Source organism: Heptranchias perlo, chromosome 37 (genome assembly GCF_035084215.1).
Source record: "Heptranchias perlo isolate sHepPer1 chromosome 37, sHepPer1.hap1, whole genome shotgun sequence".
NCBI lineage: Eukaryota > Metazoa > Chordata > Chondrichthyes > Hexanchiformes > Hexanchidae > Heptranchias > Heptranchias perlo.
This window is the reverse complement of record NC_090361.1, coordinates 8,823,787-8,945,682: the sequence shown is the minus strand read 5'-3', so window position 1 is coordinate 8,945,682 and position 121,896 is coordinate 8,823,787. Positions and strand designations below refer to the sequence as shown.

The 121,896-nt window shown below is 44.1% G+C and overlaps 1 protein-coding gene across 1 annotated transcript; it reads left to right on the top strand.

Annotated features, from left to right (window-relative positions):
- The first annotated feature begins 558 nt into the window (after nt 1-558).
- Nucleotides 559-90,040, top strand: LOC137304291 (G-protein coupled receptor 54-like). The gene is made up of 5 exons (XM_067972840.1): nt 559-691; nt 76,940-77,064; nt 78,859-78,994; nt 80,792-81,030; nt 89,261-90,040. Exons 2-5 carry the CDS (start codon nt 77,035-77,037, stop codon nt 89,618-89,620), a joined length of 765 nt encoding a protein of 254 aa, XP_067828941.1. The 5' UTR covers nt 559-691; nt 76,940-77,034; the 3' UTR covers nt 89,621-90,040.
- Nucleotides 90,041-121,896: the final 31,856 nt, after the last annotated feature.

Sequence of the window (121,896 nt, the reverse complement as noted above, 5' to 3'; positions counted from 1 at the left end):
TTAAAAGACAAACAAAAAACAAAACAAAAGAACTGCAAATGCTGGAAATGTGAAACAAAAGCACCCTAATGCAGGTGACATCAATTAAGAGAAACTCTTCTAATGAATGTATCCACCAAACTGAGCACACTGATGGTAAGTGCTAGGTATATAGCTAATTGAATGCTAGTACAGTTTGAAAAAAAAAATCACTTCTCTCAATAAATGTCATACTTCTGTGTGTTTTGTTGACGGTGATTTCATTAATTGATTATGGCTATTGTGGAGACAACTTGAAGAAGGAAATTGACGTTGACCTATTTTCTGATACAAACACAAGTTGATTTTACAGAGAGTGGCTGTGAATAGACTTTCATTTCCACACAGATAAGCGCGAATGATCTATCCACTCAATTGCATTTTGGAGGAGTTTGAAGGCCACATTAAGAAAGGATGAACTATTAGGAACAAAGAGATTTCATTTCATCAGAATTGACAAACAGTCTCCACTTGAAATGTTAACCAGTCTTTTTCTTGTTACAGATGCTGCTGTGTATTTTTAGCGTTTTCTTAAAAGGCCATATTCCTTGGGATTTTCGCCCCCGTTGATTCTTTGGAATTGTTCCTATCATACTTGGAGGGAAGAGCCAGTGAGGAAGAAATGAGAATCCCCAATTAATATCGGTATGAGCGATAGACTCAACTATAAAAGGTTGGCAATTTGTGCTGTTAACCTTAACTTGCTGTATTTTGATAGGACGTAGTGACGTTTTTTGCACCATTTAATTCCTGCAGGACAGGATTTGGCAAATATGATGTGTTACTCAACTGTCAGATTTTAAATTGTCCAATCTTTAGTAAGTGCTGTACTTTTTACAGAGAGTGGTTTGAAACTGTAGATTTCTTATGTAACAGTAATGCATACGGCCTTTGTGCAAAAGATCACGTAACAGGAGCAGCGTGCTAACCTCATGATCTCTTAGTATCAACTGTCAGGAGGGGAGCAATTTGGAACATCTTGAGGATGTGAAAAAGAAAAAGACTTGTATTTATATAGTGCCTTTCACGACCGCAGGACGTCCCAAAGTGCTTTATAGCCATTGAAGTATAGTCACTGTTATAATGTAGGCAGCAAGTTCCCTCAAGCAACAATGAGATAATGACCAGATAATCTGTTTTCTCAGTGATGTTGGTTGAGGGATAAATATTGGCCAGGACTCCAGGGAGAACTTCCCTGCTCTTTGAAATCTTTTACACCCAACTGAGAGGGCAGACGGGGCTTCGGTTTAAGGTCTCATCCGAAAGACAGCACCTCCGACAGTGCAGCACTCCCTCATTACTGCATTGAAGTATCAGCCTAGATTATGTGCTCAAGTGCCCGGAGTGGGATTTGAACCCATAACCTTCTAATTCAGAGGTGAGAGTGCTACCAACTGAGCCATGACTGAAAAGTACTTTATGCATTTTTAATATTTGATGAAAGCACATTGTCTCAATGGGCAGCATTTGCTCCATTGCTTATGAATTAGAGGTGAAGAGGAGAGATGGTTCCAGCTAACTCCATTTAATCGGGAGGCCTCTGGGATGATGGGATGAGAACAAGAGTTGAAGGGTCACTGGTCAAAAATCTGACTAATCGTACAGAGAGGGTCACTAATGGGTTTAATAGACTGGAAATTATTTTTTAAAAAGCTGGAAAGAGAATAGTGCTTAATCATAGAGTCATAGGATGGTTACAACACAGAAGGAGGCCATTCGGCCCATTGAGCCTGTGCCAGCTATTTGTAAGAGCAATCCAGTTAGTCCCACTCTCCCCGTAGCCCTGAAAATTTGGTCATTTGGGATTGAAGCCCCTTGATGGCCTGTCGATTATGTTATCCCACTTTAGCAGCAGCAGTGGCATGAAAACTCCAGGCAGGGGGAATATTAGTATATAAATCAACCAAGGGACAAATGGTTCCCTTCTGTTTTTCATCTTGTGGAAAAGTGTGCTTTTAGTCTGACTAAATGATAAATAGAATAATCTGCTATAACCAATTTCTAAGAAAATATTCAAGACCACAAATGATTCCTGTTTAGATTAAATGTTGAGACTGCAGATCTAATATATTTAATCATGTATGTACTGTCCCCCACAAAGGCAAATGCACTGTGCTTTTACATACATACATGCATAACTTGCATAGCAAGCAAGGTGATGGAAAGAGCCACTCTGCTAATGTGTCCGTGGAATGGAGTTTGAAAGCTGGGATGTCTGAAAACCAGATTGCTGGGTAGAAACAACTTTTCTTTAATGGATTCTAGTACAAACCAAGCAAAACAGTCTTGAGTTCCATTTCATACCTGACCTATTTTTAAATGTGAATAATTCTTGATTTCTTTTCAATTCACCAACAATGACCTTAAAGCTATTTCACTATTATCACCACAGAGGCAAGCTAGGTCTCTACAACATCCATATATTTCATTTTTGACTTGTTTTACTCGACTTTTTTTTCTTTCTAATACCCTTCCACAGTGTGACTGAGATGATAGGGTAAATTCACTGATCCTGCAGTTCCAACAGGAACTCGACTTGAAGGGGGCTTAGGTTGGAAATAGGTCTCCAACACTGTTGTGCTGATTCTCTGACTTGTGCCCCCCCCCCCCCCCGCACTCCCCCTCCGCCCCCTGAACTCATATCTTGCATGGCAGGCAAGGTGATGGAAAGAGCCTCTTTGCTGATGGAATTTGAAAGCTGGATTGTCTGAAAACCAGGCTGCTGGTATTTGCTTAGCACTTCTCTATCATTAGGCAAATCGTGTTTAACAAACTTGATTACGTTTTTTGATGAGGTAACAGAGAGAGTTGATGTTGTGTATGTGGACTTTCAAAAGGCGTTTGATAAAGTGCCTCATAATAGGCATGTCTGCAAAATTGAAGCCTGTGGAATAAAGGGGGCAGTGACAGGAAACAGAGAGTAGTGGTGAACGGTTGTTTTTCGGACTGGAGGGAGGTGTACTGTGGTGTTCTCCAGCGGTCGGTACCATGACCACAGCTTTTTTTTATATATATTAATGACTTGGACTTGGGCGTACAGAGCACAATTTCAAAATTTCCAGATGACACAAAACTTGGAAATGTAGTAAACAGTGAGGAGGATAGTGATAGACTTCAAGAGGACATAGACAGGCTGGTGGAGCGGGTGGATACGTGGCAGATGAAATTCAACGCAGAGAAGTGCGAAGTGATACGTTTTGGCAGGAAGAATGAGGAGAGGCAATAAAAACTAAAGGGTACAATTCGAAAGGGAGTGCAGGAACAGAGAGACCTGAGGGTATATGTGCACAAATCTTTGAAGGTGGCAGGACAGGTTGAGAAAGTGGTTAAAAAAGCATACGGGATAATGGGCTTTATAAATCGTTTCAGCTTCTTCTCGCCCCACGGAACTTCTTTCCTCCTGTCTCAACTCTTTTTTCTCCCCTTGTCTAGTCCCTTCCGTCCTACATCGGCGACTCTTCTGACGCCCTCCGCCACTTTAAAGTTTCCAATCCCCCCGGCTCTAACTGTTTCCTTTTCACTAAGGACGTCAAGTCCCTCTACACCTCCATCCCCACCAAGATGGCCTGTGAGCCCTTTGCTTCTTCCTTGAACGGAGGCCCAACCAGTCTCCATCCACCACCACCCTCCTCTGCCTGGCTGAACTTGTTCTTACGTTGAACAACTTCTCTTTTGACTCCACTCACTTCCTCCAAATAAAAGGTGTCATATAGGAACCCGTATGGGTCCCAGCTATACCTGCCTTTTTGTGGGATATGTGGAACATTTCTTGTTCCAGTCCTTCTCAGGTCCCCTCCCTCAACTCGTTTTCCGGTACATTGATGACTGTATTGGTGCCGTTTCCTGCTGTCGCCTGGAACTGGAAAATTTCATCAACTTTGCTTCCAATTTTCACCCTTCCCTTGCCTTCACATGGTCCATCTCCGACTCTTCCCTTCCCTTCCTTGACTTCTCTATCTCCATTTCTGGGGATAGGCTGTCAACCAATATCTATTATAAGCCCACTGACTCCCACAGATACCTTGATTACACTTCCTCCCATCCCGCTTCCTGTAAGGACTCTATTCCCTTCTCCCAGTTTCTCCGTCTCTGTCACATCTATCCTGACGATGCCACCTTCCACACCAAATATGTCATCCTTTTTCCTCAACTGAGGATTCCCCTCCACTGTAGTTGACAGAGCCCTCAACCGTGTCCGTCCTATTTCCCACACTTCTGCCCTCACCCCTTCCCTTCCCTCCCAGAACCATGATAGGTTCCTCCTTGCCCTCACCTTCCACTCCACCAGCCTCCACATTCAATATATCATCCTCCACCATTTTAGCCACCTCCAGCGCGATCCCACCACCAAACACATCTTCTCCTCCCCTCCCCTTTCAGAATTCCAAAGGGACCACTCCCTCTGCGACACCTTAGTCCACTCTTCCATCATCCCCAACATCCGCTCTCCTCCCCACGGCACCTTCCCGTGCGAGCACAGGAGATGCAACACCTGCCCCTTCACCTCCTCCCTTCCCACTCTCCAGGGCCCCAAACATTCCTTCCAGGAACATCTTGTACATCTTTCAATTTAGTATACTGTATTTGTTGCTCACAATGCGGTCTCCTCTACATTGGGGAGACCAAACGCAGACTGGGTGATCACTTTGCTGAACACCTCCGCTCTGTCCGCAAGCGTGACCCTGACCTGCCGGTCACTTGCCATTTTAATTCCCCTTCCCACTCCCACTCTGACCTCTCTGTCCTTGCCCTCTTACACTGTTCCAATGAAGCTCAACATAAGCTCGAGGAACAGCACCTCATCTTTCGTTTAGGCACTTTACAACCTTCTGGACTCAACATTGTTTTCAATAACTTCAGATCATAACCACTGCTCCCATTTTTTCAGTCAGCAAGTGCTGGTAATGGTTCTGCTGTTGCCATTTACAGCTACTCTTGACCCATCTTTTGTTTCTTAACTTGTCCCATTACCACCTTCCTTGCCTTGCACCATCATCCATTTTGCCATTTGATCGCTCGTGCCCTCTACCCTATCACAGACCTTCCCTTTTGTTCTTTTCTCCCCTCCCCTCCCTCCCCCCCCCCCTTTCCCTGACTCTGTACTTGCTTAAAAACGTTAACTCTTTAACATCTTCCAGTTCTGTGGAAAGGTCCTCGACCTGAAACGTTAACTCTGTTTCTTTCTCCACAGATGCTGCCTCACTTGCTGAACTTTTCCAGCATTTTCTGTTTTTATTTTATAAATGGAGGCATGGAGTACAAAAGCTATGTTGAACTTTTATAAAGCACCAGTTCGGCCACAGCTGGAGCATTGTGTCCAATTCTGGGCACCGCACTTTAGGAAGGATGTGAAGGCTTTAGAGAGGGTGCAGAAAAAATTTATTAGAATGGTTCCAGGGATGCGGGACTTCAGTTACGTGGATAGACTGGAGAAGCTGGAGTTGTTCTCCTTGGAGCAGAGAAGGTTGAAAGGAGATTTGATAGAAGTGTTCAAAATTATGAACGGCTTAGATAAAATAAATAAAGAGAAACTGTTCCCATTGGAAGAAGGGTTGAGAACCAGAGGACACAGATTTAAGGTGATTGGCAAAAGAACCAAAGGTGACATGAGGAAAAACCTTTTTACGCAGCGAGTAGTTATGATCTGGAATGCGCTGCCTGAAAGAATTGTGGAAGCAAATTCAATCGTGGCTTTCAAAAAGGAATTGGATAAATACTTGAAGGGACAACATTTTCAGGACTACGGGGAGAGTGGGACTAACTGGATTGCTCTTACAAATAGCTGGCACAGGCTCAATGGGCCGAATGGCCTCCTTCTGTGTTGTAACCATCCTATGACTCTATGATTAAGCACTATTCTCTTTCCAGCTTTTATAAAAATCATTTCCAGTCTATTAAACCCATTAGTGACTCCTCTCTGTATGATTAGTCAGATTTTTGACCAGTGACCCTTCAATTCTTGTTCTCATCCCATCTTTATTTTTTGGTCAGCTCTATAAGGGTTACTTGCATGTGTTTTCAGCCCCGATGAAGGGTCATTAGAGGTCATTCCATGCTGCAGCCCTGTCTCCGTAACACATCGTCAGCTCCATGAAACTTGCCAGTGTTGAGGAAGCATCTGCCATCTTCAAGGCAACTACTTTCAGTGCTAGCACCACTGTATTCCTTGGTGGTCGACTCGCTAGGACCACTGCAGTTAAGTAACTGTTGCTAAAGGAGTAGCCACAGTTCCAGTTCCTGTGTCAGTTGTGGCTCAGTAGCAGCACTCTTGCCTCTGAGTCAGAAAGTCATCGGTTCAAGTCCCACTTCAGAGACTTGAGTGTACATAATCTAGGCTGAAACTTTAGTGGGGGAGTGCTGCGTATTATTTTATTGATGAGTAAGTCATATAAACCTGCCTCACCGTGGTAAGTATTCTGAGAATAGCCATTTTTTTAATTTGTGCTTCAATGGATAAATGCTTTAGGAAAGTACCAGTTCATTTCCTGGTTAGTTGATCTGAAGTGGTAGTGTGTAATAGGACTAAATGCCCAAGGGCTAGGAAGTAGGAAGAAAGCCTGCCAGGGTTCCTGCTCCTGATTATTATCCAGTGATTCTTGCTAGAAAATAGGTGGGTGAGGATGGGACCAACCTTGGTTGTGATGCCCCCACGGTCAAACAGCCTTATTCTCTAAGATCACAATGGCCACTTGGACGAGCAACTGGTGTAGCCATGGAACTGTAGGGTTTATCTATTTTTACTGGGCTCGATAGGTAAGAATAACTGAGACTGAATCACTTTAGAATGGTTTTAAACAATCTAAATATGTCCCCTCCCAACTCTTCATTGCCCATCCCTAGGTGCCTTCAAAAAGTGACAGTGTGCTTTAGGAGTCAACTACTTAGTGTGGGACTTGAGTGAAGTGTAGGTTCCCTTCCCTGAAGGACATTAATGAACTAGGGCACTATTTTTCATGCCAGCCCACAAATTAATTCAATTTCACACAACTTGCTCTGGTGGGATTTGAACTCACAATCTCTGGATTGCTGGTCCAGCTAACTTACTCCACATACCATGAACGGCAACTCGGATGAGGTACTGAGGGTGACTGGCACCCGTGGAAGCATACCTCAGCATGCGTCAGGGTCTTCAGGCGGGGGATAAAAATCAAAAGATCAAAAAAGTCACTCCTGAACCTAACTGCATTTCAGTCTCTCTGTAGTCTGGGCAAACTACTCACTTGTAGAGATACCTCCACTTCCATTACAGTGAGTGCTCAATCGATCTTGAAATGATTTGTACCAGAAGCTCATCATCACAGCCATGTGCATTTATTTGTTACCCACGTCCGCTTTGTTGTACTGAGACTTCTATTTAATTTTATAAGAAGCTTCTGCACTGAAAGGTATTCTCAGTAGCTCTGTTTAGAATTCTCAATGAGCTTCTTTCGCGATGTAATCAGCTATTCCAATTACTGCAGACACTGAGTTCAATTTAAATCTGATCTGAATTTGTTCTCCATTCTTTTCATTCTGTTTTAATCTCGCAAACCAGCAGCAGTTTATACGTCATTTGCTCTCCACTTTCCTCCCATATGGGGATGGGGCGTAAAAGTGGAGTTGAGGTATCAGATCAGCCATGACCTTATTGAATGGCGGAGCAGGCTCGAGGGGCCGTATGTCCTACTCCTGCTCCTATTTCTTATGTTCTTATTGTTCATCATCTCCTAATGGTCCTGACTCCTGCGAGAATATGTTTTCATGGATACTGGATGGCTTCTGTTTTCTCAATCCAATGGCAATTCTCCAGTGTCGGGGACAGTGAGTGTTGGTAGACTGTTTGATGTTGGACGGTATCACACCTGAACCCAATCTTGGCCACACGCAACATCCACACCTGTACATCTTCGAGCAGGAGTTTCTGTGTAGAGATTGAGTTGATTTCCTTCCTCCCCACCCCCCCTCCCTCCATTTAGCCCAAGAACTTGAGGCCAATAATAACATGCCAACCACTGGCCACCCAAAGTCAGCTAACAGACCAGAAATCGAACCTGAGAAGCTGTGCATCATTAAAGCAATGGGTCAAATTTTTAACAGCATGTTTGGATAGCTCATTAGCAACTCTGGAAGGACTACTAATTTAATTTTTTAATTCAATGTTCATGGCTTTTAGAGAGAATGTGCTTGTTAGGTGACAGCTTTGGCTTGGTTGGTAGCACTTCCGCCTCTGTAGAGAAGGTAGTGGGGCTCATTTTGACTTTGTGTGACAGTGTAAAACAGGTGATAGCAAATCAGCAGCCTGTTTTACATCTCTCCCGAATTTTATTTCTATTGAAGTCCTTGGAAATAAAACCCAGGAGAGATGTAAAATGGGCTGCCGATTCACTATCACCCGTTTCACACTATCGCACAACCTCAAAATGGCCCCCTGTTTATTCAAGTCCCTCGTCAGAGACTTGAGCACATAATCTAGACTGACACTCCCAGTGCAGTACTGAGGGAGTGCTGCACTGTCGGAGGTGCCGTCCTTCGGACGAAACGTTAAACTGAGGCCCCGTCTGCCCTCTCAGGTGGACGTAAAAGATCCCATGGCACTGTTCAAAGAAGAGCAGGGGAGTTGTCCCCGGCGTCCTGACCAATATTTATTCCTTAACCAACATCACTAAAACATGATTATCTGTAATTTATCATATTGGTGTCTGTAGGACCTTGCTGTGCACAAATTAGCTGCCAAGTTTTCCTGCATTACAACAGTGACTGCACTTCAAAAGTATTTCACTGCTGTGAAGCACTTTGGGACATCCTGAGGTTAAGAAAGGTGCTAAATAAATGCAATTTCTTTCTATTTTTTTAAGAAACCTAAGTTAAGGACTGAGACACAGGAATTCCTCAGAGTTGAGAAAAAAATGGAAGAGATGATGAGGTAAATAAAGAAATAGTGGTATGGTGACAGTATTCCTCCCCTTTAAAGTTGCTGCTGGAGGCCCTTCACATTTGGCTGCCTCTCCCGATTTCCAGCCTCCAGATCGGTGAGCTGCCTATTAGGGATTTGGTCTCATGCAGATTCCTTTGGGGCAGGCAGCCGTATATGCCCTACCCAATTAAACCACAACACCAAAATCGCCCCCAATGATTCTCAAATCAATCATCTTGTCCAAAGTAACCTTTAAAATGCTTTTTTTAGACTTCACGAGGGCACTTAACCATCACTGTGATATGTGAAAATAATATAATTGATCTATCTGTCTAGACTGCAAGTCATTATAATGCACATATGGATTATGTTCCAATTTTAGTATCTGCTCTGTTTGCTTGTGTACCTGCGCATCATATGCTTGCACACGTTCTTTAAAATCTACGTATCTTTTTGTGCTTTTGTTTTCTTTTAATTTTAACATAGTGGGAGCAGAAGGAACAGAGATGGTACCAGGGTGGGGGAGGAATTTCTGAGAACTGCTGGGCAGGAAGGTAAACTAGAAAAAGTGGATTGAGGAGGAAAGTCTAGCAGGATTTGCAGCCCAGAGTTTCCAATCAGGGTTATTTTACCTGTGTTAATATAATACCGATCAAAAAACCTAGGCTTGGTCCTGGGATTAGAAGTGCCCCTGAGGATTGGTGTCTTGGCTGCTGCTTCTACAATGCACCGTTGAGGTCATGTACAATGACAGGAGTCTGGGTTTCCGGATGAATTCAACAGCAGCAGCAACCTGGATTTGTATGGAGGAACATCTCAGGGAGCTTTACATGGAGAAAAGGAGGAGGCTGAGCAGGAGGTGGGAAATATTAACGGGTTGGCTCACTGTCAAAGAGAGATTTCGAAGGTAGAGAAGGAAAGAAGCGTCAACACAAAGTGGTTTTAGAAGAGAGTTCCAAAAAGCAATGTGTAATCAGGCTCTGATGGTGGTGTCAGGGAGAGGAATGAGCTGTAATCAAATCCATTTCCATTTTTCAAGACTTTCTTAGGGACTAATAGTGAAGTCTTATTGTGTGATACTTATACAACAAATGAGTATATAGAGGTACATATGATACTTAACGGGAAAGTGAAAGTAAACCTAGAAGTGTACTTCCACATACACTGGGGCAGCACAGGTTCAGGGCTGTTCAGGACACAGGGGGTGGTCAATAATCGGAATGTGCTGGGAAGAGTGATTGAGGCCAGGATACTAGGCCCATTTAATAGACAGCTGGAAGATGATCGAAAGAGACCAAATGGGCTGAATGACTGCCTTCATCCAAACTTATCTAATGATCATGAACACAACAAAGGTATCATCAAGCTTAATCTCCCAGCTAAGGATAGATAGTAATTGGACTCACTGCCTGTACTGCCTATCCACCCTTAAAACTCGTCAACAAATGCATGTTGCTGAATGTATATGTCGCTTAGGCCAATTTGATTTCTTCAGAGATTCTTCCTCTCTCCCAAGCAATTAGGCAAGCACACTATCAGCTCCTGTGCTGTCCCAGGAAGAATTCAGTTAGAAATTCAATAGATTCAAAACAAATGCTATGCTTTGGAGGAACTTTGTTATCTCATGAGTTGTTTAGATATTAATGGTGTTGGAAAAAGAATTCAAATGGAATTGATGTTAGGAATCAGAGCACAGACTGGAACAGAAGCAAATTATATGAATTAATCAAATAGAAAGACCATTAATCTCATTCCAGTTTTCGCTCGTGAGTAGGCAAGCAGTAAAAGGAAGGCCAGAGACCCTAAATAAAGCGTTAGTATTCATATGGACAATGTATCTCTGATGTTGGTGACAATCTGTGAATATAAAGAGGCATTCATGCTGCTAGAGGGAGAGTGTGCCAACGAAATACATGGTTTTCATCCATGCCTTTGACTGCATAAACGCAAAGAAACTTGGGGTGAAATATTCCGAAACCCTGCATCACAGGCAGGGCCCAGCACACTGGGCAGCTTAGCGGGAAATTGCGAGTACAGTGCTCGACGTTTTCTGATGAGCCGCCCTTTGTGTCAAGGCCCCGCTGATGTCACAGGGTCTCGGGAAATTCGTCCTTGGTATCAGAGGTGCAGGCATCGCTCAGGCAAGACATCAGAGGGCTGTGGGGGGTGGGTGGAATTGGAGGAAAAAATCATTTTGAGGTTGGAGAGGAATTTTACTGAATTGTCTCTTGGTATATTTGCCTCTTCCAGGAGATTTGGCTCATCAGGAAGAGTCTGTGGTAGTGGTTTTCTGCTTTGTGAGGACCCCTGTAAATATTGGCACACTTCCAGAGACTCCATGTTCTAACTTCTGAAATCCAGTATCTTCCAATAGAGAGCATTGTGACCATTGCAGAAAACATTTGTATTCATATGCAGCAACAGAAATAATGGCCCCGATTATTTATGGGGAGTTCGAGAGGGAGCGGGAGGGGTGGGGTGGGGGCCAGGAAACCCGAAAAAGTGGGTAATGCGGAGGTCCTGCCGAATTTAACGGCAGGACCTCAGTTGAGAGGCTGGCTGGCTGTTGGGCGGGAAGGCCTGCGCTGAAAGGCCGCAGCCAGGGAGCGGAGCAGAGAGGAGAGAGGGAGGGAGGGAGAGATCGCAGTTTGGTTGGGGGGGGTGCAGTTTGGAGAGATCGCGGTGGGGGTTGTGGTTGTAGACATCACGGGTCGGGGGGGGGCTTCGGGTCACCGGGGAGGAGGTCGGCGGATCGCGGGGAGGGAGGCCGATCGTGGCAGATTAGCTTGGGGGCACAGGGGAAGCACTCCTGCTCCCCTCTTGGCCCACAGGCAATGCTCAAAAGGCACTCACCTACCGTTCTCGCCCCCCCTTAAGCTGCCGAGCCTTGGGAAAGCCCGCCCACAGCCGTTAAATGTAAAAGTCTGTTAAAATTTGAGGCACGCAGCCTCGTGAACATATTTAAATAACTGACCTGCCCCCCACAACCTGCCTCCAATAAAAGTGGGCACGTTCGAGGTGGGTTGGGGTCGGGTTTCAGGTTTTAGAAAACTTAATCCGCCAGTCATGGGGCTTAAAACTCCCCCCAATGTGTTAGTGAGTCAATTGTTACAAAAAATTGCAAGAGTACAGAATTCTTGAGATGCTGTGCTCACAGGGCAAGTCTCGCTCAATGTGGACGGATAGAAATCTGGTCACCTCGTGGAGCTTCTGGATTCTCCTAGAGGACTCCTTAATGCAGACCCCGGTTTGAAAACATAGGAACATAAGAGGATCGGAACAGGTGTAGACCATATGACCCCTCGAGCCTGTTCCAACGTTCAGTTAGATCATGGCTGACCTGTACCTCAACCTCATTTACCCAACTTTGCTCCATATCCCTTGATACCCTTAACTAACAAAAATCTATCGATCTCAGTCATGAAAATTTCAATTGTCCCAGCATCCACAGCCTTACAGGGAAGAGAATTCTAGATTTCCAGAACACTTTGTGTGAAGAAATGCTTCCTAATTTCACTCCTAAATGGTCTAGCTCTAAATTTTAAGATTATGCCCTCTTGTTCTGGTTTCCCCCGCCAGAAAAAATAGGGTAGATACAGAGAAACTATCAAATCATTTTAAAGGCCTCGATTAGATCACCCCTCAACCTTCTAAGCTCAGGGGAATACATGCCAAGTTTATGCAACCGGTCTTCATAATTTAACCCTTAAAGCCCTGGTATCATTCTGGTGAATCTGCACTGTACCCCCTCTAAAAACCTGTCATCAATGACTACAAATTGAAGGGATCTAGTTGGACAGGCTGAATGGCTCTTTGTTTATTTTGTACTTCCTCTTGATCTTATAATCCTGAAAGCCAGTGGCCTACCAGTTTACTCCATACCGGTGTTGGGCTCTTAACTATCGAGAGACTTCTGGAAATAGGAGCAGGAGATGCTGGAAATGTGCAGCAGATCAATCAGCTCAGTTCTGATGAAGGCAATACACTAGAAACAGAGGATGATTAACAGCGTCGTGATTATACTCAGAATTCCAAAACAATTATTCCACCTGGAAAGATTCAATCATGCAGCAGTGCTAACCAGTGCGAACCCCACAATCTCCCTCCAATACTGTCAATCCCCAACCACCCCCCTCCCGAGTTCTGCCAAACCACAGGATATTCCACCTCTGGAGCAAATTTTTTTTTTTACAGATGCTGACTGACCTGTTGCATATTTCCAGCATTTCTGCTTTTTAAAAAATTTCTACTTCCAATTTTTTGAGGTGTGTGTGAGAAAGATTGAAAGTGAAAGATTGTGCAGTTATGGAGTTAACCAATATAATAAATGTCAAATTAATAACAATGTGCAAGAAATAAAAGCATAGCATTGTGAAATGTCATTCCTGTTGCTATCAGTGGATAACCTGCTGATTCTACCTCTGGTTTAATTGACCACATCGGGAATCTCGCTCCCAAACATGCATAATATATTCCATAATTAATAATGAATAAATAAGAATAGAGCTCTGTACATGCTGATATTAAAATGGAGTAAGCAACAGAAAGCTAATTAAAGCCTGAGTTATACAATTATTTGAGGTTGCCAATTTCAAAACAAGCTGTGTGTGAGAAAGAGAAAGTGAAAGATTGTGCAGTTATGGGATTAACCAATATAATAAATGTCAAATTAATAACAATGTGCATGAAATAAATCAAGAGTCACTGTACTTCAAGAAGTAATTCATTACGCAGAGGGCTCTGAGATGTTTCAATGTGAAGGTGCTATAGAAATGCAGGTATTATTCAGAAAATATTCATCAGGGACTGGAATAAAACCAAGCCATGGTCAGCTTGTAAAGCAGCCAGACAAATCACCAATGCATAGACTTTGTGGACTCGATACCTCAGTGAGCGATTGCACCATGTGGTATGAAACCCAACCCAACAGATCAGGAAAGTCTCCAGTCCAACAACAACTTGCATTAATAAAGCACTTTGAACACAAGAAATGCCCCAAGGTGCTTCGTAAATAGGTTTAAAGGAAAAGAACGGAGCTGGAAGGCGGAGATTAGAAGGGGTGACTCAGAACTTGGTTAAAGAGATGGGTTTTAAAGAGAGACAGAGATTTCGAGTGGGGCTGAGATCGCTGCATACTCTGCCATTAATGGTGTGGTGAAGGGAGGGGAGGATGCACAGAAAGCCAGTCAAAAGAATGGAGCGTTCGAGAGGGCTGGAGGAATCCCTGATTTGTGCTGAGTAGTTGATCTCAGCCCGGGGTGAAGAGGAGCCGGGGTGGGGAGGGGTTGCACTATTCCAAGAGCTTTAATCAGCCTTTGTTACATAGGGTTAGATAGAGGGGGAAATAAAGGCTGTTTTGGCTGCAATGCCCCCTTTTTCCATGGATAAATTGCCTGCTGAATCCCACTGCCTAGGTTTACTCATTGTAAACAATTTTACAACACCAAGTTATAGTCCAACGATTTTATTTTTAATCCCACAAGCTTTCGGGGGCTTTCCCCTTCCTCAGGCGGTGTACTCAGGAAGAATGGCCACTGGAATGCGATAGCAGAGGGCTGCTGATTCCAGTAGGGCTAGTCCTCAATATAAGTCAGTGCCTTTAAGAGAGGAGGGGTGAGTGTTGAGGGGTGGGGAAGGAAAGAAGACAATCCTATGCAGAAAGAACAATGAATTCTGATTGTGTGGCTGGATTTCAGACCAGGACAGTGCATTTAACAGATGAGCCACTTAGGGAGCTCCTTTATTAGGCTGACAGTTACAGTAAAATCTAATTTGTTGGCTGCACTGAGGCTACTTACAAACAACACTAAAAGTTGGTGTAAACACTGTAGTACATCATGATTGATATTTGAAGATTATCTACTTTTTTCCCTTCTATTTACATGTTAAATTTTCATCAATCTGTTGCTATATATTGACTTTTTTGGGATTCTCTCCATATTTATAATATGTATTTCTCTCCATAAGCATCACCTCGACTCTGTTGGTAGCACTCTTGCCTATGAGTAAGAAGGTTGTGCGTTCAAGTCTCATCCAGAACTTGAGCACGTACATAGTATTACATAGTAGTACATAGCATTTACAGCACAGAAACAGGCCAACTGGCCCAATAGATCTATACCAGTGTGGTATTCCTCCCCCTTTTCAGGCAATTTATAACCTCTTGTATGAATTAATATTGTCAACTTCTTTTATTTTGCCTCTTCATACTGCAGATGATGGGTTATTTTGAAAGATATAAATCACAGCGCTAATTACTCTGAGGAGTACCCTGTTATGTTGGGAGAAGGTTTTGGGGCAGAGGTGCTCCTTGAACAATCTTCACAGATGGGGCTTTTAAGATGGCCATCAAGTCAACTATGGGGAGGAAGCACCCTATTTACCTGGGCTAGATTTGTAAACGCTGCTGCGTGTGATGCACTGATTGGTGCTCGATGCTCACATGTGTCACCTTGCTCGGTCTGAGAATATTGCGTTACAATGAATACAGTACACTTCTGTTTTAAAAAAGGTCAGAAGTTTTGTAACCTTAGCTAACGAACATCACACTTTTGGCTGTTCCTGTTCATTCCAGGAATTGATTGTGCCTCTGCTTGAGACTCTACCAACCATACCTGCCTGTGGCAAACCTTTCTTCAACTAAATACATAACCTGTTGGTCTGCAGATGAGAGAGAGTAAGGCAGCAAATCAAATACACTAGAAAAGATTCTGTGGAAATCACAAACCTCAAACCAGCCACAAAACCCTTACCAGGCTTAATAAACAACACATAACAAAGATTACATAACATTGGCTTCAGTAGATGTATAGATAAGTTCATTGTTTTAGGTGTAAGTGACTGAATCTAAAATTTGATTGAATTCTAGGTTCACCAATATAAATGTAAATGTAAATTTGTTATGATAGGAACCGATTAGCGAAGATTCAGAAATAAAATCCACCCTCAAAGGCGAAACTGTGCTAAACTATATTTGAAATTAATTTTGAAATCTTTTGATTATCAGTGGAGAAATTAATGTTTCTTTACTAAAAACATCAAACAAAAGATAAAATTAGAACTAGAAAAACAAACCATTTTAAAGTGGCATGAAATTGATAGTGGAGTTGACTGAGGTGAGAAGTCTGTGCTTCATGGGGAAAGGAATAAATCAAAAGAAAAGCACCTGTCTCCTGCAAAATGGTGCACTCCAACAAGCCTTTCTTATTAGCTTTTGTTTAGTTTTTAATTTATGTGATTTTGATTTCTCCCTCACCCTACCCCAATGCTTGTAGGTTTCTGTGCAATGTCCTACAATCCACTCTTAATTCAAAATCACTTAATCCAACTTACTGATCAGTCCAATCATATACTCATCCATCATCCACTTTCCAAAATGAGTCACTGAATAGCGACGAGGAGCAGGATCCACAGCTGATTTCCTCCCCCTCCCTAGCCCAGGGGTGCTGATGCCAATTGAAACACCCAACTATTGCACCGACTGAGATTAGCTATCTCAACAAAGATCATGGATTGGATATGGAACCTTCTACCCTGAATGGACAAGTATTAAAGTGTATCGTGCCTTCACCCATAATGCCACTGGGGGAACAACTTTTGGTTTCTTCTATAGGCAGTTGGTCTAAGTAAGGAGTTCAGAGCATCTCCAGCACCCTCACAAGGTCAAGGTTCCAGCCCCACTGCAGGACTTGAGCACGTAATCTAGGCTGGTACTTTGCTCCACTAGTGAGAGAGTGCTGCATTGTTGGGGGTGGCATCTTTTGGATGAGATGATAAACCATCTGCCTGTACAGCTGGATGTCAAAGATCCCATGGGACTATTGGAAGACGAGCAATGGAGTTCTCCTGGTGACCTGGCCAACATTTATCCCTCAACTAACGGCACTCAAACAGATTAACTGGTCATTTATCGCATTGCTGTTTGTGGGACCTTGCTGTGCCAAAATTGGCTGCCATGTTTACCTACAAAACAATAGTGACTGCACTTCAAAAGTAATTAATTGGCTGTGAGGCACTTTGGGACATGCTTAGGTCATGAAAGATGCTGTATAAATACAAATTTATTAGTTTCTTGTTTGCCATTCTGGAAGAGTAGATGGTAAAGTTTGAATTCAAGGATCATATCTGAAGATGTTAATTAGAAAATTAATGTAATGTGGGGAATGCATTAACACTATTTGACCTCCACAAGGGGGGGAATAAACCTTGAGGTCAAACAAGATTAAATAAAAAATTAGCTCAATTTATTACAACAAAAGAAAAATCCAGCTGCACAGTGATTAATTTCCGCTTGAGAGAAGGATTGATTGTAATTAAAGCCAACAAAATGTTAAAACTTGAACTAATTACATTAAATTAAGGTTGAAGAAGGTTAAAATTGACTATCATCATTATTTGGCAGGCAAGGAGGATGAAAGAAGCTTTTGTCTATTAATAATGGGAGTAAGTATGTACTGAACTCCCAGCAGTGCTCTGAATGCACATACTTCCCACTGTATGATATACCCAGAAAGGACTTTCTACAGAATAGGCAGGAATAGATTGTCAGAACTGCATCTGTGAGTCAATGCCTTACATCCCTACTTCTTGATTATCCTGCTCGTATCAATTAGAGGTAAAGTCATAGAATCATAGAATGGTTACAGCACGGAAGAAGGCCATTCGGCCCATCGAGTCCGTTCCGGCTCTCTGCAAGAGCAATCCAGCTAGTACCACTCCCCCCGTCCTATCCCCGTGGCCCTGCAAATTTTTTCCCTTCAAGTACTTATCCAATTCCCTTTTGAAAGCCACGATTGAGTCTGCCTCCACCACTCCCTCAGGCAGTGCATTCCAGATCATAACCACTCGTTGTGTAAAAAAGTTTTTCCTCATGTTGCCTTTCGTTGTGTCAATGACTGTTACAGTGAAAGGCTAACCTGTGGTGGCTGCTCCATCACTTCGCTCCAATCCTGGACAGGATATATGAAAAAAACTCTGCATCTGATTAGTGATCTTTCTCTCACCGATGCAAGGTTGCAATCTTTCTTGCATTTGTTTTAGTGATACTGTTACGGTCATTGCTCCTCTGAACTTTGTCTTCTTGTGCCCACGGTGGATTTGAGGTAAAGTCTATGTCTCTGAGTCATTCTGCATGGTCTATCTCCTTGGATAGGGCCTAGTATTGGGCGGGGTAGCGCGATCCACTATTACCCCATGCCCAATGGCCCCTGTGCAGGCAGGACGAGACTTTTGTGAGGCCTGAGGACTTAGCTTCAAGCAGTGTTCCGAATCAGGAAAGGAGGTGGGGTGGGTGGGGAAGGCCCTCCAGACATATACCCAAAAGTCAGTGGGAGGCAGTGGGGGACAAAGTCAATGCCAGGCACACAGCATCATGAACATGGATGCAGTGCAGGAAGAGGTTCAATGCTTTGACATGAGTGGTCAAGGTGAGTGAGGTTAACCGTCAAGTGGCGTCTCCTACCAACTACACCACTAGCCGCATCCACTGCTCCACGCACTACGCCCCCCATCATCCACATACCAACAAACTGTTTCCATCAGTACTCAACTCTTCCAATCAGATGCTTCCTTTCACCCTTACACATTACCACTGTTGCAAGCTGCTCACCCACAACTCACAGGCCACATGCTGGCAGCTATTCAACTATTACAGGCGCATCACCCAGACATACATCCCGCTTTCTTGCAGGAGAAGGTGGCGCACATCAGGAGGCAGCAAATGGCATTGGCATTTAGCCCCTCGAGTCTGTTCAGCCATTCAATGAGATCATAGTGGACCTGTGACCTATCTCCATATACCCGCCTTAGCCCCATATCCCTTAATACCCTTAGGTTCACAGAAATCTATCAATTTCAGATTTAGAAATCACAATTGAGCTAGCAACAACTGCCATTTGCAGAAAAGCATTCCAAACTTCTCCCACCCTTTGCGTGTAGAAGCACTTCCTAACTTCACTCCTGCACGTCCTGGCGCTAAATATTAGGCTATGTCCCTACGACCTAGTATTCAAGTCTAGGAGACCCCCAAAAGCAGTTACAAATGTCTCGGCAGCCAGAAGCAATAATCTAGCCACTATCCTGTAAATCCTGCATGGTCCCTTTAAATAGCGCTGGTGAGGGTCCTCCAGGCACTTTAGGACACGTTCAGATGGTCAGGGTTAAGACTGTGCATTAAGTCCCAAAATGGTGTCTATCACTTTAAATCAGCGTTGCACACTGATTGTATCCATTTTTTCCCTACTTTACATGCTTCTGGCGTTCAGTATTTGCGCATGCGCTAACTCCTATACCAAGATGGCAACTCCTATAACAACATGCGCTACATGGCCCAATTTAGCGCCCCTGTCCTTTATATTGTAAAATCTAATGCTTGCTTTATCAAACAGAAGTTAACTCATCTGTGATGCTGGACCTTAGGGGGTGCCAATCCTTTCACAGTTTGATGCAAAATAAAGCATCAAACATCGATCTGGTCTCATCTTTGATGCAACCATGTGACTATTTCAAGCCTTGGGCTTTGATTGGTTGGAAAGCCAACCTATAAATCCAAATTTTCAGTCAATGAAAACCCAATTTTTCTAAACTTGCCGTCTCCTCCAAAATGGATATTAAAGAAAGACGTATATAGGATCTTATCATGTCTTTCAGAAATGTCCCAACGTGCTTCACATACAATGAAGCACTTTGAAGTGCAGTGACTGTTGTTATCCACATGAATGCCGCAGCCATTTTGCACACAGCAAGATCCCATCAAACAGCTATGAAACAAATGACCAGTTAATCTGTTATGGCTTGGTGAAAGTTGAGGGATAAATATTGGCCAGGATGCTGGGAGAACTCCCCTGCTATTCGAATAGTGGCGCGGGATCTTTAACATCCACCTGAATTGCCAGAATAGGCACTATAGAAGGGTCGGAGAAAATGGGTCATTAGAATGTTTAAGATGAATTTTATAGGGACAGTAAAACTTAGGAAAGATAGAAGAGGGCAAAAAAAAATTAATGTTTTAAAAAATAAAAATAGGGTAGAGAATGAGAAAGGTAGAGGGGGAGGAAGCCATGCAACAACAATAAAAACTTGCATTTATATAGCGTTTTTAGCCACCCCTCTCCTCCCTAACTTGTATGCTGAGGCAAAACCTGACTTGTGCCCTGAGATCAGAACAAAGGTAGAAACATTAATCGAGGGGGAAGAAAGCACTTCTTGCAACTACATATCAACGTGAATTACATCGAGTCTACAGTCCAGAAACAGGCCATTCGGCCAACTGGTCTGTGCTGGTATTTATGCTCCACACGAGCCTCCTCCCACCCCCTCTTCATCTAAACTTATCAGCATATCCTTCTATTCCTTTCTCCCTCATATGCTTCTCTAGCCTCTCCTTAAACGCATCTATGCTATTCGTCTCAACCACTCCATGTGGTAGCAAGTTCCACATTCTTACTACTCTTTGGGTAAAGAAGTTTCTCTTGAATTCCCAATTGGATTTATTGGTGACTATCTTATTTTTATGTCCCCTAGTTTTGCTCTCCCCCACAAGTGGAAACATCTTATATAGAATTACGTAGAATTTACAGCACAGAAACAGGCCATTTCTCTCACAGGCTCATGCCGTGTTTATGCTCCACACGAGCCTCCTCCCTCCCTACTTCATCTAAACTTATCAGCATATCCTTCTTTTCCTTTCTCCCTCATGTGTTTATCTAGCTTCCCCTTAAATGCATCTGTGCTATTCACCTCAACCACTCCTTGTGGTAACGAGTTCCACATTCTAACCACTCTCTGGGTAAAGAAGTTTATCCTGAATTCCTTATTGGATTTATTAGTGACTATCTGCTCAACATCTACCTTATCAAACCCCGTCATAATTTTAAAGACCTCTATTAGGTCACCCCTCAGCCTCCTTTTCTAGAGAAAATGATGGTCACCAAATCTCACCCACACTTAATTTTTCAAACAGATAATTTCAGCAGTAGTTTGACAGTCTGTGAATATGATCTATTCATGTAATTCCAGCTCATGAAGGTAATGAAACGCACTCTGCTGTAAGAAGTCAAAAAAGTGGAAATAATGTAACATTTCAAATATAAAACTAACAACGCAAATCCATCATTTGAAATTAATAACGGTAAGGTTTTTGATTCTTGCAGCTAATCAATCCCTAATTAAAGCCATAAAAGTTTAAAATCTCCAATATTTTGGAGAATGCTCGCTGACGAGCCCATGAATACAGATTTGTTTCAATTGAGGAAACTCAATGAAGGGTCAAGGCCGGTGGGCAGGACACCACCAAAGTTGGAAAAAAATACTCTGCATAGTACATTGTAGTTTCAGTCATGTTGGAACTGTGGAAATATCATTAGGCACTGGTCAGTCCTGCACAAAGGAGTCTGTTATTGCACCAGCTTAGGAAAAAGAGAAATGTTAAGATAGGAGACATTTAACATGGTAGAGTATTTCAGAATGGTAATTAACTGAAGAGGTATATCTACCCCACTGTCTTCATGAAAATATGTTGGTTTTCACCTACAAACAGCTACCATAATTTAAGAACCAGCCAGAAGCAACAACCTAATCCCATTCTAGTACTTATTTCCCAGTTGCAAGCAACTACCAGTAATGAAATATTCAGCGTGAATCTGAAAAAATGGATTCCATCATTTGTGGGGCACAGCTCGGGAATAAACTCGCTGCTTGTTTTCCACGCTACAGCTAGCACCAGGGGAAGGCAAGGTAGCAAACATTACAATTCACAGCCACAGCTTGAAGGAAGCTCTGGTTCAAAATGAAGAGTGACAAACAGCTGAGATCAATTTGGAATAAAGAACAGGTAAACTGAATGCAGCGCTTGGCACCTCAATGTTCATCATGTAATAATGGCTGAACTGATTAAAAAAATCATCTACTTTGAGGCATGCTTCTCACTGATGGATTGTAAGTTTAAAACCACTTGCTTGGCTGTGCACCTTTATAATATGTTTCATGTGCAAAAATGAATAATTTAACCTACCTCTGTGACCAAGCTTTTGTTCACCTGTCCTAATAGTTCCTTATGTGGCTCGGTGTCAAATTTTGTTTGATAATCGCTCCTGTGAAGTGCTTTGGGACGTTTTGCTACTTTAAAGGTGCTATATAAATGCAAGTTGTTGTTGCTGTAGTTTTAGTTAGTGGCTGTCCCTTTAACCGATAACCGTATAAAGGGACGGCTATGTAAAGGTCAAAAGGCCTGTTTGAAGAGTCAGTTCAAAAAGAACCAATCAGTTTGAAATTCCTCAGAGAGAAACGTCAATTTAAATTTCAAGAAACAGCGTAGATTAATTCAGCTTCCAATGGTAAGAAATTGAAAGAAAATGATGGGCGCATATTAGTTAACTTAGTTCTTAGAGTTGTAGACTATTATTTTGTCCACCTGAACAGTTAGTACAAGGATGCCTGATGTAAATATCTTACTATATTAAATGGCTGTTACTTATGTGCTTGCTCATATTTTGTAAAATAAATTTGCCTGATATTTTTCGCTTAAAATGAGATCTGACATGATGCTCTACTGCTGTCAAAGACCACAGTGAGATATTTTGTGGAGGCCATAAGATAAGTCCAATAGCTAAAAGCAATTACTAGACAATATCGCCTTTTGGTTATCCCGGGCATGGCACCAAAAGGCAAGGTTAGATGCTTTGGAAGGTATGGGCAGTGGCAGAGCTAGGTTGGCCAGCTGGGGTGGTGGGTCGAACTCAAGATTTAGCTGACTTTTGGCAGGAAGGGGACCGAGCTGGGAACAGGGGAATCCCAACTTACCTGGTCCGAAGTCTGAGCCGGGAACTTTGGGACCGAAGACAGGTGACAGCGGTTCCTGGGAGCGAAATGGAGCCAATGGATTTTCCAACTTTCCGCTGGCTCTACTACTGGATACAGGACTCTGGTGAGACCACACCTGGAGTACTGTGTACAGTTTTGGTCTCCTTACCTAAGGAAGGATATAAGGAAGGGGTGGACTAGATTGATTCCCGGGATGAAAGGGCTGTCCTATGAGTAGAGATTGAGTAGAATGGGCTTATATTCTGTGCAGTTTAGAAGAATGAGAGGTGATCTCATTGAAACATGTAAAATTCTTAGAAGGCTTGACTGGGTAGATGCTGAGAGGCTGTTTCCCTTGGAGAGTCTAGAACTAGGGGTGATAATCTCAAGGTAAGGGGTCAGCCATTTAGGACTGAGATGAGGAAAAATTTCTTCACTCAGAGGATTGTGAATCTTTGGAATTCTTTACCCCAGAGGACTGTGGATGCTCAGTTGTTGAGTATATTAAAGACTGAGATTGACAGATTTTTGGACACTAAGGGAATCGAGGATGTGGAGATAGGGTGGGAAAGTGGAGCTGATGTAGAAGATCAGCCATGATCTTACTGAATAGCAGAGCAGGCTCGAGGGGCCATATAGCCTACTTCTGCTCCTATTTCTTATGTTCTTATGGGGTGTTGGGACTCACCCTTGAGAGCACTCTAAGATACAAGCCAATATAATGTAGGGTAATAAGGTTAAAAAAAAAATTGTTACCGACGCCCACTGCATGACCGTCAAGCCACCAAAGTTTTTCTCTGCCTCTTGGGTTACATATTTAATTTTGTTTTGTCCTTACTAATTGGATGTTTTTTGTTTGATTATTCAACAATCACAGGAGAGGTCCTCGGTGTGTTAGCTGAAGCAAAATTGTAAACATAATGGGCTGAAAAAGTAACGACGTGTGAACGGCGCACGCCATTATTAATGTGCAAATCAGCCAGCAAGCTCAGGGGATTAAGAGATACGCCATGAGTTGCAAATCTCCAGAATTTGCTGGTCGATTTACACCGCACCGACGTTTGCTTCGCACAAACAGCATCTCACCCTTAGCCTCCCCGTTATTTTTAAGAACTTGCTGGATTTGCACATTAATTGCCCATTAAACTCGCCGCAGAAAGTTAGGGCTCATAATTAATAGCATAAGTATCGTGGTTAGTGGGTGTTTTCATAGTCTGTCAACGCTGTTACTGATCAGACAGTGTAGGGGAGATTGATTCCATTCAAAGAGATCTGGACAAATTAAGAAGATGTGCTTAAGGAATGACAGGTGACAGTTATTGTCATAAATTATATGCAGTTGGTACTTTAGAAAACAGGTTTGTGCACCTTTGAGTGTTGGTTTGAGAGAGAAGCATGGCAGAGAAAACCAAAGTACTGTACTAGCAGTTGAATACTAGTGTCAGCTTAGCTCAGTGGTCACACCCTCACCTCTGAATCAAAAGGTGGTGGCTTCAAGCTTTGCTCCAGCACATGATCTATGCTAGCACTTTATTGTATTTCCGAGGGAGTGCTACATTGTCAGAAGTGCCATCTTTCAGATGAGACATTAAGTGGCTGTTAAATTCAAATGAACCAAAAGTATAGGTCTCTCTGCTGTTTCTCATATGCAATTGAAATTGTTCTTGTGCAAAGATCAGAGTCAAATTATGGAACATCGTGCAACAGATGTTGAATCAATAGCAGTTATTGAAATGTAATTAGATGGACAACGTGTAAGACATTGATGAGACAGTTAATAGCAATGGGCTTCTCCATTATTCTTCCACTGTATATACACATCTTGGCACGCTGCCCGTCAATTTGCAATTATGTTTCAGATAGCTCATCAGCTCATTCTTCCAGAAAGGCTGGAACTGCTTCATTTGTCATGTTCCAAATAATTTGAACCAATTCTTGCCCTCAATTCCTGCTGACGTCAGCATCTTATTGATGATACTAGTTTTTAAGTTCTATGAGGTCTTCATTGACAATTTGAAAACTCATCACCATTCAAACATCTGATTATCACGGTACTTTATTGGAGGAGGTGGTGACCCAGTTGGAAATGGTCATTCTGGAACTATTTCGGTACTGCATGGTATTAGCCTGTATGTCCTCCAGACAAATTGTCAAACATAGAATTACATAGAATTTACAGCACACAAACAGGCCATTCAGCCCAACTAGTCTATGCCGGTGTTTGTGTTCCACATGAGCCTCCTCCCTCCCTACTTCATTTAATCCTGTCTCCATATCTTTCTATTCCTTTCTCCCTCATTTACTTATCTAGCTTCCCCTTAAATGCATCTATGCTATTCGCCCCAATTGCTCTTTGTGGTAGCGAGTTCCACATTCCAAATACTCTCTGGGTAAAGAAGTTTCTCCTGAATTCCTTATTAGATTTGTTAGTGATTATCTTATATTTATGTCCCCTAGTTTAGACTCCCCCACATGTGGAAACATCTTCTCTACGTCTACCGCATCAAACCCCTTCATAATTTTAAAGACCTCTATTAGATCACCTGTTAGCCTTCACTTTTCTAGAGAAAAACGAGCTGTCGGAGGAAGCTGGTTAACCAGGCAATCATTGCAAAGCCTATGTGAACCACTTGTACTGCATTACAGCAAAAATCTTGCTTTGTTGAGAGCTATCAATGGCTCAACAGGGGTGGAACACATATATCATGTTTTTTTTACCACAGGTTGGACATATCTCACAGCAGCCTATTTCTGGTGTTTTGTTTCTTCCTGTCTGTTTTTCTGGTGCTTTATAATACACATCTGCCTCCAGAGCATTATCAAGGGAATTGGCTTCAATGAGATAATAAGGCTAACAACATGATTAAGATCAATTAACAATTGGGATTATAGTTTCAGAAATCATGATTTAAGGCAAGACAGTATTTTAGAGCCCCAGTGTGCTGTGTCATCGATCAGTAGATTACAATTCTCTAACACACTAGGTCCTCACTGTAGGGAGATTCCAAACTGATGTTAGGTACCTCTCAAAGGGGAAGGAAAATGCAGAAAGGAAATGATCCCTGGGCAAGGTATATACTGAGATGATCATCAAACAGTCCACGGGATACAGATATTCCTGCCCCTCTAGGGCAGAGCTTTGGGGTGGATGGGATTGGTGGCGGGGGCGGTCATATCTGTGGCTGCACAGACCAGGGTTGAACAGTAGAGATGTGAAGATGGATTAATTAAATATTCATTGGGTTTTGCTTAATTATCTTTGGGGATCATGGAGTATTTGTACCAAATTTTCCTTTAGGGGATTAAATGGGTGGGATAGAATCTACAATAGGGTAGATTGAACATGCCATGAGGAGGGAGTGGGCTTCATGGGTCAAATGTTTTTTTTGTTCTATACTTCACTGTGTTACAGAAGAGGATGCAATACCTCGATCAGCAATGTGACATAACTGCATGGCAAACGTGTCTGCCACTGGAAATTAGATTTTCTTGCGGTTTTTTTTTTAGAAACCAGAATAAAAATCTGAAAAGCACAGTGTGAAACTTCGGTGGGTATATAGAACCTGTTGAAGCTCAAACCTGCAGCCTGCGCCTTGGAACATTTTTCCACGCTAAAGGCACTACTAATGCAATTTGCTGTTGTTGTGTAACTGCATTTGGACAGAATTTTCATTGTGAAGCAATCTCTTGTTGCATGAACGCATCGTGTTTGTCAATACGGCGAAGTAACACCCAAAGTAATGGTAATGTTTGAGTGTTCTGGGATTGTTACATCCTGTCTAGCTGTTAAATTGGTAATCTGTATGCTTTGCATAAATATATAACTAGATAGAATAGGTTGAACCAGTAATTGTATAGGAAGTACAGAAGGTATTGGGTAAAAGATCCAACCTTCACAAATTCCAGTCTCTATGAAGTGTCTGTATAACACACACACACACACACACACACACACACACAATAAATATATATATATATTAAAATTGATACATGCACAAAACCAGGAGGCTTTACCCCTTTAAGATTCCAGTGATTTGAACCAAAGTAATAATATGCCATTTACTAGTAATTTAATGGTCATTTGTTAAATTAAATCTGTTCTTGTCATTCTAAGTGGATGTAATACAGGCCCTATTACAGGCTGTAGCTGAGTTATTGAGACACGGTTGATAAAGGCAGACAAAAGGAGTTCAGGTTGTGTCTTAACAGAGGTGTCTCACGGCACAGAATAGCAGAATTCTGCAATTTTCTCTCTTCAGATGACATTGCTTCATAATGAGAGCTGAAGAGGCAAAGCTGCCTCACCTGTCTCGTTTATCGTGGCGTCTTGTCATGGGCAGAGCATGCTGACATCTCACCCACATCGATGACATTCAAAGAAGGATTTGATTAACAGAAACTGTAGATAACATTTTATTTTCGTTTACCTTGTCAAGTAAATGATAGCAGCACTGGGGCAATGGAACGATGTTTCCATTTTTTGCACCCAACGTAATTATAAAGCATTCTGATGTTAGGTGTAGCAAGACGTACATGCAGTTCCCTGCTACCCGCCTCAGCACTTATTATAGGTAAAAAGCTCACAGAGACCAAGAGTAATAACTGTAATATATTGGAGTTTTCATTCTGAGTTTTGTGGATGTTTGACTGCTATTTTGGAAGGCTCCTTTAGAATGCCAGTGTTGTAGGTATAAATGTATAAATGTTGCCATGGCAGTAGAACAAATTCTGTGTCAGAGTGCACATCCTAGACAACTTGGGGGAAAAATTGGATATGGGCCGTTTTTGGGCGTAGGTAGTGTGATGTGCTATTACCCCGCGCCCAACGACCCTTGCGCAGTGCAGGACACAAGATTCAGCTGGCCCGAGGACTCACCGGCAATCAGCGTTCCACTCCGGGCCTTGCACGTGGAATCAATGCAATTCGCACTTTCCACCACCAGGGGGAAGCTCAATCTCTTAAAGGGAGGATGTTTCTTAGAAATCTCTTAAAGGTAGCTGGTACCTGTTATTTGTCTACTGTCTGCACGGAGTCTGAACGGAGATCAGACATTGCACACGTAAAACACAGATGCAGGCTCCACCCCTATGTTTACACACTGATGAGTTATGTTAAAACATTGAATAAAGGTTGTGCACTACTAAATCCCACAGCCTCCAATCTGCACGCAAGATCTTACCAATCTGCCGATCTGAGTTGGTACCAGGCCTGCGAGAGTGCATGCACCACAGTTCTCTGCTGATGCTGAGAGACCTTGATGCAAGAGGTGGACAGAAGGAGGGACATCCTATATCTGCGGTGGTGGGGGGTGGGGGGGCAAGAGGCCCTCCAGACATATATCCAAAAATCAGTGGGAGGCAGCATGGGACGAAGTCATTGCCGGGCGCACAGCATCATGAACATGGATGCAGTGCAGGAAGAAGTTCAGTGCTTTGACATGAGTGGTCAAGGTGAGTGAGGTCAACTCTCAAGTGGTGTCTCCTACCAACTGCACCATGGACTACACCCCCCAACCCCCACATACCAACAAACTCTTTCCATCAACTCTTCTAACCAGAGGCTTCCTCTAACCTTTACACATTACCACTGTTGCAAGCTGCCCACCCACAACTCACAGGCCACACTCACTGGCAGTTATTCAACCATGACAGGCTCATCACCCAGACACACGTCCCGCTTTCTTGCAGGAGAAGGTGGCGCATATCAGGAGACAGCAAGTGGCAGTGGCATTTAGCCGGTCGAGCCTGTTCCACCATTCAATGAGATCATGGTGGACCTGTGACCTAACTACATATACCCCCATATCCCTTAATACCCTAGGTTTACAGAAATCTATCAATCTCAGATTTAACATTCGCAAGTGAGCTAGCATCAACTACCATCTGCAGAAAAGCATTCCAAACGTCTCCCACCCTTTGCGTGTAGAAGCATTTCCTAACTTCACTCCTGCACGTCCTGGCTCTAAATGTTAGGCTATGTCCCTTAGTCCTAGTATTCAAGACTAGGAGACCTCCAAAAGCAGTTACAAATGTCTCAGCAGCCAGAACATAAGAACATAAGAAATAGGAGCAGGAGTAGGCCAATCGGCCCCTCGAGCCTGCTCCGCCATTCAATAAGATCATGGCTGATCTGATCCCAACCACAAATCTAAAGAACACAAGAAGTAGGAGCAGGACCCGGCCACTCAGCCCCTGGGCCCTCTCCGCCACCCACTTGGCATTGACCGATCCGAACTCAGCTTCATGTCCAATTTCCTGCCCACTCCCCATAACCCCTAATTCCCTTCACTGCTAGAAAACGGTCTATCGCTGTTTTAAATTTATTCAATGATGTAGCTTCCACAGCTTCCTGGGGCAGCAAATTCCACAGACCTACCACCCTCTGAGTGAAGAAGTTTCTCCTCATCTCAGTTTTGAAAGAGCAGCCCCTTATTCTAAGATTATGCCCCCTAGTTCTGGTTTCACCCATCCTTGGGAACATCCTTACCGCATCCACCCGATCAAGCCCCTTCACAATCTTATATGTTTCAATAAGATCGCCTCTCATTCTTCTGAACTCCAATGAGTAGAGTCCCAATCTACTCAACCTCTCCTCATATGTCCACCCCCTCATCCCCGGGATTAACCGAGTGAACCTTCTTTGTACTGCCTCGAGAGCAAGTATGTCTTTTCTTAAGTATGGAGACCAAAACTGTATGCAGTATTCCAGGTGCGGTCTCACCAATACCTTATATAACTGCAGCAATACCTCCCTGTTTTTATATTCTATCCCCCTAGCAATAAAAGCCAACATTCCGTTGGCTTTCTTGATCACCTGCTGCACCTGCATACCAACTTTTTGATTTTCTTGCACTAGGACCCCCAGATCCCTTTGTACTGCAGTACTTTCCAGTCTCTCGCCATTAAGAAAATAACTTGCTCTCTGATTTTTCCTGCCAAAGTGCATAACCTCACATTTTCCAATATTATATTGCATCTGCCAAATCTCCGCCCACTCACCCAGCCTGTCTATATCCCCTTGCAGGTTTTTTATGTCCTCCTCACTCTCTACTTTCCCTCCCATCTTTGTATCATCTGCAAATTTTAATATGTTGCACTCGGTCCCCTTCTCCAAATCGTTAATATAGATTGTAAAGAGTTGGGGACCCAGCACCCAGAAGCAATAATCCAGCCACTAACCTGTAAATCCTGCATGGTCCCTTTAAATAGCGCTGGTGGGGGGTCCTCCAGGCACTCTAAGATACGTTCAGATGGTCGGGGTTAAGACTGTGCGTTGAGATGAGCGTTAAGTTCCAAAATGGTGTCTATCTCTTCAAATCAACGTTGCACACTGATTGAAGCCATTTTCTCCCTACTTTACACGATTCCAGCATTCGTTATCTGCGCCTGCTCTAACTCCTATACCAAGATGGCGTCTGACGCACGTCACGCTGGAAACATGCATGCGCATCCAAGATGTCAGAGAGGCCGTGTAGCGCCGAAACAATGGGTACTACATAGCCCAATTTAGCGCCCCCTGTGTCTTCGACTGTTATAAAATCTCGCATCTGATTAGAGCTGATTTCGAAAGGAGACTTGCATTTATATAACGCCTTACACGACCTCAGGATGTCCCCAAGTGCTTTACAACCTATTTTTGAAGTGTAGTCACTGTTGTAATGTAGGAAACACAACAATCAATTTGCACACAGCAAGGTCCCACAAACAGCAATGTGATAATGACCAGATAATCTGTTTTTAGTGATGTTGGTTGAGGGATAAATATTGCCAGTTCACCGGGGAGAATGCCCCTGCTCCTCTTCGAATAGTGTCATGGGATCTTTTACGTCCACCTGAGAGGGCAGAGCTACGTGTCTCGAGAACTTATTGCCCAAACAAGGAGTGAGATACGTACATAGAAAATTTATGTATGATTCGTCAATCTTCCATGGGGCTTCACACAGGGAGCCCAGAACGAGAGTCTTCAGGTGAAGCAGGTTTTTAATGGCTAGAAGATAATCGGACCATGGCGCACAGACGTAATTCAGTCCCAATTTTAAAATCATATGTTCTGTCCTTATTTTTATATTTCTATTATAAATTCCTATGTCTACATTTATAATGGAAATTGCCTATGTAAACTTGTCACACTGTAATTACACCCACCTGCCAGTGATAGCGCTTCAGAGCCTCTATTATAAATGTAGACATAAACAATTTATAATGGGAAAGTCAACAGGAAGGGCATAGACGTAAGATTTTTAATATATTATAGATAAATGTCATGGCTAGCCATGCCATGTTTGTTTTATATTAAAGAGGCCTTGCACAGAGCCAGCACGTTAGATTTTCCATCCGTTGAAATCCGTCTGAGGGATTAGAAGAATGTTGAAAAAGTTTTTTAATGAGAAAATTCTTCTTTGATATATAAAAAAAACCCAACTCAGTTACAGGTATTAAACTAGGTTGTGTTTATTGCCATTTATTTATGATTAGACACCATCTCCCTGTCCTGCTTTCATCTCACTTCACAGAATGAGTAGCAATAAGAACACTTCAGATTTATCAAGATTATTGCCAATGTAATGAAAATGACAACAGTATACAGTTTGGCAGTGATGTGCAGCTTGTTTTGTTGAATTATTCATGCTACAGCAAGGACTAATGTAACAGCTTTTCAAACATTCTTAGCACAAGCACTCGGCATTTAACTTTTTGCCCTGTCTCTGAAATATCAAGGCCGTCAATTTTTTTTCTCCCTCTTGCCTTTTCCACTTGCGGCTGCACAAAAGTTCTTGAATTGATTTCCTGTCACATTTCCAGCTTTGTAAGAAGTACTTTGTTTTGCTCGTAAATCACCTGCAACGTGCCGACTGCCTCAGCACAATCTGATGGGATGCATGTTTTATCCCTTTTAATTTCACAATCAAAGAATCCAGACTGCTTGTATTCAAGAGCATTAATGCGCTCTGTCAACAACAACTTCCATTTATATCGTGCCTTTAACGTAGGGAATGCTCCAAGACTATTCAGAGAGGGCATAAGGAAAGTGCTCCATCTGTAATAATGTGGGTTATTTTAGTTATCTACGGAATTCATTCAATTTACAGAAAAATGTGACATACACTCATGGCTTCATCATTTGTCAAGTTTTCATATCTTTCTCATTGAGAAATAAATACAGTTTTCTACAATATTTCTTTTCTATTCATATCTAATCTTTCTCTAAAAAATTTTTTTGCAGGATTTTTGTTTAATTTGTGTCCTCGGTGCTGTGTGGAATTTCTCCCAGAGCGATCACTGGTTGATTATATTTATTGAAACCTTTTCGGTTTTATTAACCTACCCGAGATCAAATGTATAATTATGTAATTTGGATGAGTTTGGCATTCAAAATTGCTCTTCTCATTGACCTTATAACTAGTGACACCACGTGGTTAACATGGATTAATCAAGTCTGAGCTTCACTTTCTATGACAAACACAGAAAGCAACTATCACAGTTCCACACTAAAAACTGAAAATCTAATTAAATTGAAATGACTCTATCCATTTAAAATCTGAAGTAAATTGAAGTAAGTTAAATTGAAATTTAAAATTTTGACTAAGTTGAAAGCTGTAGACATTTGAAATGCTGACCGCAGGACAACCCTGGAACTCAATTTAGATTATGGTGGCCTAGTGGTTCTGGTACTGAGCTAGCAACCCAGAGGTCATGGGTTCTAAATCCCACCCTGTCATGGCAAGTTGAATTCAATAAATCTAGTAATTTGCAGCCTACATGCGATTTCAGTTCCACACTACATGATTGACTCTTAATGGCTTCAGGCAACTGGGATGGGAAGTAAATACTGGCTTGCCAGAGTTGCTAATACCCCAAGAACAAATGAAAAAAACACTGTCAGAGTGTTAGCTACTCAGGCCTACTGAAATCAATTTTTTAAGAAAATGTCATCTGTAAACATTACTATGGGAGATTAATTTGTAGAGATTTTTCCAAAACACCTGCTTTTAACTAGAGAAATGACTAAAGTGCAGATCAACGTGCTTTCTAAAAGCTACAACAAAATCAATTAGATAGCTAAAAGTGGACAATCTGAGCTTCATCACCATTAGCTGGTGCATTGGACCTCTCTCAAACTCTCATCAGGAATTCAGTCCAATTGAGATGAATGAGGAACAATCTGTACATCCAGTAATTTAAACTTCAGGAAGTTTGTTGCGCCCTTTCCCAACGGCCTACTGGATAAGTGTACTGCCTGATGTGGCAGTAGGCCATACGGACCAGAGTAGCCCAAGGTTTGATTCCCTATCAGACTTTCTGAGACTAATCTGGGAGTCAGAGCTCGCTAATGATCCGAAATGGTGATTCTGTCTAATTGGCTCCAAATGATTTTCTTGCCTTTATGCTGCAGTGTTTAGAGCTAGCCTGAATGACATCTGAATGGATCGTTTCATGAAGGAGAGAAACCAGTGATCAGTAATAACTCTGACCTGAAACAAAAGCTCGGTTCCAGGACTGGGAACGATTACTTGTCAACTGGTCAAGGAAATTAGTCTCCAGCTTCGGTAATTGGGAGATTTTAAGTAGGATTGTTGGGGTAGAAATTGGTATATGTTATGCCCGTTTCTTGGGTGTAAAACGGGAGCAATGGTGACGAATTTAGCAGTGGGACAGCCCGTGCCCAATCTGCATTCGGACCACTGCTAAATTCGTCGCACCCATTTTTCATGCATCCGTGGCGGCCACCTGAAACGGGCATTAGGCCCCTTATATCTGTAAACGATGGGCCCAACATCTGTTTTAGGTCCCCTTTCCGAAATTGGTTGGTGATGAGAAGGAGCTGGGCCTGTTCCGCTCAGGACGCTTCAGCCGCCAATGGAAGGTATTTATTTTTTTTCATTCAGAAATCATTGCTTTGGTGCCAGGAGAAGCAAGAGTGCTTCCTCCGGCCCCACAGCACCGGCGATCACGCCCCCCGCCTGTTCCCGCTCCACCATCCCTCCTCCTCCGGGGCCTTACCTTCCGGCCGCTGCTGGCGACAGCCCGACATTCATCTTTAGAAAAGGGCCAAGCTGTCTGTGGAGGCGTAACAGGCACAGGCAGCTCACCCAAATAATGATAATAAGGTCTCTGGTCCAATTTCGGGCCCACCTCGTGCCTCTTGGTTGGAGCATGTGCTGTTGGCACACTGCTGGTTACGGACCCAAAGATGGACCAGAATCAGTTCTCATAGGAACATAGGAACAGGAGTAGGCCATTCAGCCCCTCGTGCCTGCTCCACCATTTGATAAGATCATGGCTGATCTGTGATCTAACTCCATATACCCGCCTTTGGCCCATATCCCTTAATACGTTTGATTGCCAAAAAGCTTTCTATCTCAGATTTAAATTTAGCAATTGAGCTGGTATCAATTGCCGTTTGCGGAAGAGAGTTCCAAACTTCTACCACCCTTTTATTGTAGAACCACCCCGATGTGTTTATCCCTGTATCCCCACTGCCCTACTTCTATTCCTTACAACTTTACTGTCATCTGGGCAAGTTAAGGTACAAATATGTACATTTTACATGCCGGATGAGGTCCGAGTGCATGTAGAAAGAACTTGCCTTTTTAGAGCACCTCTTCATGTCTCTCAGAAATGTCCAAAAGCATGACATGTACAATTAATTACTTAGAAGTATAGTTAGGTGCTAGCCATTTTATACATAGCAAGGTGCCACAAACGGGTGAATGTGCAGTTAATCTATTTTCAAGTGGTAGTGGTTGAGGGATAGATGTTGTTCCTAGACTTTGGGAGAACTCTCCGCTTTTCTTTGAATAGCACCATGGAATCTTTAACGTCCACTCGAAGCATTAAAAGAGGGAGATGGACAATCCGTCTCGCACCCCACCTGAAGGATGGCACATCAGCATTTTGCTACCCTGATTTTACCCCCATTTTACATAGCCCAGATTATGTGCACAAGTCCTAGAGTGGGGTTTGAACCCACAACCACCTCAAACAAAGGTGCTGGCAACTGAGCCAACTTGACAGAAAGGCTTTTTTAATGATAACAGCTACGACTGTATTTATCCGTCTCAAATGATCTAGATGACCAATGTGTTGCTTTCCCAAAAGTATCAATACAATTCATTTTAAGCACAACTCCATCAGTGCGATGTTTTTGTGAAAATAATTGTCGTCATGGTTATTCTATTCCCAACCAGGCTCCTTAAACTTATTTCACTGCAGGAAAACTTTAACAGCTGTCACGGCGAGAGGTGACCCTCATCCTGTCAAACCCACAATCTAATGGTGAGATGACACAATTCACAACCCATTCGATACGATTATGTTTTCTCGGCATGTTTTTGTCTGTTTCTTCTATGGTACTGCATTAGATGCAAAAAGGACGAGCCAAATGTTGAGTAGCAATGGAGATATATATAAAAAATATATATAAATTGATAGACAACCAGAATTCATTTTCAACACAGCTACTGCCCCTATATTCACAGGCACTGTTATTAATTTTCCTCTGCTTCTGTGGCTAGCCTGTACGTTTGGATTTAAAAAAAATTCGATTGGGTCATTCTGCTATGAAGCATCTCTATCTTGAAGCAGCTGTGGTATTATCACAAATCAAATTTTAAAATCACAACATGCACTGGTGAGGGAAGCAGTGTTCCTACCACCGCAGTTGCACTGGGGAAAAACAGAGCTTTGTTACTTAGAGGGCATCAGATATAGCTGTGGAAAGACTGGTTGCCTTGTAGCTTCTTCACAAGAAACTGGCCAAGCACGTCAACTGTAATGGAATATTTTGCTATCAGCTTTGTCTTTGTGCCAATATAAAACTCCTGCACTTTGCTTCCAACTCTAATAAGAGTTTGAGAAAGTAATTAACTTTTTAATGGAGAACTTACTCCATATTCTCTCCCCCACCCTCAACCTACGATCTCCATATCATTATATTCAGGTATTGGTTTGAGATACGTACTTATTCAGAGCAGTGTGGGGCCAGCAGACTGGTGTTTTATGTATAGAATAGTACTTGCATTCTTGTAGCACCTGATTACATCTCTCAGAAACATATCACAACCAATCCTTTATTTTTTGAAGTGTAGTCACCGTAATATAGGCAAATGCAGCAGCCAATTTGCACACAGCAACATCCCACAAACAGCAATAAGATGAATGTTCAGTTAATCTGCCTTTGCTTGAGGTTGGATTGTTATCCAGGACACCAGGAGAACTCCCTGCCCCCTCTTCCAATATCTATTTCCCATCAAAAGACAACACCTCCAACAGTGCAGCACACTCTAAACCTAGATTATGTACTCAACTCCAGGAGTGGGACTTGAACCCACAACCTTCTGACTCAGAGGTGAGAATGCTACCAACTGAGTTAAGCTGACCCAAGCATCGAGTTATACAGTTGGCTCTGCATTGTTCACTGGCATGGAAAAGAAAGCTCAATGCAAGGATGGTTGATAACATGAACAGTGGACATTACAGAACAGGGTTAAAACCCTAAACATGGCCAAGCATCAGAGGGCCAATCCTCAGATCAGAAAACAAGGTGAAAGTAATATTGTGTCATCCTCCTGAACAGAAGTCGGCTTCTGATAACATAGGAACAGGAGGATGCCATTTAGCTCCTCGAGCATGTTCCGCCATTCAATGAGATCATGGCTGATCTGTGACCTAACTCCATATACCTGCCTTAGCCCCATATCCTTTAATACATTCGGTTAACAAAAATCTATCAATCTCAGATTTTAAATCTAACAATTGGGCTAACATCAACTGCTGTTTGTGGAAGAGAGTTCCAAACTTCTACCACCCTTTGCGTGTATAAGTGTTTCCTAACTTCACTCCTGAAAGTCCTGGCTCTAATTTTTACCCCAGTCCTGGACTCCCCAATCAGCGGAAATAGTTTCTCTCTATCTACCCTATCAGTTCCCCTTAATTTCTTGAAAACTTCGATCAAATCACACCTTAATCTTCTAAATTCTAGGGAATACAGTTTGTGTAATCTCTCCTCGTAATTTAGTAATTTTGGAGTCCAGGTATCATTCTAGTAAATCTGTGCTGCACTCCCTCCAAGGCCAATATACCCTTCCTAAGGTGCAGTTCCCAGAATTGAACACAGTACTCCATGTGTGGTCTAACCTGTTCTAATAAGACTCCAGTTCATTTGTTATTAAAGGATATATTTTAAATAAAAGTTTCGACAGACCACTCCTATCTATGAATCATTTCCATGCTAAATAATCCGTAAAATTTGTAAATGACTATTTATCCCTTAACCAACATCACTTAAAAAAAACAGATTATCTGATCATTATCACATTGCTGTTTGTGGGATCTTGCTGTGCGCAAATTGGCTGCCGTGTTTCCTACATTATAACAGTGACTACACTTCAAAAGTACTTCATTGGCTGTAAAGCGCTTTGGGACATCGTGAGGTCGTAAAAGGTGCTATAAAAATGCACCTTTCTACTTTAGCACATAAATAAAAATAAAACCACAAATGCTGGGAATTTGAAATAAAAATAAATGCTGTAAATGTGTCACTCAGCATCTGAAAGAGAAAGATTAATATTTCAGCTGGGAGTCTTGATCAGAACTCACCTACAACATTAACCTGCCTTCCCTTTCAGATATTGAGCTGCTTGTTGTGCATTGCCACCTTTTTTTGTTTCTTTTTTAACATTTTTCTTCCTGTTCCCCTTCCCCAAAAAACATTGTGCAAGTGCCGAAGAGGTTGGGCATTTCAAATCAATTGATCAATAATCAATTTAAAACTTGGAACTGTTAATTTGGTCTGGATAAAGCAAAATGAAATGTCAAACTGTCTAGTACCAGGGCTCGTTCAATCCCATTTCAAGTGCATTGTGGATAACATTTCAAGATAAACAAGTTATTGAATCAGGAGATCACCACTCCACCATCCTTTGGTATTGTATTATATTCTCTTCAGATAAGTACAGCTCCTCATATAAGTCTCTAAACAACTTTTGCTTATAGCACAGTGAACTGCCTCAATAAGGTTCTCAGCGTCAAATCATCTTTATCATTTCAACTACATTGGTAGGGCAACCAAAGCCAGAGCTCCCTAGATGACAAGGGAGATAGAGAGTAAGATGAAGCAGAAAAAGAGGGCGTATGACATACGCCAGGTTGATAATCCAAGTGAGAACTAAGCTGAATTTAGAAAGCACAGAGGAGAAGTGAAAAAGGAAATATGAGGGGCAAAGAGAGAGTATGAGAATAGACTGGCGGCCAACATAAAAGGGAATTCAGAAGTCTTCTATATGCATATAAATAGTAAACAGGTAGTAAGAAGAGGGATGGAGCTGATTAGGGATCAAAAAGGAGATCCATGCATGGAGGCAGAGGGTATAGCCGAGGTACCAAATGAGTACTTTGCATCTGTCTTTACCAAGGAAGACGATGTAGCCAAAGTCACAGTAATAGATGAGGTAATTGAGATACTGGATGGGCTAAAAATTGATAAAGAGGAGGTACTAGAAAGCTTAGCTGTACTTAAAGTAAATAAGTCACCCGGTTTGGATAGGATGCATCCTAGTTTGCTGAGGGAAGTAAAGGTGGAAATTGTAGAGGTGCTGGCTATAATCTTCCAATCCTCCTTAGATATGGGGGTGGTGCCAGAGGACTGGAGAATTGCAAATGTTCAAATACACCTTTGTTCAAAAAAGGGTGTAAGGATAAACCCAGCAACTACAGGCCAGTCAGTTTAACCTTGGTGGTGGAGAAGCTTTTAGAATCTATAATTCGGGACAATATTAATAGTTACTTTGACAAGTGTGGATTAATAAAGGAAAGCCAGCATGGATTTGTTAAAGGCAAATCATGTTTAACTCATTTGATTAAGTTTTTTGATGAGGTAACAGAGAGGGCAATGGGGTTGATGTCGTGTATATGGACTTTCAAAAGGCATTTGATAAAGTGCCACACGATAGGCTTGTCAGTAAAATGGAAGCCCATGGATTAAAAAGTGCAGTGGCAGCACAGATACAAAATTGACTAAGTGACAGGAAACAGAGAGTAGTGGTGAACAGTTATTTTTCAGACTGTTCCCCAGGGGTTAGTACTAGGACCACTGCTTTTTTTGATACACATTAAAGACTTGGACTTGAGTGTACAGGACACAATTTCAAAATTTGCAGATGACACAAAACTTGGAAGTGTAGTGAACAGTGAGGAGGATAGTAATAGACTTCAAGAAGACATAGACAGGCTTGTGGAGTGGGCAGGCACATGGCGGATGAAATTTAACGCGGAGAAGTGCAAAGTGATACATTTTGGCAGGAAGGATGAGGAAAAGCAAAGTAAACTAAATGGTACAATTCTAAAGGGGGTGCACGAACAGAGAGACCTGGGGGTATATGTGCACAGGTTATTGAAGGTGGCAGGACAGTTTGAGAAAGCGGTTAAAAAAAGTATATGGGATAATGGGCTTTATAAATAGAGGCATAGAGTTTAAAAGCAAGGAAGTTATATTGAACCTTTATAAAATGCTGGTTTGGCCACAGCTGGAGTATTGTGTCCAATTCTGGGCACCGCACTTTAGAAAGGATGTGAAGGCCTTAGAGAGGGTGCAGAAAAGATTTACCAGAATGGTTCCAGGGATGAGGGACTTCAGAAACGTGGATAGACTGGAGAAGCTGGGGTTGTTCTCCTTAGAGCAGAGAAGGTTAAGTGGAGATTTGATAGAAATGTTCAAAATCATGAAGGGTTTAGATAAAGTAAATAAAGAGAAACTGTTTGCATTGGCGGAAGGGTCGAGAACCAGAGGACACAGATTTAAGGTGATTGGCAAAAGAACCAAAGGCGACATGAAGAAAAACTTTTATATGCAGCGAGTAGTTATGATCTGGAATGCGCTGCCTGAAAGGGTGGTGAAAGCAGATTCAGTCGTGGCTTTCAAAAAGGAATTAGGTAAATACTTGAAGGGAAAAAATTTCCAGGGCTATGGGGAAAGAGTGGGGGATTGAGACTAAATGGATTGCCCTTACAAAGAGCTGGCAGGGGTTCGATGGGCCGAATGACTTCCTTTTGTGCTGTAACCATTCTGTGATTCTATGATCAAACGTTTAATTTGTATATATCTATCTTGATATAAAGGTGTGTATATATATATATATATATATATGCATGACACAAGAAGTAAGGTTATGTGGACTGCACTGTGTGTGCCATGTGCAAAATGTTCAATGTAATAGATATATAAAATATAATTAGAATTTGGCATGCACCACCTGTCCACATAAGCTTACTTCCAGTGTCACGGTAGTTGAGTCCCACTTTTTATGTCAATATTTTACAATGGAAAACCAAAACCCTATATCAACAATTTATAATGGAGAAACCCAATGTCAACAACAGATTGTCATGCTGACCTTTGACCACTAGGTAGCACTGTATCATAAGTTGCTCAGGTCTGTCAACCATTTTGTTTTTTTACCTGACTTTTGGGAGTTTGCTTAATATTTTAGGATGTTTTAAACCTGATTTTCAGGTTTTACACCCGATCATCAGGGCACCCGGACCCCCCACCCCCCGCCCACTCCTCTCCACCACCTGCCTTGTTTCCTTTCCTCACTAGTTAGTGGTATGACTTCAAGCGTACATCCCTCAGCCATTTTAAAGAGCTTTTTTTTTCATTTTTATTTAAAAACTTACCATTAATTATTTGTTAAAATAGTGAACAAAGGAATTTTATAGAATGCATTAATGCAAAAGCACCAGGGCCCATCCACCAAGTGCTTTAATCCAAATGCAGTGTTTTAAGGGGCACGAGCCCCACTTCTTATATAGCACAGGACTCGAGGCAGCCAAATAATATAAATGGTGTATTTGTTAACTGATATTGCATGATAGGATACAGTAGCCTAGTGGTTATGCTACTGGGCTAGCAAACCAGATGTTGGGGGTTCATAATCTCACTATGTGAAGGTGTATTAATAAATCTTGTAGTCTGTGGGCTGGCACCAGGAAAAAAAGATCGGGAAAACTGCTGGATTGTTATAAAACCCAACTGATTCACTAATGCCCTTCAAGGAAAGGGTCTGCGAACTTTTCCTGGTCTGGCTTACCCGTGACTCCAGTTCCACATTATGTAGTTGACTCTTAATGCGCTCAGGGCAACGAGCAATAAATGCTCGAAGTATCTATTGACATCACTGTGTCAGTCAATGAGTTGGAGGAGGGCGGGACTTTCAACAGTCTTCGCTGGATGTGCGGCAGAAAACCCCCTTTCTGTGTGTAAGCGGGATTTTTGCCGCACCACCATGAAGTTACGGTGCTGGAGCGGGACCAGCTCCGAGGAAGCTCCTGGTCATATTGAATTTAATTTAAATGGTTGGCAAATCATCCATAGTGAATTTGACACTCATCCCCTGCCGTGAGTGGAAAGTTGGGGAATTTCCCCTTAAATATTTCTGTGCTCTTTGCACTGAGTGGCAATTATTTGGAGCCCAGAGTCAGTGTCTTTAAATGGTTGCTGACCTCCGCTGGAAAGGGTGTGTTTGTGGGTGAGGAGAGGATCTAATGCCTCTAACCCTCTTGGTTGACTACCCTGCTGATGCTCAGGCTGAGGAGTTCTGTTTCTGCGCTCGTAGGTAGCAATTGCAGAAGCAGAACATCCTGGCCTGACTGCCTAAACTGATGTATGAAGAATGGCCAGAAACCTGCGATTACCCAGGCATGACAGCACCTTCAGGAAAGGCCTGTTTAACTCTACCCCAACAAGACAGCACCTTCAGGAAAAAAGGGCAGGAAATTAGAAGGAAAATTGTTGTCCCTGTTAGTATATAAGACTCTGTAGTTCTTTGAAAGCGTGGACTTTGATCCAGAGTATCTTATGAAGGAGTGAACAGAGATAACGGACAAGTGGTGACACATCAGAAGAGAAGAGCTGGCATTAAATGAGCACCTTAATTAGCTCTGAAAATATGACATCTAATCCTGAGAATCCATTTTCACCTTCAAAAACTGAGTAAATGAAGGGGGAATCACTAACTCTACCACCAGGATAAAAAGTCTTGTGAATCACAATATCTTTTAACCGAATAAAGTACTTTTCTAGTAGATGACCTCAAGACACTGAGAGACAATTTAATGACATTGTAGGATAGTGTCAGCTGCAAAAAGGCCAGTTGCAAACATGAACCAACATTTTTAACTTAACAATCTGAGTGTTCAGAGCTCCCCGGGTGGCTCCACCAAGACTAGAAAGATTGTAGGTGTGTTGATTTAGCTGATCTCAGATTGGGGGACGAGATCAACCTTAGTTGCCCCAGGCTAGGGAGGGCATTTTAAGTTTCTCTGTATTGCTGCACATGGCCAACATAAGAATGTGGGCAAGCAGTTATTATCTCTTTATTGGCCATAGAACACTCCTATTAGGCATTTATATTCAAGTCATCATTTCATAAATACCTGTTAGAGCCTGCCACTTCATTTCCTATTGCCTTAGCTTAATACGGGTGTTTTATTGCACTGCATAGTGCTTCTGTGCTAGAGGTTTCTTGTGTTGTTTAGCCAAATGTCATTCAATAATATAGCCTTTGAACAAAGCAATACCAAACTGAACTGATGAGTGTACAGTATGAAGCTTGCTTTAAGATTTGTATCATAGTAGCTGGAGTGTTACAAATTGGTCTCAGATCAATGCAAACATTGATGTCAGATACATTAGCAAATTGGCAACTTAATATCTTTGAAAAAACATTATCAGTTTAAATATTCACTTTGAAACAAACATCTAGAGAACAATTCCTTTGTGTTCTCTAAAGTATTTGATTATCTGTGTCCAAATATATCTGTATAACCTTTATGCTCCTTATTTAGTTAGTTATTGTCTCACCTCCTGCATTGAAGATATTGATTCATGCTGGGATTTGGTTCTTTGGACAGCAACAGTGATCTAGCACCTCGTCTAGGTGATTATTCTTCATGTGTAGGCTAGACTCATGACTGCTGCCAAGCTATTCAACTGTTCGTCACTCCTGAGTTTGATCCTACCCGCACCTGAAGTCCACATAGGCACACTTCCAGAAGAATTCCTAAATAGTGACCAGACCAAGGACCCTCTGAGTTGTTTCCCCTCCCTAAACTGGAGACACTGAAGCTAGTAATAGCATCTTAGCTGATATGAGCTAATTCAGCATGATCTAGGGATTTTCTGGTTTATGTAACTCAGTCCCACGTTATACAGTCCCTCTGTACCGGAGCTTAGGAGAAAGAGAGAGAGAGAGAAAGAAAAGAAAGAAAGGAAAATTGATTTTTATAGCGCCTTTCACGTCCTTGGGACATCCCAAAGCACTTCACAGCCCATGAAGTACTTTTGAAGTGTGGTCACTGTTGTAATGTAGGAAACACGGCAGCCAATGTAACGGGTTTCTGCTCAACTTCCGCCAAAGTTACGGTAGCAGAATCAACGGAAATTCACCCCCTAAATTACTGGCTGCCTATTTGTAAGATTTAGAAACATTAGACTTTTCAGGACAGAGATTTAAAGAGAGAATTAACTCTTCTTCCCTCCTCCTCCCCCCCAACACACACACAACCACCAACAACACCCTAGTGGCTTAGAAGATAATGGCACCTTCTCGTGTGTACTGAGCCTTACAGACCAGAAGGTTCCAGGTCTAGAAGTTGGCCCGCGTCCCTGGGCTAGAGAGGGGGAAAATCAGCCAGGGCTCCAGTGACCCCGGCTGGAAAGCGCGTGTGTTTGTCTGGGTTCAGCGGTGATGCTCTCCCTAGCCTGTTGATGCACACGTTTGGGTGAGATACCAGATGGTTGCCTGTGCCTTCGGAACTAAATCTCAACAGTAGTCAGAGTCCTCAGGAGAGAAATGGGGAAAGACAGAATTAGCGCTGGAGGTTATTACAAGACAGCAGACTATGAATATTTCGATGCTTTTTGCCAACAGCCGTTGTCCTTTCAACAAGCTGAATGCTTGTTTATTCAGCATTGTTGACTGATACTCCTCACATTCCCAATTCTGTCCTTATTCCAATTGCAGTATGCTAATTCTGCAAACACTTTGTTTAATTTATTTCCGTCACGTTCACGTGTAATAAACTATTTGAGCTGAATTTTAATAAGGCACGTGATAGGCATGCTTAATGCACAATCTGAAATTCAGTGTTACAAAGGCCTCTAATTGCACAGAATCAGGTTTTATTCTTGGTGGAACATTTTAATGAGTTTAATGGACCACTATGCCCTTTCACCTTGAGGACCAGGGTTCAAATCCAGCCCAGATTTTATGATTCTCAAGGGAATTGATTTGGGAAACTCTAAACTCCATTTAATGTAGGCGCAAACCAAAACTAGCCTGTGAGCGCTGGACACTGACACTAAAGTGAGAAGTACAACTGAAAGCAAAACGCTGCAAACGTTGAAAATCTGAAACAAAACCAGAAAAAGATGGAAATACACAGCATGTCAGTCAGTATCTGTGGAGAGGACGGTCAACATTTCGGGCTCATCCCCTGCTTCTCCTTTTGAAAGAGGGAACGTTGACTGTCCTGTCCTCTCCCCAGATGCTTACTGACCTGCTGTGTTGTTCCAGCTTTTTCAGGTTTTGTTTCTGGGTTAAAAGTGTTCCATTCCCCAGCCCTGACATCCTTCACCTCAACAAGCAAACAAAAACTTAAACATATAAATTGTAATTTTAAAAATATATGATGTTTTGCATAAACCCGCAATATTTTTGCTCGAATAGAGTATGCTGATAGGATCATGTAGGGGCACTGACTGGGAGGAACTAACATATCGTACAATGTGAGGAAGCTGTGTTAACATTAGCAGATGCTGTCATTAACTAGGTGCGTCAGTGAGGTTATCGTTATAGATCTGTATAAATTGAGTTGAATATTTCAATAACTTTAGAAAAATCACCAGAAATAGGAAAGGATGCTAAATTTAGTGTTTTCTAAATTATGTTTGAAGTAGTCCTAACATGTCTTAAAGTGGAACGAAAGGGGTAAAGATATCGCTTAGGCATCCTAGTCGCACACCATTTATGTAGAACATTCCCTCAGGAGATTAACCCGATAGAATTAGAATCCATGATTGTGGGAAGTCTGTGAAAGGAATGGGCTTGATGAAACAAGTGCCTTTTTCTTGTAGTGGTATCACTCTCGCCTCTGAGTCAGAAGGTCGTGGGTTCAAGTCCCACTCCAGAGACTTGAGCATAAAATCCAGGCTGACACTCCAGTTCAGTGCTGAGCGAGTGCTGCACTGTCGGAGGTGCCATCTTTTGGATGAGACGTTAAATCGATGCCCCATCTGTCCTCTCAGGTGGATGTAAAAGATCCCGTGGCACTATTTTGAGGAAGAGCAGGGTGAACTGGCCAATATTTATCCCTCAACCAACATCACTAAAAAAAGATTATCTGGTCATTATCACATTGCTGTTTGTGGGACCTTGCTGTGTGCAAATTGGCTGCCGCATTTCCTACATTACAACAGTGACTACACTTCAAAAATACTTAGTGGTATAAACTGGGCGACATGGACATGTTGGGCCGAAGGGCCTGTTTCCATGTTGTAACTTCTATGACTCTATGACTTAATAGGGTGTAAAGTGCTTTGGGATGTCCTGAGATCGTGAAAGGCACTATATAAATGCAAGTTCTTTCTTTTTTTCTTTCTTTCTTGTACTCTTAGTCTTATCAAGGTTAGGTGATTAATTGCTAGTCTAAAAGGGAGGGGAGGAAATTTGATGCTCCTTGTATTACTGATAAAGGTCTTTAAGACAATTTTAGGGTTTGATAGGGTAGACGTAGAGAAAATGTTTCCACTTGTGGGGGAGTCCAAAACTAGAGGTCATAAATATAAAATAGGCACTAATAAATCCAATAGGGAATTCAGGAGAAACTTCTTTACCCAAAGAATGGTTAGAATGTGGAACACGCTACCACAAGGAGTAGTTGAGGCGAATAGCATAGATGCATTTAAGGGAAAGCTAGATAAGCACATGAGAGAGAAAGGAATAGAAGGATATGCTGATAGGGTTAGATGAAGTTGGGAGGGAGGAGGCTCATGTAGCGCATAAACGCTGGCACAGACCAGTTGGGCTGAATGGCCTGTTTCTGTGCTGTAGTTTCGATGTAACTCGATGTAACTCTTCTGCTGCACCTAGTGAAGTGTGGCAGTGCTTAATGGCATGGGAACAAATCATTTGCCCACACCCACTTGGCCAGGAGGCAGGGCAGGGGGAAACACAAATGGAAAGCAGGGAGGACAAATATAAATCAGAAATAGCAACCTCCTGACCTCTGGTAATTGGATTATTGTAAGGAAAGACTGCACACAAGACTGAAGATCTCTGGAGCCCTAATTCAGGTATTTTTCTGTTGATTTTTAGTCACCTCGTGGTTTACAGGCATCATAGTGAAAGCTAATTGGTCTTGTTGCTATAATGCCTTGTAAATGCGAAACACAGACTCTAAGAAGGGAATAAAAAAGTCCAAACAGAATGTATCAATTGAAGCTGGGAAATTCCTTGGAGCTGCTCCCGCTCCGCTGCTGTCGCACTTCTGGTGAAGTTACGCCAGTGAGCGGGTGCACCTCTGAGGAATTTCCCAGCCACTGAGGTAGCGATTGCCAGTTAGCCATTCAGTACAGTTCCCCCAAGGGCCTAGTGGATAGAGGCACCACATGAGGCAGCACTGAATCCTCCAGACCAGTAGGCCACCAGACTTGATCCCTCACCTCTGCTGGGTTAGCTGAACTCAGTCAGACTGGTAGTTGGGCTGCTAACAGTACAACAGGCCTTAGCGCTTCTGAGTTGATGGGGTGGGGGTGGGGGTGGGGGAGGGGGAGGGGGAGTGGGGGCACAAAATCAGCCTGGGTTCCCACTCCTGATTGCGAATCAGTGACTCTCTGCTGGAAAGTGTGTATTTGGGCCTCAGGAGATTTCAGGATCAGGTTCACCCATGACAACCCCCATGGTTGAATAGCTAGCCTACAGTCACTGTCTAGGCTCACTTATGAAGCATGACCATTTGGACAAGCTATTATAGAATCCTCACAGTCTCAGGTTTGAGCATGAATTGTACCTTCAGGAGATGAGAGAATAACATTGTTAAAAATAGTAATGATGCAACCAACTCTCTATCTTGGGGGATATGAGCCTGTAGGTTTGCAATTGGAATTCAATACAGTGCTAAATTGTTGCCCTTGTGTAATTGTACTTCATGAGGTAAACAGCAAAGCTTTATCATGATTTATTCAAGGGTGAATTTCCTGATGGATGTGCTTGTAATTGGTTAATACTTTTAATAGACCAGTTTATGCATCTAATAAAAATGAAGAGCAATTCTTTATTAGCACTATTGCCCTGGATTGCCATTTTTCATGGATTGGTGAAGTTTGTAAGTGATGCTGGGACACATTACTTTATCATGTCTCTCAGTAACACCTCAAAGTGCTTCACAATCAAGAAATTACGTTGAACTGCTGTGGCTGTTGCGGTATGCAAATTGGCTACATAACAAGATCCCACAAACAGCAATGAGCAGAATGACCAAATAACTCAGTTTTTGCTGATGTAGGTTGAGGGGGGAATGTTGGCCAAGACACCGGAGCAGATCTCTGCTTTTCTTCAAATAATGCCATCGGAATAGGCAAACGGGACCTTGGTTTAATATCTCGTTGGAAGGAAGGGTGAGGCATTAGATGAAATACAAACATTTTTTTTTATTGGCTGCCACAGAAAACCATAGCGAGTTGGTCCCTTCCTTTCTGGGCCACCAGAGCTTCCTGTGAGTGTGAGGAGGGTGGGGGTCTTGAGTCTCCTAGGCCTACAGATATCTAGCTCTACCCTACGACATTAGGGCAACTGGGGAGGGAAAATATAACAGATGGAAATCAATATAAAAAAGACAGAATTCTTGCAGGAAGATTTTGCAATCCATTGTTTACTCTTGTCTGGTATTTTTTTTAACATGATACTTGTCTGTTATTTCTTCGATCAGTACTTATGGGTATTGTAGCTGATTATGGCACTGGACTAGCAGACTAGTGATTGTGAGATCAAATCTCACCTGAGAAGCTGTGAGCCTAAATTTTAAAGAATCTGGTCATTTGCATGAAACCAGTGACAATGAAAGCTGACCGATTGCAGTAAAAACCCAGCTGGTTCGCTGACCTCCTTTCGGGAAGACAGCCTGCCACCCCTACCCTTTCTGGCCTACACGTAACTCCAGTCCCACAATAGGCAGTTGTCTCTTAATACAAGCAAGCCACCCAGTCCTACAACCACTTGCTAAGAAGCCAGAAACCTTTTCACCTTGTCGTTAGAAGGCCTTCTCAGAGCCAACTAGGGGATAGGCAAGAAATGCAGTCTCGCAAGTGTTGCCCAGGTTCTGCAAACAAATGCAATGAATAAAAAATCCCCCATTTAACTGAAAATAAAAACATAAAGAGCTAGAAATACTCAGCAGGTCAGGCAGCAAGGGCCTGTGAGGACTGTGCCCACGGGCCCAGTGAAAGTATGTTTCAAGTCAGGATGGTGTGTGACTTGGAGGGGAACATGCAGGTAGTGTTGTCCATGCGCCTGCTGCCCTTGTCCTTCTAGGTGGTAGAGGTCGCGGGTTTGGGAGGTGCTGTCGAAGAAGCCTTGGTGAGTTGCTGCAGTGCATCCTGTAGATGGTACACACTGCAGCCACGGTGCGTCGGTGGTGAAGGGAGTGAATGTTTAGGGTGGTGGATGGGGTGCCAATCAAGTGGGCTCCTTTGTCCTGGATGGTTTTGAGCGTCTTGAATTTTGTTGGAGCTGCACTCATCCAAGCAAGTGGAGAGTATTCCATCACACTCCTGACTTGTGCCTTGTAGATGGTGGAAAGGGTTTCGGGAATCAGGAGGTGAGTCACTTGCCGCAGAATACCCAGCCTCTGACCTGCTCTTGTAGCCACAGTATTTATGTGACTGGTCCAGTTAAGTTTCTGGTCAATGGTGACCCCCAGGATGTTGATGGTGGAGGATTCGGTGATGGTAATGTCGATGAATGTCAAGGGGAGGTGGTTAGACTCTCTCTTGTTGGAGATGGTCATTGCCTGGCACTTGTCTGACGCGAATGTTACTTGCCGTTAATCAGCCCAAGCCTGGATATTGTCCAGGTCTTGCTGCATGCAGGCACGGACTGCTTCATTATCTGAGGAATTGCGAATGGAACTGAACACCATGCAATCATCAGCGAACATCCCCATTTCTGACCTTATGATGGAGGGAAGGTCATTGATGAAGCAGCTGAAGATGGTTGGGCCTAGGACACTGCCCTGAGGAACTCCTGCAATGATGTCCTTGCTTTCAACATGATGAGAATGCAGGGAGGAGGAAGAATGTGTAGAATGGAGCATTTTGAGGTTAGGAGCAACAAAAGCAACATGTTCAGAGGATTAACAACCATAGTAGTATGGATAAAATAGAGAAGGAAGGCTGAGATGAAAACAGAAAGGTTGGAAACTAGTAGTGAGAGATGAATGGCTTAGCACATTACCTTTTATTTGCATTCTGCCCAGGAGTGCAGGGGAGATGCTAGGATGCTTCAAATGGCCAGAAAGACAAACGAGCGTCTTAGATGTCGCTGAAACCGTTCCAGAAATAAATAGATTCTGTGGTGTACCAGGAAATGCTAAGAAGATTTGAAGGAAAATAGAGCGGTGCTGCAGCTCGTGAGAGGGTAGAAAATCGGCCGGCTTGTACACTGAGCCAGCTGGCAGGTTGGGTTAGGAGGGCAGAGGAGGCAATCCTGAGGGGTGGGCGGCAATGTTCCCTCTAATTTTTTCCACCATGCGTGGAATGAATTTGGGTTTGTGCACCAATATAAAGGCTGTGTGCGCCACCATAAAAAAAACCACAACTTTAAATAGAACATCTTTTTAGAAAACATTATTCAGGGTATATAACAAACAGAACAAATGTACAAAATAATGGATAATTGTAACAATTTAATATTATAATGGCTGATAAATTTATATAATTTATGAAATGGGTTTCTTAAGTTGCACTAGGATTGAGCAGACCAGTCTTGTTATATTTTATTAAAACTTATCTGATGGGAACGATTCCAATCAGCTTTTTGTTGAATCAGCTTAATGACTCTGATTCAAACAGAAATAAATCAGAATTTTTAAATTGAGTCAAAAATACAAAACAGCTGTCAAATCAGTCAGTGTGTATTTGAGGATAAGGAACAGTTTAATTAAAGCTCCCCCCACCTCCCACCTCCGTGGGAGAGGGGCCATGGGACTGGTCAGTGTGGGAGAGGGGCCAGGGGACTGGTCAGTGTGGGAGAGGGGCCAGGGGACTGGTCAGTGTGGGAGAGGGGCCAGGGGACTGGTCAGTGTGGGAGAGGGGCCAGGGGACTGGTCAGTGTGGGAGAGGGACCTGGGACTGGTTTGGTGCATGGATGGAACGTTTAAGTGCGCGGCCCACACCAGACTGCTGGGCGGCCGCACACGCTATTAGCTTAGAGGGATCAGTGGTGGATGGGGATGGGGAGGGGGCTGGGCAACCTTTGAATGGGCCAGCCGTGGGACAGTGTTTATTTTTGTAGGCCCAGGAAGAGCTGTCCTGCTTCTCCCGGGTCCATAAAAACCAAAACTCAAACTTTCCTGGGTTGTTTTTTGAGCAGCCTCCAGCAGTCCCTTTAAGGGCTGTTAGTTGGGCCACTCGATGTCTCCCATTTGTACCTGAACTTCGCAATCAGGGTTCTACAACCGGTGTAGGACCCCTGGTTTGCATATTTAAGCAACCCTGCGCCTGTTTCAGGCTGGCGGGCTACTCTCCCATTTCCAGGCCTGTCTGAATATTGCATCAGGTGGGCCATGGACACCCCATGTGACCTCCTCCCCCCTGATTTCCAACTGCTGGCCGCTCATTTTCAGGTGCAACATTGGTGGCCATGCGTTGGATTTCTCCTCCCTGGTTCCTATTAATGTGCATATATCTCAATCTAAATGCTTTATCCACTAATGGATCAACAGCATTAAGGATGGTGCTTTTCAAACTTTAGGCCACTAAGTTCAATCAGCAAGTAAAAAAGATGAGGTGCCTGGGCTTCATGGGCTGGATTGGAATGCCCACAAGTTGCGTACTTTGAAATTAGAACATGTGCTGCCAATGGAATAACAGAGATAGTGATTTTATGAATGCTCCTGTTCATTGCTATACAAACCCAGTTCCACACACCCAAATACCTGCACTAAACTCTGGAGCAGTTATCTCTGCTTTGCATCCTTATTGCTAAGGCCTCTGAAGTGGTTGCAAAGAAGGTTTAATGAATTCTTGCTGAATACTGCAGTGGGTCCCTAATAATTAAACAGCTCTTTTTTCATTAAATATATAAGGAAGTTAGCACAAACTTGACAGGTTCCAAAATCTATCCCTTTTGTGAAATATTAATGGGGAAGACAGCATACATAATTTGAATATGAGATCGCGCTGCGTCATTGAAGGTGGCATTTAGCACAATCAATAAACCTTTAGTCTCTGCCATTTTTAAATATTCAAAGGAATTTAATTAATTTAGAAGGTTGATGTGTCGAGGGAGTTTACAATTTTTATCTTCTAATAGCTAAATTTCTCACAGCTAAATGTGCCATTAAAGAAGGAGCCTTGTCAGTACATTTTCGAAAAGGAAAATCATTAAATAGAGACTTCAATTGACATAAGTATCCTGCTTATTTCCCTCTTGTCTATTTGGTTGGTTTCTTGAATGTTATTGCCTTCGTGACATCGTTCAACAGGGAAAAGAAAATCTTTATTCAGTGTTTACTTGCAGTCTCTCTACTAATATACACAATGACCCTAACTCCACTCTTGATTCAAGCCCCACTGCAGCAATTGAGCACATAATCTAGGCTGACACCCCAGTGCAGTACTGAGGGAGTGCTGCATTGTTGGAGGTGCCATCCTTTTGGATGAGACATTAACCTCAAACCTCTGCCTGTTTGAATGCCTCAGGTGGTCCTTGAAAATCCCATGGATATATTGAAGTAGAACATGGAGTTCTCTGTGTCCTGGCAAACATTGTTCTCTCAACCAACACCACCGAAAACTGATTAACTAGTCATTCATCTCATGGCTGTTTATGGGATTTTTCAGTGTGTAAAATGACGTTATGTTTGCCTAAATAACAACAGTTACCAGAATTATTCATTGTGGAGCACAGTGAGATTTTTCTGAACGATATGATAAGGCACTAAATAAATGCACGGCAATTTTGCTTTTACGGTGATTCTCACCTGCAATTTACATTGTGTTTTTATTTCTTCTTTGCATTTTCCCCCTTCCATTGTCTCCTCGCCTCTCCTGATTCATAGCAAGTGCAGTTCCAAAGATACCAGCCTTGCTCCCGTTGCCTTGTCTAGCTGGCCATTCTTCATTTACAAGCCTAGAGAGTGAGCGTTGGCAGATTTTTTGACTGTTGGGGAACATCGCAGCCAAGCCCAATCCTATCCTCACTCAATGTCCATTTGTGAGCACTTTCGGGTGGGACTCACTGGATGGCAGTCAGGAGCAGGACACATTTCTCCTTACCTCCCTACCCCAGGATTACTGAGGCCAACTTGGTGACAACTGTATGTGTTATGTCAGAAAGAGCAGGATCAGTGGACTAAATGGTCTATTCTGGTTCCACAGCTTATTGGACTGGATTCTCCTCTGAACTCCTGCCGATTTGGGTTGGATTGGGACATTAAATGGAGTGAATTAGGAACATAGGAACAGGAGAAGGCCATTCAGCCCCTCGAGCCTGTTTCTCCATTCAGTGAGATCATGGCTGATCTGTATCCTAACTCCATTTACCCATACAGTTCGTAGAGGCTACTGCCCAAAATCCATTGCTAAAAAAAAATTGCTCCTGAATCATTCATTTTTGGAGTCCCCTTCCTTTACATTAAGGCACACTTTGGTTTGTGAATCATTAACTTAGACAAGTTGAAATTTGGAGCAACTTTAGATGCACCGGTTTAAAAATGGCCCAAAGCAGAAGGAACTTAAAAGAGCTCCCAGGATGACCAGTCATTTAAGTGAACTGTGTTGAAGGAGCCTTTATATCCCAACAGACACAAGTCTACAGCACAATGCTGAATTCCACTTACCACAACTTTGGCAATGTTACAACACGGATAGAATATAGAATATGAAAATGTCACATGGAAGATGGGCAACACTGCGTTTGATCTATGAATGAGGTTGGCCTGGCAATGCTCAATACTGTCACTGGCTATCAAATGACAAGATATTTATTACCACACAGACATATGGGAATTGTGGTAAATACATCTTACAGAGTTCATTACAAAATGTCTTGAGACTGTTCCCATGAGTGCTCCATTTAGTGCAGACTATCTCTGTCACACAGCCTCTTTCTCCTACCAAGAGAATAGTCGCTCCATTCATTTTGCTCAGTCTTGCTGGACCTGAGCAAGCCACTCAATACAACAAACTGAAACTGATATATAATATTTCTGATGATTAATTCATCCTGTTTTGAATCTTATTCCTAATGGACAAGAGGTTCATAGTGTGCTCCATACATAGTCTTTGCCCTCCCTTCCATCCCCCTCTTCAAACTCAATTGAGAGACTCCAAGCTGTCACGTTCAAGCAAGAAAATAAAACTGGCCTTGTTTACAGCTTTCTCCATGGCTACTGTCGGTGGTACTTTGTGAGCAGCAGGCAACAGGTAGTTGGGGTATAAAGTGCAGTGAGACAGCCATTTCATTTCTTTCCCTTGCCCAAATACCAGAGGGGCAACCTCCATTAGGTAGCTTGGATGAGATGCTAAACCCTCGGGTGGATATAAAAGATCCTATGGCACTATTTTGAAAAGGAGCAGGGAAGTTCTCCCCGGTGACCTGGGCAACATTTACCCCTCAATCAAGATCACTAAAACATTATCTGGTCATTATCACATTGCTATTTGTGGGACCTTGCTGTGCGCAAATTAGCTGCCGCGTTTCCTACATTACAACAGCGACCAAACTTCGAAAGTACTTCATTGGTTGTAAAGCGCTTTGGGATGTCCTGAGGTCATGAAAGGCGTTGTATTAATGCAAGTCTTTCTTTTTTCATCACATAGTGTAGCAGAAAATTCAGTGATTTCGAGTACCAAACAGCCTTGCTGCAAGGTTCCACTCTAAAATTCCAGTCCCCCTCCCTGCCCTCGCGGGACAGGTTCCCAGAAAATGTCATAGACGACGCTGGTGTCGACTCCCTTTATGAAAAAGGCCCATCCTGGAATATTTGTGACTGGTCAATGCCAGGGCAGGTTTCCAAATCAATTCCTAATTCCAAAAAAAGCTGCAGTAACTCATTGATAGGCTAACTCACAACACTAGCCTACATTACTAAAACTATCATGGGCTCATGCAGGTCTCCAGTGTAAGTTTCCTTTGAAGCTCCAGTCAGTTTGATTCTCCACCTGAAATTTGCCCATGAGCAAAAGCCTGATTCTAGCTCCTCTGGATTGCAAATTGTGATTGATGTACTCCTAACCTCACTGTTGGCCTTTCCAATCACTCTCTGCCAGTCGGGAATAGCTAACACAGAACTGTGAGCTCAACAAAGCAGCTTGGGGAGTTTTTAAAAGGCTCAGACCTAGATTTGGATCCAGCTGATTATAACGTTGCCAATCCATACTCTTCTGATTTTCTGCTTTTATTTTTTTTCCCCCTATTTTGGGGTTAAAAAAAATCAAGCGCGATCAGTTGTGAATCTGTAATGATACTAAACCCCTGATATTAAATATCTTGGAGTGGGTTCAATTTTAATTCTTCTTCCCAATTCCAAAAGGGAGGGGAAGACTCCTCTATATTGAATAAAACATTTTCTTTTTAGGTGAATACCTATATAACTAAAACAAAATGTTGGAAATCTGAAATAGAAACAAAAAAAGTGCTGGAAAACACTCAGCAGGTCAGGCAGCATCTGTGGAGAGAGAAACAGGGTTAATGTTTCAGGTCAATCACTTTGCATCAGAACTGGATGAAGTGCTTTGACGTGTTTCAATGATGTGATAAAGCACTATATAAATGCAAGTCTTATACAAATACACTGCAGGGTAGGAATTCCTCAGAATGCCATACAGAGCGACCTCCTAAATACATTTGTAACAATCTCCTATCTTAAGAATTTATATGATGTCTTTTTATAGCACGTTTCCAATTTTGCTGGAAAGATCGGACAGAAGAACTGTTGCTTGTAATTTTACAATGAAAGAGAGATATAGGAAGCACATCAATTATGAAGCTTTGGGTCAGCCTCTGTCCATATTCAGTTGTACACAGCATCCTTGGATGTTGGGGGTTACATTTATTCACTTGTTTGCTAATGTTGGCATGAATTAAAAACCTATTTCATACTTCCAATGACGTCAATGAGCAAAGAGAACGATGCCTACCAATTGAGGAAAATTTAATGAAAGTGCCAATCCTTTATGCATTTGCTTCATGCCCAGCTAGTTTGGACAGATTAACAAGTCCACATGGTTTCTAAGAAAATATATTCCCAAGACACCAACCATCTTAAATGCCAATTTAAAATGGCCTTTGCTTGTTTGAGTTTTCTCTTCTTGTTTTTGTAAGGTTATGGGAATAGGTGTTGAGTCAGAAGCTGGTAGCAATTTAAAGAAATGAAGAGGACCTTATAGTCGAAGTGTAGGCTATTTGAAAGCTTTTTAAAAGCAAATCTTTTATCTTCCCTGGGACTGACTGCTGCAGTGAGTCAGAATTTAAGCTCTTTGTGAACAAAGTGCTTGGGGGTGGGCTCTGTTGGTGAAAATGTTATTGCTGTTAATTACCAGGAATATTTTTTTAATAATAACTGGCCTACCTGTTTACCCTGGTCCTGTATCAGAATTATTTACACTTCCACAAGAGGGAAACAACTTAGAAATTTCATGGGGACTTTTCAATTTTACTTTTTAAACAATCTGTTGGCTTGAAGTCCCACTGTGCAATATTAACAATTAACACATTAGTATATGTAAATAAAATTCCTTTGTGTGTTGTGTAAAGGAAGCATCAATTGATTTATTGTACATAGGTTAATGCTTTGTTAAAGTAGCAGACAGATGAACTTTATAATAAGATAAAAGAAAGAAAGACTTGCATTTATATAGCACATTCACGACCTCAGGATGTCCCAAAGCAGTTTTGAAGTGTAGTCAGTGTTGCAATGTAGGAAACGCAACAGCCAATTTGCACACAACAAGCTCCCAGAAACATTAATGAGATACGTGACCAGATAATCTGTTTTAATGATGTTGGTTGAGGGATAAATATTGGCCAGGACACCAGGAAGAACTTCCCTGCCCTTTGTCGAAATACTGCTATGGGATCTTTTACATCCACCTGAGAGGGCAGACGGGGCCTCGGTTTAATGTCTCATCCAAAAGATGGCACCTCCGACAGTGCTGCACTCCTTCAGTACTGCACTGGAGTGTCAGCCTAGATTTAAGGGTGTGTTACATACCTATTACTAACTCGTTAATTTCCTGCGACGTTATCAGTCAAGACCAAGTGTGTGTGCAGGTGAAGGCGGGGTTAGAGGGCAATAGAGGATAATTGAACCAGCACACGCGGATGTAATCCAGTCCCCATTTTAAAGCCTTACATTCTATCCTTATCTTTATTTAAGATTTTGTATTATCATCCATAGTTAAATAGCAAAACTTACAGCAATCTAGGAAGCAGAGAAATGGAGTTGGTTGGATCACAGGAGTTTCTCAGCAGTACAGGCCGAAGAGACAAAATGGAGGTGCTACAGTGCCACCGATGGTGGGAGGGTGTAATTACAGCATGATAAGTTTACATAGGCAGTTTCCATTATAAATGTGGACATTTAAAAAATATTATAGATAGATATAGCACATAGCAACTCAGTCCCCATAATTCTTCATCAGCCTTCTGTTGCGCACGTTTTTAGTCCACTGTCTCCTTTTTTAAGTCCTCAGGACTATGTACCCTTCTTGAGTGTTCTGCTCCCAGGTCTTTGTCTGCAGCCAGGCAAGTTATGATATGAGAGACTGTTATCTGTGGTTTGCAGCTTGCAAATCAACTAGAAGCTTGGTGTCAGCTGCTGACACCAAGCAAACCTCCTGACTGCACTGACCGAGACAAGGCAATGGACCAGGGCAGTCGGGTGACAAACCTACTTTTCTACAGTCTAATCTTCTTAATTCAAAGTTGCTTAATTCAAATTATCTGATGTTTTTTAGCACTAGGAACAGGAGTAGGCCATTCAGCCCCTCAATTAGACCATGGCTGATCTGTATCCTAACTCCATCTACCCGCCTTGGGTCCGTATCCCTTAATATCTTTGCCTAGCAAAAATCTATCAATCTCAGTTTTGAAATTTTCAATTGACCCCCAGCCTCAACAGCTTTTTGGGGGAGAGAGTTCTAGATTTCCACTCCCCTTTGTGTGAAGAAGTGCTTCCTGACATCACCCCAGGATGGCCTAGCTCTAATTTTAAGATTATGCCCCCTTGTTCTGAACTCCTACTTAGCTGTGTTATTTACATTGCGTAATTAAAATTATTGGATAACTCGAAAAATAGTGCGGAAAATTGACTTTGAATTATCATAACATTTAGAATCATCAATACCAACAAATAAATAATCTTCACAAACTAAAATTATTTTATGACTAAATAATAGCAAAAGTTAATCATCATAAGAACTAAAATGATTTTACACCCTGGCATTTACATTCCCTGCAATATAAGGAGTCGTGAGCTGCCATAGATTTTGCAGGACCCTCCTGCATTGTTAGGGAGGTTAATAAGTTATAGAAAATACTTCATCCACTGTTACCTTCTCATCCTGGCACTCTTGTTGCGTTTGAGAACTCATCAAATCAGCAGTCATAGGCATGAGCTCACATCCTATCTTGTCAATGAAGCATTGTGTTGGTACCTCAATGTATTGTGCCCCCAGGTCATGAATATTATGGATTTTACCTGTCTTGATATATGGGTGTATTGTATTAGCATGACATTTTTTATTATATTCTCACTGATGCATACATAATAGTTTTATAATTAGGGCAAGTGATTTATTTTTTGTTCAGATCTGCTTTGAACCTAGTGTTTTCATTGACGTCAGGACTGCAGCCTGGATTATGTGCTTCAGTCTCTGGGGTGGGTTCAAGCCTCACTCTGGAGACTTGAGCCCATCATCCAGGCTGACACTTCAGTGCAGTACTGTTCGAGGTCCTGTCCGCCCTCTCAGGTGGACATTAAAAGTCAAAGAAGAGCAGGGAGTTCTCCTGGTGTCCTGGTCAACATTCCTCCCTCAACCAACACTACCACGTGCAGAATATCTGGTCATTTATCTCATTGCTGCTTGTGCGACCTTGCTGGATGCAAATTGGCAGCCATGTTTCCCTTCACTCTCCGAAAAACTCTCCGAAAGCTTGTGAATTTAAAATAAAATTGCTGGACTATAACTTGGTGTTGTAAAATTGTTTACAATTGTCAACCCCAGTCCATCACCGGCATCTCCACATCATCCCTTCATTTCAACAGTGACTGCACTTCAAAAGTTCTTCATTGGCTGTGAAGCACTTTGGGACGTCCTGAGGACACAAAAGTCGCTATATAAATGCAAATTCTTTCTTTATTTGGGCAAAATTGGGGCACATATTTATTATCCCATATTTCCTGCAATTGGGACTGAATTTCCTGTAATTACGTATCTCTGATATGTTTATGACATTGAAGTCACAGCCCTGCTGAAGAGCTTTATTGCGCACAGCTACTTTGGTCCCAGCACAGGTAGAGATCAGAAGGATTCTCAGAACTCTGAATTTCCTGAAGAGAAGGAACTCTCTGTTCAAGCTGAGTGAGCTCTAAAATTGCAATAATTGAAATGTTCACTGTTTGCGAACAAAGACACCCACATGTGTTATCAGGGCTGCCTGTCAATTCCAGAGGGTAATATTCTCTGCTAAATAATATGTGGACCAATGATGAAATTGCTGCAAGTCATTATCTGTGATTGACAGCCAAGCAGTGTTTTTCTTTGCAACACTGAAACTTTAACTCATTCTATCTTCCATACTCAATTAATTTCATAGAATCTTACAGCACAGAAGGAGGCCATTTGGCCCATCGTGCCTGTGCCGGCTCTTTGAAAGAGCTATCAAACTAGTCCCACTCCCCTTGCTCTTTCCCCTTAGCCCTGCTTTTAGAAAGCCCTCCCCAGCGCCCCTGATTTATCCCCCTGAAATCATTGCGACTCCAGTCTCCTGAAACAACAACTTGCATTTATATAGCCTCCTAATGTAGTAAAACGACCCAAGGCGCTTCACAGGAGCGTTATCAGATAAAATTTGATCCTGAACCGCATAAGGAGATATTAGGACCAAATGCTTGGTCAAAGAGGTAGGTTTTAAGGAGCATCTTAAAGGGGAAGAGAGAGGTAGAGAGGTGAAGAGGTTTAGGGAGGGAATTCCAGAATTTAGGATTTAGGCAGCTAAAAGCACGGCCAACAGTGGTGGAGTGAAGGAAATCGGGGATAGGGAGGGATGAGGCATGGGACCTTCCGGGTTAGTAAAGCTCAGCTATGCACTCGCTGAACCAATGGAGAAGCCCAATATTTATTTTGTATTGTCCCCTATATTTGTTAGGATCCATCGTTAAAATGCTGGGATGAATACTGGTTGGGATGAGCTCACCTCCATCTCTAGAGGCAGCAACATTCAGAGTTGTAGTGAATGAGTAGTAAAGACACTCTGTGAATCTTAGGATAAATTTTGGGAGGTTGCCCTTCCATGTCGGAGCCTCACTTGACGGGAGAGAGAATCTGCTTCATCACCGGAAAATTGGTGAGCGGCATGAAAGGGGCATTGCTGCCCACCATGCCCAATTCTCTGACCTATGCTCTCATTGAACAAGGATCTGCCTTGCAAAACTTACCCTCATTGGGACTCTGGTTAGAGTGCAGTGCTCTGTTTTCATCACCAAGTTTATGAGAAGATATTGAAGCAGTGATGGTTATTCAGAGACGGATGCAAAGACGTACTCTATGTTTTAGATCGCTGAGCTGTGAGAAAAGGCGAAAAAATTCATGGCATGGAGAAGTGTTCTGGTTGTCTTAATTTAGTGATGAGACCAAGTTATGTGGCCCGATGACAAATATCAGGAAGATAAAAAGCACACAAAAAGGTCTGGCTCAATTAAGCAGATCGACTGAGAAAGGGCAGATGGACTTAATGTAGATGAATTTAAGGAACAGAATGAAGGATATGATGAAGAATTGCCCTTTTGTAAAGGTGGAGAAGGAAATGGAGCTAGCTGTGAATATTGATCATTCACTTAAAGTGTCCAGTCAATGGTAAAGTTTTGATAATAAAGTTAATCAAATATGTGGCCACAAGCTAGAAATTGGATCGCGGCCGAATTGAGCTTTGATTGTGGTGCAGTGCAAGTTGCACGCGCCTAACGAGGCCGGCGGCAGGACCACAGCAAATTGGCCCGCACCTCACCGGTCCCGGGGGTGGGGGGACTGCAAGATCGGCCAGCTCGGACATTGGCCGAGATCCTTAGGAGAGTCCGGAGTGGAGGGGGCGGAGGCGATCAGGAGGGGGACGAGCAGCGTCCCGTGGATTTAATGTGGAGCCGGGTGGAGCACTCCTGTAAGTAAAACCAGTTGAAACTTGCCTTTCCAGTGGCAGCCTCCCTCTAAAGCCCGCTGGTTTGGCTGCCAAGTGCCTGAAAAAACTGACTGCAGCATGCAAGGCAGATGGTGCAGTCTGTTACAATCGGGGTCTCAAACAGGCGTTAGGACCCCCCCGGGGGCCCTTCCGGCACGGAATGGCGTATGCCATCCACCATATTGGACCATAGATAATGGGTGCCACTCGACCCAATTTCTAGGGCTCATATCTCAAGGGCGTTTGACGATGTGAAAAGTTATTCTAACTGGAGAATCATTTGGAATAATGGGTACAATTTCATGCATTGGAGAAGGGTCTGAGATAGATTTAAAGTTGGTCTTGTCCCCATTGTGGTAGCTTTTTCTTCCTTGCTTTTAAGGTTTTTTGTTTCTTACCTTGGATGAAGCTGCTCTTTCTGGTCACTATTCCTTTAGGGGAGGAGGGGGTTCAGCCCTGTTTTGCTCTTTTGTTTCTTCTCCCTGTAGGGCTCAGGGTTACACCCTCAAACGTGAACCCATTCTCAGAGATATAGGATCGGGTTTTGTGCTTCTGCACTCGCCAGCTTGAAACTTCCCCACTCATTGGTGGGCGGAAAATCGCCAGAAAGCTTTCACAGAAAAACCCGGTCAGAAAAATCAAAAACTTCAAATCTTGGAAATCCAACCTGAAAGTATTTCTGACAGAGAGGAGGGAGGGAGTGGGTCATTTTGACTTTGGGCAATAGTGTAAAACGGACAAAATCAGACTGGTCACCTGTTACACATCTCCTTCGATCAATCGGGAGAGGTGTATAATGGGCGGCCAATCCGATACCGCCCGATTTTACACTATCGCTCGAAGTTAAAATGACCCCCTCAGATCTCCACCTGAGACTATTTTCTTTCCCCAGGCGCTGACCTCTGCCTGCTGTACATTTCCAACATTTTCTGTTTCTTTTCCCCAGGATGCATTTAAAGCACTTTCTGCTTGTGTCTCACCAGGTTGCCTGTGCTCCTGTCCTGTCCTTTGGTTCTGCTTCAGAATATTTAACCCCTTGCAGAAATCACTGCTTGCAATCTGAGGCGAAACACCTGCTCTTTCTTTTTCAAGATGTGGAGATGCCGGTGATGGACTGGGGTTGACAATTGTAAACAATTTTACAACACCAAGTTATAGTCCAGCAATTTTATTTTAAATTCACAAGCTTTCGGAGGCTTCCTCCTTCGTCAGGTGAACGATGTGAAAATCACATCGTTCACCTGACGAAGGAGGAAGCCTCTGAAAGCTTGTGAATTTAAAATAAAATTGCTGGACTATAACTTGGTGTTGTAAAATTGTTTACAATTTTCTTTTTCAATACAGCGACATGCTGACAGTAGGGACTGGGTTAAAAGATGCCTTTTACTCTGATTCAGCCTGGTAGGTATAATTGATGCGCCTTCGCCCCTTGCTGATTAACAGCTACAGTCTCCATTCACTGAAGTCAGACGTAGTGGAATCGAGCCCCTGAAGCTGGTTGGTAGTTGGGCAGCTTTTCTCCCCCCACAAAGACTGCCTCTTGCCTCTGTCATTTGCAACCAATCGAGTTGAACGAGCACAGCATCATCCAACAGTACCAGGTCCTCGGGAGCATTGGAACCGAGGGAGGTCAACAGAAATGAAAGACAGTCAAACAACATCCGTATCTGTGAGCTGTGAATTCAAGACCTCACAACCGCTTTTCACGGGGATGTATTTAAATCTGACTATTTTCACTTAAAGACTGGATAAGTTCCCACCTTAAGTAGAACTTATTTATGATTTTGAGACGATTATTATATTGTGATTGCAAGTGCGATTATTTTTTATTGCTGTTGCTAAGTATCACACGCGATGTATCGCCACACCAGTGCAGTTAATGCAGGTATCGATTCTAATGTTGGACTGACCGTCTCTACCACCCCGGGCTACTATCCGTTTAACAGGAAGACCGCGGGTATCGAGAGTGGTATCGGTATTGAACGGAATGCTAGTCGGGGTATCGAATTGAGTATCCGTAATAGCAATGCGGCGTGGTTCGAGGGGGTCACCGGAGCTGCCGATTCCAGTATCTCGGCTAAGGTGAGGGCGAGTATCGGAGGAGGTATCGGAGCAGGTATCGGCGGCGATATGCTGGTGTTCAATTTCACGGGCGAGGAGAGCCCTCCCTTCCTGACCGACGCCTGGCTGGTCCCCGTGTTCTTCGCTTTGATAATGCTGGTGGGACTAGTCGGAAACTCGCTGGTGATTTACGTGATCAGCAAACACCGGCAGATGAGAACAGCCACCAACTTCTACATCGGTGAGATATCGGTTTGAACTGACCTTTCCCCCTACCCCCCCCCCCCCCTTCTCTTTAGGCAACTTTTGAGCGGTTAAAACTAAAGAAAGTTTGGAACTTCTTTGAGAAGTTGCCATAGAGGGAGTGCAGAGAAAGTTCACCAGACTGATTCCTGGGATGGCAGGACTGTGGAATGAGGAGAGATTGGGTCGACTCGGCCTGTGTTCACTCCAGTTTAGAAGAATGAGAGGGGATCTCATTGAAACCTGTAAAATTCTGACAGGGCTAGACAGACTGGATGCAGGGAGGATGTTTCCCCTGGCTGGGGTGTCCAGAATGAGGGGTCACAGTCTCAGGACACAGGGTAGGACATTTAGGACTGAGATGAGGAGAAATTTCTTCACTCAGAGGGTGGTGAACCTGTGGAATTCTCTACCACAGGAGGCTGTGGAGGCCAAGTCACTGAATATATTTAAGAAGGAGATAGATAGATTTCTAGACACAAAAGGCATCAAGGGGTACGGGGAGAGCGCGGGAATATGGTATTGAGATAGAGGATCAGCCATGATCATATTGAATGGCGGAGCAGGCTCGAAGGGCTGAATGGCCTACTCCTGCTCCTATTTTCTATGTTTCTATGAAAAGATGGTAAGATAGTAAATATATAGAACATAGGTAGATTTGGAACATTAGACTCTAACTCTGGGATGAAGGGCGCAGGTTCAAACTGGAGGTGCAACCTGGTGTAAAGGACTGGACTGGGGAAGTTATTGGGCAGGTCATGGTGGGGAAGGGGACTGAGATGTAATCAATGCCTTGGAGCCTTGGTCAGACTCCACCTGGAGTGCTGTGTACAATTTTGGGCACTGCTCCTCAGGAAGGATATATTGGCCTTGGACAGGGTGCAGCGCAGATTCACCACAATGATACCAGGACTTAAAGGGTTAAATTATGAGGCCAGGTTGCCTAAACTTGGCTTGCATTGCCTTGAGTTTAGAAGGTTGAGGGGGTGATCCAGTTGAGGTGTTTACAATGATAAAAGGATTCATTGGTTTGATACAGAGAAGCTATTTCCTCTAGTGGGGGAATCTAGAACAACTGGACACAATCTTAAAATCAGAGCTATGCTAATGAGTGAAATCAGGAAGCACTTTTTCACACAAAGGATAGTGGAAATCTGGAATTCCCCCCCCCCCCCCCAAAAAAAGTCTTTGGATGCTGGGGTCAACTGAAAATTTCAAGACTGAGATCGATAGATTTTTATTGGCTAAGTGTATCAAGGGATACGGAGCAAAGGCAGGAAAATGGAATTGATGTACAGATCAACCATGATCTAACTGAATGACGGAACAGGCTCGAGGGAGGGGAGAGGGTAGGGAGAAAGGGGGAGGGGGCAACTCTGGGGTATTTCTTGATGGATGAGTTGAGATGGGCCTTCCTCATCTGCATTTTTTACAAGGATGATGCCAGAACTGAGAGGCTATAATTATCAGGAAAGACTGAACAGGCTGGGGCTCTTTTCTCTAGAAAAGAGAAGGCTGAGGGGTGACCTGATAGAGGTCTTTAAAATTCTGAAAGGGTTTGATGGGGTAGATGTAGAGAAGATGTTTCCACTTGCGGGGCAGCCCAAAACTAGGGGCCATAAATATGATAGTCACTAATGAATCCAATAAGGAATTCAAGAGAAACTTTTTTTTACCCAGAGAATGGTTAGAATGCGGAACTTATTACCACATTAAGTAGTTGAGGTGAATAGCAAAGATGCCTTTAAGGGAAGCTAGATAAGTACATGAGGGAGAAAGGAATAGAAGGATATGCAGATAGGGTCAGATGAAGTAGGGTGGGAGGAGGCCCGTGTGGAGCATAGACATCGGCACAGACCAGTTGGGCCGAATGGCCTGTTTCTATGCTGTAAATTCTATGTAGTTTTATGTATTTATCTCACACACACTTTCCACTCCCTAGCCCAGACATTAAAAACTTACAGCAGCTCGAAGAACTAATCTCCACACACCAGTCTACACATACTAAGTGGAAAATTGGACTTCTGTTTAAAAATTGAGCTATTGGTGTCATAAACCAGATAGGTGGTGACCCTAGTTATTGATACCCATGTTCAAGCTATAATACTTCATGCTGTCTTTGTGGAGGAGTGTTTAGCAGAGCTTTTTTCATTTGCTGGCCAATCACAAGATATTTTTCATGTCAAAATGTGTCATTGCATCCCTTGTACTTGACACACGTGATGCATGATCCTTCTGTCCCCTTCAAATTAAACACTTTTGGGACCTTGCTGTGCGTAAATTGTCTGCCGCGTTTCCTACATTAAAACAGTGTAATGTTTTAAAAAAATCTACTTCATTAGCTGTAAAGCGCTTTGGGATGTCCTGGATGTCATGAAAGGCGCTATTCGCTCCAGATAAATGCCAGGCAATGACCATCTCCAACAAGAGAGAGTCTAACCACCTCCCCTTGACATTCAACGGCATTACCATCGCCGAATCCCCCACCATCAACATCCTGGGGGTCACCATTGACCAGAAACTTAACTGGACCAGCCATATAAATACGGTGGCTACAAGAGCAGGTCAGAGGCTGGGTATTCTGCGGCGAGTGACTCACCTCCTGACTCCCCAAAACCTTTCCACCATCTACAAAGCACAAGTCAGGAGTGTGATGGAATACTCTCCACTTGCTTGGATGAGTGCAGCTCCAACAACACTCAAGAAGCTCGACACCATCCAAGATAAAGCAGCCCGCTTGATTGGCACCCCATCCACCACCCTAAACATTCACTCCCTTCACCACCGGCGCACAGTGGCTGCAGTGTGTACCATCCACAGGATGCACTGCAGCAACTCGCCAAGGCTTCTTCGACAGCACCTCCCAAACCCACGACCTCTACCACCTAGAAGGACAAGAGCTGTAGGCACATGGGAACAACACCAACTGCACGTTCCCCTTCAAGTCACAAACCATCCCGACTTGGAAATATATCGCCGTTCCTTCATCGTCGCTGGGTCAAAATGCTGGAACTCCCTTCCTAACAGCACTGTGGGAGAACCATCACCACTCGGACTGCAGCGGTTCAAGAAGGCGGCTCACCACCACCTTCTCAAGGGCAATTAGGGATGGGCAGCCTCGCCAGCGATGCCCACATCCCATGAACGAATAAAAAAAATATAAAACCGAACAGGATCAAGGGGCTGAATGGCCTACTCCTGTTCCTATGTTCCTATGTTTTCCTGAAGATAATGTCCCTTTAACCAGTTGAGAGAAGAATAACTGATGACTGGAGGGGAGGGGCACACTGTTGACAGTGAAAGCACAGTTCTCTCATTATGGAAGGCATTCCCAAGCTATAAAGGAAGCAACTTCCAGAGCACAAGTGGTGTTGAAGACCCATTTTTGCATGTGCCTTGCAAACTGCTGTCGAGTTAGGTGCCCACTGTGCTGTCCCACTGAATGTTGGAGCCAATTTCAAGCGTCTGCATATTTTCCTGGTGATGCTCGTTCACATCATGATTCAAGCAGGCAGACGCACAGAACCAGCTCCCCGACTGTTCGAAGCCCCAGCCTGCGTCATATGGGTTTGCCACAGCGATCGCACGTATGCAATCAGACGTGTACTTATGGGGCTCCAGATTTAAAACGGGCCCAATTAGGAATGGCAGGAGAGTGCAATGTAAATTGGAGAGGCCAGTACTCTCCTGGGACCCGATCATGTGCCTCTCGTTGGAGCTGACTAATATTTTAGTTCCGTGAGATTGGAGGTTTGAACTTAGGGAGGTTCGCATCTGAATGTTCAACGTACTGGATTTGCGTTCTTGTGTGTACTTTTTTTTAATGGAGGCATTAACCTGTTTATTTTAAATGGGTTCATATATGTATAAAAATTGTGCACATTATAGTACAAATGCAGAGTGAGGTTGGGAGAAATTCCTTTATGCAGAGAGTTGTTTGTGCATAGATTGCTTTGTCACAGAGAGTAGTTGAGGGATCGTTCAAGGAAAAATTGGGTAGATATTTGAAGCAGAGGAAGATACAGGGCTGAGTGGAGAGAGCAGGATTTCTCTAATGAAGTTAAAAACAGAAAATGCTGGAAATACTCAGCAAGTCAGGCAGCATCTGTGGAGAAAGAAACAGAGTTAATGTTTCAGGTCGAGGACTCTGTTTCTTTCTCCACAGATGTTGCCTGACTTGCTGAGTATTTCCAGCATTTTCTGTTTTTATTTCAGATTTCCAGCATCCGCAGTATTTTGCTTTTTACTCTAATGAAGAATTGGCACAGACATGATGGCCTCCTACTGCACTATTAATGCTTCTAAATGCATTAAGCGTTCAGTCTGTCTGAAGTCCGACCCTTGAATGTTGCTGGTTTGGAAGAGTTTAAAAACTCTGGCTACCAACTCTGCCTGTCCTGAAAAACTAAGATCACTGTCCAAAATATATATAAAAAATGAATATATTAATTTATGTGAAAGTTAACAGTGTGCTGATCATTTTATGGCTAGGATTTAATTTGCCTTGGTAGTGCACTAGTTAGCATGCGCTACCAGAATGAACTAAACCCCCCGGTGAACGTTTTTAGATTTTTCAATTGCAGTACCTTTCTTTTGGATTAAATCCGCCTTGCCGTGCCAAACAACCGAACTTTTTTGACATCTCATAGTAAAGCAGAATTTTATACAACACTCAGTTCTTTCTAAGCTTCTAGTACACAGCTTTGTGAAGGGCCACTCTTCCAAAATGGAACGATAAATGCAGGTCACAGTGAAAAGCGAGAGAACACTGTGTTCTTTTTTGCTAGGATTTCAGTGGAGTGCGATGGTGGGGATGTGGGATCTTTGTTCAGCTGCACAGGAGGTGATCTTTTCAACTTGGATTTCAATGAAGTATGATGGTGGGAATGACATTTTTGTCCAATGCCACTTGAACTATGAGAAACAATTAACCTTGCAATTACAGATTTTGCTCACCCAAATTTGGGTTTTGTAAGGAAAATGCGTATTTAAGTACTGGTGGTGTCAGTGGTGAGAGCAACGTGAAGGGGTGAATTAAGTACCATACAAGAATCGTATCGCAGCGATGCATTGGTTTAAAAACACATTTTCCAATAGATAAGGCAAGGGAATTGCTGTGTGATGTGTTATTGCTCAGATTCACTCTCTGCTTGCAAATTTTTATGCATAATTGTACGTGGGCAGCAATTCATGCTATCTGCGATAAATGTAAATATTTGGGGATGCTGCCTTGCACCAAATCATTTACCCTACATATTGGCACTAATGTCCTTAACAGCTTGTAATTATATAGTGCTGCTTACATGCAAGAAGACATCTCTGACTCACTTAAAGAGGAAATAATCCAATGGATTACCAGGGCTGTGTCTTTGCTATGAAAGCTTCCTCTCTTTTCTCAAGAATGTACTTAAAAGTATGTTAAACTAATGCACTAAGCATGTCTAACTTCCTGTAGAATTTGTCAGCTGCCAGCCGCAGGTGATATCTGTCTTGGTGTACGTCCCGGGGAGCAGTCCGTAGAGCACAGCATCCTGTGTTACCGAAATGTTTGGGATGAACCGGGACAGATACCAATGCATGTCTCTCTCCACCCTCTGTGCAAAGGGGCAACCCATCAGGAGTTGAAAGATGGTCTTCTCTCCGCCACAGCCTCGAGGGCAGCTCGGGGTGGCGTTGAGGTTCCGATGGAAGGACCGCACTGGGAGGGACTTTCTCACCACCATCCAGGCTACACCCTGGTGCTTTTTGGCCAGTTCCGGCGGCGAGATGTTCTGCTTGCAAGTAAACTGAGCACAATGGAGTTGACTACAAATAAAGAGGAATCTGCCCATTGAGCTAATAGTGCCTCTTTAATGGGATTATCTTGCAAGGTCTCATTCATATAATGGTTTTGAAAAGCACCTATTAAGACAGCAATGTGCCAAATTCACGAGCAGTTAATGGACCACTTTTCATTCATCAGGATAACTACGCTGCATTACTGTGGTGATCAGGGACTGAATCATTCTCAAGTACAGGACATATTTGAGCTTTAGGTGATAGATATGTCACCAATATCAAGGTGTAAGTTAACATTGAAAAATAAACATTCTATTATACCTTACAATGAAGACAATTATCTTCAGGCTGTTAGTCTTTTTCTAAATCTATATTTTTGTTTAAAAAAAAACTTGCATTCATCTGGCTCCCACATCGCAAACCACTTCACATAATAAATTACTTTGACATTCAGTGGCCGTTGCTTTGTTTGCAAATACAGCAGCCATTTTGCACACAGCAAGATCCCATAAACAGCAAGGCAATGTTAACCCGTTGTTGGCATTGGTAGTCATTAAGGTGAGAGTTAGGACATCTTTTCAGTTCGTTAACCCAGTATCAGCATCAAGCATACTGAGGTCAGGCATGACCCAGTGGTTTACAGATTACGGATCCTCATTCTATATAGCAGGGACTGCTCTTTCCTCTTGTAGACATCCGAGGTGCAACCACCCATTGTTGAATACCCTTCCGACGATTACACGTCTGGCAGTCCTGGGGGGCAGGAACATAGGAACAGGAGGCGTCCATTCAGCCCTTCAAGCCTGTTCCTGCAGCCATTAGAAATGTACCCCACCACGAATCAGTTCCTTCAAGAGAGTTGGGGAGATAACTATGGCTTTGGGGCCAAGTTTGAAGTTTAAATCAGGGCCCCATTAAATCATGGTCGCATTAAATCATGGTCCCGTTAAATCATGGTCCCGTTAGATCATGGTCCCGTTAGATCATGGACCCATTAGATCATGGACCCATTAGATCATGGACCCATTAAATCATGGTCGCATTAAATCATGGTCCCGTTAGATCATGGTCCCGTTAGATCATGGACCCATTAGATCATGGACCCATTAGATCATGGACCCATTAAATCATGATCCCATAAATCATGGTCTCATTAACTTGCACCTGTCTCAAGTTACGGATACTATCAGATCTCGATGTTGTAATTTAGGATTTATTCAGCAGAAACATAACAGCACCCAGGATGGATGTGCATGTGAATATATATATATATATATATACAGATGCCAGGTGAGATTAGGCTCAGCTGTGATGGCACCTGTTGTTGAATTTCCTGCCATCACTCCATGGCTAAGCTCACACATGAAGAATGGCCATTGGGGCGAGAACCAGAGGGCCACAGGCAGCTGTGGAACCCTACCCCAGCATGAGCCAGTGCATTCAGAAGAGAAGGGAAGGAAATTGGAGGGAGAGAAAAAAAGCGTCACCAACATTTGGACACTGGTGAGTGGAGTTGATCCTGTGTAGATAAGATGTGGAGATGCCGGTGATGGACTGGGGTTGACAAATGCAAGGAATTTTACAACACCAGGTTATAGTCCAGGTTATAAAACAGTTGGACTATAACCTGGTGTTGTAAGATTCCTTGCATCTGTGTAGATAAGTATGCAGAGAGCTTTGATTTCTCAGACCATAGAGCAGTGCGGTGCTGGCAATGTAACTGAGCATTGCCAACTTGCGCCACTCAAAGGCAAGTACAGTAACAAAGTCAAACAGTACCACAGTATAACTGGCACATAAAAGTACATTGCAGCAGTGATCAATTACCAGTTAACCTTTCGCTCAGCTTAGAGACATCACAAAATTGACACAATATGCAATGCAGTATGGAACAAAGATAATTTATTTGACGTAATCAAAATATTGCAGCTACAACAATACAGCTACAGATATTATTATAAGCCCTGCTTTAAGAATTGTATTAGAATAACATGGCAGAATCTAATTCCTGATGTCAAAACAGCATGCAGGCTAAATATACTACCACTAATAATGACTCCACAAGTTAGATAACATTATAACAAAGGCATACAACCTCTCTCAATCTAACGATGAGGTAAAATACGAAGAAATGATTCAGCTATGCCAATTCAGGAAGACCAGTTGAAATTGTATTGATACAGCTATAGACCGGCCATTCTATGCATTTTGCATTGGCGCAAAGCATTTACATTTGATTCAATGTAAAATGCGTCGTATGATTCCGGTGTGAATCTTAGTAAGTGGTGTGAGACCACATCTAGGGGTTAGTCTGACACCACTAAAGCTCCTCTCCGGGGGCAACCAAAGCAAAGTGAAGTTTAAAATTTTTTAGTTGACCCAACTTTTTAAACCTCACTAGTAAATTGTATATGCGTTGCCCATGGTCAAGTAATGAATATAAGTTTTATGTATATATATATGGCGACGGAATTGGGAGACTTCAGAAACTCATTCCACGGTGCCACCTAATGGCCAGAGCTTGCAGCTGCACCGTGACAGTTGACATAGGAGATGGGAGATGTTGACATAACAGTTTACAATGGTAAATGTTGACAGAAAAGCATGACCAAAAACTGTGACAAAAGGAAGTAAGGTTTATGGGCAATAAAAGCAAAATACTGCGGTTGCTGGAAATCTGAAATAAAAACAGAAAATGCTGGCAAACACTCAGCAGGTCAGGCAGCATCTATGGAGGGAGAAACAGAGTTAACATTTCAGGTCGATGTTGAGCTAGAAAGCAAATTCTTTTCCTTTTGGGTTTTCTCATGACGACTGATTGCCCTATTGGATAAATCCAGGTGAACTGCCAAAGGCCCATCATGCAGAAGAACACCAATTTGAGAGGCGGTAACAAGAAATAGTGATTAAGTGGCAGCAAGCTTGGGTTTTAAGTGCCTATTGGATGTAGGAGGAAGAGAAAGGTGAGGAAGTTAGAGGGTTCCTCAGCTCCGAGGTATGGGGAAAGATTGAATTAGAGTAGGAATGGGGCAGTTGTCTTGAAGGGAAAGTGCGTAGGATGACATGTTTGCAACTTATGAGGAACTAGAAACAAAAGTTCAGAGGAGCAATGACTATATAGTGTGTGTATATATAACAGAAAGAGGCAATAAAAAATGTTCAAAATGAACAAAAATGGCAATGAGGGAGGGGAATAAATTAGTCTCCAAACCAAAAGCTGGTACATTACTGAGGGAAATTTTAAATTCTGGACAAAAAGGTAGAAATTGGGACCAGTCTTAGGCCTTGAAATTACAGTAGCCTTTGAATGCTTCTCTGAAAATCCTCTCTGTGCTTTTTAGCAAAGGTGTTAACTTGTTTCATTTTAAAACACTGTTTAAACAGTAGTGAGAGGACGATGTTAAGTATCTGCATGCTAAAATTCCACAATTTCAAGGCCCCAGTGTTTGACAGATACATCTCAGAAGAGCCAGTACGAATTCGCAACAAGAATTCCTTCAGATACTAATCCTGTGTAGCGGTAGAAACTGTGCAAATTAATTTCACTTAGACCCCCAGTAACCATCAGAGATAAAAGACTTGCATTCCATCAGTGTGAGATGGATTTGAATGCAGGTCCCAGAGGTGAAGGTAATGTTTTAATGCACTACATCTGGTTCCTAAACACTGCAGATATTATAACACAAACTGACGGCAAAAACTCAATTTTTTTTTTCTTTTGAATAATAATTGAAAATCAAAGTGTCTGGAATATTGTACATTAGACTTAACTGCAGTGTTTCTGACAGTACAAAGGAATAATTTAATGCAGCCAGTGTCTTCAGAACATAATAAGCTAAATATTATATGACATTTTTGAGACTTCCTCTATGGCATGCCTGTTTCTAGTTGTCATGATTTAGTTGTGCTTTTTGTGGCATTGGCAATTGCCTGCTCTCATTACATTTAATAGAAGTTGTGTGCAGGACAGGAATTTGAGCCCCGTAAAGGTGAGTAAGTGTAGCTCCAGTGGCTGCTCTTCCTGGCAGCACCGAATCCCTGCGACTGCACAGTGTTCCTTGGAGAATTTGCACGATGGAACTCCCACCACCCACTCCCCTCCCCAACAATTACCTGAAACTTGCTGGCTGCCTCTTCAATGGCTTTCCAGTCTCGAGATACAGCCTAGCAATGCCTAATGCCCAGTTTCCACAGGCGGTGGATGGGAAATGACCTGGGAGGTGTCATTACATTACTGTGGCACTCCTTATCTCCCTCAATGTTCCCTCCTTCCTTCAAACCTAGAGGCTTTTAAAACATAAGTTTGATTGAGCTCGTCTTCTCTCCTACTGTTTGAAGCCCCGGTGGGTCATGCCCTTTCAGCCTTAACCCTTCATCTAGGTTTCTCAAGAAAACTGATCTACAAGAACAGTCCTGGGTGAGGAGCCCTTCGAAATTCCCTCATCATTCACAAGAAAGCAGCTGATCTTCCCTTAAATCCTGCCCACAATGGCATGGCAGCGAATGAGGAATTCTCTGAGTGGGGGGGTGGGGGGTGGGGGGTGAACCACAGGAATTGCACCTACGTCCAATCGTTCCCCGAATTTCCTCCGACCCCATCCCACTGTCGTAAGCATGGCCGGGCGGAATACCTGACTACTTCATCGTATCTCAAACTCTGTCTCACTTCAAGGGACCAGGTGTATGTAAGTATTACGGGCGGGTGACCGTGCCATTTATGATACAGATGATGGGAGGCAAACTGGCTGGGGTGCCTTGCTGTGCTCCGCTGCTTAAAAAGATAAAATGGAAAATGTAGCCCGATTTTAACAAGGCCGATTTCATTGTTGCATTGGAATTGCATCAGGAAATTTTAGATCTCCCCGTGCCCCCGCTGAAGCCCTTAGCATCGTTGGATGCCAGGAACACAAAGACATCTCTTGCACGCAGGAATTAAGTCATATGATACACACTCCCAAATGTGGGCAAGTGCTTTATGTGCCTGGCCCCAAGGGAAATTCTGCTAGGCACAGAGATAAACTGTCATAACCAGGTCCTCCCCAGAGTCCGCCCAGCCTGTGCCATTTTGATGCCAAAAAGCAGGAGGAAATGTGGGGGCCCAGTCGCCCCACCACATTACATGAACACAAGTTGGTTTTACGACATTCTGCTTCACTTAAAGTTGCTCCACAAATGCAAATTGTTGTTTTAAAACCAGAATTGAGTCTTTATCAGATGGAAGACCAGAAATGAGGTGCATTCAGAGGCATCTGCAGAAATGGAATGAACAGTTGGCTTGTGTAATATTAACAGACCATGTGTCAAATGTGACATGAAATATTAGAATGATATCCTGGGCCTTCTAAAGCATGGAAGGTATGGGCTTCGAGATATTGAAATCAATTGCAATTTATTGCATTACCATCTATAGTGGATGTTGCCTACTATCTCCCGTACACATTGAATGGTTTACTCTATTACTGTAGTTAATGGGATTTTTGGGTCAAGTTGGGTTAATACAGTCAATGTTAACAGCACCAAGTGATTTACAGTTATATCACATGTGTTGTTTGTAGGCTTTGCTGGGAATCAATTGCAAGTTATTTCTTGAGACACCTGCAGTAATGAATGGAAATCGTTATTCCTGCAGAAAGAAACTAGTTACACACCAATGGCACGGAGTGTACGCACAGCATGAAAAATAACCCAACAGAATAAAACTACCTACTTACAACTAAACCTGGTGACTCAGTGGGTGGATGTACTGCCCAATCAGACACAGTCCCCAACACTTACACCTCCCACACTTATCATGGGCAGCTGCCTATATCAGGCAAATGGCGCTCAGGTATCAATCACAAAGGTGCCGCTTATAACATGTTAAGCGCACTGGCTATTTTAGGCAGTTGTAGAAGTACTTACCCTGCACTTACCCATTTAAAAGGCTGCGCTGATTTCAGGCACAGTTGGGTCTTCAAGCAGTTTCAATCAGTTCTTCGCACCTGGTTAAAGTGCGGTTACTTTAGTGATGAGATTCTGGATGCAACTGCTCATAATTGTGATGTGGAGATGCCGGTGATGGACTGGGGTTGACAATTGTAAACAATTTTACAACACCAAGTTATAGTCCAGCAATTTTATTTTAAATTCACAAGCTTTCGGAGACTTCCTCCTTCCTCAGGTAAATGTTCAGGAGCTCCTTGAAGCCTACGCATTTATACATATAGAACAATACATGGTGTTTACAGAATGCCCCGCAACTGCCCGTTGCCAAGGCAATCACCGTGTTCAGACAGAGAGGTGTCACCTGCAGAACCCCCGAATACACATTCAACAAAAAAACAAACAGGAAAAAAAACAGAGAGAGGCAGAAACATCCGGAAGGCAGAGAAAGCCAGCAAATGACCCATTATATTAAAAACAGATAACATTTGTTCGCTGGTGGGGTAACGTGTAGCGTGACATGAACCCAAGATGCCCCAGAGCATGGTACATTGGCGAGACCATGCAGACGCTGCGACAACGGATGAACGGACACCGCGCAACAATCGTCAAACAGGAGGGTTCCCTCCCAGTCGGGGAACACTTCAGCAGTCATGGACATTCATCCACCGACCTTCGGGTAAGCGTACTCCAAGGCGGCCTTCGAGACACACGACAACGCAAAATCGTCGAGCAGAAATTGATAGCCAAGTTCCGCACCCATGAGGACGGCCTCAACCGGGATCTTGGGTTCATGTCACGCTACACGTTACCCCACCAGCGAACAAATGTTATCTGTTTTTAATATAATGGGTCATTTGCTGGCTTTCTCTGCCTTCCGGATGTTTCTGCCTCTCTCTGTTTTTTTTCCTGTTTGTTTTTTTGTTGAATGTGTATTCGGGGGTTCTGCAGGTGACACCTCTCTGTCTGAACACGGTGATTGCCTTGGCAACGGGCAGTTGCAGGGGCATTCTGTAAACACCATGTATTGTTCTATATGTATAAATGCGTAGGCTTCAAGGAGCTCCTGAACATTTACCTGAGGAAGGAGGAAGTCTCCGAAAGCTTGTGAATTTAAAATAAAATTGCTGGACTATAACTTGGTGTTGTAAAATTGTTTACAATGCTCATAATTAGGGGAAGCAGTTACTCAGTGAGATTTCCTTTGTTAAAAAAAAAAGTTACCTTTTTGATTTTACCTTCCACCGCATATAGCAGGCAATTCGCATCAACACCAACACGACCCGTTATAAGCAGTTATAACCGAGGACCCATCTGCCCCCTGTGGAGGTATGGCAATTGGCCCTTTTCTGAACAGGAGCAGTGAATTTGGCCATTGTCCAGGCCAACATTCATCCTTCAACCAACACCAAAGTAGTTAAATTGTTGTTCATCTCATTGTCGTTTGTGGGATCTTACTGTGTGCGAATTGGATGCTGCATTTATGTATATTGCAACGGCAATTACACCTCAAAAGTAATTCACTGGTTGTGAAGCATTCTGGGATGTCCTGTGGAAATGAAAGGAGCTATATAAATGCAAGTTCTTTCTCTCTAAAATTCTTGGAATGATTTAAATAATGGTTGGGTGCTGCAATGGGGGGGGCGGGGTGAGGAGGGGGTGAGGTGAGTTGAGGGGGGGATGAGGTGAGAGGATGAGGTGAGGGGGATGGGGTGAGGAGGGGATGAGCTGAGGGGGAATGAGGTGAAGGGGATGAGATGAGGGGGCGAGTTGAGATGGGTGAGGTGAGGGGTGATGAGGTGAGAGGGTTGAGGTGAGGGTGTGAGGTTTTCGGGCAATGAGGTGAGAGGGGGAGGTGAGGGGGTTATGAAGTGAGAGGGGGTGAGGTGAGGGGGGGATGAGGTGAGGGCTGCTCAGAATTTTCCTTTTGCACCAAAAAAATGTAAAGAAAAGATTTTCCTTTTGAAATCCTATGGCAATTGATCTCAAATACACTTTCCTGTTCTGTATGATTATTGGATGCCGCGTTTATGTATATTGCAACAGCAATTACACCTCAAAAGTAATTCACTGGTTGTGAAGCATTCTGGGATGTCCTGTGGAAATGAAAGGTTTAATTTTTCATCATTACCCTTTTCCAAACTCATTCCTTGTACTGGTTACTCTTTATGTGAAGTAAAACTACCTGCCATTCCAAATATGGCCATTCTCCAATGTGAACTGGTTCATCAAGTTCCTCTCTGGGATGATGGATTATGGGTAGATCTCCCCATTCATAATGTCAATGGGCAAAACATCCTCACAAAATGTCCGCTCCCAGGCTCCTCCATCCAGCAATTCTAAGGTGTAAAAGAGAGGAAACAGGTGACTGAGAGACACAGGTAAGGTCACAGATTCTTCTCACACCGTCCTACACCCATGAGAAGGGAGCAAGCTTGTTCCTTCATCCTTCTCACTTTGTTTCCAGTTTCTAGAAACCGTTTAGTATGCTGCATTTCCAAAACTCTGAGTGCTAAGTAACTCTCATCTCTTTTTTTTCTCTCTATATTTTCAGCTAATCTGGCAACAACAGACATCATATTCCTGGTATGCTGTGTGCCATTTACAGCCACTCTGTATCCACTGCCCAGCTGGATCTTTGGAGACTTTATGTGCAAGTTTGTGAACTACTTACAGCAGGTAACGAGCGGGCAATGGGACCGTTTCGGGTTGACCCGTGATTAGTGCTGGTTTGGGATAGGTCTGTGGGATACATTCAGCCACCTGACCATGGTGAGCTTTTGGATTGGGTTAGGGATGTGCTGGCACAGCGTAGGAACTTGAATGGGATGAGCTTGGGTTGCAGGGATTGGAATGAATGTCAATAGGAAATTAGAATGGGGTTGGGAGGCATGTGGAATTTGGGGTGGACTCGAGGTTCTGTCTTTTTCCTGATTGCAATGTAGAAAATTCAATACAATGACTCCCAGGATATGGAAGAGAGGAGCAATGCACACATCATAAAATGACCCCATGTATTCAGTCTGTGTTTCTCCACTGCCATTTTAAATGGAAAGAAGTGAGTTTACACCACAAGTAGCACCATCTTAAACTCCCCTAATGGCTCAGTAAGTTTATTCAGCGAGTACCTAAACCACACAGACTAGAAAGGTCCCAAAATCCAATTCCCTGGTTTGGGCTAAGTTAATGATTTTTAAAAAAATGTTTTTTTCATGATAGCCAAACACTAGTTGTCCTAAGAAGGTGGTAGTGAGCCTTCTCCTTGAGCCACTGCAGTCCATGTGGTGATGATGCATCTACGATGGTGTTAGGTAGGAAATTCTAGGACATTGACCCAGCGAGGATGAAGGAATGGCGATGTATGTGGCTTGGAGGGGAACTTGCAGCTAATGGTGTTCCCACGAAGTTGCTGCCCCTTCAGTGGTAGAGGTCACAGGGGAAGGAAATCCTTTTGAAATAACCTTGGCAAGTTGCTGCAGGGAGAAATACTTAGCTGAATCGATGAGTGTGATGGACAAGTAGCAGGAGTCCTACAACTGGCCTCAGGCCCCTGAATTAGGGAGGAGCAAACCAGTCAGGGTTCCAGCTCCTGGTCGCTGTCCAAAGATCCTTGCTGGAAAGGGAGCATGTGTGGACATCAGGTGGGGCTACCAGTTCCCCCTGGCAAGGGCAAAATATTACTGACATTCATGGTCAAAGCTCACACGAGAATAGTGGTGAGATATTAGAGGGCGACTGTCACTCGGGGATCAGTACCAGGCGAGGAGGGCAGAAAATTCCTGAGGAAACAAAGAGAAGCACAACTGTGGATACACAAAGCACTCTGAGTGCAAATCAACTCTCACCCAAAGATAGCCATCTGTGACAGAACTGTTGAAAGCTGCATCTTGGTAGTTCAGCAAAGGGTTTAGAGGGTTAAATTATGAGGACAGGTTGCATAAACTTGGCTTGTATTCCCTTGAGTATAGGCGATTGAGAGGCAATCTGATCAAGGTCTTTCAAATGTTAATGGGATTTGATGGGGTGGATACGGAGAAACGATTTCAGGGGAATCAAGAACGTGAGGACATAATCTTCAAATTGGAGCTAGGCCGTTCAGGAGCGAAATCAGGAAGCCATTTTTCACACAAATGGTAGTAGAAATCTGGAATTCTCTTCCCCAAAAGGCTGTGGATGCTGGGGGCCAATTGGAACTTTCAAGACTGAGATCGATGGATTTTTGATGGGTAAGGGTATCAAGGGATATGGAGCAAAGGTGGGAAAATGGAGTTGAGGTGCAGATCAGCCATGATCTAACTGAATGAAGAACAGGCTTGAGGGGCTGAATGGTCTACTCCTGCTCCTAACGTTCTTAGCAAAGGCTATGGGGAGGAGGGAGGAAGGATGGTGTATTATAGATGGCACATGCAATGGTGCAAAAGTCACTACAATTTCAACAACTGATATGCGTTTCCCTCCATTTTCTCTCTCTAGGTCACCGTCCAGGCAACTTGTATAACGCTAACCGCTATGAGCATGGATCGTTGCTACGCGACTGTCTACCCTCTCCGGTCACTTCGCCACCGCACGCCCAGACTAGCAATGGCGGTCAGCGTGGCCATCTGGATCGGTGAGTGTGACAGACAAGCAAAGGCAGAAGAGGGGAAACAAAGCCAGCAATTGCTGGAAATACACAGCAGATTCGACAGCGTCTGGGAAGAGAAAAGACAGGTTAACATTTCGGGTAGAGATCCTTGGCCAGAACTGGAGAGGGATGACTCCTTTCATAGGACTGTTCAAAACAAAGGAGGATGGGGAGAACCTTGGGTAAACATGTACTTTCCGATAGACTAAATACTGGGACAAAGAGGCTGCTAATGGGGTTAACTGCCTGGGAACAGATCTCCTTAAAAACTGGAAAGAAATGAAAAATGATGCATAAAACGCAACTGTTGCATCCCTTTGACTTACATCTGTACATGCGCAGGTAATATGAATAACCTCTTGACCTTTTATTCGCTCTCTGATGATTTAGAGGTCATTTTTGGAGTGCAGTGGCTGTTGTTTTGTAGGCAAGTGTGGCAGCCATTTGGTGACAGCCATATCCCACAGAGCAATGATGAGAGTGAGCATTTGATCCTTTTTTAATATATAGTGTTGGGCAGGACATTGGGAGAACTACTGCTGTTTTTTTTAAATAGTGCAACGGAATCTTTAACATTCACCGGCAGAGGTAGATAGGACCTCAGTTTAACATCTCATCTGAACAATGACCACAAGCATTTATGAAGTGCCTTTAACGTAGACAAAAGGTCCCAAGGCACTTCACAGAAGTATAAGGAAAATATGAACATCGAGCCAAAGAAGGAGATATTAGGAGGGGCTTGGTCAGTGAGGTGTGTTTTAGGGAGGGTCTTGAGGGAGGTGCAGAGGCAGAGAGATTTAGGGAGGGAATTCCAGAGCGTGGTGCGTTAGCAGCTGAAGGCACGGCCGCCAATGGTGGAGTGACGGTCTCATATCTCATAGGAGCAGGAACCCTGGCTGCCTTTCTTCTTTCCTAGCCCAGGGATACTGAAGGCAATTTAACATCATCTCTCCATTTATTTCCTTCCCTTTATGGTAAAAAGTTAAAAACTGTGGATGTCCAAAGGGACTTAGGGGTTCAGGTACATAGATCATTGAAGTTTCATGAACAGGTGCAGAAAATAATCAAGAAGGCTAATGGAATGCTGGCCTTTATATCTAGAGGACTAGAGTACAAGGGGGCAGAAGTTATGCTGCAGCTATACAAAACCCTGGTTAGACCGCACCTGGAGTACTGTGAGTAATTCTGGGCACCGCACCTTCGGAAGGACATATTGGCCTTGGAGGGAGTGCAGCATAGGTTTACTAGAATGATACCCGGACTTCAAGGGTTAAGTTACGAGGAGAGATTACACAAATTGGGGTTGTATTCTCTAGAGTTTCGAAGGTTAAGGGGTGATCTGATCGAAGTTTATAAGATATTAAGGGGAACGGATAGGGTGGATAGAGAGAAACTATTTCCGCTGGTTGGGGATTCTAGGAGTAGGGGGTACAGTCTAAAAATTAGAGCCAGACCTTTCAGGAGCGAGATTAGAAAACATTTCTACACACAAAGGGTGGTAGTAGTTTGGAACTCTCTTCCGCAAACGGCAATTGATACTAGCTCAATTGCTAAATTTAAATGTGAGATAGAAAGCTTTTTGGCAACCAAAGGTATTAAGGGATATGGGCCAAAGGCAGGTATATGGAGCTAGATCACAGATCAGCCATGATCTTATCAAATGGCGGAGCAGGCACGAGGGGCTGAATGGCCTACTCCTGTTCCTATGTTCCTATGTTCCTGTCCCCTCTGTTCCTTATTCTCTACATCCTTTTGCTTCCTTTGTTTTTTTTCCCGTTGCAGGTTCCTTTATTCTTTCCGTCCCCATGGCTATGTACCACAGAATAGCCAGGGGCTACTGGTACGGACTACAGACTTATTGTATTGAGGCATTCCCAACAGAATCCCAACAGAAAGCCTTCATCCTGTACACCTTTCTCGCTGTCTACCTTCTTCCTCTGGTCACCATCTGTGTGTGCTACACAATCATGCTGAAGCGTGTGGGTCGGCCTGTGGTCGAGCCCACTGACAATAACTATCAGGTAAAGAAAGAACAAACTTGCATTTATATAGCACCTTTCACCACCTCAGGACGTCCCAAAGCACTTTACAGCCAACGAAGCACTTTTTTGAGGTGTAGCCACTTTTGTGATGTAGGGAATGTGGCGGCCAATTTGCACATAGCAAGCTCCCACAAACAGCAATGAGATAATGACCAGATTATCTGTTTTCAGTGATGTTGGTTGAGGGATAAATAGTGGCCAGGACACTGGGGAGAACTCCCCTGCTATTTTTTGAAATAGCACCATGGGATCCTTTACATCCACCTGACGGGGTCTTAGTTTAGTACCTCATCCAAAAGGTGGCACCTCAGACAGTGCAGCACCGTGCTCAAGGCTCTGGAGTGGGACTTAAACCCACAACCTTCTGACTCAGAGGCTAGAGTGCTACCACTGAGCCAATGTTGACATGGATGCTGTAATGTAGAATACTGGAAACAGTTAAAGATACCATAAGGACTCAGGGGTATGGTGGTGTAATGGTTCTGTTACTGGACTAGTAATCCAGAGGAATTGACTATTAATACAGACAACATGAGTTTAAATCCACCATGACCATTTAAAAATTTGAACTCAGTGTAAAATAAATATCTGGAAATAAAAAGCTGATATCAGTTAAAGTGACCATGTTGGATTATTGTAAAAACCCAACTGGTTCACCAATGTCCTTTGGGGAAGGAAGCCTGCCGTCCTTACCCAGTCTGGCCTATACGTGACTCCAGTCCCACACCAACGTGATTGATGCTGAACTGCCCTCTCCCTCTCAGTTGTATTAAAATGCTTCAAGAAGAAAGTTCACCATCGCCATCTCAAGGCAACTAGGGACGGGCAATAAAATGTCAGCACTGCCAGCGACGCCCACATCCCGAGAATTAATTTTAAAAATCTCCATGTTGGTGACAATTGAAATGTGGGTTTAAAAAATTGGTACATGGTGGTGTCATCGGTTAGACATCAGCCTTTTATCTCTAGGTCTGGGTTTGAATTTAGACCACAGCAGGGAAGTGCAGTCCCCTTTATCTGCTGGCTATAAGGGTTGTGTGCAAAATTAATCTGGATATCGCGCTGTCCCCCTTTGTTTGAATTCACATTACGAATATCACAGGTTTTTTCCCCAAAACGCACTACTTCACGGTTCTCTGCATCGAACTGCATCGGCCACTTACTTGCCCACCCTACTAACCTGTCTATGTCCCCCTGAGATCTCCGGCATTCTTCCTCACAGTTTGCCACAGTCCCTAGTTTGGTATTATCCACTGACTTCAATCCCATTCCTTTAGTGCCAATGTCCAAACGGAAATGGAAAACTAAAGAGGTCCCAGCACAGTTCCCTGGGCAGTTCCCAGTTCCAAAGATTTTTAGATGATTCTGGCTCATGCCTCCGTTATCTCCTCCCCAGTCTCCCTGGTAATTCTGAGATGGATCTCATCTGGGCCTCCTGGCTTTTCTAATTTCTGTCCCATTAACTGTGTGAAGACCGTTTCCTTTAGAACATTTCTCTGCAGTTATAGCTCTCCATATTCTCCTCATGTATTCCTACAGGCTTCTTCGACCGCACCTCCCAAACCCGCGAACTCTACCACCTAGAAGGACAAGGGCAGCAGGTGTATGGGAACACCATCACCTCCAAGTTCCCGTCCAAGTCACACTCCATCCCGACTTGGAAATATAACGCCGTTCCTTCACCATCGCTGGGTCAAAATCCTGGAACTCCCTACCTAACAGCACTGTGGGAGAACCTTCACCACACGGACTGCAACGGTTTAAGAAGGCGGCTCGCCACCACCTTCTCAAGGGCAATTAGGGATGGGCAACAAATGCCGGCCTCGCCAGTGACGCCCACATCCCATGGATGAATAAAAAAAAGTCCCACTTCCTCAATAAACACTAGGGTTGCCAATCTTCCCGGATTTCCAGGGAGTCTCCTGGAGTGGGGCATGAATATTCTGCACACTGCTGCTAGCAGCCCGGAGATCTTTGTGCTTTGAATTTTCATTCCCCCCCCCCCCCGCCAGTCCGTTCACTCCGTGACGCAGAGTAGCCTCTGGCTCAGTGACATCACCACCCCCGCCACTGCAGAGAGTTGGCGCCCGCTATGGGGTGACCGGAAATGGGATGGGCTGGTTGCTGCAAGTCTGGGAGCAGAGAGAGAGGAGAGGGGAGAGGTGTTGGGGGCTAGGGTGAACAGGGGCTTGAGGGCGGGGGATTGGGGCTCAGTGGGGGGAGAGGGAGACAGTGGATTGGGAGTCAGTAGAGAGAGGGCGACTGGGGAATGAGGGTTGGGAGATTGGGACTCGGGCGGTGGGAGAGAGGGAGACTGGAGAATGGGGTGGGCATGAGGCCTAGCTTTTCCTGCAGGGCCAGGAGCAGAAGCAGCAGCAATGTGGTGAGTGGGAGCGGGACCAAGGGAGGAGCAGCCAGTAAAGGGGTGAGTGAAACTTGAGGACTTTACTATGGGTAAAGAGTGAACAATTGTTTCCACTGGTGGGCAAAGGGGACGGAGACCGAGGATTCTCACTCAAAGAACCAAGGGGGAAGGGAGAAGGAAGGTTTTGGCACTAAGATCTATTCGAGCTTGGGATGCTTCACCATAAGTGGCTATTGTGGTAGAGACTTAGTCAGAACATCATTTAAAAGGAAATGGGATAAGTATTAGAAAAGGAGGAATGTAAAAGGATCTGAGGGGAATGTGATTATAGGAAATAGCACCAGCACTGGCACAGGGACGGGGGATCGAATGTCCTCCTCCTGTGCTATAATTTATACCATTCTATGAAAAAATCTCCCTTATTGATCCCAGGGAGTGGTTTAGAAATGTTGATGCTGAGCTGAGTTCAGGACGATGTGCCCTGAGAGAAGTGCCCCAAACACCAGCCTGTTGCCCTTTGTGCAATCTCTGGGTTTGGTTCAGGTCGGCCTGTGCCGGCCGGTTTTGACATATGAAGTCTAAGTACAGATTGGCTCTGATTGAGGTTCAGGTTTGACACCTTCACACAGAACCTCTTAGGTGCTTCTGAAAGCCCTCGCTCATTCCCTTTACGTTGACTGAAGGTCTTTCCTCCATTCTCCCCCCAAGCCATCCTAATCTCCCTTTTTTGCTTCCCTTCAATGATTTTTAAATTTCTCACTTAATCCTGTTTGATAAAAGTGATGCTCAGAAAACCAAGTAATGAGAGAACCACATGTATATTTTTAAAATCTGCACGAGTGTTTAGAAATGAGGGGCAATTGGAAGGACTGTAATACACTGGAATACATTTCCTTTCTATTGGGCCAAGTGCAGGCAATTGGGACTAGCTTAGTGGTATAAACTGGGCGACATGGACATGTTGGGCCGAAGGGCCTGTTTCCATGTTGTAACTTCTATGATTCTATGATTCTTTCAGAGCCTGTGAATTGGTTTTGAAAAAAAAGTCTTATTTGATATAATGTGCTGAATAAGTACACAATTCTTTGAAGGTGGCAGAACAAGTTGATAAGGCTGTTGAAAAAACATATGGGATCCTTGGCTTTATAAGTAGAGGCATAGAGTACAAAAGCAAGGAAGTTATGCTAAACCTTTATAAAACACTGATTAGGCCTCAGCTGGAGTTTTGTGTTCAATTCTGGGCACCACACTTTAGGAAGGTTGTCAAGGCCTTGGAGAAGGTACTTTATTAGAATGGAACCAGGGATGAGGGACTTCAGTTATGTGGCGAGATTAGAGAAACTGGGATTGTTGTCTTTAGATCAGAGAGGTCAAGGGGAGATTTAATAGAGGCGTTCAAAATTTTGAGGGGCTTTGATAGAGTAAATACGGAGAAGTTATTTCCACTGGCAAAAGGGTCAGTAACCAGAGGACACAGATTTAAAATAATTGCCAAAAGAATCAGAGGGGAAATGAGGAGAATTTTTTTTACGCAGCGAGTTGTTATGATCTAGAATGCACTGCCTGAAAGGGCGGTGGAAGCAGATTCAGTAGTAACTTTCAAAAGGGAATTGGACAAATACTTGAAGGGGAAACATTTGCAGGGCTATGGGGAAAGAGCAGGGGAGTGGGACTAATTGGATAACTCTTTCAAAGAGCCGGCACAGGTACGATGGGCTGAATGGTCTCCTTCTGTGCTGTATGATTGTAAGTTTGATCCTGTCACAGGTTGTAACTGAAGCAATCAGTGATGAACAGTCCGAAATAAAATTGTGCTTTCCAGCAGCTGAAAGGGTCCGTCTCAGCGCTCTCTCTGGTGGTTGCAGTGTGGTATTGTGTGTGTCGGATCCTTTTCATTCGCAATGGACAGTTCACGCAAAGTGACCCGAGACTCAAATGATTTAGAACTGAGGAGTTAATCGACACGTTTTTGAGTTCAGAGATTATTTTCACTAATTACGTAACACAATAGTTGATGATGGTTTGTTTCGAGTTTAGGCTGAAATTATACTACATGTATCATACTCAGATTGAGTGCAATCTGAGAACGTAAGAGCAGAATCATACTGCTGGCTGCGCATCCGCCAAGGTCACAGTAAGGTCAGCGTCAAAGGAGGTCTGTGCGTGTGTTGCATGCGCAGAACTTCAGTCCCTGGTTTGCTCATTTTTAATGCTGCAAGACAAAAGGCAGTAGCATCTCTTCCTTTATATATAAAACAATAAAAGTTTCCGTATAAAAAGAAAGAACTTGCATTTATATAGCGCCTTTTATGATCTATTGTAACGTAGGGAAATGCAACTTCCAATTTGAGCACAGCAAGATCCCGCAAACAGCATTGGGATACGTGAACCGATAATCTATTTTGAGTGATGTTGGTTGACGGGTAAATATTGGAGAGGACATTGGGGAGAATTCCCCTGCTCTTCTTTGAAATAGTGTCATGAGATCTTTCACATCCTCCAGAGAGGGTAGACGGGGCCTCTTTTAACGTCTCATCTGAAAGAGGATGCAAGTATTGGGAAAGCTTGAGCAGGCTGGGGGTCTTTTCTCTGGAAAAGAGAAGACTAAGAGGAGACCCGATAGAGGTCTTTGAAATTATGAAGGAGTTCGATAGGGCAGATGTAGAGAAACTGTTTCCACATGTGGGTGAGTCCGGAATAAGGGCGCATAAATATAAGATAGTCATTAACAGATCAAATAAAGAATTTAGGAGGAATTATCTTACACAGAGAATGTGGAACTCACTGCCACATGGAGTGGTTGAAGCAGATAGAATTGATACATTTAAGGGAGGCTTGATGCACACATGAGGGAGAAGGAAATAGGTAATTAGAGTGAGAGGAGGCTCATGTGGAGTATAAACACCAGCATAGACCATTTGGGTCGAATGGCCTGTTTGTGTGCTGTAGACTTGATGGATGTGTGTGTAAGGCAGCACCTCAGACAGTGCAGCACTCCATTGGAATATCATCTGAGATTATGTGCTCAAGTCACTGCAGAGGGGCTTGAACCCTCAATCTGCTAACTCAGAGGCGAAAATGTTACTTACTGAGCCTGCTTTCATGCGTTTCGTTGTCGGATCAGATCAGATCAGAACAGAACACTGGAGGCATACTGCCATTTCGTGCAGCTAAAAGTCATCCATGTAGAAGTGACAGTATAAGTGCCACCTTCATTTTTTTTTTGTCTTGTGTGTTCAGAGGAAGAGATGGTAGCGGTGGGAAATCATACTCCTCAGCAGTGAAGGTGAAAGGCGGAATGAATAATAAAATAGAGAGATAGTAGGGTCGTGACGGAGAGCAAGGCTACAGGTGAGGGATGAGAGAAGGATGAGTGTGCAGAAAAAAGGCTAGTTTTCTAGTCTAGTTTTGCAGCAGTTTGGTTTGAATTTGAAGAACCCTTATATGCTTTTTGAATCACCTCATTTACTTGGAAGTAGGATTTAGAAAAATGTTTGGTCTGGAGGGTGTAACATATATATATCAGGTGTATGTATATAGCGGGCGCTCCTAGAATCTCTCTGTATCTGGGCTAAGTAGTTTCTTTTCACACGAAAATGAATTGTAGCTGGCCGCTGGTTAATTGATGGGTGTTGCCAGGGTGCTGGCAGCAACGTTTGATTGTACAGAGAGAGAATATGCCATGGTGCCATATTGATTGTGTACCCATTGCGGGCACACAATGTAATGAATCACTGGTCTTAGTTACCTGTTTTCTCCCCCTAGTTCTCTGTTATTCTCTCATTCTCCGTATTGTTGCTGTTATTTTACACCTGATCTCAGAATGCCTTTCTGTTGTATCCTAAAACAGGACTCGTTAAAAGAATACTTTATTCCACCATTTTTCTCTCCTCCTTCCCTGAAGATAATGACTGGTGCTGGGGTACAGGTACACGGGTGCTGGCTGCCGTTTCAAACCTCACCCAAATGGCCAACCTAACACCTGTGAGCAAAGACAGAGAGTATCTGCAGGCTATGGGGGAACCACAGTTTAGCCTGATCCTATCCTTGTCTGAAGGCCAGATGAGCGTCACTTTCCAGAATGGGTCATGGATGGCGATCAGGAGCAGCAACATTTCCTCTCTCTTACCCAGGAGTACTGAAGCCAGTTGTAGCACCCTACCTGTAACAGGCTCACTCAGCGCAGACTGGGAGAGCAGTTTTAGTCACACTTATGTGAGTGACAATCATGGAAATATAGTCCATATATATTTAGAATTGGAAACGAGCATCAGAACTCATGTAAAAAGAAAAGTCCATTCCTTCCATTCATCTATCATGGAGTCCAGCCAACCCAACTGATCCATCTTGGAGTTTACCCAACCCAACTCATCTATCATGGAGTTTACCCAACCCAACTCATCTATCATGGAGTTTACCCAACCCATCTCATCTATCATGGAGTTTACCCAACCCATCTCATCTATCATGGAGTTTACCCAACCCATCTCATCTATCATGGAGTTTACCCAACCCATCTCATCTCCTGAGGAAAGCTTCTTCAAATTTTTCTCTGATGGAAAAGTTAGACAACTTCCAGAATGCTTACCTAATATCTTATATTATATATCCTTGATCAGTTGACTTCCATGGCATGGCATCTCCATGATCTCAGTAGCTCAACAGCCCTTTTAAAATCCAAAAGTGCTGCGATCACAATAAGCTCAGTACTCAATGCCTCCCTCTGAAATATGTTTGATTGACCTGGAGTAATTTATCAATACCACTGGCTTTAATTGGCAGTGGTATTGATAAATTCCACTTCCTCACATGTGGAAGTACAAATTGTAATTCATGGGGTGATGCTGAATATCTGCTCTTTATTCCATGGGAGTGAATGATTGTTTCTTAACTCAAGTTCAGTGTTATTTCACGAGACAAAGTGGTAAAATGATAACTTATATGTGTACCTTTTGTTAACATTTAATGATCCAAAATCTGGACAGGCTGGCAGAGCAGGACAGACAAAATCGTAGAGGGGAGGAATCCTGGAAGAGCCATGAGGGTGATGGGATTTGACAGAAGGAAGCCAAGCAGGACCCTAATGTAGAGATGGAAACACCAGGAAGTATCTTGCCTGTAGGGGAAAGGGAGAAGGAGAATGATTGGCCTATCAGGAGAAGTTAACTGAAAAGGGATTACTAACAGTGAGATGCTTTTGGCTATCTTACACTTTATCAATCATGGACTCTGCCCTGCCCAACTCATACCATGGAGTTTACCCAACCATCTCCTATCCTGAGGGAAAGGTTCTACTAATTTACTCTGAAAGTAAATTGAGAAAATGCCAAAATGCTTTTGTTTGCTAACATTACCAAATGTGCAAAATTGATTGGAAAGAACATTTTTCCCCATAGGAGAGTGGACTTGTGCAACAGTCTTACAGACAGAGAATGTAATTCATTCAGAGTAAATTGGCACCTTTAAAGGGAACTGGGTTGATATCCGCTGAGAAGAAGATTTGTGGGTTAGAGAGATATCAATAACACTGCTTGATTGAAGGCAGGGGAAAGAACCTAGAGGGTTAACAGATAATGTGGGATGGACTCTGGCTCGAGTGGGTATGATGGGCTGAATGGCCTTTTCTCACACCGGACGTTATGTTCCTTACACTTCATTAATGCCCATGGAGGACCTCAACAATATATTTTGGGGAAGTAAAAGCCACATTTGGAAGACCCAACTGGGCAGGGGAATGGAGGGGGGAGGAACAGAACAAATATTCACGAAAAATATTTAGTTGCTACTGATTTTGATATATGAAAAAGCCAACAATTAATTCCCCTTCCATGTATTCTCTTCCAGCAAGTACATCATTTATCAGAGAGGTCAATTGCTATGAGAACCAAGATTACCAAGATGGTGGTGGTGATCGTATTGTTGTTTACTGTGTGTTGGGGTCCCATCCAGCTCTTCATCCTCTTCCAGGGTTTCTACACAAACTTCCAAGCCAACTATGAGACCTACAAGATCAAAACCTGGGCCAACTGCATGTCCTACGCCAACTCTTCAATCAACCCCATTGTCTATGCCTTTATGGGCGAGAGTTTCAGGAAGTCCTTCAAGAAAGCCTTCCCCTTTATGTTTAAGAAACGAGTGAGGGACAGCAGCATTGCCAATGGCTCCAGAAACGCAGAGATGAAGTTTGTCACGGAGGAGTCTTAGGTTCTTAGAAGATGACAACTGACTTGAGAATAATTCAATCCTAGGTAACCGAACGGCTGGGTGACGCAATGAAATTCTTCATTAGTAACTCTATATGTCCTTTCTTTGAATTAGTGAGGTCTGTAATGACTTTGTCAAAATTGTAGATAATGATCTAGCAAATAATTGCCAGTTGGAGTAGAGGACACATTTCAGCCGTTCAGTATTCAAATGACATGTGACTGCATGGCTTATTGTTGTTGAATTCTTCCAATTTTGTACCAACTTTGGGGTGATTACCATCCAGATATTCATAATGTTTTACCAGATAGGGCAGGAGCTAAAAGTGGAACAACATTCCAGCTTTGGAGAGTCTAACTAGGTTAAGGGATGGGCAGGAAGGGAGGAGGATGGTTAAGCTTAACAACAGCCTATTGGGTAGGGAGGGAGTAAGAGGGTTATGTCTGGAGTGAGAACTGGAGATCATCAGTGGCTGTCCGTCGGAAAATCATCACTATTAAAGGAAAGGATTTGCATTTATATAGCACCTTTCGCAACCTAAGTGCTTTACAGCCAACGAAGTACATTTTAAAGTGTAGTCACTGTTGTCATTTAGGGAAACATGGCAGCCATTTTATGCACAGCAAGGTCCCGTAAACAGCAATGTGATACATGATCAGATAATCTGTTTCTTTTAGTGGTGTTGGTTGAGGGATAAACATTGGCCAGGGCACTGGGGAAAAACTCCCTGCTCTTTTTTCGAATAGTGCCAGGGCATCCCTCACATTCACCTGAGAGGGTAGACGGGGCCTCGGTTTAATGTCTCATCCAAAAGGTGGCACCTCCGACAGTGCAGCGCTCCCTCAGTACTGCACTGGAGTGTCAGCCTAGATTTATGTGCTGAAGTCTCTGGAGTGGAGCTTGACTCAGCGGTGAGAGTGCTACACTGAGCCATGGCTCACACTAAGCTTTAAATAAAAATGTATTTTTTGAACAGCTGTTGGTGTAATTGGAGTCAGTGTAAAACCAAGGGTTAGATTATTGTTCTCTTTTTGTAGATATGAAAAGTCGTTTCATTATCTGGAAAGAAAGTAAGGAAAATGGAAAGAATATTTAAATTTACATTTATAAAGCACATTTCATGTCCTCAGGACGTCCCAGCCAATGCAGTACAGTAGTCACTGTTGTAATGTAGGGAGCTCAAATCCTGAGTAATTCCAGTCTTTAAACCTATTTGTTCGAAACCTACCTCCTGCATTTGTAATATTAGCTGGAGTTCATCATATTTAAAACAAATTGGGTCAAGGAAGCAATGGAGAAATATGTAGCCTTTTCCCAGTGCATTATGTCTATTTGGGCAAGATTCTTAGTCGACCAGCCTTTTAGCTTTGTGTGCAGTACTTTTTGATTTTTAGTATTTAGCTGGCATGAAGGAAGGAAGGGGGTGGAAGGTGGAAATTCGTCAATTTTGTTTTTTTTTAAAAATCATGGGCTTCAGCTTGACATCTCTGATAAAACCACTTGATGATGTAATGCAGACAATATGCCACCCAGTGTATTTTGGAAAGAATGCAAGTGAGAAAGAGAAAATGATACACAGAGGTCCCTGTGTATTTCCTAACTTTTAATATCGAAAGGAAAGGGCCTAGATTTGTCCTGCCTTTAGGATGTTAGTCCTTCCACTTTTACCTCCTTAAACGAAGAAGGACAAACATGAATTCCAACATCCATTTCCGCATTTACATGGTGGTAGCGTCTGCCCTCTCAGGTGGATGTAAAAGATCCCATGGCACTATTTTGAAGAAGAGCAGGGGAGTTCTCCCCGGTGTCCTGGCCAATATTTATCCCTCAACCAACATCACTTAAAAAAAACAGATTATCTGGTCATTATCACATTGCTGTTTGTGGGATCTTGCTGTGCGCAAATTGGCTGCCGCATTTCCTACATTACAACAGAGACTACACTTCACAGATACTTCATTGGCTGTAAAGCGTCCTGAGATTGTGAAAGGCGCGATAGAAATGCAAGTCTTTCTTTTTATCAGCCTCCTAGGTGGAACTGAGTGATAGTTTAGACAGGGAAGGCCCCAGGTTTGATCGCTAGTTTGTGTTGAGTTAGCCTATCTCAGCCAGAGTGAGGGTTAGGGGGAGGGAAGTAAGGGCATTCCAGCTGACCTCAGGCAGTGTCCCTGATGGAGAAAAATCAGGATTCCTGCCTCCCGATTGCTGCCGAGTGACCCATCCTGGAATATGAATGGTTGGATATCAGGTGAGGACAGAATCAGACGTGGCTGTGATTTTCCCCACGGAAGACTATCCTGCGGGTACATACATGAAGAATGAACGAAAGAATGACTTGCATTTATATAGCGCCTTTCATGACCTCAGGATGCCCCAAAGCACTTTACTTTGAAGTACTTTTGAAGCGTAGTCACTGTTGTGATGTAGGAAACGGGGCCAGAGAACCAAAGCTCTCAGTAGGCAAAATTAAAGTGACCACCAAAATTCGAGGCACAGAGATATTTAAAATCTGAGCCTGGATTTTCCATATGGCATTATTTTAGCATCAAAAGAGTTAACAAAATTACACCAATCATAAAATACAAACTACATAATTGTTCTTGATTTGAAGTATTACAGAACCAGCTGTGTGTCACAGGAATAAAAAACCCATCATAAACGAGGGGATTACTTCCTGTGGCACATCACTAAATAAAATGGCAGTGTTGGATTTGAGTGTACACAAACCTCATTAGTGTCACACAAGCAAAGGCAGAATTAGCAAATAAAGTTCTGCCCTCTGTAATCACTTGCTTCGAATGTTGTATATTGTTCTGTGAAAGAGGCTCTGGTAAACGTTCCAGCATGTTGCTTTGTGTTGGAATCGAGGGTTGTTGAAATAAAAATCATTACATTTTACTGGGGGTATTTTTTGAGCTGAAATACATGGGCAGAACTGGAGCACAACCCTGACTTGTGAGGTAAGAATTTTTTTTAAAGCAGCAGAAAAAAGGTAATAAGGGACAATAAGCCTGCCCCTTTCTCAGTGATCAACCCACTCAATTCCCGCCATCCCCTCAATCCATTCTCTCTACAGAAACACATGGGCTCTGTAGTCATGGTGTGGGATTACGGAACAAATATCGTCTGAAGTGATCCACTCAGCTCTTCAAGAAGAAGGCCTAGCTCCTTCTCAAAATAACCTTGTCAGCATCCTGAGAAGAGGTGTCATTAAAAAAATTCAATGCCCTGGAATTTGAATGGGACCTATTAATACTGTGAGTTTCGAAGCAATTCTACAACTCGACCATCCTTAGAGTGAAGAGGTTTCACCTAATTTCCCATCTACTTCTCTCGACTTCCTAATTTTTACTTGCCTTACATATCATTTGTCCTAGTAAATCATGTCTGCAGTTGTAGTTAGGGCAAATCGTGACGCACAATGAAAGCAAGTAGGCCTACCCAATAGGAGGCCGCAGCCTTACTACAAACAGTGGTATTGCTATTCTTGGAAGAATAACTTCACTGCACCAGAAACACATTAGTCTTTCAATATCATGAACCAACTCTTTTAAAAGATCCATTCTGTGTGTCGATGGGAAGGCCCTGATTAAGCCTTATTTTCATTTGAAAATGTTGCTTCATTACTTGTCTTCCTGGTTGACTATCCTGCCGATACTCACTGCCTGCAATCAGACGTGAAGAGACACGGGAGGGCTGCTGGAGAGGTCTATCCTCACCCCGGCCAGCCGCACCTTCAGGAAAGGAAGGGGAGAAAATCGAAAGGGATGAAAAACCCACCTTAGCGACAAAAGGAGGGTGTCTGATTTCTCTATAATTAACATCCTGCTAATGAAATCGTAGGAACGCGCAGCTCCGAAACAAATGAAAACATTCCTCGCAAGACATTCCAATGACAAGGCAACTGTGACACAATGTCTGGCCCACTTGATGCTGATCTATCCTTGGCCCCCTCCTATTTCTCATCTACATGCTGCCCCTTGGCGATATCATCTGAAAACACAACATTAGGTTCCACATGTTCGCTGATGAAACCCAGCTCTACCTCACCTCTACCTCTTGGCCCCTCCACTGTCTCTGATTTGTCTCACTGCTTGTCCGACATCCAGTACTGGATGGGCAAAAATTTCCTCCAACGAAATATTGGGAAGACTGACACCATTGTCTTTGGTTTCTCACTCTGTTCCCTAGTCACCGACTCCATCCCTCTCCCTGGCCACTGTCTGAGGCTGAACCAGACCATTCGCAACCTTGGCCTCCTATTTGACCCTGAGATGAGCTTCCGACCACATATCCGCTCCTTCACAAGACCGTCTACTTCCACCTCCGTAACATTGCCCGTCTCCGTCCCTGCCTCAGCTCATCTGCTGCTGAAACCTTCATCCATGCCTTTCTTACCTCTAGACAATTCCAATACTCTCCTGGCTGGTCTCCCATCTTCCACCTTCCATAAACTTGAGCTCATCCAAAATTCGGCTGCACGTACCCTAACTCGCACCAAGTCCCGTTCACGCATCATCCTTGTGCTCGCTGACCTACATTGGCTCTCGGTCTGGGAACGCCTCGATTTTAAAATTCTCATCCTTGTTTTCAAATCCCTCCATGGCCTCACCCCTCCCTATCTCTGTAACCTCCTCCAGCCCTACAACCCTCCGAGATCTCTGCGTTCCTCCGATTATTGCCTCTTGCAAATCCCCGATTTTAATCGCTCCACCATTGGCGGCCGTGCCTTCAGCTACCTGGGCCCCAAGCTCCGAATTTCCCTCCCTAAACGTCTCCGCCTCGCTACCTCTCTCTCCTCCTTTAAGATGCCCCTTGAAACCCCTTTGACCAATCTTTTGGTCATCTGTCCTACTATCTCCTTATATGGCTCGGTGTCAAATGTTGATTGATAATCGCTCCTCTGAAGCGCCTTGGGATGTTTTGCTACTTTAAAGGCGCTATATAAATGCAAGCAGTTGTTGTTGAATCAATTCCAAGGGAAAACAGGTCACGTTAATTGTCGTCAAGTGTGCATTTTGCACAGTGACCTCGCTAGCTGCTCATTAACTGCAGAGAAAATCAGGCCTTCTCCATTTCCCGCTGAAAGAGAAATTACCCCCCTCGCTAGTTTAGGCTCTGCAGATTAATTTAATGAAGTAGAATTATCAGCCACACACTGGGTCTCAGCTGGGTTAAGATGCGGAAAGAAATCAGCTTGGCTTCCTGCTCCTGATCTCTGTCTGGTGATCTCCCTGCAGGAAAGTGCACTTGGACGGACATTGGATGAGGATAGGGTCTGGCTTGAGTTATAATGCTGCTCTTCCCCACTCCCCCCTAAAACCCCCATAGCTCATCCTTGAATAGCCTGTTGACAATCACTAGCTAAGCTTAAGCGTGGAGAATGGCCACTTGGGAGCAGATCGTTAGAAAAGCTCGCACATCACAGACTACCTAAGGGTTGTTAGCTGACTGGCTGTGCTTTGGACTGCCTGGTTTTGAGTGGGCCATCCAAAAAAAAGTTAAAATGTGAATCGGACACCTGTTGAAAACTACAAACCTGTTTTCTCATTTATTTGCATCTCTGGCCATCATCGACAATTAATGAGTTTATGAAGTTATTTAATGGGCTTTTCATCAGCAATAAAAATCAGAAAACTCAAGAGGAAAACTTAAGCTGTGAATTAGATAACTCTTTTCAAAGAGCCGGCACAGGCACATTGGGCCGAATGGCCTCCTTCTGTGCTGTATTATTCTATGATTGTAGGAAGCCTTAAGCTGTGAATCCCCTGCCCCACCCCTGTTTCATCCCTTGTCTCCAGACTCACACTTCAAAATGTTAAATGTTACAGATGCAAAACAATCTGTGAAGTCCCTTCACCAAACAACAAAATTGACCAGAGGCTACCTTTACTTCAAAATTGGACTTTGTGGCCTTATAGGTACGTAGCTCCACTTTAGCAGCAGAATAACATACCATGCATGACATACTTTCCTGTCCTATAAAACATCTTGGGTTGTATTTTGAGCTGTATAACACTGGGGTGCAGCTTCCAGTAGTGGGAGTAATTTGAGGCGATGAACTAAGAGTATTACACAACACTAAATCACGTTTGCCAGAACTCACAATTTCATTAATGACTTATCGATTTTTGTCTCAATTCATGAGGTGGAATGGAGAGAGTGTGAGAGAAATAATCTACCTCTGTCCTGGTGAATTACAATAGTGTAAAATTGGGAACGAAATCATCGGTGAATAAAACACATTGGCTGTGATTTTCTCCATGTTGGTCTTCTAGAATTCCCACTGTCCTGATCATACAAACATATGAAAATGGTAGACAGGGAAAGGCTCTTTGGTCCATCTAGCCTGTCCCATATAACTGCGGTGCCTAGTGCATCACAGTAGAGACACTCCTAATCAACCTACATTAATTCCTCAGTCCCCAGCGCATATACTTCAAAACTCTTTTTTTCACATTTTCAATTCGCTCCATGGCCTCACCACTCTGCCTCTGCAATCTTCTCCAGCTCTACACCTCTGACTCTGGTCTGCTGTATGTCTCTAACTCTCTCCCACCTCCGCTCCACCATTGATGGAAAAGCCATTCAGCTACCGCACCCCCTGAACTTCAGAACCGTCTTCTAAGCCCTTTGACCTGGTTACCTCTCCCCTCACCTTCAGAGGTCCCCTCAAAACTTAGTTCTTCATCCGTGCCTTTTGGTCACTTCTTCTAACTTTTCTCCCAATTCCTGCTCAACGTCCTCCGATCCCCCTGTAAAGATCCCAGGACATTTTGTTATATGAAAGGTGCCACACAAGTGCAAGTTGTTTTCAGAATCGCGTATCACCTGCAAGTCGGCGACATAAAGGCTGACAACAGCTGAATGATGAATGCATGAAATGGAGATTTTTCTAATGTAGCATTACAGGAGAAGCTGCAGTACACATGAACCTGAATCCCATTGGACCCATGTAAGATACACTTCAGATTCCGATCGTATTGAATTGACAATGTAAAGAGAGACGTCTCTCTTTGTACTGAGAAAGATACGATTTAACTGCATGGACAGTCAGTAAGCTTGCTTTTTTTCTTTTATTTGTCTCCCTGGATCTACTGAAGATGTTGACTTATGTTGGAGTATTGTCCCATAGGGTTCAGCAGCTCTCACCGTTACATTATCCACGGGCCATTCTATGTGTGTGAACCTAGATAACAAATACTATCATGGCCAACCTGATCCTGTGCTCACCTGATGCCCAGGCATGCACAGTTCACAGCAACAATTCCTGGATAGCAATCCGGAATGGGAACCTTGGCCTGGAGTACACTGAAGGCAATTGTAATGCCCCCACCTTAGACTGGCCTTGAGATCACCTTTCTCGGCACAGGCCAGAGATTGAACCTAGTCTGTAATCGCTCAGGGGCTGACTCAGCGGGTCGCCTCTGAGTCAGAAGATTGTGGGTTCAAGACCCACTCCGGAGACTTGAGCACATAATCCAGGCTGACACTCCCAGCGAAGTAATAGGGGAGCACGCACTGTCAGAGGGGCCATCTTTTGGATGAGACGTTGAACTGAGGCCCCTTCTGCCCTCTCAGGAGGATGTAAAAGATCCCTTAACACTATTTCAAAGAAGAGCAGGGGAGTTGTCCCCGGTGTCCTGGCCAATATATATCCCTCAACCAACATCACTAAAAAAACAGATTATCTGGTCATTATTTCATTTCTGTTTATGGGATCTTGCTGTGTGCAAATCTGCTGCCGCGTTTCCTACATTACAACAGTGACTACACTTCAAAAGTACTTCATTGGCTGTAAAGTGCTTTGGGATGTCCTGAGGTTGTGAAAGCCACTATATAAATGCAAGTTCTTTCTTTCTTAAACCATGAGGTGACCAGTTAGCTTTGATCCTGATTACGTTAGACCTATGCTACTTCTGGTATGACCAAAATACATCATAAAACATGGTTGTGCAGTCTGATATTGAGGAGAGGACGATGTGTTAAGATGGAGCATTCAGGAGCTATTGTCCATGGAGCACACATTCCCAAGCACAAAGCTGAGGACAGGCACAGTATGAAAGAAGATTACAGTAGAACCAACGAGTTGATTATTTCTTGAATGGCCAACTCCAAACCATTGGGCCATTGTTAACTTGCCGTCTTCATAAAAATATAAGAAGATAAAATGCTTTGTGAGCCAAGTAAAGGCTCAGGGTATGAGGAACTAAACTGCCATGTCATTCACAATACTTTTATATTGGCCTTATTATAATTTGGATGCTGAGTGACCAGTGTCCATGAGCTGGTTCCTGGTATTTACACTGCTCCCTCGCCCTAGTTATAAAACACTGGTATTGTGGAGCATTGTGTCCAATTCTGGGCACCACACTTTAGGAAGGATGTGAAGGCCTTAGAGAGGGTGCAGAGGAAATTTCCTAGAATTATACCAGGGATGAGGGACTTCAGTTATGTAGATAGACTGGAGAAGCTGGGGTTGTTCTCCTCACAGCAGAGAAGGTTAAGAGGAGATTTGATAGAGGTGTTCAAAATCATGAACGGTTTTGATAGAGTAAATAAGGAGAAACTGTTTCTAGTGGCAGAAGGGTCGGTAAGCAGAGGACACAGATTTAAAGTGATTGGCAAAAGAAGCAAAGGCGACATGAGGAAAAAAAATTTATGCAGCGAATTGTGATGATCTGGAACGCACTGCCTGAAAGGGCGGTGGAAGCAGATTCAATAATAACTTTCAAAAGGGAATTGGATAAATACTTGAAGGGAAAAAAAATACAGGGCTATGGGTAAGGAGCAAGGGAGTCAGACTAATTGGATAACTCTACTAAAGAGCCGGCACAGGCACAATGGGCCAAATGGCCTCCTTCTGTGCTGTATCGTTCTATGATTCTCTAATGCTCCGGTCATCAAGGTGCGTGGGTCAGGCTTGGATGGACCAGCTGGTCTCTTGCTACCCGTAAATTTCATTTGTTCATGTGTGGGTCGATAGAACAGTTATTCATTTGATCTAAAGTGGTCTAGTGGTGATGGATCTAGACCATTAGTGACCCAGTGGGGACCAGTATGCACCTGACCCCATTTGGTATTGTGGATGAGGGGCTCCCATACATAACGGTTCAGTGGGTGTAAATATGCATCTGATCCCTGGAGGTCTAGTGAAGACTAAGTATGAGATTAATCCTTGGCGCTCCATTCATAGTATGTCCCTGTTTTAATGGTTGTACACAATTGAACTCAAACAATCTTAAGAAATGCCATTCTGCCACTGTAACACTAAGCTCATTATTTAAAATTTGGATTTAAGAGGATCCCATTCTTAGTGTCTCCCAATCTAATGCTTGAATTATGTTCAAAAGCTTAAGGTGGATCAGGCAATTTGATGTCCAATAGTGTATTATGGGGATTATCCTTCTACTGTATTTAATTACCAGTTTTCCCCAGGAGAGGTCACTGTTGAGCAATGTTTTAGTCAACACCATAGTCAACAGTTGCATGAGTTACCACTCAGGCCTGTGCTGAAACCTACAATGAAAAAGTTCAGCAGAATCTTGTTATATAACAAATCCTGTTGTTGCAATTATTTCTCTTATAACAACCTATCTTTCCCAATTCCAGTGTGCACTCAAGCCATATTATGACATACCTACAGGGACTGAAAATGGAAGTTTTTCCTCTTGATATCCATTGATTGCTGCAGGAATGGCAATCTAGGGCCACATGCAAGCTCTGAGCTGTGGCAGTCCACCCCGTGAAGTCCAGGCAAGTCACCCCAATGTGCATTTATATTTCTTATTTGTGGGTTTGTCCCAGTTTGAATTTTTTTGGCCTGGAGCTTTGGGCTTTCGCCTCGTTAGTAGATAAATCCTAAATCTGTCAGTGTCAGCAACTTCACGATGGATGCAAATTAATGGAGACTGTGAATTTAACTGCTATAGGCCCACGATGCTGTACCCTTGTAGCCTACGAAGACAAAAGTTTGGACACTGCTCCTTTGAGCTCTGCTGCCCGTATCCTAACTCGCACCACGTCCCGTTCACCCATCGCCCCCTGTGTTCGCTGGACCTACATTGGCTCCTGGTCCACCAACGCCTCGATTTCAAAATTCTTATCTTTGTTTTCAAATCCCTCCAAGGCCTCGCCCCTCCCCATCTCTGTAACCTCCTCCAGCCCTACAACCCTCCGAGATCTCTGCGCTCCTCCAATCCTGGCCTCTTGAGCATCCCCGATTTTCATCGCTCCACCACTGACGGCCGTGCCTTCAGCTGCCTCGGCCTCAAGCTCTGGAATTCCCTCCCTAAACCTCTCCACCTCTCTCACCTCCTTTAAAACGCTCCTTAAAACCTCTCTCTTTGACCAAACTTTTCGTCACCTGTCCTAATATCTGCTTATGTGGCTCGGTGTCAAATTTTGTTTGATAATCGCTCCTGTGAAGCGCCTTGGGACGTTTTACTACGTTAAAGGCGCTATATAAATGCAGGTTGTTATTGTTGAATCCTTTAGCGCTTCAAAAAACAAAGGGAAAGTTAGAGCTCCCCCCAGTGGCATACTGGTGCAGCTCAGAAGGTCCCAGGTTTCATTCCTGGTCGATGCTGAGTTACCTGGGGCTCGATTTTGGCGTCGGGTTTCCGGCGGGTTTCCAGCGGGGGGGCCCGGAAAATCCCGATATCCGGTCACGTGACCGGATCGCGACGAAATCCCGGCCACTTCCGGGTGCCGCGCTGACGTGCGGGGCTGCGCGCGCAAGCCCCGCTGGTGGGAATCCCGCAGGCAATTAAAGCCAGCGGGGTTCCACTTGAGAGTACTTACCTTGCCTGTTGAGGTCAGTTAATGAGCTGAATCAGCTGTCAAAAGAGGAAGTGTGGGATTTTAGGTTCAAGGCAGTGAGCTTCACACACTGGGGGAAACAGTCTCTCTCCAACCAGGCGTGTTGCAGCCAGCAGCCTGTGGCAGGTGCCAAGGTGCACTCCACGGGGGACAGCCCTCACCCACGCAGGAGGCCACCGCGTCACATAGGGCAACCCCTGCCCCCCCACCACCCCCCGCCAAGCCAGAGGACAGACCGACACGAAACCGCAGCCCCAGTCCGAGGAACCACCCACCTACCCTGCACAACCCCTCAGACCAACACCTGCCAGATGGGTGGTGTGTGGACACCCTTGGAGGACGAAGAGCATGACCAGCCCCAGCAGCCTCGCAGTCCACGCCGTCCGCCGCAGAGACGTGGATCCCCCCAACACGGTGTTGTTGCACGCCCACCTGCACAGCAGGAGGGAGGGCTACCGCAGAGAGAGATGCGTCGCAGAGGGCACTACCCTCGCCACAGGGTCCACAGACCGAGGCGCAGCTCCCCGGACCTCTCCGAGCAGCAGTGCACAGGGAGGCGCAGATTCGCTCGACATGTAGTCGTGGAGATCTGCAGCCTCTTTCATGCCGAGCTGCTCCTGGCTGGCCCCAGCACCAACTGCGTACCTGTCGCTGTCAAAGTCACCACTGCCCTCCACACCTTCTCCTCCGCATCCTTCCAGGGTGCAGCCGGCTACACCGCCGATGTCTCTCAGTCGTCTGCGCGGACGAGCCCTGCAAATACACCTGCACCTACTCTGCAGTAACACGATGGGTGGCATCAGTGGTGGGTCCTCATAGTGATACCCAGGAGCGGGCATTATTGGACACAACGGACAGGATTCGCGGAGACATGGCAGTGGTGGTGTCAATATAATGTGTGCTGTTTGTTGCTCTGAAATTCAATATAGGTAACACCCATGACAAACCCTCAGACACCCTTGTGCACCCCCTTCATGCTCACGACACGTTTGCCTTACGCTGCCTACTGCACATATGTGATGCATGCCCTGTGGCTGCAGCACAGGTGGTGGCAGGTTGAGTGAGGCTGGCCGTGAGGGAGATACACGAGAGGGTGAGTATGGGATGGAGCAATGAGATTGTATGAGGATTGGGTTGCGTGTTAGTGGCGGGGTGAGTACTCGCGAGGTGAGTAGGTGGAGGTAAGATGATGATGGGGTTTGAGTGGGTATGAAGGGTGATGTGACAGAATAGTGTTGGCGGTGCCGAAGGAGATGTGGGGTGGGGGCAGTGTTGTGGCAGACGGAGTGTAGGGGAAAGACTTCGTGTTCTCACTGCGGCTGACCTACTGCGGTCATTGCAGCGCCTCCTGCACTGTATGCAGGTGGGCCATATGTTGGTGGCGCAGGTGACCCCCTCTGCCACCTCGAGCCAGGCCTTCTTGGTGGCAGAGGCAGGCCGCTTCCTCCCGCCCGCCGGGTGGAAGATCTGTGTCCTCCCCCTCCTCCTCACCCCATCTGATGATACCTGGGCTGAGGCATCATTAAACTGGGAGCAGCCTTCCCCCTGGGCTGCTCCATGCTGCAATTTGTTCCATTGGTTGCAGCATCTGTCAGTGGAGGACTGCCCCTTTAACTAGAGAGCCTCCAGCCGACAGATCGTACTGCGCATGCGCAGCCCGCCCGACGCGCAGGCCAGCACCGTGGACCCCGGAGGAGCAGGTAATTGATTCCTATTAGTGTGTTGCCTGCTACGATCGCGTGGGCAACCCACTAATTTCGCCGAGCGTGTTGACCACGCTCCCGGAGGACCACCCGCTGGGAACCCGCAGGCCTGCTAATTTCGAGCCCCTGATCTCAGCGGGGGCAACATTTCTGGTACTACAATTGGAGTAGTACCAGAACTAGTGCCCTGGACTCCGGAAAGGAAACATCAGACAGGATTCCTGCTCTTGATCCAGCGACGCTGCTGGATAGCCATGAACCCATGGAAGTCAGGGGTGAAGACAGCATCAGGCTTAGCTGTGATGCCTCTATGGTTAAATAGCTTACCCACACTCATCGTCAAGGGTCATACAGGAGGAAGGAGTAGAGGAGCAGCGAGACTTAGGGGGTTCAACTCCACAAAGCAAAGCGATAAAGCCAAACCTATACAAATCATTGGTGAGGCCCGTTATAATATTGTGTCCAGTTTCGAGCGCCTTGCTTTAAGAAAGGATGTAGAGGCCGCGGAGAAAGGGCAGAAGAGATTCACTAAGATGATACCAGGGATCAGAGCCTTTAGTTATGAGGAGAGACTAGAGAAACTGAGGCTCTTTTTGGTAGAACAAAGAAGAGGGCTGATAGAGGTGCTCAGAATTATGAGGTTTTGATAAAGTAAATCGGAAAACATTATTTACACTATTCGGTGATTCGGCAACTAGAGGCCATGAATTTAAGGTCGCCACTAAAAGAACGAAGGGAGAGGTTCGGAGAATTTTTTTATGCAGAGCATTGTTGGGACATGGAGTGCCCGACCAGAAGCAATGGAGGAAGCAGAATCCATAATAGCTTTTAAAAAGAGAAATACATAAATATTTGAAAAAGAAAAATTTTATAGAGCATGGTGGAAGGGCAGAGGGAATGGGACTAAGTGGTTCTTCCAGAGAGCTGTAAAATTCTATGATTCTCTTCTACAGGAGATGTACTGCAGGTCAACGAGAGTCAGGAGCTTGGACGGAGGAGGGGAGAAATCAGAGGAAATTAACAATCAGGGAGAAAGTTTGTTATAAACGAAGTTTTACAATGTTGTACTTTGCGATAAAGAAATTCAATTGTAATCAGAAGACGACCTCATTAAGACGAAACCCTGATATGGCCCCCACAGATTGTGATAAGAAGGATTCACTATATGTTTAAGACAATTGGCAAAAGAACCAGGCGGGAGATGAGGAGAATTTTTTTTTATGGAGAGAGTTGTTATGATCTGGAATGCGCTGCCTGAAAGGGCGGTGAAAGCAGATTCAATATAAACTTTGTAAAGGGAATTGGATAAATACTTGAAGGGGAAAAATTTGCAGGGCTATGGGGAAAGAGCAGGGGAGTGGGGCCAATAGGATAGCTCTTTCAAAGAACCAGCACAGGCATGATGGGCTGGACGGCCTTCTGCTATGTTGTATGATTCTATGATTCTATATTCGCTTTGTAATCTTCTGTCATTTAATCCGATTATTCCAAATCAATTTGAATCTTCAGAAAAAGAAAATTACATTGACATCAATTGACCTTGAATACTGTACAGTTCTGAACATTGATCTACCAGTGAGATAGTTAAACCCTGGAGGAAATGGGGGAAAGAGCAACAGGGCTGATCCTTTACTGTGTTAGGGTGAACGACGGGAAGAACCCGGTCTCATCACCTTTGAATGGAAGGTATTGAAAGGAACCTTCATATTACATTTTAAAATTCTCATCCTTGTTTTCAAATACCTCCACGGCCTCGCCCCTCCCCATCTCTGTAACCTCCTCCAGCCCTACAACCCTCCCCGATCTCTGCGCTCCTCCAATTCTGGCCTCTTGCGCATCCCCGATTTTAATCGCTCCACCATTGGCGGCCGTGCCTTCAGCTGCCTAGGCTCCAAGCTCTGGAATTCCCTTCCTAAACCTCTCCACCTCTCTCTCCTCCTTTAAGATGCTCCTTAAAACCTATCTCTTTGACCTAGCTTTTGGTCACCTGTCCTAATACCTCCTTATGTGGCTCGGTGTCAAATTTTGTTTGATGACACTCAGGTGAAGCGCCTTTGACCATTTTACCATGTTAAAGGCGCTATATAAACGCAAGTTGTTATTGATGTTAAATAAAACATCACGCTGTATAGAAAGGGTAAATCTAGAACACTGCTTGAATTAAATAGTGACCGTAGGACAAGGTGACACAGGTTCAAACTGGAGTAGGGCAAATTTAAAACCAACGTCAAGAAGTTGTTTCTCACGCAAAGAGTGATCAACTCACAGTCTGGACCTGGTTAAGTATTGGAGGTAAACTGTTAGATTCTAAGATGGGGGGGGGGAGGACTGTAGGGATTTTCTGGATGATCGGCTAAATAGTCATCCTCATCCATACCTATCTTGTGGATGGATCGATCGGGTCTTTGGTAAGCAAACCATTCCCTTTTGTCAGTCATTCCTAACCAGAGATGAATGCTGAACCATACTTGAAATATGAGCTCACGTGAGCTTTGGGTTTTAATTGAAATGGTATCAAATCCATTTACAGAGGGTCCCCGGGAGTGTGTCAGTATTTACAGAGGGTCCCCGGGAGTGTGTCAGTATTTACAGAGGGTCCCCAGGAGTGTGTCAGTATTTACAGAGGGTCCCCGGGAGTGTGTCAGTATTTACAGAGGGTCCCCGGGAGTGTGTCAGTATTTACAGAGGGTCCCCGGGAGTGTGTCAGTATTTACAGAGGGTCCCCGGGAGTATGTCAGTATTTACAGGGGGTCCCCGGGAGTGTGTCAGTATTTACAGGGGATCCCCGGGAGTGTGTCATTATTTACAGGGGGTCCCCAGGAGTGTATCATTATTTACAGGGGGTCCCCGGGAATGTGTCAGTATTTACAGGGGGTCCCTGGGAATGTGTCAGTATTTACAGGGGGTCCCCGGGAATGTGTCAGTATTTACAGGGAGTCCCCGGGAGTGTGTCATTATTTACAGGGGGTCACCAGGAGGGTGTCAGTATTTGCAGGGGGTCCCTGGCAGTAAGTCAGTATTTAGAGGGGGTCCCTGGCAGTGAGTCAGTATTTAGAGGGGGTCCCCGGGAATGTGTCAGTATTTACTGGGGGTCCCCAGAATGTGTCAGTATTTACAGAGGGACCCTGGGAGTGTGTCAGTATTTAGTGGGGGTCCCCGGGAATGTGTCAGTATTTACAGAGGGACCCTGGGAGTGTGTCAGTATTTAGTGGGGGTCCCTGGGAGTGTGTCAGTATTTAGTGGGGGTCCCTGGGAGTGTGTCAGTATTTAGTGGGGGTCCCTGGGAGTGTGTCAGTATTTAGTGGGGGTCCCTGGGAGTGTGTCAGTATTTAGTGGGGGTCCCTGGGAGTGTGTCAGTATTTAGTGGGGGTCCCTGGGAGTGTGTCAGTATTTAGTGGGGGTCCCTGGGAGTGTGTCAGTATTTAGTGGGGGTCCCTGGGAGTGTGTCAGTATTTAGTGGGGGTCCCTGGGAGTGTGTCAGTATTTAGTGGGGGTCCCTGGGAGTGTGTCAGTATTTAGTGGGGGTCCCCAGGGTCTTTCATTCCTCATTACGCAGTAAGGGTTTAGTCCTGTGGGTTATTTTCCCCATTGTCTCCAGGGTTTAACTATCGCCCCACTTGGTTTTAGGTCTGGTTACGACTTTTCCCAAGTTCTGCAACATTGGTGCAATATTATGGAGAAATATAGGGACATCTTTAAGATATCAAATTTGGAATCTATGTTGCAATGGGCAACACCATTCTCTCATGCCACTAGGTGGCGTCTCAAGGGGATTTCCCCATTATAAAACTGCCTGTCACGCTGAAATGCCTGCAGCTGCCCACTCCTACCACTAGGTGGAACGGTGTAAGCCCCAGAAGCTGCAGATCCCCATAACGAGACCCGGAGCATCACTACTGCACTCGGAGGGCGATTCGGTTCATCCTGACTTTCCGCGAGCAACGCCAAAGGAGGTCGGCCAGTTCGGAGAAAGGAGCTTTGTCGAAGGGGGAGTTTCACAAGATACCACTAACTCCTGAAACACAGACGGGAAACTTGAAGGAGAGGGAGAGCTTCTTCTTGTCAGCACTCATTTTTTGACTGGTTTGCATTTGTGCCCTGGGCACCCGATGCAGAATCAAACATAGCCAACTAGGCTAATGTGAGGAATCCCAGGGATAATCTCCTACAGACTTAAACCGTAATTACAGTGTCTGTTATTTCAACATGTGCTGGCACTATATCAGAGAGAAGGGAAATGACTGACATGCATGACTTAAAGTCACATATTCAGTAAGCCGCTCCGTAACAGTGCAAATGTAGTGTTCATGATTTGCTCCTCCAAATACACATCCTGCCTGCAGTTTATTTTCTCCCTGTTTATTTGTGCTCTGTTCTGTGGTATTTTCTGCGTTGTCTCCATTCTAGTAATTATTTACAGCTGGAAATTTGTCTGTGCTTCTTGATCATCTTTCATTTTACTTTGATTTTTTGTTTGTTACTATATCCAGAAGCCTGACTGTCTGCTGAGCCATGGCAGTTTGGCAGTGGTGCACAAACCACTCTGTGTGGGGGACCCCCAGTAAATACTGACGCACTCCTGGGGACCCCCTGTAAATTCTGATGCATTCCCTGGCACCCCCAGTAAATACTGACGCACTCCCGGGGACCCCCTGTAAATACTGACACACTCCCGTAAACCCCCTGTAAATACTGATATATTCCCGGGGACCCCCTGTAAATACTGACACACTCCCGTAAACCCCCTGTAAATACTGACATATTCCCGGGGACCCCCTGTAAATACTGACACATTCCCATAGACCTCCTGTAAATACTGATGCACTCCTGGGAACCCCCTGTAAATTCTGATGCATTCCCTGGCACCCCCAGTAAATACTGACACACTCCTGGGGACCCCCTGTAAATTCTGATGCATTCCCTGGCACCCCCAGTAAATACTGACGCACTCCCGGGGACCCCCTGTAAATACTGACACATTCCCGGGGACCCCCTGTAAATACTGACACACTCCCGGAGACCCCCTGTAAATACTGACACATTCCCGGGGATCCCCAGTAAACACTGACACACTCCCAGGGACCCCCAGTAAATACGGACACACTTCCAGGGACCCCCAGTAAATACGGACACACTCCCATGGACCCCCTATAAATACTGGCACACTCCCATGGACCCCCTGTAAATACTGACACACTCACAGGAACCCCCTGTAAATACTGATACACTCACAGGAACTCCCTGGATATACTCACACACTCCCGGGGACATCCTGTAAATACTGACACACTCACTGGGACCCCCTGCAAATACTGCCTCGGTTTAACGTCTCATCCGAAAGATGGCACCTCCGACGGTGCAGCACTCCCTCAGTACTGCGCTGGAGAGTCAACCTAGATTCTTAGCTTCAGATCTCTGGAGTGGGACATGAGCCCACATCCTTCTGACTCAGAGGTGAGAGTGCTACCAACTGAGCCACGGCTGACACCTGAGAGATGAGGAAGAATAATTAAAGGAACCTGCTTTCCTGCCCTGAAAAGATGAAGTGGCAGGTCTGGGAATTCCATTGGGGTTCGTCCCCTAATGTCAGTGGGGAGACTGGTGGAACCTCCAGGGAACTGGGGGGAGACCTGGATACGTTGGGTCCATGCCATTCCTGGGAGTTTCCTGGTTGCCTTGTATGGGGGTGAAACTTCCAAGGTGATGGACCTGGGGTGGAGACTCTCCAAGCCAGAGTTCCTGCTCTTGATGCTCACCAGGGACCTGGTGCTGCAGTAGCGGCCGTTACACATGAGATAGATGAGGTCCACTGACCTCCACAAGTGCTTATGTGGGCTCCCCCCCCTGGAAAAAAAATGATCCTGGATCAGTCGGGTGGGGTGGGGAGCAATTGGAACGCACTGGGATTGGGGAGGAGGCTGGGCATCCTTCCCACCCAACCCATGGGCAGGCGGCTGAATCTCTGCCTGCATGGGGCAGGCGGGTGTCAGAGGGATGCCCCAAGTAGTGCTGGGCCCATTCAAACGAGGAGCCCTCTCACTGACTCCGCCAGCTCTGGCGGGGGGATGAGTGCAGGATCGCCGAATTTCGGAACTGTGATTCCTTCGTGAAAAGCATTTGGAGGGAGAAGAGCCAGGGAAGATTTGTGCCACTTTAATCACCGTGACATCATGTCCAAGTGGAATATAGGAATTGGAGGAGGCCATTCAGCCCCTCGAGCCTGTTCTGCCATTCAATTAGATCATGGCTGATTTGTATCTTAACCCTTAATACCCTCACCGAACAAAAATCTGTCAATCTCAGGTTTGAAATTTTCAATTGACCCCCAGCTTTTTTGGGGGAGAGAGTTTCAGATTTCCACTGCCCTTTGCGTGAAGTGGGGCATTAATGGGTGCCAGGTTTGCCCACATAGCACTCACTGTGCTTCAAAGTAATTCATTGTATAGGAAGCACTTTGAGATAGATCTGAGAGACCTGATATGTTGCTGTGTAAATGCTCGTCTTTCTTTGATGTCATTTGGTACAATTTACATTATTGCCTTGCGTGCTCAGCCTGCCTTTATTCGGTTGCATGCCAACAATGCTCCTGTAAGGAAGCTCTGCCTGATCTCACTCACTCTAAGGCACAGTGATTGACTATAATTGAAGACCCTTAAATGAAGCAACTACAGACTTGCTGCAGATAGGAGGAATTCGTCGAAAAATGTTTACTTGTCGAAAATTCCTATGTAATTTCGCCACCAACCACTTCAAAAGGTGTAATTAGACTAAAAGTGACTTTCAGTCGATTTCAAGTATTTCTGTATCACCCCCCACCCCGACCCCACCCACGGGTGAGCAGACAGGACTGAGCCAACTGCAGTTGGTGTGACCTGACTCCCCTCTGTTCCCCTTTCACCGCATCTGCCCATGGGAAAGTTAGGTGTGTGGCGGAGTCACTACTGCACCTTTTGCTGGAGATTAGGGACTGGTTGGGGAGGCTGTTGGAATAATAAGTAAAACAGCGATGTGCATTTATATAGCATCTTTAACATAGTAAAGTATCTCAAGATGCTTCACAGGTATCTGAAAGACAGCACCTCCAACATTGCAGCACTGCCTTGGTACAACACCGGAGTATCAGCCCCGGATTATGTGCCCAAGTCTCTGCAGTGGACTTAAACTCATAACCCCCTCACTCAGAGGCAAGAGTGCTCCCCACTGGGCCACGACTGACAGAGTTAGAAGGCCCTGTCAATAATGTGATTAACCTACAATCAGGGGTGGCCACATCCTACACGTGCTCAGCAATGTTGGGTCTGTGATTTTCTTGATCTGTTCTTGCAATATTAGTGACGGTGGAAAGGTTGCATTTATTGGCCATCCCTGAGAAGTTATAGGCTTTTTTGTAGTGATTGTTTGTACAGCTATGTGGCTAGGCCCCTTCAAAGGGCCATGAGTCAACCACATAGCGTAGATTAGAGTCATGTGTAGGCCAGACCAGATAGAGAGGTCAGATTCCCTTCCCTGAAGGACATTTATCAACCAGTTGGATTTTTAATGATAATCTGATCAGTCGAATTATGCCCGAGGCCTGCAAGAGCCTATTGCCTGTTTGAAACCCAGAAGGAAAATTTTATGAAATTATTTCATGAGGGGTTTAGACAAAGTAGATAGAGAGAAACTGTTCCCATTGGCGGAAGGGTCAAGAACCAGAGGACGTAGATTTAAGGTGATTGGCAAAAGAACCAAAGGTGACATGTGGAAAAACTTTTTTACACAGCGAGTGGTTAGGATCTGGAATGCACTGCCCGAGGGGGTGGTGGAGGCAGATTCGATCATGACCTTCAAAAGCCAACTGGATAAGTGCTTGAAAGGAAAAAAACTGCAGGGCTACGGGGAAAGGGCGGGGGAGTGGGACTGGCTGGATTGCTCTTGCATAGAGCCGGCGCGGACTTGATGGGCCAAATGGCCTCCTTCCATGCTGTAGCCTTTCTATGATTCTATGATTCATTTTATGTTATTTATTTATTCATTCAGGCTAAAAAGTATGAGCAGATTCTCCTAAATATACAATCCAAGCCAAGAAAAATAGAACTCAACCAAGGAGCCCTGCCAATGTCAGCCAAACGCAAGGCTAAAGCTCATCAGAAACACTAGCAACGTCACCCAAATGCACCAGAGATCTGTCACCAAACTGATCAAAACCGACCTCATCACAAACAGTATCACCGCAATACACGAACAAACTCATCGCTCAACAAACTCACCAGAACATGTCAGTCAAACCTTCCACAAATGCTCACCCCTGCCAAAGATTGTCAGAAATACGGTCCAGATTCTCCAGTGAAATCATCCGGATACATCAGCAAATTCCTTCACCGGAAAATCCACCGCAACAAACCAAATCGAACTTCGGCTCATGTCAGACTCTGTGGCTCCGATATTTACGGGAGGGGGGGGGGCGGGGAGAGGGAACCGGAGAGCGCGTTCGCGGGTGCGGGGGGAAAACCCGCCGAGAACGCGGAGGTCCTGCCGAATTTAACGGCAGGACCTCATTATTAGTTTTTTTACTCCGTTTCTCACCTGGCAGCCGGCCAGGTCGAGAGGCTGGACGCTGTCCGGGCAGGAGAGCCAGCAGAAACAGGCCGCAGCCGGGAAGCATCATGGGTTGGTGGTGGAGGGGGCTAATCTCGGCAGAAGATTTGCCTGGGGGGCCCGGGGGGACGCACTCCTGCTCCTCCTGGCCCACAAGCAGTGCCCCAAAAAGCACTTACCTGTTGGATCCGGCTGCTCCCGCCTCCCTTTAGCTGCCGGGTTTCCCGAGCCCCGGGAAACCCGGCCCACCTGCGGAAAATTCAAATGGCTGCCAAAATCTCAGGAACGGAGCCTCATTAACATATTATAATGACGGACCCGCCTCTCCAGAGCGGGATACTCGGACGGCCCCCCAAACCCACCGCGGTTAAAACGGATGTTGGCGGGTTCGCGGCGGGCCGGGTCGGGTTTAACCCCTCCCCTGACACTCTGCCATCCGTAGTGTACTTCCAATATTACAGCACAACCTCGATATAACACATTAATGGAGAGTGGAAAAGAAATTCTTCTTATCGGAGAATTATCATGTTGTCTACATCCGTGTTGTTCTATTGAAATCACTGACCAGCCATCAGTGTGGAAGCGGGGACTCCATTTTAGCCACATGTACTAACGTTAGTAAAAAAAATCTCCTTACATCCACACACAATACAGGTGAATGTACTTCATGTGTGTGTCTTTACTTAACCAACATCTGCCATCATTCAGTAACCAAGCAAGTAAAGCACTCACACACTCTGCTTTCCTGCTTACCATTTCACCAACAAACGCACAAAAAGGTTAAAGTTCACACGCCATGTGTGTATGAACTTTACATCAAAAGCAAAGCACTGCGGAGGCTGGAAATCTGAAATAAAAACAGAAAATGCTGGAAACACTCAGCAAGTCAGGCAGCATCTGCGGAGAAAGAAACAGAGTTAACGTGTCAGGTCGAGGACCTTTCGTCAGAACTGGAAGAAGTTAAAAGAGTTAAAGTTTCTTAAAAACTTTAATTCTTTAACGAAAGCTCCTCGACCTGACACGTTAACTCTGTTTCTTTCTCCGCAGATGCTGCCTGACTTGCTGAGTGTTTCCAGCATTTTCTGTCTTTATTTCAGATTTCCAGCGTCTGCAGTACTTTGCTTTTGTTCACACACACAATGCCGTGCGAGTATCAGTATTGAGGTCACATGCCCGACGACAATGTCTGTTACTCATTTTTTATTTACTGATCAGAAGTGCAATTAGTCACATCTGGATTCCCAATTAGCCACATGTGGTTAATTTATCGGAAAGCACTGGTCTACAATTGCATTCCTACCTCGTTCTTCGCATACAGGAAGATGTCTCAAAAAAGGCTGTCCGTTAAGTGGGAAAGAAAATGATGGATACTGAGCAGGATAAAAATAGGGAAAACAAAGCACGTTAGAGCAGAGGGTCGCAAGAACAGTGGAAGAGAAAGGGTTTTGAGGAGATTTTTTGAAAGCAAGGAAGGATGTGGCCCAATGAACAGAGCTGGGCAAAGGGGAACCCGGAGGACAGGGACGTTAACCAAAGGAGGAGTAGAGGGAGTCAGGGGACAAGGGGTAAAGGAGTGGAGGGGGGAGTGTGGGACCAAAGGTGGTGGAGATTACAAAGATAAAGTGGGGTCAAGGTCAGGAAAGGATTTGAAGGCCTATAGAGCAGCAATGACTGTGTTTCAAAGTAATTCGTTGTACGTGAAGTGTTTTGCGATATTTCTGTGAGAAGTGATAAGGCACAACACCATTGCAAGCCTTTCGTTCCTTCATCCCATTAAGACTTCAGCTGCTTTATTGGCTGTGACAGAGTTTAAGCTGGAATCAGCGAGTAAGTTGCTTTTGATGTCAGGGTTTGTAATAGTCATGTTCTTAACAATAAGGTTTGTGCGGCTGACACCAAATCGGGGGGTGTAGTTAATACAAAGGAGGAATGCGTCAAAATGCAAGAGGATATTAATAAACTTGCAGAATGGGTGTGTATTAAAATTTGCTTTGCGTTCCATCAAAGTTAATCATTGTAAACAATTTCACAACACCAAGTTATAGTCCAACAAATTTATTTTAAATTCCACAAGCTTTCGAGCCTCCGAAAGCTTGTGGAATTTAAAATAAATTTGTTGGACTATAACTTGGTGTTGTGAAATTGTTTACAATTGTCAACCCCAGTCCATCACCGGCATCTCCACATCAAAGTTAATCACACCTCGATGTGTTAGATGTTAGCTGGAACAATGGAGGCCAGCCAGTCATCACATTATCTATCTAGGATGCCCAGGGCATCGCCTGTCCCTTTGTGTTGCCAGGCAGGAGATATCAGGTTAAAGTGATTAGCAATTAAACTATCAACATGGCCATTATGTCGGGGTCTGGAGGAACCTCACTTCAATATGCATTCTGGGCATCATGTGAGATGACTCACATTAAAGGGGAAGGTTTTGGATGTGGAAGGGGATGGTACAAGAACAAACAGCCTGCTTTTTGATTTTTTAAGCTGACAGGACAGTCGGAAGTCCAACGCACAGAAGCCAAGCCTGATTAACTTGGGTCTACAGGAAACCAGATTGTATAAGTTTATTATATAACCGTAATAGTTATTATACTATTGGTGTCTGAGTAATAAACTTGCATTTGGACAATACACTCGAGCCTGAACCATGAGAGATCATTTAATCGAGTTTAAGAGGTTTCTTTACAGTGTGTAATTGGCAAATGAATTTCAATATCGATAAGTGTGAGGTGGTGCATTTTGGTAGGAAGAATAAGGAGGCCACATACTGCTTGGATAATAAGAGTCTAAGTGGGATAGAGGTGCAGAGGAATCTAGGGGTACAGATACAGAAATCACTAAAAGTAGTGACGCAGGTTAATAAGGCCATAAAAAAAGCAAATCAAGCACTAGCATTCATTTCTAGAGGGATAGAACTAAAAAGCAAAGAAGTTATGTTAAACCTGTATAGAACCTTGGTTAGACCACACTTGGAGTATTGTGCACAGTTCTGGTCTCCATATTATAGGAAAGATATAGAGGCATTGAGGAGGGTGCAAAAAAGATTCACAAGGATGATACCAGAACTGAGAGGATATACTTATCAGGAAAGGCTGAACAGGCTGGGACTCTTTTCTCTAGAAAAGAGAAGGCTGAGGGGTGACCTGATAGAGGTCTTTAAGATAATGATAGGGTTTCATAGGGTAGACGTAGAGAACATGTTTCCACTTTTGGGGATTCCAAAACTATGGGTCATAAATATAAAATAGTCACTAATAAATCCAATAGGGAATTCAGGAGAAACTTCTTTACCCAGAGAGTGGTTAGAATGTGGAACTCGCTACCACAAGGAGTGGTTGAGGCCAATAGCGTAGATGTATTTAAGGGGAAGCTGGATAAACACATAAAGGAGAAAGAAATAGAAGGATATGCTGATAGGGTGAGATGAAGTCGGGAGAGAGGAGGCATAAATGCTGGTATACACCAGTTGGGCTGAATGACCTGTTACTGTGCTGTAGTTTCGATGTACCTCAATGTAAAATAAATACTCTGAAAGCCTGTCTGGAGTAACAAAGAAATTAAGTAAAAATCGCACCTCCTTTCTAAATCAAACTATTAAAATATTTAACCGTAACCGTCTTTGTTTTTTTTTTCTGATGATTCTTTTCACTAGTTGTGTTTGAATTTTAAATACAATGCAAGAGCGCTGAATTAATTGAAATATTTCAATCTCAGGCCCTGATTAGTGCTGATAAAAGAAAGAAAGACTTGCATTTATACAGCACCTTTCACAACCCCAGGAGAGCCAATTAAGTACTTTTGAAGTGTAGTCACTGTTGTAACGTAGGAAACGTGGCAGGTAAATTTGTGCACAGCAAGATCCCACAAACAGCAATGAGGTAATGACCAGATCATCTGTTTTAGTCATGATGTGGAGATGCCGGTGATGGACTGGGGTTGACAAATGTAAACAATCTTACAACACCAGGTTATAGTCCAACAATTTTATTTGAAAATCACAAGCTTTCGGAGGCTTCCTCCTTCGTCACCTGACGAAGGAGGAAGCCTCCGAAAGCTTGTGATTTTCAAATAAAATTGTTGGACTATAACTTGGTGTTGTAAGATTGTTTACATCTGTTTTAGCGACGCTGGTTGAGGGATAAATATTGGCCAGGACACTCAGGAGAACTCCCCTGCTCTTCTTCGAAATAGTGCCATGGGATCTTTTACATCCACCAGAGAGGGCAGATGGGGCCTTGGTTTAACATCTCACCTGAAAGACGGCACCTATGACAATGCAGCACTCCCACAGTACTGCACTGGAGCGTCAGCCTAGATTATGTGCTTAGATCTTTGGAGTGGGACTTGAATCCACAACCTTCTGCCTCAGAGGCGAGAGTGCTACCAACTGAGCCATGGCTGACAAATGAAGAAAGATTTGCATTTCTACATTAAAGACCCAATTTTAACTCAGGGCCGAGTGTGGTGTGTTGGGGGTGAGTCACATCTCGGCGCTACGTGATGCTCAGAGAGAATTTAACTCCCAGGTCTCATTTGGAGATGAGTCTCCCGGCCGAACCCAGCAGGTGGGAGCGGGATTTGAATGGCAGGAGGCCGCCACCGAGGACTTATCAATAAGTCAGGTTGGCTGGTCAAGTATTGGAGGCTGTGACAGAAGATCAACCTGGTTCCAATCTTCTATTATCAGGTGTGTCATTTAGAACCAACTCACCCCAGGAGACCCTCCGAGGACTACAGTCACCAATTACTCATTAAACAACTAATAAGCATTGGTTTGAGCTCTCGGTTGGCACAGGAACTCCCCAAGTGGCATGGTGCACAGTTCAACTCACCACGAGCATTCCTACCATCCTCATGCCATGGGATGGACACGCCCATTGTGCCACCAAGATCCACCAGCTGGAGGTATGGATCGTCAGCAGCACCTCCTTGCCGAGTCAGGAATGTTCACATGTCTGGGATCCAAGTGATGCCTTTTCATAGCTCTCCATCACTGGGAGGTTTCCTCACCTCATGTCTGGGTCTGTTGGAGACTAATTGATAGACATCGATTGCTATAATCAGTCAACAACTCCATTATCGTTGTATCACGCGACTACCAGGATGGTAGAAGGCGAACTAGACGGAGCTTGGTCTTTTCTCGTCTAGCAATCCCTATGTTCCTGTAGCTGTTGTCATAAGCCCCAGAATTTCCCCATCGGCCAAATGATAGGCATCTGCCTTCAGCATGGTTGAAGAGCCAACACAGGAGAAGAACAACTTGCCACTCGATGCTCTAGATGTCCAAATCCAAGGCTGCGTACCAGCCTTAGTCCTCCCCAAAGGTTTAATCCAGATCCTCCTGGCTTTGGCAAAGAGACACACCCACCCCGCCACTAGGTGCTATAAGAGAACGGGCCTTCCAGTCTCTCCCCTGCAATCCTCTCTTGTTGTTGCCACAAATCTACCTCGCAGCTCGGTTGTGCCCGCGAAAGGCTTAAAGCTCAGTAGGAATTTCTGGCTTGCAATGGGCTTTTTTTCCTTCAATTGATTCTCCCCCTCTCCTGTATTTGGTGACTCGTGCTGTTCTACAGGTCTCCATGCATCAGAAAACCACAAGTCCTTCACATTCTTCATGCGTGATCCTAGACAGTGAAGGCTTCATAGAATCATCGAATCTTACAGCACAGAAGGAGGCCCATTGTGCCCATGCCAGCTCTTTGAACGAGCGATCCAATTAATCCCACTCCCCCGTTCTTTCCCCAAAGCCCGGCAATGTCTTCCTTAGTTGTTGTGCTTTTGACTGTGTGGGGCAGGGGGAGCACAGTGGATCCTAATCCTATCCTTATACAACTCCTGTTCAGCAGTTTGCAGGGTGAGACAGGGCCTGAAATCTGAAAGTGCCCTGGCCCAGTCATTCACCAATACTGTACATGTCAGCGCGGGTCCTACACGTTAACTCTGATTAGATGGTACAACCATCAAACAGAGGTTTTATCTGAAAGCAAATACATGTGTGATTTACACCAAGGGGATTAAGGGATTGGGTTGTTTCAGGGGAGGCATTAAAATTGTTTGCAGAAGATGGAAGCAATGCCCTGAAGGTCCTGGAACTGCTCCAGGGATTACACCCACCTCCCGGTTTGAATTCTCCAGCGAGCAGGGTGCAGTGCGATTCCTCGTCGACTGCCTAAATATAAACGATACCCCCTTAGCTTAAGGAACAGTTTTCCCATACTGAATAACGACGCTATTGCCAGGATATCTGGGCTTGACTGGAACCCCAGGCCTTGCAATATCTGGGCTTTTACTGATCCAAGTAAACAAATTAAGTACGATTCCTAGAGCTCTTGCACAAAAAAAAGCTAAGAGAAACAATACGACCGACCTTACTGACTCCAGACTGTAGTGCTACATCTACAGATGTATTCCAGCTGTTGCTGAATGCTACGAAAGAATCTGTTTCATTTTAGGTCAGGTTTGAGTGCTGCAGGTGGCCATTTTAAAAGAAAGAAAGACTTGCATTTATATAGCGCCTTTCACAACCTCAGGACGTCCCTGAGCGCTTTACAGCCAATGAAGTACTTTTTGAAGTGTAGTCACTGTTGTAATGGAGGGAAACGTGGCAGTCAATTTGCGCACAGCAAGCTCCCACAAATAGTAATGAGATAATGGCCTGATCTTCTGTTGGTTGAGGGATAAATATTGGCCAGCCTTGGATTTGGACATCTAGAGCATCGAGTGGCAAGTTGTTCTTCTCCTGTGTTGGCTCTTCAACCATGCTGAAGGCAGATGCCTATCATTTGGCCGATGGGGAAATTCTGGGGCTTATGACAACAGCTACAGGAACATAGGGATTGCTAGACGAGAAAAGACCAAGCTCCGTCTAGTTCGCCTTCTACCATCCTGGTAGTCGCGTGATACAACGATAATGGAGTTGTTGACTGATTATAGCAATCGATGTCTATCAATTAGTCTCCAACAGACCCAGACATGAGGTGAGGAAACCTCCCAGTGATGGAGAGCTATGAAAAGGCATCACTTGGATCCCAGACATGTGAACATTCCTGACTCGGCAAGGAGGTGCTGCTGACGATCCATACCTCCAGCTGGTGGATCTTGGTGGCACAATGGGCGTGTCCATCCCATGGCATGAGGATGGTAGGAATGCTCGTGGTGAGTTGAACTGTGCACCATGCCACTTGGGGAGTTCCTGTGCCAACCGAGAGCTCAAACCAATGCTTATTAGTTGTTTAATGAGTAATTGGTGACTGTAGTCCTCGGAGGGTCTCCTGGGGTGAGTTGGTTCTAAATGACACACCTGATAATAGAACACACTGTTCTTTCCCGAATAGTGTGTGGGATCTTTTACATCCACCTGTGAGAGAAGGCTGGACTTCAATTTAACATCTCATCCGAGAAACACTGACACTGCAGCACTCCCTCAGTACTGCACTGAAGTATCAGCCTGGATTATTTGCTCAAGCCTCTGGAGTGGGGCTTAAACCCAGACCCTTCCGACTCAGAGGCGAGAGTGCTGCCACTAAGCCACAGCTGACACGTTTCCTGCTATTCCTGAGTGGGTTTTCCCTGATGCTTATTATGTTAATCAGGACAGTGTGAACAGGTTTCATTGGGAAAGAGCAGGTGGGCAACCATTTTAGATATGGCGGCAGCCATTTTGAATCACGGTATTTAAATCTAGCCAAGGTCCTTTCCTGTAGGTTTTAATTTCCATCTGGAAGTTTCTGCTTCAGCATAATTTCGTACGGTCCACGGAAAAGCTGCGGCCACATTTATCAATGAACAGCCTTCAACATATATTAGGACAACTTGGGAGTTAGTTTTGCTGCTTACACAATTCCAAACCGTGGGCAGAGGGTATGAAGCAAGAACTCCAATTGGCATACTGATGACAAACCACATGATTATACAGAAGCTATAAATTGTTGAGATCCCAACGTATGTAGTAACTAGTGTTTTCATCTTCTGCCAAGGACAGTTGTGGTTTTATACAGCTGACAATGAATGCATTGATTTATTCAGTAGGGTGTGACCACCTCTTGCACGCTAAACTGGCTTAATCAACATCAGTTTCTTTCTTCAGGAAAATAAACTGCTATTATAAATCTGCGTGGAAACAGTTAGCTTCAAAGACGTGCTGATGTGTGTAGGACAGGGCTTAAATTGCAGCAGTCGAGGAGCAAAACCCACCCATTTACCCTCAGGGCAACTTCACTTTGTCCTTCGCTTCCAGAAAAGCTGCAGCTACAAAGAAATTTCTCTTAAATTGGATTCTACTACAACAGCTTGCATTTATATGGCACCTTTACCGTCCCACTTCACGGGAGTAAACAAGACAAAATTTGACACCGAGCCACATAAGGAGATATTAGGACAGGTGGCCAAAAGCTTGGTCAAAGAGGTAGGTTTTAAGGAGCGTCTTAAAGGAGGAGAGGTAGAAAATTGGAGAGGGTTAGGAAGGGAATTCCAGAGCTTAGGGCCCAGGCAGCTGAAGACACGACCGCCAATGGTGGAGCGATTAAAATCGGGGATGCGCAAGAGGCAAGAATTGGAGGAGCGCAGGGATCTCGGAGGGTTGTAGGTTTGGTTACAGAGATAGGGAGGGACGAGGCCATGGAGGGATTTGAAAACAAGGATGAGAATTTTAAAATCGAGACATTTCCGGACCCGGAGTCAATGTAGGTCAACGAACACAGGGGTGATGGGTGAACGGGACTTGGTGCGAGTTAGGATATGGGCAGCAGAGTTTTGGATGAGCTCAAGTTTATGGAGGGTGGAAGATGGGAGGCCGGCCGGGATAGCATTGGAAGAGCCGAGTCTCGAGGTAACAAAGGCATGGATGAGGGTTTCAGCAGCAGATGAGCTGAGGCAGGAACGGAGACAGGCGATGTTACGGAGGTGGAAGTAGGCGGTCTTATGATGGAGTGGATATGGGGTCATGATCAGGGTCAAATAGGATACCAAGTTTGCGAATGGTCTGGTTCAGCCTCAAACAGTGGCCAGGGAGAGGGATGGAGTCGGTGGCGAGGGAACGGAGATTGTGGTGAGGACCGAAGACAATGGCTTTAGTCTTCCCAATATTTAGTTGGAGAAAATTTCTGCTCATCCAGTACTGGATGCCGGACAAGCAGCGAGACAAATCAGAGGCAGTAGAGGGGTCAAGAAAGGTGGTGGTGAGTCAGAGCTGGGTGTCGTCAGTGTACATGTGGAACATGACGTGGTATTTTCAGATGATGTCGTCGAGGGGCAGCATGTAGATGAGAAATGGGAGGGGGCCAAGGATAGATCCTTGAGGGACTCCAGAGGAAACGGTGCGGGAGCAGGAAGAGAAGCCATTGCAGGTGATTCTCTGGCTACGACTGGAGAGATAAGAATGGAACCAGGCGAGGGCAGTCCCACCCAGCTGGACGACGGAGGAGAGGCGATGGAGGAGGATGGTGTGGTCAACCGCATCAAAGGCTGCAGACTGGTTGAGAAGGATGAGGGGGGATAATTTTTTACGGTCACCATCACTTAGGATGTTCAGCTGAAGGACACTCAAACTCTCCCAATAATTTTCTATATCCACCAGTTGTAATTATTCATGACAACTCAATACTTAATGGCTATAATTAAGACTAGAAGTTAAGGGAATTAGGGGTTACGGGGAGCAGGCAGGAAATTGGACATGAATTTAGATTTGAGGTTAGGATCAGATCAGCCATGACCTTATTGAATGGCGGAGCAGGCTCGAAGGGCCGATTGGCCTACTCCTGCTCCTATTTCTTATGTTCTTATGTTCTTATAATTAAGACTCTAAGGACCAGGGAATCTCAATGCATCTCATTTTTTTTCTTGCATTGTCTCGTATTAAAGACAGGGCGGTTGTGTTTTGCATTATGACTTGACGTAGATAATGGCTGCAGTGACGAGTCTTTCCATCTATTCATCCCAGAATGCAAAGCAGTTCAAAGTTAACCCTTTGAGAACCATCGTCCCCCTCACAGACATTATAACACATACCCTGCCGGTATCCATGTTAACTCCAAGCATAATAAATCTATTGCAACCAGAATTAGGAACAGTACTGTGTTCCAATTTGGGCACTCCACCTTAGAAAGGATATACTGGCCTTGGAGAAAGTCCAGCAACGACTCACCAGGACAAAGGGACTTAGTTATGGTGATAGACTTGGTAAACCTTGGATTATATTCCTTGGAGAAGAGAAGGTTAATGGGTGATCTGACTGAGGTATTCAAAATAATAAAGAGCATTAGACAGTGGGATCATAACCTTACAATTCGAACTAGGTCAGTTAAAAGTGAATTCGGGAAAATTTCTTCACTCAAAGGGCTGTGAGAATGTGGAACACGCTGCTTCAGAACACCAGAGATGCAGAATCAATTGAGGTGTTTGAAAGGGAGGTGGGCACATGCTTGGGAAGTAAGGGTATTATGGGATGTATGAGATGTTCAGGTTGATGTTAAAGATCCCATGACATTATTTGAAGAAGAGCAGGGAGCACTCCCTGTGTCCGGGACAACATTCCTCCCACAAACGACACCACCAGAAACAGATGAACTGATCATTCATCTCATTTTCTGCTCGAGGGACCTTACTGTGTGCCAACTGACTACCGCATTGGTCTACAAAACGCTTTAAGAATAATTCATTAGCTGTGAACAGAGTAGCAATAGTACAGCTATCACTGCTACAATACTCAATTCATGCCCTGACTAAAGGCTGTTTTAAGAATTGCTTGGGAATGGATGTGGTGTACTTACAGTAGTGCTTTATCATTTTATAATGCATCTATCATGTCACTGGATAATGTAACAGAAATAAGTCTTTTGATTTCCCTCAGTAGAGTGGTCAATAACCAGGGGGCATAGATTTAAAGTGATTGGTAGAAGATTAGAGGAGAGCTGAGGAAAAGTTTTTTCACCCAGAGGGGAGGTGGGGGTCTGGAACTCACTGCCTGAGAGGGTGGTAGAGGCAGAAACCCTCAACTCATTTAAAAAGTAGCTGGATGTGCACCTGAAGTGCCCTAACCTACAGGGCTACAGACCAAGTGCTGGAAAGTGCGATTAGGCTGGATAGCTTATTTTTGGCCGGCGTGAACACGATGGGCCGAATGGCCTCCTTCTGTGCTGTAAATTTTCTATGATTCTATGATTAAGACTATTC

What these genes read in the sequence shown, in the direction of transcription:
- LOC137304291 (XM_067972840.1), top strand. Translation starts at nt 77,035, where the DNA reads ATGTGCAAGTTTGTGAACTACTTACAGCAG. An exon ending in TTGTGAACTACTTACAGCAG is followed by an intron (nt 77,065 to 78,858) that starts GTAACGAGCGGG and finishes TTCTCTCTCTAG; the next exon opens with GTCACCGTCCAGGCAACTTG. An exon ending in CAGCGTGGCCATCTGGATCG is followed by an intron (nt 78,995 to 80,791) that starts GTGAGTGTGACA and finishes TTCCCGTTGCAG; the next exon opens with GTTCCTTTATTCTTTCCGTC.